General features: G+C 43.4%; 1 protein-coding gene across 2 annotated transcripts; it reads right to left on the minus strand.

The window, feature by feature from the left end:
• Positions 1-1,190: 1,190 nt before the first annotated feature.
• Positions 1,191-83,682, minus strand: LOC138665224 (uncharacterized). 2 transcript variants are annotated; one of them, XM_069752513.1, is made up of 7 exons: positions 83,582-83,682; positions 80,437-80,505; positions 27,031-27,081; positions 9,950-10,216; positions 8,427-8,624; positions 3,687-3,739; positions 1,196-2,764 (listed from the first exon to the last, which is right to left on the minus strand). In XM_069752513.1, exons 1-6 carry the CDS (start codon positions 83,619-83,621, stop codon positions 3,708-3,710), a joined length of 657 nt encoding a protein of 218 aa, XP_069608614.1. In that variant the 5' UTR covers positions 83,622-83,682; the 3' UTR covers positions 1,196-2,764; positions 3,687-3,707. The 2 variants fall into 2 exon arrangements, with proteins under 2 accessions (XP_069608613.1, XP_069608614.1); XM_069752512.1 differs by lacking the exon at positions 27,031-27,081 and having other exon boundaries at positions 1,191-2,764; positions 83,582-83,661.
• Between the last annotated feature and the right edge of the window lie 23,373 nt (positions 83,683-107,055).

A 107,055-nucleotide genomic window follows, 5' to 3' on the forward strand; every position in this document is an offset into this window, starting at 1 on the left:
TATGTTGGTGGAAAAACCTTCTCTCCTCCAGACGCAAAGAATGCCCCCTTGTGCCCGTCACCTTCCTTGGTATAAACAGATCCTCAGCGAGATATTTGTATTATATAATATACGTTATTGTGGTCCCTGTGCTATCCCGTACTTCTTTCCACTTTTTTTGCTTTTCCCTTTTACTTATGTCTTGTGATTACTTGTATGATTTATAAAGTTATGTTTACTATATTTCTATGAGTTGTGCATTATGTTATAGGTTTGCTAGTTTGGTAAATGCACACTACATGTTTAGTATTTTATATATATGTGTACTGCTTGAAGAAGTTGTATTACAGAAACTGGCAGTAGGCCTAGGAGTTGAGCTTCACTCCATCCTCAACCCGAAAAGGTCCCACAAGTTCATCTTTGATGATACCAGCCCATTCCAGTACCCCACCTCCACCTTGCTGGTGTCTGAGTCGGAATGGAGGTCTCTGCCCTTTACTGGTCCAGCCTCTGGCCGATCCATCTGGCCCATCAAGAGTCACTCTCATTTCATCAGTCCATAAAACCTTTGAAAAGTCAGTCTTAAGATATTTCTTGGCCAAGTCTTGTCGTTTTATCTTATGTTTCTTGTTCAAAGGTAGTCGTTTTTCAGCCTTCCTTACCTTGGCCATGTCCCTGAGTATCACACACCTTGTGTTTTTTGTTACTCCAGTAACGTTGCAGCTCTGAAATATGGCAAAACTGGTGGCAAATGGCATCTTGGCAGCTTTACGCTTGATTTTCCTCAATTCATGGGCATTTATTTTGTGCCTTTTTGGCCAACACGCTTCTTGGACCCTGTTGGCTATTTGCCATGAAACGCTTGATTGTTCGGTGATCAGGCTTAAAAGTTTGGCAATTTCAAGACTGCTGCATACCTCTCCAAGACATCTCACAATTTTGGACTTTTCAGAGCCCGTCAAATCTCTCTTCTGACCCATTTTGCCAAAGTAAAGGAAGTTGCCTAATAATTAAGCACACATTATGTAGGGTTTTGATGTCATTAGAGAACACCCCTCCTCATTACAGAGATAATAAAATTACCAATTAGGACAAACAAAAACACAGGGTAAATAAAAATTAACCCCTGTGACCGTCAGGAGATACTTAAACCTACCGATCCCGTACAAACAAATCTATATACCTATAATAAATTGTACGAGTCAAACCTCAAAGTACAAATAATACCAAACTTTATTAAGGTCTGATGGTGCCAGAGCCCCTACGCGCATTTTGGCCGCGTGTGCCTTCTTCTGGGGGAGTGGCATCATCAGATCACAAGCCAGATTAAATAGTTCTGCGGTCCAATCATACATAATTAATATGCACCACGTGATATGGTCGCCTCCCTGGTGCGGCGCATGTGCCGACCGCCGCCAAGAGGCCCGAGTCATCCATGGCGTCATCAGATAGCCACATCCATGCGAACGCCCCTCAAGGCGCAGGACCCGATGGAGACATCAGTGCAGGGAAGCTCTCGGCAGCAGCGCGTGCATTAGCAGCGCTCCTGCCGAAAGCAGTTTTAACCCTGTGGACGCCGACATCAGAATGTGAGTATGTACTGTTTTTTTTTTTTTACTTTTACAATAGTAACCAGGGTAAATATCGGGTTACTAAGTGCGGCCCTGCACTTAGTGACTTGATGTTTACCCTGGTTACCCGGGTGCTGCAGGGGGACTTCGGCATCGTTGAAGACAGTTTCAACGATGCCGAAGTCTTTCCCCGGATCGTTGGTCACTGGAGAGAGCTGTCTGTGTGACAGCTCCCCAGCGACCACACAACGACTTACCAACGATCACGGCCAGGTCGTATCGCTGGTCATGATCGTTGGTAAATCGTTAAGTGTAATGATACCTTAAAAGTATGCTAGATACCAGATCCACAAGAACTTATGAAGAGTGTTCTCAGCTGTTAGACTATAATATAATGTCAATAGAACAGAGATAAGTACTTTTATGGGTTTACCAGGGCTTTGATTAATGTTCCTTATGAGGCTAAGCACTTACAATTACCTGCCTGTTCTTCTTTTGGCTGATGTGATCCACTTCAGAGCAGCCTCAGACCACTCCAGATAGCTTCTTGTCATATCATGTCTACAGAGCAGCTGCTCTTCTGCTCTGTCAACTGGGCATAGTTGCCAATGTCATGACGATTGATAGTGGGCTCTACGGGTAGCCAGCTGTTAATCAGCATGATGTCAGCAGTGATGCCCCTTTGACAGAACAGCCTGGAAGAGGACTAGCTGCTTTATTAACCTGAAGTCAAGTGAAGAAACTGAGTCATCAGCGGGAGTTCTTAGCCTCATAGGGAAAAAAGCAAAAGTCCCAGATAACCCCTTAAGATTTCATTGATTTTCTTCCACCTAAAATCATGGGTAAAGTGTAGGCTCTCTAAATATTCTTGTAGGAATGGGGTTTATTAAGGGCTGAGGAGCATTAGGAGGGTGATCTTGTTGTGGTATGGCTGCAGTCCATGCTTATAGAGTATCAACAGGCAGACCATCCTTTTAAGTGTAGCATGCCCATCCCTGTCATCTTTAGTGGATTACTTCAACCAACATGTCCAATTTTGAGTTAAGAAATGTCAATACAAAAGCTGATGTCTGATGACATTTGTATTCTTTTGTCTTGCCATGCCTCTCATAATTAGTAGAGATCTGTGCATTGTCCTGGTGAATGTGTAAGTTTTTGAGGCAGGCGCTTCTTCCTTCCCAAGAGAATCGAAACTTTGTGGCTTTCAAAAGGTTCTAACAAAGAAAGGAAAATGTTGAGATGAATGGCATGAATTCACACAACTGACCAAGTCATAAAAAAAGAACAAACGCCAATCTACCTAGAATGCTTAGGTCCCCGTACACCCGATAAGATAAAAGTCGTCCAAAGCTGACAATTTTGGTTGGATCTGCCAACCATCTAATGCGTATAAAGGGCTTCTGATAGCTCCCAATAGATTATGTGAGGGTGACATAGATTGAGATGTTGGAATTCAATCACTTGCGCCTTTTTGGACTGCCAGCAGATAAGCCACTGAGAGCTCACACCGCAGCAAAGTGAAGGACAGCATCCAATCCAGGTGAAGTATAAAAAGTCCTTTATTGTGCCAGCATTTGGCACAATAAAGGACTTTTTATACTTCACCTGGATTGGATGCTGTCCTTCACTTTGCTGCGGTATGTACTTTTCCATTTGGGTCCAGTGGAACTAGGACGGGCATCCCTATTCAGTTGTGCCGTCGGCTATTTTCTAATATTAAGCCACTGAGAGCTGTCTCTGGCAGTGACTTACTCCACTCACCCCATAGAGAACAAAGGAACCAAGCATTTTTGTGTATGGGTTAGCTGGTGAATATGGCCAACTTTAGTTTTATGAGGTCGTAGAAGGGCACCTTCTCTAACCTGATAAAGACCAGCCCTGGTCCTTAAAAAAGTTTTTCAGGATTTTTTTACTTCCCAATATTGGCCACTATAAAAATAAATAAAATTGGGTTTCCCACCTTCTGCAGGTCAAGCTGTGATGTCACAACTATAGAACATAACTGCTGCAACCAATTACTGGGCTGAGTAAAGTGAAAAAAATCATAGAAACCCCGTTTAATACAATGAACCTTTTTTACAGAATGATATATACATTACAGCAATAAAGAACGCGTGTGATGTATAAGCCACTGACCTGCTGCCCATCGATATGGACTCAGACTTCCAAATGTTGTTCCTTTTGACTACCTGGTTTAAAGACAAGAAATAAAATGATCTCACAATTGGACATTTTATAGAATTACACCTCCATAAAATAAAAATAGGAATTTCTTTGCTTTACTGGAGTGGTTGTAAAAACAAATTATCGCTAACATTAGTTTATCAAGTCGAAGTGGTGCAAATTTTTCAAGAATTTAGAGCCATTCACGCAAATATTTGTAAACGTGATTGTGGCTTTAGATATATTGATCAAGTCTCTAATCCACATAGAAAAATTTGAGTGGAAATGGCAGTGTAGGGACAGACATATCAAATCAGGTCCATGCAGTTATAATTTGTCTTTGCAAACCTTTAACCACTTAACGACCAGAGGTATTTCAGTTATGGCATTTTAGTTTTTTACTCCCATCCTTCCCAGAGCTATAACTTTATTTTTCAGTCAATATGGCCATGTGAGGTCTCGTTTTTTGCGGGACAAGTTGTACTTTTGAACAAAACCATTTATTTTAACATATTGTGTACTGGAACACGGGAAAAAAAATGCGGTGCGGTGAAATTGCAATTCCACAGTTTTTTTTTTTTTTACCATGTTCACTAAATGCTAAAACTGACCTGCCATTCTGATTCTCCAGGCCATTACGAGTTTACAGACACCAAACATGTCTAGGTTCTTTTTTATTTACTGTATTTTTCGGATTATAAGACGCACTCCCCCCCCTACCCCCCCAAATTTAGGGGGAAAATGGGGGTGCTTCTTACAATGCAGACATACCTTACCGGTACCCTTTCTGCAGGCCACAGGCCGGGATGAGGGGTGTCTGGCGCTGCTGCAGGTGCCCGGCAGTGTTACGGGGGTGTCCGATGCTGCGGGGGGGCTCTGCTGACATTTTGTGAAAGGTCACAGCCCCCCGCAGTTCCATGGTTTCCTGTGCTGTGGACTCCGGGAAAATGGCAGTCGGGGGGCGGCGCATGCCCAGATGGAGATCTCGGCACCAAGATCTTGGGAGATGAGATCTTAGCACTGAGATCTCATCTCCCGAGATCTCCATCTGCGCATGTGCCACCCACTGGAGGCCATTTTCCTAGAGTCCACCACACAGGAAACCATGGAACTGCGGGAGGCTCTGGCTTTTCACAAAATGTCGGCAGAGCCCCCTGCAGCATCGGAGACACCCACAGCAGAACCGGACACCCGCAGCAGCGCCGGTCACCCCCGCAGCACCGGACACCCGCAGCAGCACCGAACACCCACAGAGGCGCGCAGCACATCGGAACACCCCCTCATCCCAGCCTGCAGCCTGCAGCTTCACCCCACTCCTGCCTCCTCCAGCAGCGACCCTAGGACCCCGCTTCACCGCCGCCACCACCCCAGTAAGCAAGAAGCACCACCATTTTATTAAAAAAAATCCTATTTTTCTCCTCAAAATTTGCGGTGCGTCTTATAATCCAAAGCGTCTTATAATCCGAAAAATACAGTACGTGGTGAAAAAAAATCTGGCAAAAAATAAAATGGCGCCATTTTTCGACACCTATAGCATCTCCATTTTTCATGATCTTGGACTGAGTTAAAAAGCAGTTAAAGAAAATCTGTCACCAGGATTAACTCTCCTAAGCCGTCTATATGGTTATGGTTATGTAGGTAATAGGAAGCTGAATAAAGGTGATACATTGAAATCGCACTTATCAAAAGTAGTGTCAGTTTCAGTGAATGTCTGACTTAACGTAGTAAGAAGCAGTCAGTAGGATCAAACCTCCTAAACTGTCTATATGAATAAAGCTGAATAAAATACCTTGATATCTGCAATGTGATGTCTTATTCCACAGATATCCACGTTTTTCTGATATGTAAATGAGATGTTCAGGTCAATGGACCAGACACTGATCTGCATGAGAATCTGCCTGCAGGGATTATTTTTAATGAAAGAAGGTGTTAACAGTATGAGGCATGTAACTAATGCAGGGCAGTAAAACTGAACTTTGTCACCTAACAAACACATTTTATTTTCAGCTGCAGCTCTCACAACTCTGCAGTATTGATACAATACTACAACACTGGCTGCGTGTGAGATGGAAGCTGAAACACAGAGAGGACACCTGCAGATATGTCAGTAAGGGAAGAGTCAGACAGCCTTATAACTTGGACGAGGATCGCAACGCAATGCTCCGACTGGCTGTGGACACTCCCGACCTGAGTGTGACAGCTACACAGAAAAAGATGCTGTCACACTCGGGTAGAGAGCCAAAGGCCAGTCCGAGCATTGCGTTGCAATCTTTGTCCGAGTTATAATGCTGTCTGACTCTTCCCTTATAATCACCACACAGCTCTGCAATGAGATCAGGAGAGCACAGACCGGCCATCACATATTACACTGGTAACTCCACCTTCTATTTGTAATAAGCTCTGGAGGCAGATTCTCATGCAGATCAGTGTTCGGCTCACAGCCTGGAACAGCTCATTTACATATAAGAAAAACTTGGATTTCTCCAGAATAAGACATTGGATTGCAGATATAAAGGTATCATTTAGTCCTGCTTCCTATGACCTACCTACCCATATAGATGGCGTAGGAAGGTTGATCCTACCGACAGATTTCATTTAACATTTACTCATAGTGACCCCACTTTTAATAAGTGCAGGGCATCACTGTTACTGTTACTTTTCATGTAACTACTATTATTATATGTTGCCTTTTACCATCTGGTAACACTAATGTCGCTCTAGAATTTTCTGCCTTGTTGGGTCTTCACTCTTCAGGCTTTTTATGGCATATAAATTTAGCCTATGTGTAGCTGTTCTTTTTATTTCTAATGACAGGTGTTTAGGTGTTAAAGATGTGCAAAGATAGAAAGATTGATGAGATATATTAGTGCTGTGTGTGTGTAGTTTACTGTACTTGTATTAAGCTAATAAATAAATGGAAATAAACTACATGGATCCTCCCTATTTTCAATAACCAGTCAAAGTAAAGCAGACAGCTGCAGGCTGATATTATCACTTTGGGGAGGTCACTGGTTATTGTGCCATTCCCAGCCTAAAAATATCAGCCCAGAGACGCATCACATTAGATGCGCCAATTCTGGCACTATCCCTCGTTTACCACTTTATTGAAAACAAAAATCCCATGCAGATCCGCAGTAATATGATGTAAACCAGAAATGGATACCTGAAAGCAATAAAAAGACAGAAATAAAACACACGAGACATTCCCTCGTTCACACGAAGTTCCGATGTAGTCCAAGTACGTTGCATTTGTGAATAGCAGTAAAGTTACCACTATTCACAGGCGCCAGGTAGTGACGTCCACGCTCATCATCTTCCTCAGGTCTCGCCGAGCACAGTGAGACCCCTCAGCCCTGATAAGCGTTGTATTCAGTACCCGACGCCTGTGAATATCAGGAACTTTCCTGCTATTCATAGACTCTGGAGCCGGTTGCGAGGTACGTGGACTACATTAGAGCTGCATGGAAAAATTTTTATAAATAAATTTGGTGAAAGAAGGATGTTTATGTTTATTTTTGTCTTTTTATGTTTTTCAGGTATCCATTTCTGGACTACATCGGATTCGGTGGATTACTGCGGACCTGCGTGGGATTTTTTTTTCAGTGAAGTGGTGAACAAGGGATAGTGTGGGAGAGTTTTTATTCAAATAAAAAAATGTTTCTGTGTGTACTTTTATTTTTGGTTTATTTATGACAAACACCTCTCCACTATTAACCCCAGGGCTTGATGCCAGCTGTGATTTTTGACAAGGTGCCAAAGACTTGATAACATTTTTGGCAAGGTGCCAGAATCTAATATGATGTGCCAATTCTGTAGTGGCTGCAGGCTGGTATTTTTAGGCTGGGAAGGGCCCAATAACCAGAGACCTTCCCAACCTGGTAATATCAGCTCGCAGCTGCCTGCTTTACCTTGGCTGGTTATAAGGGGGACCACACTTCTTCACAAAAATACAAAAAAAAGCACTCAAAATGTCAAAATCCCAAACAAAAGATTTGCATTTTTTCACTTTTAACACTTTACCTCCCTATTGCTCCCCACCCCAAAAATGCTATTAGGGGAAAAAAAAAAGGTGTTTGGGTTTTTTTTTGTCAAATTTCTGAATTGTTTTTCATAACTTTAATAATAAAAAACTGGCTTTCCTGTAATCGTGTTGATCTGTTGCAATAAAATTGCTTTTTTTTTCATAATTTCACCGCACTTGGAATTTTTTCCCCCATTTTCCAGTACATTGGATGCTAAAATAAATGGTGTTATTAAAACTACAACTCCACCCCCCACCAACAAAATAAGCCCTGAAATGGCTATGTGCACAGAGAAATATAAAAGTTATAACATTTGGAACAAGGGTAGGAGAAAAGAAAGGTGCAAAAATAAAAAACATTTTCTGCTTATTAAAAGAGCTAATAACTATCATTATTGGACCTTTTTTCATACTTTCCCCACAGTTCTTCAATCTATTATAAATAATACTCTTTTACAGTAACAGGAGTCTTCTCAACAGAACAGATTAGAGTAAAAGTTCACCCTGGTCATTTATGCTTCATGGGATACACTAGGTAGAAATTATTCCTCTACAGTAGTATTATACTGCCCCAAAAGTACTGCAAAAGATCTTCTGTATGTCCTTTTAGCATCCTACAACACCGTATGGTAGCGCGTACCACACCTTTGCCTATATAGTTTTGGATGCAACATAATAAGTTCGAGACTCACGTAAATATGAAATGGTGACGATAATGACCAAGAGTATTAGGAATATGGAGCCACAGGTGATCAGCAGCAACTTGTTCCACTTTAGAACTTCTGAGGTCACTGACGTCAGGATATGTTCTAAGGGGATGAGATACTCAGGTCCTGTATCCTTGTCTTTATGATCTATCTTAGCCTCCTCTGCTATGACTGGAGTATTATCTGGGAGAAAAAGAGTGAAGGGACACAATTAGGAACTGTTAAACGCTCTTGAATCACTTTGTTTTCTTTAGACCGGTAATTAATGATTTTTCTCTAGAAAAGCCTTGTTCTGCACTTGCATCCAGAGGAAGGGACATCCGCATCCAAGGCTCGGTCACAGTTCCGTCAGAACTTCCAAACAAAATGGTGCAGAAGAAATATTTTTCCAGTTTGTCAACGGACACCATGATAGAAACCAATAGACCCCATCAGGCTATGTTCTCATGATGAGTATATGGTCAGTTTATGATGTTGCAGAGTTTTCTGCAGCATTTCTGCATCTATTAGTTAAGTTAGGCTGCTTGTATTTTTTTTATTGAGTTTTTGAGTGTGTTTGTGGAAATGTATTTTTATCTAGTTTTTGGCACTGTACTTTCTCCTTTTGGTATGTCATGCTGTGTTGTTTTTATACTTTCTGTTATTTGGCTTTGATAAAACTTTATACAGACGTGTGGATTATATACATTTTTTATCTGTGAATTTTCTTCATCTAATGCCATTCTATGAGGAAAATCCACACATAAAACTCAGCATCCACAAGAGAAATTGACATGTTGTGGATTTCAAACACAAACCACTAGTCAGGTAACGCTGCAGAAAATAAAAAGAGTGGGTACGAGATTTCTATAAATCCCATCCACTTTTCTGGAATAGTAAGACACTGAATTTTTTTTTACACAGCATTAAAAACATATCCTGGGTACTTGACCCTGTGGCTGATGGGGGCTGTTGGTTTCTTCAATTTGACAGATTTGGCACATTAGTAGTTTTTGTTTCTATAATTCTATGGGGGACCAGAAAAAATGGCCACAGGAAAAATGCCCACAGGAAAATTGCCCACAGGAAAATTGCCCACACGGAAAATTGCCCACACGAAAAATTGCCCACTTTCTATGATGGACGAGAACAATGAAAATGGACATCTACGCTTATGTATAGACTGGTGTAACATCATAAACTACATCCATGTTTTGGAGTTATATGTTTAGCAAATTTTGAAAAATATTTATAATTGAGAGTCCTTAGTGGTTGATATTTTTATATCCTCTGGCTAACATGGTAGCAAGATATATATCTTTCCTATAGCAAATTTTGTGAATTTTGGTAGTATAATGCATGTCAACTTGAAATAAACATTAAATGGCATACGACCTATGTAGGACTGAGTCTTGTGATGAGGTTATTGGTAGCCTACAGCTACTGGCAACTAGAAGACTTCCACCACATCCAGAATGTGACATCATCTTCTTTACACACAAATAAAAAAAAGATATTGCATTATGTACCCATTCTTAGCGTCAGATTGTTACTTGACTTTTCTCCGGTTGGACTTATTGCTGTGCAGTTGAAATAGAGTTCTGCTCCAGAAACAGGAATCATGTTAATGATGAATTTTGCAGGTTCTGATTTATTTAGCACTTTCTTTTCTTCCATTTTGTCAGATAAGAAGAGTTGGTAGGTGATGGGCAAAGGTCCAGATTCAGAGAAACAAGTTATATGCATTGTATTGTTGGCAAGAAGGCTGCACTCTATTATTGGTTTAGATAGGGAACCTGTAACAAATAAGATAATAAAAAATAAATAAATGCATGATTATAAAGGCAGAGATGAAAAATTGTAAATTCATCAAATCCTTCTTGGCATAAAAAGATGTTCAACCAACTGATTTTGATAGGATCTTACATTACTGAAATCATTAACAGGGGTAATCCAAGAACTTTAAATGTAACTTTGGGGAATTAAATCTTTAAGGCAATGCCACATAATACAAAAAGTACATTCTTATACTGTGGCCATTATTTAATAGTTTCATAGTTTAAGGTTGAAAGAAGTAGCAAGTCTATTGAGAAAGAGGAAGGCAAAAACCCCATGAGGCAGATGCTACTTGCCCCATATTAGGACAATTGTCACGCTGTTAATGGCGATAAAGGGGCAAGACGGCGTACTGGGACCCGCACCTGTCCCTGCCACTATAATGGGGCCCTGGCTTTCCCTTATCTCTGGGGTACCTATAATGGATAGGAGACCTGAGCTGCCAGCGTATCCCTGTCTCCTATGCAGAACCTATCAGTGGCCCCCTCTCCCCCCAAGGGAGGTGGACTGCACCAGTGTATAAATACGACAATTAAACAGGGTATACAGATAAGGTAACTAAAAGTCTCAAAGTCACCAAATGCTCACACAACCACAGAGGAAACACAGAGAAGGGAAGAGAAGGAAAAAACTAGGAAGGAAAATTGGTTTAACATGCAACCAAAACAGCAGACACCAATCTCTGTAAATAAATCTCCAAGCTCCTAATACCACGCTCCTTCTCACTCCAAGCCAGGCAGCAGAACTGATCACTGGCAACAGTTGTAGACAAAGCTGAGATTACCAAAACCAAATCAGCTGAGAGACATAGCTCTCAGTAACTTCAATAACAAGGTTTAACTCCTGCCCTGCTGGCACAAGACAACCAGGTCAGAATTCAGGAGAAGAGCTTCTGTTCATCGTGTGTGAATGAGGCCCAGAGCGCTGCGGTTCTCTGGAACCTCTCTGTCGCGGTAGCCCCGTGACAGCAATAATTTGTATAATAACAATAATTCAAGACTCCACATACATCAAACTAGCTCCCTGGATCAAAGTCACATCGCAGAATCTAGTACCCATAATCTTTGATGTTACATTTTTTCAAGAAAGGTATCCAGGTCTTCCTTGTACTTTTTGAGTGAAACAACCATCACAACATGATGTGGCAGAGAGTTGCATAGTCTCACTGCTCTTACAGTAAAGAATCTCAATCTGCGATTATGATTGAACATTCTTTCATCTAGACAAGTGAAGAATCTGGTCAGATGCAGGCTATCTTCATAAGACATTCTTGTAGTCCTTATTACAAATAAAAGCTTCTTGATATCACCAAAGCTAAACCGAGAAGGTGAAAAGATAATAGGTGACTAGTGTACAGTGTAAGCATTTCATACTCTCTGATCATTCATCCAAAATTCCAGCACAATATTCCATAAGAAAATTCATTCTTTATTATTGCACTTGTAGTGCATTAAAAAACATCTGCAAAGTTAGTATAGAGTGAAGAAAACGCTTCAAGCTGATGCATTTCCGATCATATTGTCCTACCCGATAGCCCACTAAGGACTATATGGTCAGAAATGCTTCGGCCTAATGAGTTTTCTTCTCTTTATACTAACTTTGCACATGTTTTTAATGCACTGCAAATTAAATAAAAAATAATGCATTTTCTTTCGGAATATTGTTATGGTGTTTTGGATCAGTTGGCATGAGGAAAGTGACCATGTACAAGCTGTGTTGAGTTGATGGAACTTTTCTCTTTATAATAGCTGATCATGTTTCATCACCTCTTCAGTTGTACTATCCATAGATAGATAGATTAGCGATACCTATGCCTTTTGTTACAGAAAAGTGTGCATCTAATCAGTCACGGCTAACGCTGTGCATGTATGGATAACAGTCCTCATACAGATTAGACTCAAGCCTGTTAATTTGGTTGGCTACCAGTTGTCTTTAATTAATTTTGGCTTGTATTTCAGGGATTAGGCTGTTGGGTACCGTATGTCTAGTTTCATGTTACTTTTTGATTAGAAGATTCTGAGTTTTCTTCACAATAGGATAAGGATTCAATAGGGATTTATAGGAATACATCATCTTCATCAAGTCAACTTTCTATGGAGTGAATAGTCCCAGCTCTGTCAGATATTAGTATTTTTACTTGTTCTTTATTAAAAATTCTGCATGCCCGTAGGACATTAATTATGCCACCAATCTCATGATCTCATTTACCTTCTTAGGAGCTTTGGAATACAAAACTTGAGTTTACTGTCCACCGATAACACCAAGTTTATTTCAGAGGTAGCTTTATGAAGTGTTCTACTGTTTAGTACATAGTTGTGTTACTCAAGAGGAGGTGCATAACCTTCCATTTATGCATTTAAACCTCATGTAATTTTATCTTGTTTTTCATGGATGCCAATTTAATAAAACTTAAATGAATAATTATTTTGTTAAAGGAGCACTTCGATGTATATTTTTTTTACATTTAATGTGTGTATGTGAATGGTGTATAGTGTGAGTGTATAAATATACTCACCTACAGTCATTACCTCTGGGATTCATTCCATTGTCTGTTCTGCTCCACTTCTCAGTGAGGTCACCGCTGTTCAGTCTGTCCATGTCATGCTGCATTCTGCGTGGTCCGCAAGTGACTTTTACAATGTAAACCTATGGAGCATCAGAACAAGGCTTCGTAGTCCTAAATTGTAAGAGGCTTTCAGCTCATGGATAGAGCTGGCTAGTATGAATTGCGGTGATACCACTGAGAAGAGGAGTGGGACAGTGCTGGACAGAGAAAGCAGGGGTAGGAGAGTATATTAATAAACTCATACTATATTACATACACATACAGTCATGGCCAAAGTGTTGACACCCTTGAAATTGTTTCAGAAAATAAACTATTTCTCCCAGAAAATTATTGCAATTACTCATGTTTCGTTAGAAAACACACAAATGAAATAAATGTGTATAACAACACAAAAAAAACAGAGGAAAAAAAGGCAAATTAGACATAATTTCGCACAAAACCCCAAAAATGAGCAGGCCAAAATTGTTTGTACTACCAACTTAATATTTGGCTGCACACCCTTTGGAATAAATAACTGCAATCAATCACTTCAGAGACAAATTAGGGACACTGCAATCAATCACTTCCTGTAACCATCATCAAGCTTCTTACAACTCTCAACCAGAATTTTTGACCACTCTTCTTTTGCAAACTGCTAAAGGTCTCTCATATTTGAAGGGTGCCTTCTCCCAAGAGTAATTTTAAGATTTTTCCATAGATGTTCATTGGGATTTAGATACTAACTCATTGCTGGATACTTTAGGACTCTCCAGTGTTGAAGTATGTTTGGGGTCATTGTAATGCTGAAATACTCATGACCTAAACGCAAATTCAGGTTTCTGACACTGGGCACTACATTGCGACTCAAAATCAATTAGTAATCTTAAAATTTCATGATGCCTTGCACACAGTTAAGGCACCCAGTGCCAGAGGCAGCAAAACAACCCCAAAACATCTTTAAACCTCCACCATATTTGACTGTAGGTACTGTGTTCTATTCTTTGTAGGCCTCATTCTGCTTTTGGTAAACAGTAGAATGATATGCTTTACTAAAAAGCTCTATCTGGGTGTCATCTGTCCACAAGACACTTTGCCAGAAGTGTTTAGGCTTACTCACGTACATTTTGGCAAACTGCAGTCTAGCCTTTTTATGCAGCTTTCTCCTGCCATAGTGTTTTATTTAATTCAAATGTCGACGGATAGTTCGCTCTGACACTGATGCACCCTCAGCCTGCAGGACAGCTTGAATTTCTTTGGATTTTGATTTGGGATGCTTATCCACCATCTGGACTATCTTGCATTACAACCTTTCTTTAAATTTTATTTGCCGTCAAGGGAGATAGCTACAGTGCCATGGGTTGTAAACTTCTTGATTATATTGCACACCATGGGCAAAGGAAAATCAAGATCTCTGGAGATGGACTTGTAACCTTGAGATTGTTGATATTTTTCAACAATTTTGGTTCTCAAGTCCTCTGAAAGTTCTCTTTCTGCTCTCCATGCTTAGTGTGGCACACAGGCACAGTGCAAAGATTAAGTTAAATTCTCCCCTTGATATCTGGTTTCAGGGGTGATTTTCAAATAGCCCACACCTATTACTAGCCACAGGTGAGTTTGAATGAGCATCACATGCTTGAAACAAAGTTGTTTACCTTAAATTTTGGAAAGGTGCCATTTTTTTAATGAAATGATGTCCAATTTGCCTTATTTTCTCAATTTTTTTCATGTTGTTCCAATATACAGAAAGGAAATGTGTATAGTGAAACGTGTAATTGCAAAACTTTTCTTTGAGAAATACTTACTGTAATTTTCAGGAGCAATTTCATGGGAGCCAACACTTTTGGCCATGACTGTATGCACACATTTAATTACACAAAATAGTGCTTCTATAAGTATTCTACTCTCACCCCTATGATTTATACTCTCTACTTTCATGAGAATAAAATCGGCTGTGAAATCCTACATTCTTATCATTAGATTTCATTCTGACATCATCATTTTTTCTTGTCAGCAAAAAACAAACTGATTTTCATCAGTGTTATGGACAAGGCCGGACTGGCCATCGGGCAGTTCTGGCAAATGCCAGAAGGGCCGGTGCCAGACGTGGGCTGCTGCATGCCGATTCACCCTTCCCCCCGCCGCTGCCGCATTCAACTATACCGGCTTCTATGACGCCGGTACAGTTGAATGCAATTATGGAGGAGAGAGCGTCACCTGACGCTCCCTCCCCATCCTTTCCCGCTCTGCCTCTGACACTGCAGGTGCGTGCGCACTCACTGTGTGCCAGGCAGTGCAGCAGCAGCCGCCAAGACAGGAGCAGGAAGCACCACAGGCACGAGGGGAGGTGAGGAGTGTTTTTTTTTTTTTTACTGGACTGTGGTGCCATTCTAGGGGGGAGGAGAGATGTGGGCTCTGCTTTATACTACTGTGTGGGCTCTGCTATATACTACTATGTGGGCTGTGCTGTATACTACTGCGTGGGCTGTGCTGTATACTACTGCATGGGCTGTGCTGTACACTACTATGTGGACTGTGCTGTATACTACTATGTGGGCTGTGCTATACACTACTATGTGGGCTCTGCTGTATACTACTATGTGGGCTGTGCTATACAATACTATGTGGGCTCTGCTGTATACTACTATGTGGGCTGTGATATGCACTACTATGTGGGCTCTGCTGTATACTACTTTGTCGGCAGTGCTGTAAAGCAGGGGTCCCCAACTCCAGTCCTCAAGGCCCACCAACATGTCATGTTTTCAGGATTTCCTTAGTCTTGCCCCGGTAATAATTGCATCACCTGTGCAATGCAAAGGAAATCCTGAAAACATGACCTGTTGGTGGGCCTTGAGGACTGGAGTTGGGGACCCCTGCTGTAAAGTACTGTGTGAGCTGTGCTGTATACTACTGTGTGGGCTGTGCTGTATACTACTATGTGGGCAGTACTGGACATTACTATGTGGGCAGTGATCTATACTACTACATGGGCAATGCTATACACTACTATGTGGGCTGTGATGCATACTACTATGTGGCTGTTCTATACACTACTATGTGGGCTGTGCTATACACTATGTGGGCTCTGCTGTATACTACTATGTGGGCAGTGCTGTATACTACTATGGGCTGTGCTGTACACTACTATGTGGGCTGTGCTATATACTACTGTGTGGGCTCTGCTGTATACTACTACGTGGGCTGTGCTGTATACTACTACGTGGACTGTGCTATATACTACTGTGTGGACTCTGCTGTATACTACTATGTGGGCTGTGCTATATACTACTGTGTGGGCTCTGCTGTATACTACTATGTGGGCTGTGCTGTATACTACTATGTGGGCTCTGCTGTATACTACTATGTGGGCAGTGCTGTATACTACTATGTGGACTGTGCTGTATACTGCTACATGGGCTGTGCTGTATACTGCTACATGGGCTGTGCTATATACTATGGGGGGTATATTATATTCTATAGGGGAGGCCGTGTTATATACTATGTGGCTGTTATATACTATTGTGGGGGGATATTATATTCTATGGGGAGGCTGTGTTATACTATGGGGGGCTGCATTATATTCTATGGTGGCTACATTATATATTATGGGGAGGTGGGCTGTATTATATTCTATGGGGTGGCTGCATTATACTCTGCGGTGGCTGCATTATACTCTGGGGTGGCTGCATTATATTCTGTAGGGTGGTGGCTGCATTATACATGCATTATTCATGTACAGTATGGAGCTCCATATTATTATTATTATTATTTTTTTTTGCCATGGGCATAATTTATATGATATCAATTCTATGCATGCTTGATTCAGTGCCCTATATGTGCTATATATTATCTGGGATAACTTGTGATGTTTATCCATCAGGTATGTCTGACTGATCTATGTAAATGGCAATTACTGCCACTCGGCTTTCCCTTCATAATACCGTTCTTTTTGTCTTTTTTGGGGGAATTATTACATTTCTAAGGTGCCCATTAATTGGTACTTAGATGTGTGTCATCAACATCACCTCAGTGTCTAGTATATTTGCATTGGTCTATATCCAATATTTTTCTTGCACTAGTCCTATACCCCTCTCATCCTATACCTGGTCTGCACATGCGCTCGACACCTCTGATTTCATTTACTCTCTGGTTCCTGCGCTTTGATCTGCGCAAGCGCCGTATATTGCTGTTTAGCCATCTTATGTAATCCGGGGTGTCATTTTACGCATGTGCCGTAGTTTACCATTTAGTCATCATGCTGTATCTAATAGCTCTGTGAAGTCTTACACCTGGTCTATGCATGCACTGGATTTTTCTGGTGTTGTCTACCCTCTGAGTCCGGCGCTCCAATCTGCGCAAGCGCAGTATATTGCTGCTCAGCCATCCTATTTTTTTCGGCGCATTGATTTGCGCATGCGCTGTAGTCTATCACTCAGCCATCTTGCTGCACCCAGATGCTCTGTGAAGCCTCCCCCGGGTTTACCGCTCTGAACTTCCACATCAGGTGACTTCTGGGTCCGGGATGCTGTCCGGCTCAGCTGTTTGCGATTAATGCTATTTGGGTATGCTTTATATGTGCGTTCGTTTATCCATCACACTACATCTGCTCCTGACAAAGCCACTACAGGTGGCGATACGTGTTGGGCTCTAGTGCCCCCGGACTTTTTGGACCCTTATCTTTACTGGTCATGCTCATTAGGCTTCTATCAGGTATTCGTTCCATGGGGTAAAATCACCCCCTAGCCTGATTTAAGGCTTTAGCTAAATCTCTTGCATTCTGTGAAGCTGCAATAATTTGTGTCTTATTTTGCACACATGATTATGTAAGCGGGTTTTGGCCATTCCTGTTCCCGTTTCATCTATTGCACTAAGCACTTTATGTTCTTGGCAGCTGATTATTCATTTATTGCATTTATTTTTATTGTGAATTTTTGCTCAGAATTTTGGGATTTCCCTTAGGGGGTTGGGCAATTTAGTAGCCCCTGGTTTTTTCAATGCATGATCCAGTTCTGATATATGACTATTGTCAGTATCTTTGATGTTATACCTTGAAGTATTTAATTGGGTGTATTTAGTGTTTATCTGGCGGCTAGTCCCTACTGTAGGGATGTACATTACTGTTGTCATTTTTAAATGTTTTTAATTGATACAATTTTTGGGTGTTTGTGGTGTTTAATAAACTTTACTATTGTATATATTTTGGTGGTCCCGGCTATATAGCATGTCTTCTTTTTCTTTTGGTTCACTAGTACTACAAGAAGTGTTAGCGGAGGTGCAGAGAAAGAAGGCGGATGGATTTGGCGGCATGGGCTCTAAGGACCGGATACTGCGGGAGCAATTAATTCTGGGACTGCACAGCACATCCTTGAGGCGAGCACTGTCAGAACGGGTCCGGGCAGATCTGGCTCTTACGTTTTGTCAAATTCTGGCGGAAACAATGGCAGGAAGTAAAGAGGAGAGCTACGCGTGTGGGGTGTTGCGTGTCCATGGCGCCAATACCAGAGGGGACCCAAACCATCAGGAGGTGCTGGTGCAGGTGGTGCAAGACTTGCAGTGGTCCCTTTTCAACATGCAAGAGAAACTGACCCAGATGGAGTGAAGAGTGGGGGAACTACAACAGTCTGACGCACCATACTCATGCAACCATTCTTCGGCCCGACCGATAAGGGATCAGTGGGGGCAAGCCCCCTCCCGTCAGGCTTCGGAGGCATGAGGACAGACTCGAGGTGCCCCCCGGCGAGGAGGAGGCATCCAATGCTGGGAATGTGGAGGTCGGGGACACCTTGCCAGAGACTGTCGGAACTATGCTCAAGGCCAGAGGAAGCCGTCATTAAACTACCAACCCCCGCAGTAGTGCGGCACTCTGCGGGGGAGGCGAGGAGAGAGGCCACTCCATATCATAACGAACACTTGATTGCTGGGTGTCCCCTCCTATGTGCTGAATTTCGAGGGAGTTCTAGTGGATTGCCTGATAGATACAAGTGACGACAATGCCAGAAACATATTTCAAGCAGCATTTCCAGGCCCTGGCCAAGCCAGAAAAAGAGACATTGATCCGGTTGTTTGCTGCCAATCAACAACCGATCCCGGTCATAGAGGTCGTGTGGATGAATATTCGAATCTGTGGGCAAGAAGTGGGGAGAAAAGGGATCCTGCTAGTCCCTGAGCCTATCAAAGAAGATGTGTCTGTAGTACTGGGAATGAATATCCTACATGAACTCGATCAGATTATGTTTACCAAATGGGGGCCTGGATATTGGAAGAAGGCTACTACACATAAGCCTACTCAAGAAGCCCTTCAACGATGGATCTCCATCTGTGGGATGCAGAAGAGTGTGCCATCCTATCAGACGGTAGGGGTCATCAGGGCTCCTGGTAAAGAACCTGTAATCCTGCCTCCCGAGCGAGAAACTATAGTATACCTTCCAGTGGGGATGCATCGCAACCTTGACGGGTTGACAGTGATTGTTCAGCCTGTGGTAGGTGGAGGAGTGGACAAAGAGTCAGGATAGCTCATACAATAGCTGTGGTCCAGTAAGGACATGTCCCCATAAGAACTTTGAATGTCGGCCCCGGGGAGGTCACCGTGCCACGAGGGACAGATCTGGCCCTGGTGTACCTACATAAGGGTGAAGTGGTGAGTCAGAAGGAGATGTCTTTATCACCGAAAGAAGGTGCAGAAAAAGCAGGCTACATTCACCCATCATGCCAAGGATTTTGGCTGTACTGAAGCCATCACGCATGAGATACCGACTGGAGAAGCTCGTCCAATTCGAGAACGATTCCGCCCAAGATGTATCAAGACGTAAAAACATTACCGAGGCAGATGCTGGATTCAGGAGTGGTGCGGAGTAGTCAGAGCACTTGGGCAGCCCCGGTGGTGCTCTTCAAGAAAAAGAATGGGACCATCCGGTTCTGCGTAGATTACAGAAAACTCAATGCCTGCACTGTTCGAGACTCGTATCTGTTGCCCCGCATCAAGGAATCCTTGACAGTGTTGGGGAAAGCCAAGTACTTCTCCACCCTGGACCTAGCAAGTGGATACTGGCAAGTAGCCGTGGCAGAGAAAGACAAAGAAAAAACCACCTTCATCCTCCCTATGGGGCTGTTCGAGTCTAACCGGATACCCTTCGGGCTCTCCAATGCTCCGGGCACGTTTCAACGGCTGATGGAAGTGTTTGGGAGACTTATATTTTGAGGCTACCCTGATCTATCTGGATAACATCATTGTGTTTTTGGCCTCATTCGAAGAACATCTTGCCCAGCTTGGACAGGTACTTGGAAGACTGCGGGCTCATAACCTGAAGGTGAAGCAAAAAAAGTGCCACCTTTTCAAGAGAGAGATCGAGTACCTTGGCCACATAGTGTTATAAGATGGAGTTCTACCCTCACCAGAAAAAGTGGCTGCTATCCAGAAGTGGCCAGTCCCTTGAACAGTGAGAGAACTCCAGGCCTTTCTGGGGCTCGCCGGGTACTACCGACGGTTCATTAAAGACTTCGCAAAGGTGTTGGGTCTTCTCAATGAGCGGCTGAGGGGGACCGCTGGAGTTTCGAAGACCCAGTACATCCCTTGGGCCCAGAGACAAGACGAGGCCTTCCAGGCTATAAAGAATCCCCTTACCTCAGCCCCGATTTTGGCCTACGCAGACTTCAATCAACCGTTCCTGTTGTACACAGATGGTAGCCTTCATGGACTTGGTGCAGTACATGCTCAGATACAGGATGGACATGAGAGAGTCATCGGGTATGACAGCAGGTCCCTTCGAGACAGCGAAAGAAACCCTCACAAATACAGCTCCTTCCGGTTAGAGCTCCTGGCCCTGGTGTAGGCCATGACAGAGAAGATTGCGGGCTTCCTGACAGGGACCAAGATTCAAGTTCGAACAGACAATAATCCCCTGGCCCACCTTGAGAATGCTAAATTGGGGGCCTTAGAACAACGGTAGGTGGCTCGCCTAGCCAAGTTTGACTTTACCATCCGTTATCGCTCTGCTACTGAAAACACAAATGCTGATGGGCTGTCAAGAGTGTCTGTGGAGACTTCAATGGGGGATCTCGATGAGCAACTCCAAGAGAAGGAAACCCCAGACTTTCATAAGCTTAAGCCCCGAGTGGTTGTGGCCCAGTCAAGAAGGGAGGCTTGCGCATTACCCCGGTCTCTGGGGAGAACCAATGAGGAATGGGGACATGTTCAGGATGAAGACGAAGGGCTGAGACAGATGAAATGGTGGGTAACTCAGATGCGGAAGCCTGGCAAACAAGAGAGAGATGATCTGGACTCTGAAATGAAGAGTGTGTTACACCAGTGGGGTAGACTGGAAATGCGAGAGTCAGTGCTATATTGTACGAAACAACAGCCAAAAGATATGGAAGTAAGGTGGTAGGTGGTCATCCCAGGAAGAATGGCTCAAGAAGTAGCTAAAGAAGCCCTCAAATTTGGAGCTCACTTCAGGCCCACAAAGACCTACCAATGGTTACAGCGGTATGTGTATTGCCCCCGGTTGGAGTCTGTGGTGGAAGAGGTTTGCCGGCAATGTCGAGTATGTGACCTCATTAAGAGTACCGAACAGAGGGCACCCATCCAGACCATACAAACTAAGGAGCCGCTAGAAGTCTTGATGATCGACTATCTCCTTGTGGCACAATCGGCCTGGGGGCTACAGTACTGTTTGGTGATGACCGATCATATCTCTAAGTTCGCAGTAGTCACCCAGACTAGAGATCAGACTGCAGAATTGGCGGCACGAGCCATCTGTCAAGACTTCATCCGGGTGTATGGGTGCCAAAAGCGCATCCACTCCGACCAAGGCGCATGTTTCCAAGGCAAGGTGATGGAGGAACTGTATCGTATGTATGGCATCGAGCAGTCCCGGACCACCCCTTACCATCCTCAAGGCACCGGAGCATGTGAACGCTTCAACCAAACCTTACTTCAAATGCTGAGAACGTTGGAGGAGGATAAGAAGGCGTGTTGGCCAGACTACCTGCCAGAGTTGGTCTGGACCTACAACAATCAGGTCCACTCCACCATGGGTTATACCCCCATCTACTGCTGTTTGGAAGAGCTGGACGAGAGATCATTGAGCTGAATTTGGAACAGCCAGAGGAGCTGATGGAGCGAACTGTCACCTCATGGGTGAAAGAGCATAGGCAACGATTACAAACAATACGGAGGTTGGTGGGTCAGCAGCTGCAAGAAAAAGAACATACTTGCTGCAAACCGGCTCAAGAGTTACCACTCCAACACAGAGACCGAGTATTAGTCAGAGAGAAATGCCTCAAGGGAAAACTAAGTGAGAGATGGGAAGTTCAGCCTTACAGAGTAATCGAGCGAGTGTTTGCTAACGGCCCTGTCTACAAGGTGCAGATTGAGAGTTGGGCGTCAGCCCCTAGAGCACTTCACAGAAATATGCTGTGGCCCTGTTGGTCTGAGGTCTGTTCTACACCATTGTCGCCTGAAGGCACTACTCCACTTCCTGAATCTGTCATGCCTGATGGTGAAATCGATGATGAGTGGTGGACCGTGCCTGACACAGTAGGGGGTCCTCAGCTGCACAGAGATGGTAATCCCACAGATGTACCAGTACCGCCACGTGAGGACAAGACCAGACAAGAGCCCATGATGACTCCTGCAGCAATTGTTCCTCTGGAAAATAGTCAAGCCTTGCCTGACAGCCAAGAGCTCCGGAGATCCTAGAGGTCTAATGCAGTGTGCTCTGTCTGTTTTTCCAAATTTGTTGCCTCCTCTATAGGTGCTGTTTCCGCATTGCACGTTTCCTCATTACACTTTGACATTGATGCTATGATGGCCGAGGACGACCATCATTAAGAGGGTGGTGCTAAGAGACTGCACTCCCTTGTCTGGCATGATGGAATGTTCTGCTTCTCCCCTGCAATAGACTATGCGAATGAACTGGACTGAGCAGAGGGTGGGGGAGGAGCCTGGACAGTATGTGTGAGCTGGAGCAGCTGCAGAGAGAACTTTGTGCTTATAGCTGCAAGAGAGGACCCACAGCCGATAACGTACAGTTTCCAGGAGCACCTCCAGGACCCCGAAGCAAGGAGAAGACCACGTTCCATGGAGCTGGCAGAAAGCCGTGTGCACCACCGTGCTAGACTGTTGGGGTGCCCCAGGACGGGATCTGAGTCCCCAACATCACCGCGAGTTTGTTCCTGTTTTGTGCACATGTCAGGGCCTAGTCTAGGCTTCAATAGTCAGTGCACAGGAGCCGTGTGGCCTGCTTAGTAGAGGCCAGGGAGGTTATACGTAGTATTTGTTTATTGTTTGCATTTGCTTTTGTGGCATATATTGAATCTCTAACAGTTGGAGCACCGTGCTATGTTACGGACAAGCTAAAGAATATAACTCTTGTAAATTATCTTTTGCCATTGCATATCCCTGTTTGCATCTTCCTCATCCACTTCATTCCTTGCCTTCCAATAAATCTACCCTTTGTTGTTTACACCTCATCTTGTGAACGGTAGTCTATCTGCACCGTGGTGGACCCTCGGCCATCACTTCAGGTGCAACTAAGCTGGGTCACAAGGAATGTTTTTTACTTATGCAAAGCATTCTGCTATTTTCAATTATGAATAAAGAGTCACAATTTATATACAAAACAGCTACAGTATATTCATGAAGGATATAAAATAAAAAGACACTCAGGTAAGCCCTGAATTTTGTTGGAAATCAAAAGCCCCGTGTATTTCTTCTGTTCTCACTAGTTGTAAACTGAATCCCAGGAACTTATCAACTGGAGTTAGTGCTGCTCCAAAATTTTTTGTAGTCACTGCTTAGATCCCCAAAACACCTTTTGCGACAGGAAAAGGGGAACATTTTCAAAGATGGAAAGCCACAGAATAGAAAAAAAAATCACACCGTACATAAGCCTTTGTTTCATTGTTTCATACTCTTTCTCATTCGCTACGAAAACTTTCCCCAAAGAGTCTTGGTAGGCTAGTATTGGAACTTTAACCCCTTCACCACCGTAGATGTATAGTTACGTCTAAGGTGGTCTCCCCCTGTTTGCTGCGCGTTCAGACAATGAGCCCACAACTTTTACAGCAGATGTCAGCTGATTTTATCAGCTGACATGTGCTCCTAACAGCCGGCATGTTAAATGCCGCTGTCAATTTCTGACAGCAGCATTTAACGTGTTGCACCGGAAGTGCATCACTAATCTCGCCCATTGGCATCCGTGTCACATGACCGTGGGTCACTGATGGCTTGATAACCTGGGATCTGTGGTTGTCATTGCCGCCCAGCGGTCTGCACTCATAGAAACTGAGAATTTTTGATTATTGCAGCTTCTAGTCTCCCATGGAGAATATTGAAGCAAATATAAAGAAGAAAAAAAGTTTTTAAAAATATTTAAAAAATGTAAAAAGTATAAACATTCAAATCACCCTCAATTTGTCCCATTCAAAATAAAACAATACAAAATATACATATTTGGTATCGCCGAGTTCAGAATCACCTGATCTATTAAGATATACAATGAATTAATCCGATCAGTAAACAGCATAATGATAAAATATCAAAATGCCAGAATTACTTTTTTGTTGTTGCTGCAACATTGCAATGCAATAGTGGGTGATCAAAAGACCATATCTTCATCAAAATGGTATCAATAAAAACATTAGCTTAGCACGCTAAAATGAAGCCCTCACCAAGTCCAAGATCATGAAAAATGTGGAGACGCTACGGTTCTCGGAAAATGGCGACTTTTTTTCTTTAGAAACTTTGGATTTTTTTTCACCACTTAAATTAAAAAGAACATGTCCAAATTTGTAATTGTCACAAGGGTAACAGGAGAAAATGGACCATACAATTTCTTGTATGCCGATACCCCATATGTAGTGAAAAATTACTGTTTGGACGCATGGCTCGGAACAGAAGGAAAGCAATTTTGGATTAAATAGATTGGGGATGCCATGTCACATTTGAAGATCCCCTGACATGCCAAAAAGAACAAAAAAAACCAAGAGTGACACTGTGAAAGAAGTGGTTCATTTCTATTCTGAAAAAATAGAAGAAAATAGTATTATGCAAGAATGGCCTATGTTCCAGTTATCATTTGTCTACATGCCGATATTCACATGGCCGGTGGTCAGTTTTAGATTCCCAGAAATTGTCAAAGACATGTTGTTGTTTTCAATAATATGGTCTGTAACCACCCAGAAATTCTATTTGTTCAGCCAAGTTTTCTTGAGAACTTTACCTTTTTAACCAGAACACATTGACATGCTGGAAGTACCCCCACATTTTCTCAAGTAATTTATCTCATATCCCAGGATGTTTTTGACAACCCATTGTATAAATCATATTTCTGCCAGATTATTGTGTAATACCTCATTTCCCTTTGATCTTGTACTATAAAAGAACACCCTAACCCCCTATTAAGCAGACACTATTTGGAAAGCCAATGAGCAGTGTGTCTCTCTTATTATTGCTTCATCTCTTGGGTACCTAGCACAGAACACCTGAGTAGGTAAGAAATCTCTCATCTAACAGCTCGGAGGCCTTCAGCGGGATATAACATTCCCCTTTGACTTTCATCTCAGACTGAACAATTGACTGCCTCCGTCCTGAACAGAAAACCAGATCCCGGGTAAGTAAGTAGATTTATTACTCACACAGTTTTCTCTCCAGGAAAGGAGGCTTTCTAGAGTCAGTTTTTGGGGATTTCTAACAGGAAAACCCTCAGGTAAAAGATAGTATCTGTTATTTGTTGTCTCTTGTTTGTCTGTTGTTTTTTTAAGTGCTGTTAACAATTGTTCTTGGTTCATTATGAAGTGCAATTATTTTCCATCATTTGCTTTGTCTGTATCTATAACAAGGGTTCCTGTCTGTCTGGTTGTAACGAAGTCAATGTTTGTTAATACTGTAAATTTTGTAATTACATTGTCTTGACCCTGCTCTGCTATGCCCTGCTATACTTGTCCTATGTTTGTTCTATGTTTCTTTCCTTCATTATTACTTTTATTCTGCTTTTGGTTAGCTAACTATTGATGCTTTGTCAGTTGTTAATTGATAAGTAGTACTGATAGAGCTGTGCTTAACTGTTCTGAATAACTGTTCTGAATATACTATGTCCTGATATATTGATACAATACTGTGTTGTGGGGTACAAAGCAGCACTGGTGCTGTATGGAGACTAAATGATGTGTGCTCAATATATAAATAACCTTCTCATTTAAAGCAGTGAGCAAGATAAAACTTTCTAGTTACAGTAGTTGCTACTCGAAAAAACTTATAGTAAACAATCTATGTGAACATAAATGCTCATTTTTAATGCAACCCGGTACTCAGGACGTGAATTAGAGGATATAGTGAACTAAGTAAGAGTTTCCACAAACAGATGTGATTTATGTTTTTGTCCATTGGCACCAGAGCATTTTGATAAAATGTGGGGAGCGAGAAAGTACAGAAGCACTGCATGTATGGATGCGATTGAAATGTCAGACAAATGCTTCCCATGTATGTACCATATGCTGTGTGAAAAGTGTCTATGTTTAGTTCACCAGTATAGGTGCAGAGTGCGCTTGTCATATAAAAAATATTTAGAATTGAGAGTCCACAGTGGTTGATACCTTTTAATGGCTAACTGAAAAGATGGTAACAAATTGCAAGCTTTCGAGACTACTCAGGTCTCTTCATCAGGCAAAGACTAAAACAAATTCTGAAGAATCACATATTTATGCACAACATAGCACAGAAAAAAAAAGGGAAAAACCATGGATAAGACAGACCATGGATAAGACAGGTGACATGAAGCAGAAGTACCATGAGTGATAAACAGTTATGTCCATAAATATTGGGCCTGTTTTTAGATAAGGATTGTTTTATTGGGGTCTGGTTCTGTTGTGATGACCCCTCATAGTCTGAGGGGCAAGTTCCTCAGTTGATGTAAAAAGACATAAATCCATGCGACACATTCATTCCTGCAGTGAGACTGTCAAAGGTCGTCATCGGTTTATATTCCCAGACTCTTCTGTCTCTCTGAGATTTGAAGCTACCTTTTAACACAAGTAATTTCATGTCCACAATGTTATGATTTGGGAGACAAAAATGTATTGCCACAGGTAGATCCATTCTTTTTTCTCTTATTGTGTGGTGGTGAGAATTCATTCTTGTTCTAAGCTTTTGCCCTGTCTCCCCCACATACAGGGGGGGATATTTAGTACAAATAATTAGGTACACCACATTAGAAGTGATGCAGCTGAAAGTACCTGGTATCTTGTAGTCCTGATGTGAATTGGGGAATTGACTGATGAAGAGACCTGTGTAAAAATCCAAAAAATGCGTTAAACCGCACCCTATACCCATACGGCCTTCACAGGCTTAGTGGCGCACGTCACTGCCAGGGGGTCAGCCCAGCTACAAAGTCCAATCCATATAAAAAAAGAAGACAGCGCCACAACGGTCAGTGAAAAATAACTTACAGATTTAATCTGCCATCTGTGGCGACGTTTTGGTACAATGACCTTGATAAAGGTCATTGTACCGAAACGTCGCCGCAGATGGCAGATTAAATCTGTAAGTTATTTTTCACTGACCGTTGTGGCGCTGTCTTCTTTTTTGATATGGAAGAGACCTGTGTAGTCTCGAAAGCTTGCAATTTGTTACCATCTTTTCAGTTAGCCATTAAAAGGTATCAACCACTGAGGACTCTCAATTCTAAATATTTTTCTATCTACTGGCTAACACAGTACCAAGATATATTTCTTTCTTGTCATATATTAAACTCTCCCTCATGGATTGATCAAAAGCTGGGTAGATATATTAGACTCTAGATAGAATATGCCAAGGTGGCAAGATAATATCACACACGAATATTATCTTATTGAACCCAGAGTGGATTCAGGAACAGACCTTGCATATTCAGAATCTAATTCTATATGTCCATAAGGAGTAATTTGCCATATAGACCAGTGGTTCTCAACCTTTCTAATGCCGTGACCCCGCAATACAGTTCCTCATGTTGCGGTGACCCCCAACCCAAAAAATAATTTAAAACTGTAATTTTATTAGTTATGATTCGGAATGTAAATATCTGATATGCATTATGTATTGTATTCTCATTGCTACAAATCAAACATAATAAATAATCACAAAAACAATTACCATATATACTCGAGGAGGCTGCGGCACCGAAGATCAGCTGTCCGGGGGAAGGAGCGGGACGCCGGGAGCAGGTAAGTATGTCATATTTACCTTCCCTCGTTCCACACGCCAGGCGCCGCTCCATCTTCCCGGCGTCTCTCCGCACTGACTGTGCAGGTCAGAGGGCGCGATGACGCATATAGTGTGCGTGCCGCCCTCTGCCTGATCAGTCAGTGCAGAGAGACGCCGGGAAGATGGCGCCGAGGAGCTGCAAGCAAGAGAGGTGAGTATGTGTTTTTTTATTTTTTTATTGCAGCAGCAGCAGCACAGATTTATGTGGAGCATCTATGGGGCAATGGTGCAGAGCGCTATATGGCAGAGCTATGGGGCAACGGTGCAGAGCACTATATGGCACAGCTGTGGGGCAATGGTGCAGAGCACTATATGGCAGAGCTATGGGGCAACAGTGCAGAGCACTGTATGGCACAGCTATGGGGCAACAGTGCAGAGCACTATATGGCACAGCTATGGGGCAACGGTGCAGAGCACTGTATATATGGCACAGCTTTATGTGGAGTATCTATCTGGGGCAACGGTGCAGAGGGGGGCCTCCCATAACTGTCTCAGTGTCTCAAACTATGCTGCAGGCTGCCTGCAGGCATATTTTACTTACACCTTACTGACTGGCTGCGATCATCCAAAAAAATGTGACGTCCCTCAGCTCCAGGCAGCCTCCAATCATAGTATTGCAGACAGTGCGCGCGCCTGTGTGCCTGACCTGTGGTGTGCTGCTTGGGCAGGAGGACAGATGACCAATCACAGCACAGCTCATTGAGGTGTGCTGTGACAACTAATGCTGATTGGCTGCTCCTGCCTGCATCTGTCAGCCAATCAGCATTAGAATACACCCTTAGTCCAGACTCCAGTCAGACCACAGAGTTTTATTGATGAAGAGGCGGAGTCGAGGGCGGGCAAAGTAACAATAAACAGGTCGGTGATGATGAACAGTGCAGACTCAGTGCAGACAGTGCGTCGTGCGGGTGCGTGTGTCCCTCCCTGTCTTCTCCTCTCTGACTCTGAGTCACACAGTCAGCTGTTTCCTCGGACTGTGCTGTGTGCTGGCTGAAGTCAGTGAGGTCGGCACTCGCACCACGCTGCGCACGGGCCGCTCTTATCAAGAGCCTCTGAGCACAGACTCGGCGTCGCCGTCGCAGGCCAGTGCGAGATGAGTGTGTGTGATCATTTCAGATGTGAAGGAGCGAGCAGCTGCCGCGCGGCTGCTTGCACAGCACTTCACATTCTTCAGTACAGCATGTGCGCCGACCGCCGGCTATAATAATAAACTGTGCACCGCCGCATGCAGGGCAGGGACAAATGAAGGAGGCAGGGGCTGGGGGCGGGCGGGGCCCACCGGAGGATTCTCCGGTGTCCCGGTGCCCCAGTCTGAGCCTGCATACGGGGGAAGGTGGATGGGGAGGTGAGAGAGGTGGCGACCCCTGTGTTTTGGTCGTTCGACCCCCCTCGGGGTCGCGACCCCCAGGTTGAGAACCGCTGATATAGACACTCCCAAACAATTTCAACAACAATATCCGTTAAGGTACAATTGCCCACAGACACAAAGTGATTATAGCATGATAAAGTATAAAAATTAATTTTTATTTATATTAACCCCTTTCTGCCAGCTGACGGAATAGTACGTCAGCTGGCAGATCCCCTGCTTTGAGGTGGGCTCTGGCTGTTTTGTACAGCTGACATGTACGCGCAATGAGCGTGAGCAGAATCGCGATCCGCCCGTGCCCATTAACTAGTTAAATGCCGCCGTCAAGCGCTGACAGCGGCATATAACTAGCGCTCCCGGCCGCGCGGCCGGGTATGCTCGCACCGCTGACCCCCGTCACATGATCGGGGGTCAGCGGTGCATTGCCATAACAACCAGAGGTCTCCTTGAGACCTCTATGGTTGTTGATGGGCGATTGCTTTGAGCGCCACCCTGTGGTCGGCGTTCAAATTACACCTGCATTTCTGCTACATAGAGGTGATCTGTACTTCACCTCTATGTAGCAGAGGCGATTGTGTAGTGCATGCTTCTAGCCTCCTATGGAGGCTATTGAAGCTTGCCAAATTAAAAAAAAAAAAAGTGTTTAAAAATATGAAAAAAATAAAAAATATATATAAGTTCAAATCACCCCCCTTTCGCCCCAATCAAAATAAAACAATAAAAAAAAATCAAACATACACATATTTGGTATTGCCGCGTTCAGAATCGCCCAATCTATCAATAAAATCAAAGGATTAACCTGACCGCTAAATGGCGTAGTGAGAAAAAAAATCAAAACGCCAAAATTACGTTTTTTTGGTCGCCGCGACATTGCATTAAAATGCAATAACAGGCGATCAAAAGAACGTATCTACACCAAAATGGTATCATTAAAAATGCCAGCTCAGCACGCAAAAAACAAGCCCTCACCTGAACCTAGATCACGAAAATTGGAGACGCTACGGGTATCGGAAAATCACGCAATTTTATTTATTTATTTTTTTAGCAAATTTTGGAAATTTTTTTCACCACTTAGATAAAAAATAACCTAGAAATGTTAGGTGTCTATGAACTGGTAATGACCTGAAGAATCATAATGGCAGGTTAGTTTTAGCATTTGGTGAACCTAGCAAAAAAGCCAAACAAAAAACAAGTGTGAGATTGCACTTTTTTTGCAATTTCATCACACTTGGAATTTTTTTCCCATTTTCTGTTACATGGCATGGTAAAACCAATGGTATCGTTCAAAAGTACATCTCATCCCGCAAAAAATAAGCCCTCACATGGCCAAATTGACGGAAAAATAAAAAAGTTATGGCTCTGGGAAGGAGGGGAGCGAAAAACGAAAATGAAAAAACGGAAAAAGCTCCGGGTTGAAGGGGTTAAATTAAAAACCTTTAAAAATAAACAGGGCTATAAAGACCTCCATGTGGAGGGAAAAATAACACAGGAACCGTATATTAAGCAACAATGTCGGATATATATACTGACAAATGATACCAAAAGTTATTCATAACAATAATTAGGGTAATATGTCAATATTTGTCCATTCTGCTAGTTCACAATACATATAAGGAGCAGGCGGATATTAGTATATAAAAAATATATTCAATATACAGTACATAAAAGTAATATCCATGAAACATCCTCTTGTTGCTAATGTAAAGACCGTATCCCGATATTAAGAATATAATTAACAATAAAGATCCATCATTGTCACAGTATATATAACATTAAAATGCAAATGCCGACAGACTGGACCATATAAATCCGGGATGCTTACCGCAGACCTGTGTCCTTCCCTCCCACCCAACGGGCGTCGTTTCTCTTCTCACTTCTTCCGGGGGCGTGAATAGTAAGGGGTGCCGACACTATTAAAATAGACCGTCCGTGATGGTGATTGGTTATGCCTCAGAACATGATAGCGCATGCGCCAGGACATTTCATCCCCATAGGAGGAGGAAAAGAGACTTCCGGGTGATGATGCCAGCTGGAACGCAGTGGAGTGCACTGCGGTCACATGTATAGGCATCTCCGGAAGTCTAGGGGAATCTGACCCGACGCATGCGCAATTCTGAGGCAAAAAGAGCAATATGGAGGAACAAGAACGTGCATCGCAGCAGTAACAACATGCAGTGAATATCGAACAGGAAGTAGTGATTAGGCTAATTTAAGCAAACCCAGTGCAATAAAAAAAGGGGGAGTGCCCCATATTAAAACAAAAGAAATTTAATTATTAATAGAAAAATATAAAAAAAGGAATAGATATTAATAGATAATATATTGATATAAATAAATTAATAAATAGTGCATATTCATTATATATATATATATATATATATATATATCAATATATCCCCCACATATTGTGATAATTAATAATATCTACCACAACCATGTGCCAAACTATAATACCCAATTGTAATCAGGATATTCATGAATACATAGAATCTGATATATATCCCAATTATACATAAACAATAAAGATAAATATAAAAAGGAAAAGAAGTGTAAAACAAAAAAAAAGAAGGGTAAAGGAGGGAAAAGGGGGGGAGGGGGGGAAGGAGGGAGAGGAGGGGGAAAGGAGAAGAGGGGGGAAGGGAAAGAAAGGAAGGCAAGGGGAAGGGAGGGGATAAGAGGAAAAAAATATTTTTATAAATAATTCCATATATAAACATATATTAGATTCAATAATAATCCTCCCCATTCCCCCTCATTTCCTTCTTCATCTTCCGTCTTCTTGCTGATGAATTCATAGTTACGGAAATTGTACTGCCACCACTGTATATTGCTGAATAAATAAATAAATTAAGGCTCCTCATGGCCAAATATTATTCCGCCATTTATAGACAAATCCTTCATCACGAACGTTTCTGAAAAGTATAAGAAATTCATTAAAATCTAAAAGAAGAAACATAATACAATTAAAAATGAGTTAAAAGAGGAACCCCAAACCTAAACCAGGGGAAAACCACTCAAAAACAACCAATATTACTACAAAAATGATTTAAACCCCAAATTCTCATTAAGGTCTTGTGGTGTTAGTGTACCAAGGCGAAAAACATATTGGATAAAGTCAACATATTGAATGAAGCATGGGATTAGATTTTGTATTTATAATGGAATTTCTTTTGTTTCAATATTGGGCACTCCCCCTTTTTGTATTGCACTGGGTTTGCTTAAATTAGTCTAGTCACTACTTCCTGTTCGATATTCACTGCATGTTGTTACTGCTGCAATGCACGTTCTTGTTCCTCCATATTAAATGCGACGGACAAAAAAACGTTCACTTGAACGTTTTTTCGTGCTGACGGTCCGCCAAAACACAACGGATCCGTTGCACGACGGACACGACGTGTGGCCATCCGTCGAGATCCGTCGCTAATACAAGTCTATGGGTAAAAAAATGCATCCTGCAAGCACATTTGCAGGATACGTTTTTTTCCAAAAACGATGGATTTCTAAAAACGCAAGTGTGAAAGTAGCCTTAGAAACATCGGCCTTTCTATTATATATCTATGGATATATCTATCTATAGATATATTTATAGATAGATATATCTATAGATGCATAGATGTATCTATCCATATATCTGGCTGCTTTCACTCATCAGGTTTTTGCCATCAGGCACAATCTGGCGAGTTTTGAAAAAATAGGATCCGGCGGAAAAAAACGGATCCTGCGGAAAAAAACGGATCCGGTGGAAAAAACGGATATATAATAGAAAGGCCGATGTTTCTAAGGCTACTTTCACACTTGCGTTTTTAGCAATCCGTCGCAATCCGTCGTTTTGGCAAAAAAACGGATCCTGAGAATGTGCTCGCAGGATGCGTTTTTACCCATAGACTTGTATTAGCGACGGATCACGACGGATGGCCACACGTCGCGTCCATCATGCAACGGATGCATCATGTTTTGGCGGACCGTCGGCACGAAAAAACATTCAAGTGAACTTTTATTGTCCGTTGCGTCCGCCATTTTCAACCGCATATGCGCGGCAGAAACTCCGCCCCCTCCTCCCCGGACTTCAGAATGGGCAGCGAATGCGTTGAAAAACTGCTTCCGCTGCCCACGTCGTGCACAAATTTTACAACGTGCATTGGTACGTCGGCCCGACGCATAGCGACAGACCCGTACCGACGCAAGTGTGAAAGAGGCCTTAACCCCTTTCTGACATCTGACGTACTATCCCTTTCTGACATCTGACGTCATAGCGATCGGCCGCGCTGGCGGGGGGACACGCTCACGGACCGCTCCCGGCACATTAACCCCCGGCATACCGCGATCAAACAGGATCACGGTGTGCCGGCGGTACAGGGAAGCATCGCGCAGGGAGGGGGCTCCATGCGTGCTTCCCTGAGCCCCCCGTAGCCCCCCGAAGGTCTCTTACCTCCTTCCTCGCTGCAGGCCCCGGATCCAAAATGGCCGCGGCATCCGGGTCCTGCAGGGAGGGAGGTGACTTCACAGCGCCTGCTCAGAGCAGGCACTGTGAAGCCTGGAGCTGTGCATGTCAGATCGCTGATCTGACACAGTGCACAGCAAAGTGTCAGATCAGCGATTTTACACTATAACATGATGCCCCCTGGGGCAATGTTATAGTGTAAAAAAAAATTTTTTCACATGTGTAAAAAATTTTTTAAAAATTCCCCCCAAAATTCCCCCCCCCAAAAAATATTGTTCCTATAAATACATTTCTTTATCTAAATAAATAAAAAAACAATAAAAGTACACATATTTAGTATCGCCACGTCCGTAACGACCCCACCTATAAAACTGTCCTGCTAGTTAACCCCTTCAGTGAACGCACTAAAAAAATTAAAAAAAACAAGGCAAAAAACAACGCTTTATTATCATACCGCCAAACAAAAAGTGGAATAAAACGTGATCAAAAAGACGGATATAAATAACCATGGTACCGCTGAAAACGTCATCTTGTCCCGCAAAAAACAAGCTGCAACACAGCATCATCAACGAAAAAATAAAAAAGTTATAGTCCTCAGAATAAAGCGATGCAAAAATAATCATTTTTTCCATAAAATAGTTTTTATCGTATAAAAGCGCCAAAACATAAAAAATGATATAAATGAGACATCGCTGTAATCGTACTGCCCCGAAGAATAAAACTGCTTTATCCATTTTACCAAATGCGGAACGGTATAAACGCCTCCCCCAAAATAATTTCATGAATAGCTGGTTTTTGGTTATTCTGCCTCACAAAAATCGGAATAAAAAGCAATCAACAATTGTTACGTGCCGAAAATGCTACCAATAAAAACATCAACTCGTCCCGCAAAAAAGAAGACCTCATATGACTCTGTGAACCAAAATATGGAAAAATTATAGCTCTCAAAATGTGGTAACGCAAAAAATATTTTTTTGTAATAAAAAGCGTCTTTCAGTGTGTGATGGCTGCCAATCATAAAAATCCGCTAAAAAACCCGCTATAAAAGTAAATCAAACTCCCCTTCATCACCCCCTTAGTTAGGGAAAAATAAAAAAAAAATTTAAAAATGTATTTATTTCCATTTTCCCATTAGGGTTAGGGTAAGGGCTAGGGTTAGGGCTAGGGTTAGGGTTAGGGCTAGGGTTAGGGTTAGGGCTAGAGTTAGGGTTAGGGTTGGGGCTAGGGTTAAGGCTACAGTTAGGGTTTGGGCTAAAGTTAGGGTTGGGGCTTAAGTTAGGGTTGGGGCTAAAGTTAGAGTTAGGGTTTGGATTACATTTACGGTTGGGAATAGGGTTAGGGGTGTGTCAGGGTTAGGGGTGTGTTTAGGGTTACCATTGGGATTAGGGTTAGGGGTGTGTTTGGATTAGGGTTTCAGTTATAATTGGGGGTTTCCACTGTTTAGGCACATCAGGGGCTCTCCAAACGCGACATGGCATCCTGTCTCAATTCCAACTAATTCTGTGTTGAAAAAGTAAACCAGTGCTCCTTCCCTTCTGAGCTCTCCCTTGTGCCCAAACAGGAGTTTACCCCAACATATGGTGTATCAGCTTACTCAGGACACATTGGACAACAACTTTTGGGGTCCAATTTTTCCTGTTACCCTTGGGAAAATACAAAACTGGGGGCTAAAAAATTATTTTTGAGGAAAAAAAAAAAAATTTTTATTTGCACGGCTCTGCGTTATAAACTGTAGTGAAACACTTGGGGGTTCAAAGTTCTCACAACACATCTAGATAAGTTCCTTGGGGGGTCTACTTTCCAATATGGGGTCACTTGTGGGGGGTTTCTACTGTTTGGGTACATTAGGGGCTCTGCAAACGCAATGTGACGCCTGCAGACCATTTCATCTAAGTCTGCATTCCAAATGGCGCTCCTTCCCTTCCGAGCCGTCCCATGCGCCCAAACGATGGTCCCCCCCCCACATATGGGGTATCAGCGTACTCAGGACAAATTGAACAACAACTTTTAGGGTCCAATTTCTCCTGTTACCCTCGGGAAAATACAAAACTGGGGGCTAAAATATAATTTTTGTGGGAAAAAATTTTTGTTTTATTTTTACGGCTCTGCATTATAAATTTCTGTGAAGCCCTTGGTGTGTCAAAGTGCTCACCACACATCTAGATAAGTTACTTAGGGGGTCTACTTTCCAAAATGGTGTCACTTGTGGGGGGTTTCAATGTTTAGGCACATCAGTGGCTCTCCAAATGCAACATGGCGTCCCATCTCAATTCCTGTCAATTTTGCATTGAAAAGTCAAACGGCGCTCCTTCCCTTCCGAGCTCTCACATGCGCCCAAACAGTGGTTTACCCCCACATATGGAGTATCAGCATACTCAGGACAAATTGTACAACTTTTGGGGTCCAATTTCTTTTCTTACCCTTGGGAAAATAAAAAATTGGGGGCGAAAAGATAATTTTTGTGAAAAAATATGATTTTTTATTTTTACGGTTCTGCATTATAAACTTCTGTGAAGCACTTGGTGGGTCAAAGTGCTCACCACACCTCTAGATAAGTTCCTTAGGGGGTCTACTTTCCAAGATGGTGTCACTTGTGGGGGTTTCAATGTTTAGGCACATCAGTGGCTCTCCAAATGCAACATGGCGTCCCATCTCAATTCCTGTCAATTTTGCATTGAAAAGTCAAATGGCGCTCCTTCCCTTCCGAGCTCTCCCATGCGCCCAAACAGTGGTTTACCCCCACATATGGGGTATCAGCATACTCAGGACAAATTGTACAACTTTTGGGGTCCAATTTCTTCTCTTACCCTTGGGAAAATAAAAAACCGGGGGCGAAAGATAATTTTTGTGAAAAAATATGATTTTTTATTTTTACGGTTCTGCATTATAAACTTCTGTGAAGCACTTGGTGGGTCAAAGTGCTCACCACACCTCTAGATAAGTTCCTAACGGGGTCTACTTTCCAAATTGGTGTCACTTGTGGGGGGTTTCAATGTTTAGGCACATCAGTGGCTCTCCAAACGTAACATGGCGTCCCATCTCAATTCCAGTCAATTTTGCATTGAAAAGTCAAATGGCGCTCCTTCGCTTCTGTCATGCGCCCAAACAGTGGTTTACCCCCACAATGGGGTATCGGTGTACTCAGGACAAATTGTACAACAAGTTTTGGGGTCCATTTTCTCCTGTTACCCTTGGTAAAATAAAACAAATTGGAGCTGAACTAAATTTTTTGTGAAAAAAAGTTAAATGTTCATTTTTATTTAAACATTCCAAAAATTCCTGTGAAACACCTGAAGGGTTAATAAACTTCTTGAATGTGGTTTTGAGCACCTTGAGGGGTGCAGTTTTTAGAATGGTGTCACACTTGGGTATTTTCTATCATATAGACCCCTCAAAATGACTTCAAATGAGATGTGGTCCCTAAAAAAAAAATGGTGCTGTAAAAATGAGAAATTGCTGGTCAACTTTTAACCCTTATAACTCCGTAAAAAAAATTTTTTTGGTTCCAAAATTGTGCTGATGTAAAGTAGACATGTGGGAAATGTTACTTATTAAGTATTTTGTGTGACATATCTCTGTGATTTAGTTGCATAAAAATTCAAAGTTGGAAAATTGCGAACTTTTCAAAATTTTCGCCAAATTTCTGTTTTTTTTTCACAAATAAATGCAGGTAATATCAAATAAATTTTACCACTGTCATGAAGTACAATATGTCACGAGAAAACAGTGTCAGAATCACTTGGATCCGTTGAAGCGTTCCAGAGTTATAACCTCATAAATGTACAGTGGTCAGAATTGTAAAAATTGGCCCAGTCATTAACGTTCAAACCACCCTTGGGGGTAAAGGGGTTAATGAGCGTTGAATTTAAAAAAAAAAGAAAAAAGCGGAAAAAACAGTGTGGGCTCGGCGCAATTTTCTGTGCCAGAGGGGGAAAGCAGACGGCCGGGGCCAATATTTGTAGCCTGCTATGAATATCATCCTGCAGCATTGTGCGTACCCTTTACTGGCTATTAAAATAGGGGGACCCCAAATAAAAATGACGTGGGGTCCCCCTATATTTTATAGCCAGAAAGGCTATGCAGACAGCTGCGGGCTGATATTCATAGCCTAGAGAGGGGCAATGGATATTGGCCCCCCCGGCTACAAATACCAGTCCGCAGTCGCCCTAGAAATGGCGCATCTGTGAGATGCGCCAATTCCAGCACTTAGCCCCTCTCTTCCCACTCCCATGTAGCGGTGGGATATGGGGTAATAAGTGGTTAATGTCACCTTGCTATTGGAAGGTGACATTAAGTCGGGTTAATAACTGAGAGGCGTCAATAAGACGCCTATCCATTATTAATCCAATAGTAATAAAGGGTTAATAAAACACGCACACATTAGGAAAAAAGTATTTTAATATTCTTCATTTAACCATACTTACCATACTTCAGCGCCTGCAAAAAACGTAAAATAATAAACCGTATACTACCTGTCCGCCATAGTCCAATTAATAACGAGTGTCCCACGACGATCTCCCCTCTCCCCTATAGAACAGTGACATCGGGTGAAGTCACTGATCTATAGGACCCTCAGTGACACACTGACAGGAGACAATGGCTCCTGCAGTGCATCACTGAGGTTGCTATAGTTCAAAGTCTCACTTTATGGCAATTGCTGCATGGGAATATTTCTCACACAGCAATGCCAAAAGTGGGACTAGGGACTATTTTTTTTACAGCGGCGGAGGAATACAGTGCGGAAGGATACCTTCCTCCCATCATTGGATTCCTGGAACCCCTGGAGAGCGGTCGCATCAGCTGATGCTGCCGTTCTCCACGGGAGCTCATCGTGGGACACTAGTGGATTTCTGCGGATCAAGGAGTATATTGGTTGTTTGTTATTTTAATATTTTTTACAGATGACACTGGCTTCGGGCAACAAAGTGACAAGTGATGGTGAGTATGTACTCTATGTTATATGTACTGTATGTCTATATGTATGTATTGTATGTAATTTATGAATGTATTGTATGTAGTATGTATGTGGTATATGTATGTTCTATGTAGTATGTATGTAGTATGTATGTAGTATGTATGTATGTAGTATGTACAGTACATGAACAGGTACCCCAGTTTTGGCATCTGTCTTAGTCATGTTTCTCTGGTCTTATATAGTGAATAACACTTTGTAGTAACTCTAGTTTCACCCACACCTTCAAGTGGCCACTTTTCAAGATTGGATGAAACTGAGATATCATGCAGTCATCAGACGAGGGGCCATAAACCCCTAGAAAATAAAAGCCACAAGGATTTTGATCAAACCACCAGCGGCATAGTTTCAGTAAACCTTAATGTTTTACAATGACAAACAGCAAACATATAAAGGCTTCGAACTGTTTGTGAAGTGAATAAACAGACATTTATCAAGATTGTGTCACTATGAGCATTGTCTGTCACATCTCTAAATGTTTTACAACAAATGCAGCTATGTGATTGTCTGAATGCATTCGGTATACAGTATTTCAATCTTGTTTACAAATCGCCATTTGTATATTCTTCATTTGTACATTTGAGGCAGAAAAAGTTATGGCTCTCAAGGAGAGAAACTAATATAGTGGACACAGCTATATTTTTAATGAACTATTGAGGCAAAGTAATAGCATTGTTTTATCAAATTTATATGAAGTGTATTGTGTCCAATGTTAGCAACCAGGCAACACAAAAAGGAGCTTTCAAGTGAGCTCTTTAAGGTACACAAATGTTGTGAAGTGCTTTCCAAGAAGGATGTGGTTTCACCAATGGGGGGTACCTTTTGTAAAAATAGACTGGTACCATCATAGCCCCTTTGACCAAACTTCACCGGCCAATAACAGTACAAAGTACGTTCACCATGGTGATATAGTGGCAGTTAAACAAGAGACATTAAGTTAAGAAGTAGGCCCAATGGAATGCCCTGCCCAATTCCCCAATGTGGGGTACTTTTTGGACTGATTGAAATAGTGCCATCACAGCCCCCTACACCTAAATGACCCGTACAGACCACGTTCACCCTGGTCATCTTGTGGCAGTTAAAGGACACATTGCAGGAGACAGACTTAAGAAGTAGGCCCAATGTAATTTAATGCCCAATTCCCCAATGTGGGGTCCTGTTTTTACAAAATGAAATAGTGCCTTCACAGCCCCCGTGCCCAAAAATCACCGGCCTATAACAGTACTGAGCACATGCACCCTGGTCATCTAGTAGCAGTTAAAGAAGACATTGCAGACACAGTTAAGAAGTCGGTCCAATGTAATGTCTTGCCCAATTGCCCAATGTAAAATCCTTTTTTTTTTTTTTAAAAGAAAAGAGTGCCATCACAGACCCCTTGGCCAACATGCTCCGTACAGAGCACGTTCACCCTGGTGATCTACTGGCAGGTACAGGACAGATTGCAGGAGACCGAGTTAAGAAGTAGGCTCAAAGAAATGTTATGCCCAATTCCCCAATGTGTTGTCCTTTTTGGACCTCAAAATATAGTGCCATCACAGCCCCCGTGCCCAAAAATCACTAGCCTATAACGGTACTGAGCACGTGCACACTGCTCATCTAGTGGCAGTTAACCCCTTAAGCCCCGAGGGTGGTTTGCACGTTAATGACCGGGCCAATTTTTACAATTCTGACCACTGTCCCTTTATGAGGTTATAACTCTGGAACGCTTCAACGGATCTTGGCGATTCTGACATTGTTTTCTCATGACATATTGTACTTCATGTTAGTGGTAAAATTTATTCGATATAACTTGCGTTTATTTGTGAAAAAAACAGAAATTTGACGAAAATTTTGAAAATTTCGCAATTTTCCAACTTTGAATTTTTATACCCTTAAATCACAGAGATATGTCATGCAAAATACTTAATAAGTAACATTTTCCACATGTCTACTTTACATCAGCACAATTTTGGAACCAAAATTTTTTTTTGTTAGGGAGTTATAAGGGTTAAAAGTTGACCAGCAATTTCTCATTTTTGCAACACCATTTTTTTTTTAGGGACCACATCTCATTTGAAGTCATTTTGAGGGGTCTATATGATAGAAAATACCCAAGTGTGACTGACACCATTCTAAAAACTGCACCCCTCAAGGTGCTCAAAACCACATTCAAGAAGTTTATTAACCCTTCAGGTGTTTTACAGGAATTTTTGGAATGTTTAAATAAAAATGAACATTTAACTTTTTTTCACACAAAATTTATTTCAGCTCCAATTTGTTTTATTTTACCAAGGGTAACAGGAGAAAATGGACCCCAAAACTTGTTGTACAATTTGTCCTGAGTACGTTGATACCCCATATGTGGGGATAAACCACTGTTTGGGCGCATGGCAGAGCTCGGAAGGAAAGGAGCGCCATTTGACTTTTCAATGCAAAATTGACTGGAATTGAGATGGGATGCCATGTTGCGTTTGGAGAGCCCCTGATGTGCCTAAACATTGAAACCCCCCACAAGTTACACCATTTTGGAAAGTAGACCCCTTAAGGAACTTATCTAGATGTGTGGTGAGCACTTTGACCCACCAAGTGCTTCATAGAAGTTTATAATGCAGAGCCGTAAAAATAAAAAATCCTATTTTTTCACAAAAATGAGCTTTTTGCCCCCAATTTTTTATTTTCCCAAGGGTAAGAGAAGAAATTAGACCACAAAAGTTGTTGTGCAATTTGTCCTGAGTACGCTGATACCCCATATGTGGGTGTAAACCATTGTTTGGGCGCATGGCAGAGCTCGGAAGGGAAGGAGCGCCATTTGACTTTTCAATGCAAAATTGACTGGAATTGAGATGGGACGCCATGTTGCGTTTGGAAAGCCCCTGATGTGCCTAAACATTGAAACCACCCAAAAGTGACACCATTTTGGAAAGTAGACCCCATAAGGAACTTATCTAGATTGTTTTGAGAGCTTTGAGCCCCCAAGTGTTTCACTACAGTTTATAACGCAGAGCCGTGAAAATAAAAATTCTTTTTTTTTTTCACAAAAATGATTTTTTAGTCCCCAGTTTTGTATTTTCACAAGGGTAACAGGATAAATTGGACCCCAAAAGTTGTTGTCCAATTTGTCCTGTGTACGCTGATACCCCATATGTGGGGGGGGATGCACTGTTTGGGCGCATGGCAGAGCTCGGAAGGGAAGGAGCGCCATTTGGAATACAGACTTAGATGGATTGGTCTGCAGGCGTCACGTTGCATTTGCAGAGCCCCTGATGTACCCAAACAGTAGAAACCCCCCACAAGTGACCCCATATTGGAAACTAGACCCCCCAAGGAACTTATCTAGATGTGTTGTGAGAACTTTGAACCCCCAAGTGTTTCACTACAGTTTATAACGCAGAGCCGTGAAAATAAAAATTCTTTTTTTTTTCACAAAAATGATTTTTTAGCCCCCAGTTATGTGTTTTCACAAGGGTAACAGGATAAATTGGACCCCAAAAGTTGTTGTCCAATTTGTCCTGAGTACGCTGATACCCCATATGTGGGGGGGAAGCACTGTTTGGGCGCATGGCAGAGCTCGGAAGGGGAGGAGCGCCATTTGGAATACAGACTTAGATGGATTGGTCTGCAGGCATCACATTGTATTTGCAGAGCCCCTGATGTACCCAAACAGTACAAAACCCCCACAAGTGACCCCATATTGGAAACTAGACCTCCCAAGGAACCTATCTAGATGTGTTGTGAGAACTTTGAACCCCCAAGTGTTTCACTGCAGTTTACAACGCAGAGCTGAGAAAATAAAAAAAAATCTTATTTTTCCCACAAAAATGATTTTTAGACCCCACATTTTTATTTTCCCAAGGATAACAACAGAACTTGGACCCCAAAAGTTGTTGTCCAATTTGTCCTGAGTACGCTGATACCCCATATGTTGGGGTAAACCCCTGTTTGGGCGCACCGGAGAGCTCGGAAGGGAAGGAGCACTGTTTTACTTTTTCAACGCAGAATTGGCTGGAATTGAGATCGGACGCCATGTCGCGTTTGGAGAGCCCCTGCTGTGCCTGAACAGTGGAAACTCCCCAATTCTACATGAAACCCTAACCCTAACACACCCCTAACCCTAATCCCAACGGTAACCCTAACCACACCCCTAACCCTGACACACCCCTAATTCTAATCCCAACCCTAATCCCAACCGTAAATATAATCCAAACCCTAACCCTAACTTTAGCCCCAACCCTAACCCTAACTTTAGCCCCAACCCTAACCCTAACTTTAGCCCCAACCCTAACCCTAACTTTAGCTCCAACCCTAACCCCAACCCTAACCCTAGCCCCAACCCTAACCCTAGCCCTAACCCTAGCCCCAACCCTAACCCCAACCCTAGCCCCAACCCTAGCCCTAACCCTAGCCCTAACCCTAGCCCTAGCCCTAGCCCTAACCCTAGCCCCAACCCTAGCCCTAACCCTAGCCCCAACCCTAGCCCTAACCCTAGCCCCAACCCTAGCCCTAACCCTAACCCTAGCCCTGATGGGAAATGGAAATAAATACATTTTTTTAATTTTATTATTTTTCCCTATCTAAGGGGGTGGTGAAGGGGGGTTTGATTTACTTTTATAGCGTTTTTTATATCGGATTTTTATGATTGGCAGCCGTCACACACTAAAATACGCTTCTTTTATAGCAAAAAAGTTTTTGCGTCTCCATATTTTGAGACCTATAATTTTTCCATGTTTTGGTCCACAGAGTCATGTGACATCTTGTTTTTTGCGGGACGAGTTGACGTTTTTATTGGTAACATTTTTGGACACGTGACAGTTTTTGATCACTTTTTATTCCGATTTTTGTGAGGCAGAATGACCAAAAACCAGCTATTCATGAATTTCTTTTGGGGGAGGCGTTTATACCGTTCCGCGTTTGGTAAAGTGGATGAAGCAGCTTTATTCGTCGGGTTAGTACGATTACAGCGATATCTCATTTATATCATTTTTTGATGTTTTGGCACTTTTATACGATAAAAGCTATTTTATAGAAAAAATAATTATTTTGGCATCGCTTTATTCTCAGGACTATAACTTTTTTATTTTTTTGCTTACTATGCTTTGTTGCAGCTCGTTTTTTGTGGGACAAGATGACGTTTTCAGCGGTATCATGGTTATTTATATCCGTCTTTTTGATCGCGTGTTATTCCACTTTTTGTTCGGCGATATGATAATAAAGCGTTGTTTTTTGGCTCGTTTTTTTTTTTTTTCTTACGGTGTTCACTGAAGGGGTTAACTAGTGGGACAGTTTTATAGGTCGGGTCGTTACGGACGCGGCGATACTAAATATGTGTACATTTATTGTTTTTTTTTTGTTTTTTTTAGATAAAGAAATGTATTTATGGGAATAATATTTTTTTTTAATTTATTTATTTAGTAATTTTTTTTTAAATTTTTTTACACATGTGGAAATTTTTTTTTTTACTTTTTTACTTTGTCCCAGGGGGTGACATCACAGATCGCCGATCTTACAGTTTGCACAGCACTCTGTAAGATCGGCGATCTCACTGACATCGCTGCAGGCTTACCAGCACCTGCAGGCGACCCGGAAGTACTCCCTGCAGGACCCGGATGCAGCCCCGCGGCCATTTTGGATCCGGGGACTGCAGGGAGAAGACGCTCGGTACACGGTGAGTACATCACCCTTGGCCAAAATGCACCGTACAGAGCACGTTCACCCTGGTGATCTAGTGGCAGGTACAGGACAGATTGCAGGAGACCAAGTTAAGAAGTAGGCCCAAAAAAATGTCATGCCCAATTCCCCAATGTGTTGTCCTTTTTGGACCTCAAAATATAGTGCCATCACAGCCCCCGTGCCCAAAAATCACCGGCCTATAACGGTACTGAGCACGTGCACACTGGTCATCTAGTGGCAGTTAAAGGACACATTGCAGGAGACAGACTTAAGAAGAAGGCCCAATGTAATGTCAAGCCCAATTCCCCAATGTAAAATCCTTTTTTTAAAAAAGAAAAGAGTCCCATCACAGACCCCTTAGCAGGGAAAATGAAGATCGGTCCCAGTAGCGCAGAAAGAAGACTCGAACACCAAGTGGTATTTGAACCACAACGCGTTTCAACTGATAACACAGTCTTCATCAGGTGGGCAGTTCTTCCCACCTGATGAAGACAGTGTTATCGTGTCCTCCACTGGAGGTGTTCGCCTGGAAGCTGCGGGGGACTCTGCACCTTTTCTTCCCACTCCCCTCTCTGGGTCTACCTCCTTGTGCTCCACTACTAAACCACCTTTTACTATAATCACAGACCCCTTGGCCAACATGCACGTACAGAGCAGGTTCACCCTGGTGATCTACTGGCTGGTACAGGACAGATTGCAGGAGACCGAGTTAAGAAGTAGGCCCAAAGAAATGTCATGCCCAATTCCCCAATGTGTTGTCCTTTTTTAAAAAAATAAAAGAGTGCCATCACAGCACGATTGGCCAAAAATGCACCATACAGACCACGTTCACCCTGGTGATATAGTGGTTCTGGAAGCGTTTACCCATGTGTGGTTGTGAAGAGGTGCATGAGAATACACCTCCCCAAAACAGAGAATATATTTGAGGGTATGTTTCGCTGGTTTCACTTGGTGGTGTACAGAAATCTTTCCCAATCCAGGCCTTGTTAATTTTGATAAGAGTCAGCATGTCAGCATTTTCAGTTGACAGGCGGATGCGCTTATTTGTTACAATTCCATTAGCGGCACTAAAAACCCTCTCTGACAGAACACTAGCAGCAGGGCAGGCCAGGACCTCCAAGGCGTAGAGAGCCAGTTCATGCCACGTGTCCAGCTTAGATACCCAATAATTAAAAGGCACAGAGGAATCACGGAAGACGTTTGTATGATCTGCAAGGTACTCCCTCACCATCTTCCCAAACATTGCACTTCTTGTGACAGCACCCCTTGCCTCTGTGCCACCACGATGGGAGGGTCTGAGAAAACTGTCCCAGAACTTGGCCATTGTTCTCCTGCCTGAGCTGGATTGTACTTCTGTCTCTCTCGCTTAGAGTCCTTGGTTGTTCAACAAACTCTGACGTCTGTTGCCAGCATTCTCACATGGGAATTTTCTAAGTCATTCCGCTACAAGGACCCTGTGGTACTGCAACATTTTAGTACATCTCTCAGCCTCAGGCAGAAGAGATTGAAAGTTCTCCTTGAAGCTTGGGTCTAGAAGTGTCACCAACCAGTAATGAGTGTCACCCAAAATTTTGATAATCCGAGGGTCACGTGAAATGCAGCGCAACATAAAGTCAGCCATGCGTGCCAGACTGCTAACAGGCAAGACTTCTGTGTCCTCACCAACAGGACGACTGACCATGCTGTCCTCCTCCTCCTCATCCTCCCCGTCCTCAGGCCATCCCCGCTGAACAGAAGCTAATACAGATGTGTTTGTAGTTCCGTCTATAGTGCATGAAAGTAACTCCTGTTCTTCCTCCTACTCATTGCCTACCAATCCACGTTGAGAAGACATGAGGCTGGGCTGAGTGTAATCCCCCAGTATGTTTCCTTGCTCCATGTCCTCATGCTCCACCTGCAATGCATCCTCTTTGATTGTGAGCAGAGAGTTTTTCAGAATGCTGAGAAGCAGGATGGTGATGCTAATTATGGCGTCATCGCCGCTCACCATCTTGGTGCGGTCCTCAAAGGTTTGGAGGATGTTACATATGTTTGACATCCATGTCCACTCCTGAGGTCTTATGTGTGGAGTCTGACCTGAAATTCGATGGCCTTGTTGATGTTGTTAGTCAACAACGGCTCTCTTCTGCTCACAAATCCTTTCCAACATATGCAGTGTAGAGTTCAAGCGCATGGGGGCATCACACAACAGTCGGTGAGCTGGAAGCTGAAACCGCTGCTGTAGCACGGCAAGGGCGGCTGAAGCTGTGGCTGACTTTCTAAAATGGGAAGACAGACGGCGTACTTTCGCTAGCAGATCTGGCAGCTCTGGGTAGCTTTTCAGAAAACGTTGAACCATGAGGTTAAGCACATGGGCCAATCAAGGTACATGTGTGAACTCACCTTGCCTCAGAGCTGCCACCAGGTTACGGCCATTGTCACACACGACCATGCCTGGCTGTAGGATCAGCGGTGTTATCCCAACATCTGACTGCTCTTGCAGCGCTGTCCACAACTCTTCTGCAATGTGCGGTCTGTCACCTATGCAGATTAACTTCAGCACAGGCTGTTGCCGCTTGGCTGAGGCTGTGCTGCAGTGCTTCCAGTTTCTGACTGATGTGTTGATTTCAGACATGGAGGATGAAGAGAAGGAGGAGGTGCAGGAGCTGTAGACTATGGGGGCAACCCTGATTGATGCAGGGCCAGCAATCCTCGGCTTGGGGAGGATGTGTTCCATCCAAAGGCCCGACTGGGTCCCGGCTTCCACTGTTAACCCAGTGTGCCGTTATTGGGATGTACCGTCCCTGCCACATGCACTTGTCCACGTATTCGTGGTTAGGTGGACTTTCCCGGTAACAGCATTATTGAGGGCACGGGTAATGTTGTGGGACACATGCTGGTGTAATGCCGGTAAGGCATACCGGGACAAATAGTGGCAACTGGGGACCGAGTACCTTGGGATGGCCACCGCCATCAGGTTTCGGAAAGCTTCTGTCTCAACAAGCCTAAAAGGCAGTATTTCTAGCGCAAGCAGAAGAGAAATATTAGAATTGATGACTGTGGCCTGTGGGGCATTGGCTGGCTATTTCCGCTTGTGTTCCAAGACTGAGTTATAGACAACTGAACACTGTGCTGGGACAAGGACGTGGACGCACTTGCTGATGGTGCTGCTTGACTGTGGGCCACAACTGGTGCAGGGCTAGAGGCATTTTCACATGCACGGTGTCCTGGGGATTGGCTTCTACTCAAAACAGTGGAAGAAGCAGTGGTGTGACCAGCAGGCAGTGGTCCTGGAGACTGGGGTTCGGCACACAAAGTCGGGTGCTTTGCTTGCATGTGCCTGATCATGCTGGTGGTGGTCAGGCTGGTTGTTTTGCTACCCCTGCTGATGCAGGCATGGCAGGTGCTGCAAATGGCCTGTTTGGGGTTATCGGTAGAGTCTTTAAAAAATAGCCAGACTCGGGAAGATCTCAAAGGTGGAATGGCAACTTCACTCATGTTGGTGTACGGGGAACGGATGCACGCCTTCTGTCTGTGGCCACCACTCTGCTTCTTCCTGCCTGTTGGGGGGATATGCCTCCTTCTCCATTTGTGCTGCTGTCCTCGCTATGCATGTCCTCCGGCCAGGGTGGGTCTGTCACTATGTCATCCACCACCTCGTCTTCCACATCCGCATCCTGCTCCTCCTCCTGACTTTCAGGCAATTGTGTCTCATCATTGTCCACCTCTTGTGACACTTTCCCACCATCGCCTTCGTGTGACTGGGGCTGGTCAAAGCTTTGGGCAGCTCTACATGCAATCTCATCTTTCCCCACTTCAAGTTGACCGGCTGAGATTTTTGAATCTTGAAATGGAAAACTGAACAACTCTTGAGAGTGTCCAAGTGTGGGATCAGTTGTCTCAGGGCACTCGGCATGGTGTGAGGAAGGAGGATCAGGGTGAGGAATATCCTGGCCACATTCACGGCTACTCAGACTTGACCATGTGGAAGACAAGGTGGTGGTGGTGGCTAAGTGACTGGAAGCATTATCCGCTATCCAACCAACAACCGTTTCACACTGCTCTGTCTTCAATAGTGGTGTGCTGCGGTCCATGCATATCCAGAGGAGCACACACATCGCCCCCTAGCTGCCACAGGGGTGACTGCATCACAATATACAGTACAGTCCAAAAGTTTGGACACACCTTCTCATTTAAAGATTTTTCTGTATTTTCATGACTATGAAAATGGTACATTCACACTGAAGGCATCACATGAATTAACACATGTGGAATTATATAATTAACAAAAAAGTGTGAAATAACTGAAATTATGTCTTATATTCTAGGTTCTTCAAAGTAGCCACCTTTTGCTTTGATGACTGCTTTGCACACTCTTGGCATTCTCTTGATGAGCTTCAAGAGGTAGTCACCGGGAATGGTCTTCTGACAATCTTGAAGGAGTTCCCAGAGATGCTTAGCACTTGTTGGCCTTTTGCCTTCACTCTGCGGTCCAGCTCACCCCAAACCATCTCGACTGGGTTCAGGCCTGGTGACTGTGGAGGCCAGGTTATCTGGCGTAGCACCCCATCACTTTCCTTCTTGGTCAAATAGCCCTTACAAAGCCTGGAAGTGTGTTTGGGTCATTGTCCTGTTGAAAAATAAATGATGGTCCAAGTAAACGCAAACCGGATGAAATAGTATGCCGCTGCAAGATGCTGTGGTAGTCTGTTATGGCTGGTAATTCAGTACCACAATGGACATAGAGGTCAGTGCACATACAGTGACCTGGCAATAACCCAAAAAATAAGAACGAGCTCTGAGACGTGGGAACTCTGTTGACCGCAATCCCTGATCCTCTCCAACACAACTAGAGGCAGCCGTGGATTGCGCCTAACGCTCCCTATGCAACTCGGCACAGCCTGAGAAACTAGCTAGCCTGAAGATAGAAAATAAGCCTACCTTGCCTCAGAGAAATACCCCAAAGGAAAAGGCAGCCCCCACATATAATGACTGTGAGTTAAGATGAAAAGACAAACGTAGAGATTAAATAGATTTAGCAAAGTGAGGCCCAACTTCCTGAACAGAGCGAGGATAGAAAAGGCAACTTTGCGGTCAACACAAAACCCTACAAAATCCACGCAAAGGGGGCAAAAAGACCCTCCGTACCGAACTAACGGCACGGAGGTACACCCTCTGCGTCCCAGAGCTTCCAGCTAGAAGAAAAAACAAATTGACAAGCTGGAATAGAAAAACAGCAAACAAATAGCAAAGAGGAACTTAGCTATGCAGATCAGCAGGCCACAGGAACACTCCAGGAGGAAACAGGTCCAACACTAGAACATTGACTGGAAGCAAGGATCCAAGCACCAGGTGGAGTTAAATAGGGTAGCACCTAAAGACTTCACCATATCACCTGAGGAAGGAAACTCAGAAGCCGCAGTACCACTTTTTTCCAACAACGGAAGATCACAGAGAGAATCAGCCGAAGTACTAACTGTGACCACAAGAGGGAGCTCTGCCACAGAATTCACAACAGTACCCCCCCCTTGAGGAGGGGTCACCGAACCCTCACCAGAGCTCCCAGGACGACCAGGATGAGCCATATGAAAGGCACGAACAAGATCGGGAGCATGGACATCAGAGGCAAAGACCCAGGAATTATCTTCCTGAGCATAACCCTTCCATCTAGAAACACGAGAATCCAAAATCTTCTCCACAATATACTCCAACTCCCCCTCCACCAAAACCGGGGCAGGAGGATCAACAGATGGAACCACGGGTGCCACGTATCTCCGCAACAATGACCTATGGAATACGTTATGTATGGAAAAAGAATCTGGAAGGGTCAGACGAAAAGACACAGGATTAAGGACCTCAGAAATCCTATACGGACCAATAAAACGAGGTTTAAACTTAGGAGAGGAGACCTTCATAGGAATATGACGAGATGACAACCAAACCAAGTCCCCAACCCGAAGTCGGGGACCCACACAGCATCTGCGATTAGCGAAACGTTGAGCCCTCTCCTGGGACAAGGTCAAATTGTCCACCACATGAGTCCAAATCTGCTGCAACCTGTCCACCACAGTATCCACACCAGGACAGTCCAAAGACTCAACCTGCCCTGAAGAGAAACGAGGATGGAACCCAGAGTTGCAGAAAAACGGTGAAACCAAGGTAGCCGAGCTGGCCCGATTATTAAGGGCGAACTCAGCCAAAGGCAAAAAGGACACCCAGTCATCCTGATCAGCAGAAACAAAGCATCTCAGATATGTCTCCAAGGTCTGATTGGTTCGTTCGGTCTGGCCATTAGTCTGAGGATGGAAAGCCGAGGAAAAAGACAAGTCAATGCCCATCCTACCACAAAAGGCTCGCCAAAACCTCGAAACAAACTGGGAACCTCTCTCAGAAATGATATTCTCTGGAATGCCATGTAAACGAACCACATGCTGGAAAAACAATGGCACCAAATCAGAGGAGGAAGGCAATTTAGACAAGGGTACCAAATGGACCATCTTAGAGAAGCGATCACAGACCACCCAAATGACTGACATCTTTTGAGAGACGGGAAGATCTGAAATAAAATCCATAGAGATATGTGTCCAAGGCCTCTTCGGGACCGGCAAGGGTAAAAGCAACCCACTGGCACGAGAACAGCAGGGCTTAGCCCGAGCACAAGTCCCACAGGACTGCACAAAAGTACGCACATCCCGCGACAGAGATGGCCACCAAAAGGTTCTAGCCACTAACTCTCTGGTACCAAAGATTCCAGGATGACCAGCCAACACCGAACAATGAACCTCAGAGATGACTTTATTCGTCCACCTATCAGGGACAAACAGTCTCTCCGCTGGGCAACGATCAGGTTTATTAGCCTGAAATTTCTGCAGCACCTGCCGCAAATCAGGGGAGATGGCAGACACAATTACTCCCTCTTTGAGGATACCCGCCGGCTCAGATACACCCGGAGAGTCGGGCACAAAACTCCTAGACAGAGCATCCGCCTTCACATTTTTAGAGCCCGGAAGGTATGAAATAACAAAGTCAAAACGGACAAAAAACAACGACCAACGAGCTTGTCTAGGATTCAACCGCTTGGCGGACTCGAGATAAGTCAAGTTCTTATGATCAGTCAAGACCACCACGCGATGCTTAGCTCCTTCAAGCCAATGACGCCACTCCTCGAATGCCCACTTCATGGCCAGCAACTCTCGATTGCCCACATCATAATTTCGCTCAGCAGGCGAAAACTTCCTGGAAAAGAAGGCACATGGTTTCATCACCGAGCAATCAGAACTTCTCTGCGACAAAACAGCCCCTGCTCCAATCTCAGAAGCATCAACCTCGACCTGGAATGGAAGCAAAACATCTGGCTGACACAACACAGGGGCAGAAGAAAAACGACGCTTCAACTCTTGAAAAGCTTCCACAGCAGCAGAAGACCAATTGACCACATCAGCACCTTTCTTGGTCAAATCGGTCAATGGTTTAGTAATACTAGAAAAATTGCAGATGAAGCGACGATAAAAATTAGCAAAGCCCAGGAACTTTTGCAGACTTTTCAGAGATGTCGGCTGAGTCCAATTATGGATGGCTTGGACCTTAACAGGGTCCATCTCAATAGTAGAAGGGGAAAAAATGAACCCCAAAAATGAAACCTTCTGAACACCAAAGAGACACTTTGATCCCTTTACAAACAAAGAATTAGCACGCAGGACCTGAAACACCGTTCTGACCTGCTTCACATGAGACTCCCAATCATCCGAGAAGATCAAAATGTCATCTAAGTACACAATCAGGAATTTATCCAGGTACTCTCGGAAGATGTCATGCATAAAGGACTGAAACACTGATGGAGCATTGGCAAGTCCGAATGGCATTACTAGATACTCAAAATGGCCCTCGGGCGTATTAAATGCAGTTTTCCACTCATCGCCTCGCTTAATACGCACAAGATTATACGCACCACGAAGATCTATCTTGGTGAACCAACTAGCCCCCTTAATCCGAGCAAACAAATCAGAAAACAATGGCAAGGGGTACTGAAATTTAACCGTGATCTTATTCAGAAGGCGGTAATCTATACAAGGTCTCAGTGAACCATCCTTCTTGGCTACAAAAAAGAACCCTGCTCCCAATGGCGACGATGACGGGCGAATATGCCCCTTCTCCAAAGACTCCTTCACATAACTCCGCATAGCGGCGTGCTCAGGCACAGATAAATTAAACAGTCGACCTTTTGGGAATTTACTACCAGGAATCAAATCAATAGCACAATCACAATCCCTATGCGGAGGTAGGGTATCGGACTTGGGCTCATCAAATAGATCCCGGTAATCAGACAAAAAGTCAGGAACCTCGGAAGGGGTGGATGACGAAATAGTCAGAAATGGGACATCACCATGTACCCCCTGACAACCCCAGATGGACACAGACATGGATTTCCAATCTAATACTGGATTATGGACTTGTAGCCATGGCAACCCCAACACGACCACATCATGTAGATTATACAACACCAGAAAGCGAATAACCTCCTGATGTGCAGGAGCCATGCACATGGTCAGCTGGGTCCAGTACTGAGGCTTATTCTTAGCCAAAGGCGTAGCATCAATTCCTCTCAATGGAATAGGACACTGCAAGGGCTCCAAGACAAACCCACAACGCCTAGCATACTCCAAGTCCATCAAATTCAAAGCAGCGCCTGAGTCCACAAATGCCATGACAGAATACGATGACAAAGATCAGATCAAGGTAACGGACAGAAGAAATTTTGACTGTACCGTACCAATGATGGCAGACCTAGCGAACCGCTTAGTGCGCTTAGGACAATCAGAGATAGCATGAGTGGAATCACCACAGTAGAAACACAGCCCATTCAGACGTCTGTGTTCTTGCCGTTCAACTCTGGTCAAAGTCCTATCGCACTGCATAGACTCAGGTCTAAGCTCAGGTACTACCGCCAAATGGTGCACAGATTTACGCTCGCGCAAGCGTCGACCGATCTGAATGGCCAAAGACATAGACTCATCCAGACCAGCAGGCATAGGAAATCCCACCATGACATCCTTAAGGGCTTCAGAGAGACCTTTTCTGAAAATAGCTGCGAGCGCACCTTCATTCCACTGAGTGAGTACGGACCACTTTCTAAATTTCTGACAGTATACCTCTACTTCATCTTGACCCTGACACAGAGCCAGCAAATTCTTCTCTGCCTGATCCACAGAATTAGGCTCATCGTACAGCAATCCGAGCGCCAGGAAAACTGCATCGATATTACTTAATGCAGGATCTCCTGACGCAAGAGAAAATGCCCAGTCCTGAGGGTTGCCACGCAAAAAAGAAATAACGATCCTGGGTCACCAGAGGAACGAGGTTTCAAAGCCAGAAATAGTTTGCAATTATTTTTGAAACTCAGAAATTTGGTTCTATCTCCAAAAAACAAATCAGGAATAGGAATTCTCGGTTCTAACATAGAATTCTGAACCACAAAGTCTTGAATACTTTGTACTCTTGCTGTGAGCTGATCCACACATGATGACAGACCTTTAATGTCCATTGCTACACCTGTGTCCTGAACCACCCAAATGTCTAGAGGAAAAAAAAGGCAAAACACAGTGCAAAGGAAAAAAAATGGTCTCAGAACTTCTTTTTTCCCTCTATTGAGAATCATTAGTACTTTTGGCTTCCAGTACTGTTATGGCTGGTAATTCAGTACCACAATGGACATAGAGGTCAGTGCACATACAGTGACCTGGCAATAACCCAAAAAATAAGAACGAGCTCTGAGACGTGGGAACTCTGTTGACCGCAATCCCTGATCCTCTCCAACACAACTAGAGGCAGCCGTGGATTGCGCCTAACGCTACCTATGCAACTCGGCACGGCCTGAGAAACTAGCTAGCCTGAAAATGGAAAATAAGCCTACCTTGCCTCAGAGAAATACCCCAAAGGAAAAGGCAGCCCCCACATATAATGACTGTGAGTTAAGATGAAAAGACAAACGTAGAGATGAAATAGATTTAGCAAAGTGAGGCCCAACTTCCTGAACAGAGCGAGGATAGAAAAGGCAACTTTGCGGTCAACACAAAACCCTACAAAATCCACGCAAAGGGGGCAAAAAGACCCTCCGTACCGAACTAACGGCACGGAGGTACACCCTCTGCGTCCCAGAGCTTCCAGCTAGAAGAAAAAACAAATTGACAAGCTGGAATAGAAAAAACAGCAAACAAATAGCAAAGAGGAACTTAGCTATGCAGATCAGCAGGCCACAGGAACACTCCAGGAGGAAACAGGTCCAACACTAGAACATTGACTGGAAGCAAGGATCCAAGCACCAGGTGGAGTTAAATAGGGTAGCACCTAAAGACTTCACCATATCACCTGAGGAAGGAAACTCAGAAGCCGCAGTACCACTTTTTTCCAACAACGGAAGATCACAGAGAGAATCAGCCGAAGTACTAACTGTGACCACAAGAGGGAGCTCTGCCACAGAATTCACAACAGTAGCCATGCTGGTTCAGTATGCCTTCAATTTTGAATAAATCCCCAACTGTGTCACCAGCAAAGCACCCCACACCATCACACCTCCTTCATGCTTCATGGTTGGAACCAGGCATATAGAGTCCATCCGTTCACCTTTTCTGCATTGCACAAAGACACGGTGGTTGGAACCAAAGATCTCAAATTTGGACTCATCAGACCAAAGCACAGACTTCCACTGGTCGAATGTCCTTCTTTAGTCCAAACAAGTCTCTTCTGCTTGTTGCCTGTCCTTAACAGTGGTTTCCTAGCAGCTATTTTACCATGAAGGCCTTCTGCATAAAGTCTCCTTTTAACAGTTGTTGTAGAGATGTGTCTGCTGCTAGAACTCTGTGTGGCATTGACCTGGTCTCTAATCTGAGCTGCTGTTAAGCTGTGATTTCTGAGGCTGGTGACTTGGATAAATTTATCCTCAGAAGTAGAGGTGACTCTTGGTCTTCCTTTCCTGGGGCAGTCCTCATGTGAGCCAATTTCTTTGTAGCGCTTGATGGTTTTTGCCACTGCACTTGGGGACACTTTCAAAGTTTTCCCAATTTTTCGGACTGACTGACCTTCATTTCTTAAAGTAATGATGGCCACTCGTTTTTCTTTACTTAGCTGCTTTTTTCTTGCCATAATACAAATTTTAACAGTCTATTCAGTAGGACTATCAGCTGTGTATCCACCAGTCTTCTGCACAACACAACTGATGGTCCCAACCCCATTTATAAGGCAAGAAATCCCACTTATTAAACCTGACAGGGCACACCTGTGAATTGAAAACCATTTCCGGTGACTACCTCTTGAAGCTCATCAAGAGAATGCCAAGAGTGTGCAAAGCAGTCATCAAAGCAAAAGGTGGCCACTTTGAAGAACCTAGAATATAAGACATAATTTCAGTTGTTTCACACTTTTTGTTAAGTATATAATTCCACATGTGTTAATTCATAGTTAAATACAGAAAAATCTTTAAATTAAAAGGTGTGTCCAAACTATTGGTCTGTACTGTATATACTGTATATACAGTGCCTGCGAAAGTATTCAGCCCCCTGGAACTTTTCAACCTTTTCCCACATATCATGCTTCAAACAGAAAGATACCAAATGTAAATTTTGGGTGAAGAATCAACAATAAGTGGAACACAATTGTGAAGTTGAACAAAATTTATTGGTTATTTTAAATTTTTGTGGAAATTAAAAAACTGAAAAGTGGGGCGTGCAATATTATTCGGCCCCTTTACTTTCAGTGCAGCAAACTCACTCCAGAAGTTCATTTTGGATCTCTGAATGATCCAATGTTGTCCTAAATGCCTAATGATGATACATATAATCCACCTGTCTGTAATTAAGTCTCCGTATATATGCACCTGCTCTGTGATAGTCTCAGTGTTCTGTTTGAAGCACAGAGAGCATCATGAAGATCAAGGAACACAACAGGCAGGCCCGTGATACTGTTATGGAGAAGTTTAAAGCTGAATTTGGATACAAAATGATTTTCAAAACTTTAAACATCCCAAGGAGCACTGTGCAAACGATCATATAGAAATGGAAGGAGTATCATACCACTGCTAATCTACCAAGACCCGGCCGTCCCTCTAAACTTTCATCTCAAACAAGGAGAAGACTGATCAGAGATGCAGCCAAGAGGCCCATGATCACTCTTTATGAACTGCAGAGATCTACAGCTGAGGTGGGACAGTTTGTCCACAGGACAACAATCAGTCGTACACTGCACAAATCTGGCCTTTATGGAAGAGTGGCAAAAAGAAAGCCATTTCGCAAAAATATCCATAAAAAGTGTCGTTTAAAGTTTGCAAGAAGCCACCTGGGAGACACCTCAAACGTGGAAGAAGGTGCTCTGGTCAGATGAAACCAAAATCGAACATTTTTGGCAACAATGCCATACAATATGTTTTGCATAAAGGCAACACAGCCCATCCCCACTGTCAAACATGGTGGTGGCATCTGTTGTGAATTCTGTGGCAGAGCTCCCTCCTGTGGTCACAAGTGGTACTTCGGCTGATTCTCTCTGTGAGCTTCCGTTGGTGGAGGAAAGTGGTACTGCGGCTTCTGAGTTTCCTTCCTCAGGTGATGTGGTGAAGTCGTTAGGTGCTGCTCTATTTAACTCCACCTTGTGCTTTGATCCTGGCCTCCAGTCAATGTTCTAGTATTGGACCTGTTTCCTCCTGGATCGTTCCTGTGGCCTGCTGCTCTGCATAGCTAAGTTCCGCTTTGCTATTTTGTTTGCTGTTTTTTTCTTTCCAGCTTGTCTATTTGTTTTTTCCTGCTTGCTGGAAGCTCTGGGATGCAGAGGGTGTACCTCCGTGCCGTTAGTTCGGTACGGAGGGTCTTTTTGCCCCCTTTGCGTGGTTTTTGTAGGGTTTTGTGTTGACCGCAAAGTTACCTTTCCTATCCTCGCTCTGTTCAGAAAGTCGGGCCTCACTTTGCTAAATCTATTTCATCTCTACGTTTGTCTTTTCATCTTAACTCACAGTCATTATATGTGGGGGCTGCCTTTTCCTTTGGGGTATTTCTCTGAGGCAAGGTAGGCTTATTTTCTATCTTCAGGCTACTTAGTTTCTCAGGCTGTGCCGAGTTGCATAGGGAGCGTTAGGCGCAATCCACGGCTGCCTCTAGTGTGTTGGAGAGGATTAGGGATTGCGGTCAGCAGAGTTTCCACGTCTCAGAGCTCGTTCTATGTTTTTTGGGTTATTGTCAGGTCACTGTATGTGCTCTGACCTCTATGTCCATTGTGGTACTGAATTACCTTATCATAACAGGCATCATCATGGTTTGGGCCTGCTTTGCTTCAGCAGGGACAGGGAAGATGGTTAAAATTGATGGGAAGATGGATGGAGCCAAATACATGACCATTCTTGAAGAAAACCTGTTGGAGTCTGCAAAAGACCTGAGACTGGGACGGAGATTTGTCTTCCAACAAGACAATGATCCCAAACATAAAGCAAAATCTACAATGGAATGGTTCACGAATAAATGTATCCAGGTGTTAGAATGGCCAAGTCAAAGTCCAGACCTCAATACAATTGAGAATCTGTGGAAAGAGCTGAAAACTGCTGTTCACAAACGATCTCCATCAAACCTCACTAAGCTTGAGCTGTTTGCCAAGGAAGAATGGGCAAGAATATCAGTCTCTTGATGTAAAAAACTGATAGAGACATACCCCAAGCGACTTGCAGCTCTAATCACAGCAAAAGGTGGCGCAACAAAGTATAAATTTCCTTCAACTTCACAATTGTGTTCCACTTGTTGTTGATTCTTCACCAAAAATTTACATTTGGTATTTATATAAAGATGTTTGAAGCATGATATGTGGGAAAAGTTTGAAAAGTTCCAGGGGGCCGAATACTTTCGCAAGGCACTGAATATACGAACGTGTAAAAGTTTAGGGTCACTTAGAAATTTCCTTATTTTTGAAAGAAAATTGTTAATGTGGTAAATTACTATTCTAGCTGCAAACGTCTAGTTTGTAATGCAATAACTTCATAGGTGTATAGAGGCCCATTTCTAACAACCATCACTCCAGTGTTCTTATGGTACTTTGTGTTTGCTAACTTTGTAAAAAGGCTAATGGATGGTTAGAATACCCTTGAAAACACTTGTGCAAGTATGTTAGCGCAGCTCAAAACAGTTTGACTGATTAGAGAAGCTATAAACCTGACCTTCCTTTGAGCTAGTTGAGAATCTGGAGCATTACATTTGTTGGTTCCATTAAACTCTCAAAATGGCCATAAAAAAGAACTGTCATGTGAAACTCAACAGTCTATTCTTGTTCTTAGAAATGAAGGCTATTCCATGTAAGAAATTGCCAAGAAACTGAAGATTTCCTACAATGGTGTGTGCTACTCCCTTCAGAGGAGAGTACAAACAGGCTGTAACCAGAGTAGAAAGAGAAGTGGGAGGCCCGCTGCTCAACTGAGCAACAAGACAAGTACATTAGAGTCTGTAGTTTCAGAAATCGATGCCTCACAGGTCCTCAACTGGCAGCTTCATTAAATAGTACACGCAAAACACCAGTGTCAAAGTCTACAGTGAAGAGGTGACTCTGGGATGCTGGCCTTCAGGGCAGAGTGGCAAAGAAAAAGCCATATCATAGACTGGCTAAAAAAAGGAAAAGATTAATATGGGCAAAAGAACCCAGACATTGGATGGAGGAAGATTGGAAAAAAGTGATATGGACAGACGAATCCAAGTTTGAGATGTTTGGATCACACAGAAGGACATTTGTGAGACGCAGAACAACTGAAAAGATGCTGGAAGCGTGCCTGACGCCATTTGTCAAGCATGGTGGAGGTAATGTAATGGTCTGGGGTTGCTTTGTTGCTGGTAAAGTGGAAGATTTGTACAAGGTAAAAAGGATTTTGAATAAGGAAGGCTATCACTCCATTTTGCAGCTCCATGCCATACCCTGTGAACCAGGGATAGGAGCCAATTTCATCCTACAACAGGACAATGACCCGAAGCACATCTCCAAATTATGCAAGAACTATTTAGGGAAGAAGCAGGCAGCTGGTATACTATCTGTAATGGAGTGGCCAGCGCAGTCACCAGATCTCAACCCCATTGAGCTGTTGTGGGAACAGCTTGACCGTATGGTATGCAAAAAGTGCCCATCAAGAAAAATCAACTTGTGGGAGGGGATTCTGGAAGCATGGGGTGAAATTTCTCCAGATTACCACAGCAAATTAACTGCTAGAATGCCAAAAGTCTGCAATGCTGTATTTGCTGCAAAAGGAGCATTCTTTGACGAAAGCAAAGTTTGGAGAAAATTATTACTTCAATTAAAAATCTTTTTTTCGTACCTTGTCAATGTCAGGAATAGATTTTCAATTCATTTAGCATACTCATTTGATTAATAAAAGTATGAGTTTTCATGGAAAACACAAAAATGTCTGGGTGACCCCAAAGTTTGGAACGGTAGTGTATATGTTTTTTTTTACTTTTTACTGTTATTGTTAACCTTTTTAGGAGACTTGACGATGCAGTCGTCTGATCGCTTGTGCTATTTGCAGCGATACCACAGTATTGCTGCATATAGCAGAAGTCACAGTCTCCTTTGAAGCTCACCCACAGGTGGGTTTTAAAGGAGCTTTGTAATGAAAGGAATGGGTGTCATCATATGACCACCAGTTGTCTTGATAACCCATTGGCGACCCATGATCAAGTCACGGGCGAGCTGATGGTTGGAGAAAATAACGTGCGCACATGTGTCATGGGGCTGCCAAGAGAGACTAAGGCTGGTTACCCGGGCCCCTGCGTTATCGCTCAGACTAAGGGAAACCCTGTCTGTCCCTCTCCCAGAATTTACACTGATGGTGTGCTTGTCTGGGCCGCCAGGCCTGGCCCTAACTTCTGTTTCAGCCCTATGTTGAAACCACCACCCGCCACCCAGTGAAGAGACCACACACCAATCCCCCACAGAAAGCACAGACAGGGAAAACTAAAAACGCACCACGCTGCAAGCACACAGGAAAATACGATAATGTGCACAGGGCAAAACAAATACAAATATAGGAAGGAGAAATATAACAATGGATCATACACCACCAGATACGATATTACTTCACCAAGACCACCACTCCAGACCGGAATCACTAGGCACGAGGCACAAGCTATAAACGGCGATGCCCAAAGTCCAGCAAGACTATTTAAAGGCCATGGGCGTAACCCAACCTCCAACCCGACATGACAACATGTCGGCGCATGTTAAATTCCGCTGTCAAAGATTGTCAGCGGCATTTATGAAGTTAACAATCGCAAGCGGTGCTCTGCTCCACCTGCCATTGTTAGCAGCAGGTCCTGGCTGTAATACACAGTCATCACCTGCCGGGTATGTGGTGGGCTCGCTGCAGGAGCCTGCTCCATACACCCACTTCCAACATGCACCGTACTTATACGACAGATGTTGTGAAGGGGTTAATACTAGAGATAGCATAGGAACGTCCCGATTGGGTACGCCTTGCTACGGTGGAATGACTCTATGTTATTTGCATGCACTTGTAACGGGGTCCAGGAAGGTAGTCGTGGCTGATGGTGGCAGTACTGGCACACCCTGGCCCTCCGTACACGTACACACATTGCTCCCTCTGTTGTGCATTTAATGGTCCACTCTCTTGCACATCAGAATCCTCTCCAGTCTTCTGTGGGTTTTCTTCTGTAATCATCATGCAATAACAGGTAGAGTCCAGGTCAAATTTCAAACGAACAACTTTACTCAGTTCTTTACTCAGCTCGTCTAGATTAGTCACAGGTACAGCACAAGATTCTTCACAAAGTACAGTCTTTCCTTTCCCTGTGCTGTCCCATACTCCTCCAGGAATATCGCAAGGTCGTACCGTCGCCTTCGGTACAGCAGCGCTCTGTCTGGCCAGCCTAACTCGCTTCAGGAGTCCCCAGTCTGTTTCGCACCAGACGTTTGGAGTTAATCCCATGTAATTAGCTGCCACCATTTTGAGGCTGACCTGTATTCCTTCCACTACCTGGTGACCGTTGCTTCTAGGCCCTGAACTGTCCTGTCTGGGCTCCCAGGCCCTACTGACTGAATTCAGGAAGCTCTCTCTAACTTACAACCAGTTGGCCCCTCCTAACTAACTAAATCCTATCTTATCCTATTGTGCCCCCTTTAGTGGGCTAATCTAATTCCTACACTTTCCCTACATATTGACACAAGAAATATCTGTACACAACATTATACATTAGAGTAGCATTATCGAACGTTTGAAATAATATATATACACAATATGATAATATTATAAGAAATACTAAATATATCAGACATATACCATATCAACTGTACCAGCTTCTCGGGAACGCATGCAGGGAGTGTGGGGCATAAACCAGTCTCTGAATCCCCCTTACAAACTATTACTATTTAATTATAACAGGGTATATGCTCATTTAATTTTGTTCTTGAATTTTTTTTCTGTGAAATGGCCACAGTGTGAACGAGCTTCTACATATTGCATATACAAATTTATCCTCCAGCTCATCTTGCTCATTTCTTTGGTATAGTTGTGCAATCTAGCTTCTAATCGCATCATCATGTGTGAGGAAGCATACTGCAAAATCATTGTCCTTTCATGTTCCTTCTCAAGTAAAAAAGATGAACATCATTGGTCTTAATGAGACATGTCTTACTAAAAAAATGCATAACAGTAAAGCAAAAAATGACTAGGCTTTTTTGTGCAAGGTTGCAGCATGACTTAGCATGACTTTGCACGTGTGTGAGAGTATTGTAATACCAGATAACATTATTTCAGGATGCAGCGCGTTAAATAATAGTAATTTATGTGTAAACAACATAATGGGATTATTCAGACACCTAATTTAAAAAAAAATCATTTTCAGTCACTTTTTCTTTTTAATATCTAGGATTGTAAATCGCACGTACATACTGCACTCCTACCTTTTTGCTGCTAAATATCCACCCCATCTTTAATTCCTTAATTCCTTAAGTTTTAATAAAAATGAATCTACCACTCAAATGAAGTTCTCATTTATGGCTCCTTACAATTACCACTCCACCTTATAACTTAAAACATTTCCAGCTTAAAATAACCTGCTTTATTTTTGAATGGATAGGAGACCTTGGTTTCTAGATTTATACAGTCTGAAATGAAAGGTGGCTTAGGCAGGGCCGGCTCCAGGTTTTCGTGGGCCCCGGGAGAAAGACTCCTTTTAACACATACCAGGATTTATGATGCACAGATACAGCAGAGAAATATAAGTTTTGGACAATGCCAACGATTTCACCTTTTACATTGCATGACTGATATCTATTGTGCATTTTACAATAGCTCAGAAACCAGACAGAATAGTCCTCCATACAGTATTATGGTCACCACATAGTGCTCCATACAGAATAATGAGCTCCATATATTGCTCCATATAGTATTATATGGGCACCACATAATGCTCCATACAGAATATAGCCCCATATATTGCTCCATACAGTATTATGGGCACCATATAGTGCTCCATACATAATAATGAGCCCCATATATTGATCCATACAGAATAATGAGCCCCATATATTGCTCCATACAGAATAATGAGCCCCAGATATTGCTCCATACATTATTATGGGCACCACATAGCGCTCCGTACAGAAAAATGTGCCCCATATATTGCTCCATACAGTATTATCGACACCACATAGTGCTACATACAGAATAATAAGCCTCATACATTGCCATATACAGTATTATGGGCACCACATAGAGCTCCATACAGAAAAATATGCCCCATATAATGCTCCATACAGTATTATGGACACCACATAGGGCTCCATACAGAATAATGAGCCCCATATATTGCTCCATTTAGTATTATGGGTGTTGTGAATTCTGTTATCAAACTCCCTCCTGTGGTCATGAATGGTACTTCGGCGAGTTCTGTCCATGGACTCCCTCTGGTGGCTGTGAGTGGAGCTGCTGCTTCTGAGGTTCCTTCCACAGGTGACGTAGTTTATTCTTTGGCTGGCTGTTCTATTTAACTCCATTCAGATCGTTACTCCATGCCAGCTGTCAATGTTCTTGTACTGGTTCAGTTCGCTCTTGGATCTTTCTGGTGACCTGTCTACTCCAGCAGAAGCGAAGTCCCTGCTAGTTATTTATTTGTTCATTGTTTCCTTGTCCAGCTGGCTATCATGATCTTGCCCTGCTAGCTGGAAGCTCTGGGATGCAGAGTGGCACCTCCGCACCGTGAGTCGGTGCGGAGGTCTTTTTGCACACTCTGCGTGGTCTTTTTGTAGGGTTTTGTGCTGACCGCAAAGATACCTTTCCTATCCTCAGTCTGTTTGGTAAGTCTGGCCTCCCTTTGCTAAAACCTTTTTCATTTCTGTGTTTGTGACTTTCATCTTAACTCACAGTCAATATATGTGGGGGGCTGCCTTTTCCTTTGGGGAATTTCTCTGAGGCAAGGTAGGCTTTATTTTCTATCTTTAGGGCTAGTTAGCCCTTAGGCTGTGAAGAGGCGTCTAGGTCTTGTTAGGTACGCTCCACGGCTATTTCTAGTGTGTGATAGGATTAGGGGTTGCGGTCGGCAGACCTCCCACTTCCCAGAGCTTGTCCTGTGTGAGTTTAACCATCAGGTCGTTCCGGGTGCTCCTAACCACCAGGTCCATAACAGTACAGCTGGCCCAAAGTATTAATGCATCTCAATAGAGGGATAAGAGAAGTTCTGAGACCATTTTTTTTTCTCTGCAGTGTTTTTTGTCTTTATTTTCCCCTAAGCCTCTGGGTGATTCAGGACACAGGTGTAGATATGGACATTCAAGGTCTGTCCTCTTGTGTGGATCATCTCACTGCAAGGGTACAAAACATTCAAGATTTTGTGGTTCAGAATCCGATGTTAGAGCCTAGAATTCCAATTCCTGATTTGTTTTCTGGGGATAGATGTAAGTTCCTGAATTTCAAAAATAATTGTAAACTGTTTCTAGCTTTGAAACCCCGCTCCTCTGGTGACCCCGTTCAACAAATAAAAATCATTATTTCTTTGTTGCGTGGTGACCCTCAAGACTGGGCATTTTTCCTTGCGCCAGGAGATCCTGCATTGCGTGATGTAGATGCGTTTTTTCTGGCGCTTGGATTGCTTTATGATGAACTAAATTCAGTGGATCAGGCAGAGAAAATCTTGCTGGCTTTGTGTCAGGGTCAGAATGAAGCGGAAGTGTACTGTCAGAAGTTTAGAAAGTGGTCTGTGCTTACTCAGTGGAATGAGTGTGCCCTGGTGGCAATTTTCAGAAAGGGTCGTTCTGAAGCCCTTAAGGATGTCATGGTGGGATTTCCCATGCCTGCTGGTCTGAATGAGTCTATGTCCTTGGCCATTCAGATCGATCGGCGCTTGCGTGAGCGCAAAGCTGTGCACCATTTGGCGGTATTCTCTGAGCATAGGCCTGAGCCTATGCAGTGTGATAGGACTTTGACTAGAGCTGAACGGCAAGAACACAGACGTCGGAATGGGCTGTGTTTTTACTGTGGTGATTCCACTCATGCTATCTCCGATTGTCCTAAGCGCACTAAGCAGTTCGCTAGGTCTGCCACCATTAGTACGGTACAGTCTAAATTTCTTTTGTCCGTTACTCTGATTTGCTCTCTGTCGTCCTATTCTGTTATGGCATTTGTGGATTCAGGCGCTGCCCTGAATTTGATGGACTTGGAGTTTGCCAGGCGCTGTGGTTTTTTCTTGGAGCCCTTGCAGTATCCTATTCCATTGAGAGGAATTGATGCTACGCCTTTGGCCAAGAATAAGCCTCAGTACTGGACTTAATTGACCATGTGCATGGCTCCTGCACATCAGGAGGATATTCGCTTTTTGGTGTTGCATAATCTGCATGATGTGGTCGTTTTGGGGTTGCCATGGCTACAGGTCCATAATCCAGTATTGGATTGGAAATCTATGTCTGTGTCCGGCTGGGGTTGTCAGGGGGTACATGGTGATGTTCCATTGCTGTCAATTTCGCCTTCCACTCCTTCTGAAGTCCCTGAGTTTTTGTCAGATTACCGGGATGTATTTGAAGAGCCCAAATCCGGTGCCTTACCTCCTCATAGGGATTGCGATTGTGCTATTAATTTGATTCCTGGTAGTAAGTTTCCTAAAGGTCGACTGTTTAATTTATCTGTGCCAGAGCACGCCGCTATGCGGAGTTATATAAAGGAATCCTTGGAGAAAGGTCATATTCCCCCCTCATCATCACCGTTGGGAGCAGGGTTCTTTTTTGTGGCCAAGAAGTATGGCTCTTTGAGACCTTGTATTGATTACCGCCTTCTTAATAAGATCACAGTCAAATTTCAGTACCCTTTGCCGCTGCTGTCTGATTTGTTTGCTCGGATTAAGGGGGCTAGTTGGTTCACCAAGATAGATCTTCGAGGGGCGTATAATCTTGTGCGAATTAAACAGGGCGATGAATGGAAAACAGCATTTAATACGCCCGAGGGCCATTTTGAGTACCTGGTTATGCCATTCGGGCTTTCTAATGCTCCATCTGTGTTTCAGTCCTTAATGCATGACATCTTCCGAGAGTACCTGGATAGATTCATGATTGTATATTTGGATGATATTTTGGTCTTTTCGGATGATTGGGAGTCTCATGTGAAGCAGGTCAGAATGGTGTTCCAGGTCCTTTGTGCGAATTCCTTGTTTGTGAAGGGGTCGAAATGTCTCTTTGGGGTTCAGAAGGTTTCATTTTTGGGTTTCATTTTTTCCCCTTCTACTATTGAGATGGACCCTGTTAAAGTTCAGGCCATTTATAATTGGACTCAGCTGACATCTGTGAAGAGCCTGCAGAAGTTCCTGGGCTTTGCTAATTTTTACCGTCGCTTCATCGCTAATTTTTCTAGTGTTGCTAAACCGTTGACTGATTTGACCAAGAAAGGTGCTGATGTGGTCAATTGGTCCTCTGCGGCTGTAGAGGCTTTTCAGGAGTTGAAGCGTCGTTTTTCTTCTGCCCCTGTGTTGTGCCAGCCAGATGTTTCGCTCCCGTTTCAGGTCGAGGTTGATGCTTCTGAGATTGGAGCAGGGGCTGCTTTGTCGCAAAGAAGTTCTGATGGCTCGGTGATGAAACCATGTGCCTTCTTTTCTAGAAAATTCTCGCCTGCTGAGCGCAATTATGATGTTGGCAATCGAGAGTTGTTGGCCATGAAGTGGGCATTCGAGGAGTGGCGACATTGGCTTGAAGGAGCCAAGCATCGCGTGGTGGTCTTGACGGATCACAAGAATTTGACTTATCTCAAGTCTGCCAAACGGTTGAATCCTAGACAGGCTCGATGGTCGCTGTTTTTCTCCCATTTTGATTTTGTTGTTTCGTACCTTCCGGGCTCTAAGAATGTGAAGGCTGATGCCCTGTCAAGGAGTTTTGTGCCTGACTCTCCGGGTGTTCCTGAGCCGGCGGGTATTCTCAAAGAGGGGGTAATTTTGTCTGCCATCTCCCCTGATTTGCGGCGCGTGCTGCAGAAGTTTCAGGCTGATAGACCTGACCGTTGTCCAGCGGAGAAACTGTTTGTCCCTGATAGATGGACTAGTAGAGTTATCTCTGAGGTTCATTGTTCGGTGTTGGCGGGTCATCCTGGAATCTTTGGTACCAGAGATTTGGTGGCTAGATCCTTTTGGTGGCCTTCTTTGTCACGGGATGTGCGTTCTTTTGTGCAGTCCTGTGGGACTTGTGCTCGAGCTAAGCCCTGCTGTTCTCGTGCCAGTGGGTTGCTTTTGCCCTTGCCGGTCCCGAAGAGGCCCTGGACGCATATTTCCATGGATTTTATTTCAGATCTCCCTGTCTCTCAAAGGATGTCGGTCATTTGGGTGGTTTGTGATCGCTTCTCTAAGATGGTCCATTTGGTACCCTTGTCTAAATTGCCTTCCTCCTCTGATTTGGTGCCATTGTTTTTCCAGCATGTGGTTCGTTTGCATGGCATTCCGGAGAACATCGTCTCGGACAGAGGTTCCCAGTTTGTTTTTTAGGTTTTGGCGGTCCTTTTGTGCTAAGATGGGCATTGATTTGTCTTTTTCCTCGGCTTTCCATCCTCAGACAAATGGCCAAACCGAACGAACTAATCAGACTTTGGAAACATATCTGAGATGCTTTGTTTCTGCTGATCAGGATGATTGGGTGTCCTTCTTGCCTTTGGCTGAGTTCGCCCTTAATAATCGGGCCAGCTCGGCTACTTTGGTTTCGCCTTTTTTCTGTAATTCTGGTTTCCATCCTCGTTTCTCTTCAGGGCAGGTTGAGCCTTCGGACTGTCCTGTGTGGATACGGTGGTGGACAGGTTGCAGCAGATTTGGACTCATGTGGTGGACAATTTGACATTGTCCCAGGAGAAGGCTCAACGTTTCGCTAACCGCCGGCGCTGTGTTGGTCCCCGACTTCGTGTTGGGGATTTGGTTTGGTTGTCATCTCGTCATGTTCCTATGAAGGTTTCCTCTCCTAAGTTTAAGCCTTGTTTCATTGGTCAGTATAAGATTTCTGAAGTTCTCAATCCTGTGTCATTTCTTTTGGCCCTTCCAGCTTCTTTTGCCATCCATAATGTGTTCCATAGGTCGTTATTGCGGAGATACGTGGCGCCTATGGTTCCCTCCGTTGATCCTCCTGCCCCGGTGTTGGTCGAGGGGGAGTTGGAGTATGTGGTGGAGAAGATTTTGGATTCTCGAATTTCGAGATGGAAACTCCAGTACTTGATCAAGTGGAAGGGTTATGGTCAGGAAGATAATTCCTGGGTTTTTGCCTCTGATGTTCATGCTGCCGATCTAGTTCGTGCCTTTAATTTGGCTCGTCCTGATCGGCCTGGGGGCTCTGGTGAGGGTTCGGTGACCCCTCCTCAAGGGGGGGGTACTGTTGTGAATTCTGTTATCGAACTCCCTCCTGTGGTCATGATTGGTACTTCGGCGAGTTCTGTCCATGGACTCCCTCTGGTGGCTGTGAGTGGAGCTGCTGCTTCTGTGGTTCCTTCCACAGGTGACGTAGTTTATTCTTTGGCTGGCTGTTCTATTTAACTCCACTCAGATCGTTACTCCATGCCAGCTGTCAATGTTCTTGTACTGGTTCAGTTCGCTCTTGGATCTTTCTGGTGACCTGTCTACTCCAGCAGAAGCGAAGTCCCTGCTAGTTATTTATTTGTTCATTGTTTCCTTGTCCAGCTGGCTATCATGATCTTGCCCTGCTAGCTGGAAGCTCTGGGATGCAGAGTGGCACCTCCGCACCGTGAGTCGGTGCGGAGGTCTTTTTGCACACTCTGCGTGGTCTTTTTGTAGGGTTTTGTGCTGACCGCAAAGATACCTTTCCTATCCTCAGTCTGTTTGGTAAGTCTGGCCTCCCTTTGCTAAAACCTTTTTCATTTCTATGTTTGTGACTTTCATCTTAGCTCACAGTCAATATATGTGGGGGGCTGCCTTTTCCTTTGGGCAAATTCTCTGAGGCAAGGTAGGCTTTATTTTCTATCTTTAGGGCTAGTTAGCTCTTAGGCTGTGAAGAGGCGTCTAGGTCTTGTTAGGTGCGCTCCACGGCTATTTCTAGTTGTGTGATAGGATTAGGGGTTGCGGTCGGCAGAGCTCCCACTTCCCAGAGCTTGTCCTGTGTGAGTTTAACCATCAGGTCGTTCCGGGTGCTCCTAACCACCAGGTCCATAACATATGCACATAGTGCTCCATACAGAATAATGAGCCCCATGTATTGCTCCATACAGTATTATGGACACTACATAGTGCTTCATACAGAATAATGAGCCCCATATATTGTTCCATACAGTACTATGGGCACCATATAGTGCTGCATACCGAATATTGAGCCCCATATATTGCTCCATACAGTATTATGGGCACCACATAGTGCTCCATACAGAATAATGAGCCCTATATATTGCTTCATAGAGTATTATGGGCACCACATAGTGCTCCATACATAATAATGAGACCCATATATTGCACCATACAGTTTTATGGGCACCACATAGCGCTCCATACAGAATAATGGACCCATATATTGCTCCATACAGAGTAATGCAGAGGTGTCAAACTGCATTCCTCAAGGGCTGCAAACAGGTCATGTTTTCAGGATTTCCTTGTACTGCACAGGTGATAATTTAATCACCTACACACATAATGATTACAGCACCTTGTGCAAAGCTAAGGAAATCTTGAAAACACGCATGGTTTGCGGCCCTCGAGGAATGCAGTTTGACACCCCTGGAGTAATGGACCCAATATAATGTTCCATACAGTATAATGGGCCGCATATATTGCTCCATACAGTATTAAGGGCACCACATAGTGCTGCATACAGAATAATGAGCCCCATATATTGCTCCATACAGTAATAATAATAATCTTTATTTATATAACGCCAACATATTCTGCAGCGCTTTACAGTTCAACAGTTCATATACAAGTCATAAGTAACAACGTTAAAGATAATACAATAATTAGAGCAAAATAATGACGCCCCTGCTCGTAAGAGCTCATAATCTACAAGAGGTTGGGGGGGGGGGGAAATGCAAAGTACAGGGGCTTATTTACAATCATGGTCCAACCATCTAGAGGGAATGGGGGATAGATAAAGGCTGCATGAGGTAGTCACCAGCCAGTATTTGTGGTGCTTTTGGGTGCGGTGGAGTTTGATGGAGAGGTATTCCCATATAATTGGAAAATGACACATGTACACACATACGCACACACACACTTTGATTAGGGAACGTGATAGGCTGCTCTAAACAGATGTGCTTTGGGGGAGCTTCTAAAACTGTATAAGTTGTGGTTAGTCCTAATTTCTTGGGGTAGAGCATACCAGAGTATTGACGCAACTTGGGAAAAGTCTTGGAGCCAGGAGTGGGAGCTATGAGGGTAGGAGTGGGTAGTGCATAGGTTAGTAGAAAGTTGCTTGCTGAGCATAACGAACGGATAGGCCATTAAACAGAAATGAGGAAGGAAATATAGGGGGGTGCCGCACTATGGAGAGCTTTGTGGGTGTGAACAATCAGATAAATTGGATACTATAATGAATGGGCAGCCAGTGCAATGACTGGCAAAGAGCGGATGCGTCCAAGTACCGATTAGCCAGATAGATGACCCTGGCTGCTGCATTAAGGATGGACTGGAGAGGGGAAAGTCGAGTAAAGGGGAGACCAACTAATTGTCGACCAGAGGAGGACGCTTATGAGGAGGCAGTTACAGAAGGACGACATGAGTGAGCAGGGCCATCACTTCCAGGAATATCGCAAGGTACAGGGGTCAGCCTGGGTTAAGACAACAGGTGGGGTGGGGGCTGGATGGTACACAGGAAGCTCATCATTCCTTGATAGACATTGGAAGAAGGACTTGCAGCCCTGCGGGAAAACCCAGTGACCCCCGCTAGGGCCATTGTTGCAGAAGGAGCTAATGTAATAGCTCCCCAGGAACAGGTGTATCACCCTTGTAGGAAATGCAGAAGTATAACCTGTGGGAGCCTTTTCTGTTGTTCAAATTGTATTCTATTCTAGAATCCATTGTATATTTACTGTCATATGGTTTACTGCTGTTTCATATTATTAGCTGTCCCCTCACTACTGTGAATTCTTGTTATATCAGAAGGAAATAAATCGTTCATTGACTGTTTCCACTTTGTGGGTTGCATTTGGTCTACTGCTTACATATCTTTATCTATTACCACTTCATCCATACCTCTGAATACCACCTCAATTATGACCCAATAAATTGAACTATGCCCCAATAAATTGAACTTTTAACTGAACCTGTCTGCAGGGTTGTGCATTGTAACCTACACACAGTGTCAGGTCAGCGGCGTTATACTGATTAAAATGTTACCTTGGTTGATGAAATCCGTCTTGTGGCTGTTTTTAATCTTTATTTTCAGTTTTGTGTTAATGATATGCTCATGCCCTAAGGCGAGGTTGGTGCATGTGGTGCTCTGATTAGATATTCATAATACAGACTGCTGACAGGTCACTGAGCCATCAGTGACCTGCCCCTAGTTTGCATAATGGATGCCCCCCCTTGAAATTAAAAGGGGGGTCGCATGATAACACAGCACCCAGAACAGTATTGTAGTTTTTTGTTATGTGTTTCTTCAATTCATAGGCTAAATGAGAGGTGTATCAGGGCTTAATATTCTTGGTAAGCTGTGCGATTGCACGAGCAGGTTATTTCTGGTTCTAGCTGGTAATGTTTACCGCACTTTATCTGCGTTTTGATTGGTGGTTAATAAAAGTGCGGGAAGAATTTATGCTATAAAAACAGCTGTTTCAATGGTTCCTTGACAGTCACCTGAAGAAGATTGAAGATCTGAATTACAGCTGATGGAACCGTTACTTCAGCAGCTGATCCTGAGGCCAGAGGGGGAGGGCGGCGTTGAGTGGTTGCGGAGATGCCTAGCTATAGAACCGGCTATAAAACCTACCTCTGTTCCAGAGGTTTTGGCTTCTCTGGCACCACGATCGCAGCCTTCCTCCCCGGTGATCCAGCTCTCTTCTGCCCCGGCGAGATCAAGCCGCAGTTCAAAGAGGAGCCCCAGGTCAAGAATTGTTTATTCTCCCACGCCGCCATCTTCTGGAGTCCCTGTAGGCATACAGGATGTACGCGGCAGTAGGCGGATCTCGTCACGGAGGAAGTCTCGGAGCCCAGTGCGAGATCATCAGCTGTCTCACTACCCGGCGTCATCAGAGAGCGCCGGCGGTCCGGGAGCACCACATCAACGGGAATCACCTCAGGCTGCAGGAAGCGGGAGAAGCGCATCTGGCCATTACAGCTTTGAAAGCGCTGTGATGGCCCAACGATCAGGGTCGGCAGAACATCATCCTCACAGCGGGTAGATGTTTTCAGAAGCCCCAGCTGCCTCCGCTGCTGCCGGATCCTGGATCACTCAGCATACGGCGTCGGATGAAGACCAGCTCGCTCCTCACCAGCCGCATTCGCCTACTATGTTGGGCTCGAGTGCTGGCGTCCATAGCGATGGTGGATCACGTCATCAGTCCAGAGGTGAGATTTTAAATGTTCCCCTGTCTGTCCCAATGTTAGATATGAAAACGCTAGTAAGGGAGGTTTTAGAGGAATATTTGGGCAGTGGTGTCACCCAAGTATCACCCAGATCTTCCTCTATGGATTCTAACCTTGGCAGCTCTGGTGTTGTTTTGAAACCTAGACTGCCTGAGGTTCTTTTAAAGGAATCACCGACTTGTGAAATATCGCCATTAGGTTTTCACTTGAGTGTTTCTTTAAAAGAACAGATTTGGAATAGGGAATTTGTTGATTTGTTTTAACTTTTACCATCTGGTAGGGATCAACAGAGTAGATACGAAAGGAAGGATGAACATGATGATAAAAGGAAGAATTCACCACTTAAATCTTTCAATAATTGGCTCCAAGCCTTTGCTATCTACTCTGCTGTGTTAGGTGAGAAATACCCCAATCTTTGCTCTGGTTTATTTCAGCATTTGGATACCATTTTGGGGGGCATATCGTAATTTTGGCGGTATGGCATGGTTATTATATGATGAGGCATTTTGTCAAAAATTATCTATGTACCCCAAATTAGCCTGGGGCACGAAGGATGTTGGTTTATGGCGTTTTATGATGTTACCTCAACGATCTTCAAATGTCAGACAGGTTTCCAGTGTTCCTGTAAAGAAAGGAGTTTGTTTTGCTTTCAATGAGAATAGCTGCAAGTGGTCTCAGAACTGTCGTTTTCGCCATGAGTGCTCCTTCTGTGGGGGTTCCCACCCAATGTTTAAATGTTTCAAAAAGCAATTACAGAATGGACAGCAAGGCAATCCCAAGGGCCCCTTTTCTAAAGGCACCGACCCCGGTGATCCTGGAAAAAATGGCCCCTTGCTTAGAAGTATACCCAGATTGGGTGAGTAGCTCTCTTCTATACGAGGGCTTTCTTAATGGTTTTTTCATTCCCCCTTTTTCAGGCAGTGGGTGTAAGCTAGTACCTAACTTGCCTTCAGCTATTGAGTTGCTTCACATTGTTGAAGAAAAAATTGTAAAAGAATTGGAATCTGGTAGGGTGTCTGGTCCTTTTGATTCACCCACCTTTAAAAATTTTAGGTTATCTCCTTTAGTAATAGTGCCTAAAAAAGAGCAAGGGGCCTATAGGCCCATACATCATTTGTCATATCCAAAAGGTTATTCTTTGAATGAAGAAGTCGCTAGCGATAAGTGTTTGGTTAAATATACTTCATTTGATAAAGCGGTAAATTTATTACAAAAATTTGTGCGTAATGCTCTAATGTCAAAATCGGACATAAAATCGGCTTTTTGTCTTTTACCGGTGAACCCTGATGGTTTTAGTTCCCTGGGTTTCTCATTTAAGGATAAATTCTTTTTTGATAGGTGACTCCCTATGGGCTTTTCTCTTTCTTGTTTTTATTTTGAGACGTTCTCTACTTTTTTACAATGGGTAGTTGAAGTTAATTCTGGGGACGGGGGTTTATTGCATTACTTAGACGATTTTTTATTTATTGGTCCTAAAGATTCAGAAGCTTGTTACTCGTTGTTAAAGAAATTCTTGGAAGTATGCAGTCATTTTTGGTGTCCCGATTGCATCTGAAAAAACTCTGCCCCCTTGTACTTCATTAGAGTTTTTAGGTATTTTTATTGATTCAGAAAGAATGACTTGTTCTTTACCCGTTGACAAACTCTCTAAACTTCGTGCATCTATAAATCGCTGTTTATTAGCCGAAAAAGTGACGTTAAAGGAGTTACAGTCTTTGCTAGGTCTTTTGAACTTTGCTCTCAGAATTGTTCCTATAGGTAGAGTTTTTTCCGCACGCTTGTACGCTGCTACAGCAGGTTATACCAATCCTAATTCTCATATTAGATTGGGTAAGGATTTAAAGGAAGACCTAAAAATTTGGCTTAGTTTTTTGTCTCGATTTAACGGTAAAACGGTATGGCAAATGTCATTTGTAGGTGCGGAAGATTTATCACTGTCTTATTTTGCAGATGAGCATTTCGGCATTGGAGCAGTATTTGCTACTAAGTGGATTTTTTAGGCTTGGCCAGCATCTTGGGCTCGTCGTAGAATATTAAAAAATCAAACAGTGTTAGACTTGTTTGCAATATTGCTTTGTCTTCATCTTTGGAGTTCATCCCTGAGGGATAGAAGGATTTTGTTTTCCTCTAGTAATCAAGGTTTGGTATTCGCTTTAAATACTTTATCGTCAAAGAACAAGTGGGTTTCTCAAATCCTTAGGCAGATTATTTTTCTTTGTTTGGATTTTAACATCTGGTTGAAAGCTTCCTTTTCTCTCAGAGTGAACAATAGTAATGCTAAATTTGTTTGTCACCGCCAGCAGTCTCAGTTCTTGAATGAGGTTCCAGATGCAGACATGAAAGGAGGAGATTGCCCTCAGTGGATTTGGAACATTGTTCAGGATTAATCCCGCATTTTATTAGGAAGTCTTTGGCTGAGAGAACTTGGGTATTCGGTCGCATGGCGCACGTGGGTGAATTTTTGTACGAGCAAGGATTACCGGTATGAAGAATGTACTGTTGAGATGGCCGTAAAATTTTTAGAAAGTTTATTGTTACAGGGCTTATCTTATTCAGATTTAGCAAAACATGTAGCTGGAGTTTCATTTTTTCTTAAATTTTTAGGTAAAAAACCAATGTCTGATTTGTTTCATGTTAGACAATTCTTAAAAGGCTTTAGGAGACATAATTTTAAGCCTGATGTTCGTCAGCCTATATATTTTAAATTGCTTAAGGATCTTTTGCTAATTCTTTCTTCACTTTGCAGGGACGGTTTTGAATCCTGCCTTTTCTCTACAGCTTTCTCTTTAGCATTTTTTGCAGCTCTAAGAGTGCGCAAATTGATTTCCCATAGCAAGTCTTTTCCTTCTGGTCTGTTTCTTGATGACGTTAAACTTTTTGAATCTCATGTAATGTTATTTGTTAAGAGATCAAAAACAGACCAGATGGGAAGAGATTCCTCGTTGTGTTTGAATTCCATCTCTGATAACATTATTTGCCCAGTTTTCAATACGAAAAGATGGCTTTTGCTATGTCCAAAGAGTGTGGGTCCGTTTTTATTCATTCTGATGGTGTACCTGTGACAGTTTTTCAATTTAATGCTATATTAAAAAATGCCTAATTAAGTTGAATTTGAGTGACCTTAAAATTACATCACGCTCGTTTCACATTGGGGCTGCTACTGAGGCCTCTAGGTTGGGTTTCCAAGAGAGCAATATAAAGAGAATTGGAAGATGGAATTTTAACAGATTTAAATTGTATGTTCGACCTGATTTGTATGATTTCTAATGTATTCTTCATTTTTTAGGTTTATTATCAGTCTGGATCAGGGCCGGCTCCAGGTTTTTGAGGGCCCCGGGCGAAAGAGTCTCATTGGCCCCCCCTTAACACATACCACGATTCATGATCGCATATAACACAGCCATGTAGTATATAACACAGCCCACGTAGTATATAGCACAGCCACGTAGTCTATAGCGCACAGCCCATGTAGCATATAACAGCCCATATAGTATATAGCACAGCCACATATTATATAACACAGCCCACGTAGTATATAGAACAGCCATGTAATATATAGCACAGCCCATGTAGCATATAACAGCCCATGTAGTATATAACACAGCCCACGTAGTGTATAGCACAGCCATGTAGTATATAGAACCGCCATGTAGTATATAGCACAGACATGTAGTATACAGCACAGCCCCCCTCCCCCCAAGAATGGCCCCATAGTCCAGTACTCACTGTTATAGTTACAAAAGAAAAACAAAAACACTCCTCACCTCTCAACATTCCAGCGCCGCGCTGCTCCCTCCCTGCTCCGGTCTCGGCGGCTGCCGCTGCACTGCCTGACACACAGCGAGTGCGCGATGATGTTATCCGCAGCGGCAGTGTCAGAGGCAGAGTGGGGAATGATGGGAGAGGGAGCGTCAGGTGACGCTCTCTCCTCCATCATTTGCTTTGAACTTTACCGGCAGACGCCGTTAAAGTTCAAAACGGCGGCGGGGGAGTTGGCGCTTGCGACAGGTGGGCCCCCCTGCCTCACAGGGGCCCCATAGCAGCTGTATGATGTGCCGCTAGCCGAGGGCTCCTGGGAGAGGGGTGCCCTAGGCACTGGCAGCTGCCTGCCCCTAACGCCGGCCCTGAATGGGCCCCCTGTCTCGCCAGGGCCCCGGCACTTGCCCGGGTACTGATGCTGGCCTTGGTCTGGATCATCGGGCATTCTTATATATTTTGGACTGAAAAAAGGGCGAGAGTAAGATGCTATTCAGAGAACCTTTCCTTTAACTCTTCTTTTCTGCAGATATCTTGGCATAGCAGGCGAGGAATGCAGTGGAAGAATTTAATCGTCGATATGAGAAAATTAGCTCAGTTATGGCCCAATCCGGACCTGGTAATTTTTCATTTAGGTGGAAACGACTTGGGTAAAGTTAGCACTTTAAATCTTTTAGCATTCATGAGGAGAGATATTGCCATCTTGAAAACAGAATTTTTTGGGTCAACTTTCATTTTTTCGGAAATTATTCCTAGGTATTTATGGTCAAGGAAAGATATGTTGTTTTTGGAAAAAATTTGTAAACGGGTTAATCGGAATATGGAAAAGTTTATGCTATTAACTAACGTTTTTTCTTTTAGGCATGCGGATTTAGAGGATGTTATTACAGGCATGTACAGGAATGATTTAGTTCATCTTTCAGATGTTGGCTTGGACATATTGAATTTGGATCTCCAAGCCATCATCGAAAAATGGCTTTAGCGTTTTGGGGGGGCCTCGCCTTGTTAAGGCTTGGCGTTTGGGAAAATCGCCCAGTCTTCCAGGTGGATTTGGTACTGTTGGTATGTTTTAATTCAGTTATAAAGGTTAAATGGATTATTCTTTGTAATGGAGTATAATAACATTTAAAGAGTAACTCAAAATAAACGCCACGGCCATTTTATTCCAAATCAATTTGGTTGTCATGTGTGAGTTATTGGGGATGTTTTGGGGGGTTTGTGTTACCATAAATACCATCACATACTGAATTTAAAAAAAAGAACAATATGTTTTTGCAGGCAGGTGCCAGCCGTGGCACCTATGTTGCATAATAATCGCATGGTTAGTGTGCACTTAATCTCTTTTTGCACATTTGCATGAACGAGGAACAAAAAAAAAGTCCTTTTGAAAATGGCGTCCAGGGCGCCTGCATAGTAACAGCTATCGTTTTGTATAGAGATCCAAGAGCTGCTGTTGCGCAGGCACTGGTGGCGCCATCTTGCTGGAGAAGAAAAAAATGTCCTCTTCCAAGATGGCACCACCCTCACCTGTGCAGTAGCAGCTCTCGGAGATCGCCAACACCTGCTATTGCACATGCGCTGGCTTCCCCATCTTCGTGGAGGATTGCAGCTTCTAGTCTCCCATGGAAACTACTGAAAAAGTAAAAAAAAAGTTAAAAAAAATTACATAAATAAAATCACACGCCTTTCGCCCAATTCAAAATAAAACAATTAAAAAAATCAAATATACACATATTTGGTATCGCTGCATTCAGAATTGCCCGATCTCTAAATATAGAAAAAGAATTAACCCGATCACTAAACGGCGTAACAAGGAAAAAAAATCAAAATGTCAGAATTATGTTTTTCTGGTTGCTGCTACACTGCATTAAAATGCAATAACAGGCAATCATGAGATCATATTTACACCAAAATGTATCAATAAAAATGTCAACTCCGCGTGCAAAAAAATAAGCCCTCACTCAGCACAAGATCACGAAAAATGGAGATGCTAATGGTCACGGAAGTTTTTATTTATTTTGTTTTTTTTTACCAACCTTTGGAATTTTTTTTCCACCAATTAGACAAAAAAGAACCTAGACAATGTTTGATGTCTATGAACTCATAATGACCTGGAGAATCATAATGGCAGGTCAGTTTTAGCAGTTAGTGAACATGGTAAAAAAAAAAAAAACAACTGTGGAATTGCACTTTTCTTGCAATTTCACCCTATTTGGATTTGTTTTCCCATTCTCCATTACATGATATGTTCAAACCAATGGTGTTGTTCAAAAGTACAACTCATCCTGCAAAAAACAAGCCCTCACATGGCCATTTTGACAGAAAAGTAAAAAAGTTATGGTTCTGGAAAGAAAAAAAATGTGCAAAAAACGAAAACGCAAAAACAAAAATACATCTGGTCATGAAGGGGTTAACAATGATTCTGCCTTCACCAAAGGTCAACAATTTTTACACATTTGGTCCATTTTATTAAAGGGCATTCCCATCTCCAAGATTCTATCCCAATATGTAGAAGGTATAATAATAATAAAAATATTAGCAAATACCTCCAATTAGAAAGGTAGTATAATTTTTTGATTTGCTATGTCTCTTTCCTCATGTGCAGGCATTTGCAGAACCTTAGGTATCCATGGTTACGACCACTGATGAAGTGACAGTTAGCTAGTTGCTAGTGGTTGTGACAATGGATACCTAAGGTCCTGCAATGTCTGCACATAAGGAAAGAGACATAGCGAATCAGAATAATTATACTACATTTCTAATGTTTTCTAGAGGTTAGTGATGAGCGAATATACTCGTTGCTCGGGTTTTCCAGAGCATGCTCGGATGTTCTCTGAGTATTTATGACTGCTTGGAGATTTAGTTTTCCTTGCCGCAGCTGGATGATTTGCAGCCTCTAGACAGCTTGACTACATATGGGGATTCCCTAGCAACCAGGCAGCCCCCACATGTACTCAGGTTGGCTAGCAGCCGTAAATTATGCAGCTGTGTCAACAAAACCTAAATCTCCGAGCAGTCACAAATACTCGGAGACCACCCGAGCATGCTCAGGAAAACCCGAGCAATGAGTATACTCGCTCATCACTACTAGAGGTCTATTCGTGGGATGGTCCCCAAACCTGGTGCTTCCCCCATCCCTCCCGTTTTTTTTGTATGTTTATTGTAGGTTGTCTTCTACTAATAGCATCCCTGTCCCATTTGCTTTTAAAATCTCTATCAAACTATCCTGACTGACTTTAATATGTCCTAGTCTGCTTCAATCCATAGAAAGCTTGGTGAATTTTTTTCACCATTTAATCTTTGGGTCAAGTTACCCCAGTATACCTTAATTCTCAGAGGCCACTGGCAATATCAAAACATATGTTTCTCTATTAAGTGCATTTGACAACTTTCGGTGTTGAGATATTCTATAGCTCAACTTTGATTTTATAAAACTTGTGAAAGAATTTGCTGTAGAGCAACAATACAAGTTATACTCACCTTACTGATCCTCCGTGGCTCCCATAGTGATATTTTCTTGGTATAGCATCAGTTATTTTTTCCTGATTCAGTGTTGCTGCTTTGAAATGATGTGACTGCTGCAGCCAATCACAGATGTAGCTGTGGATCCACCTTGGAGATCACTGCTGAAGCCGCTGATTGGCTGCAGCAGTCACAAGTCATGTCAATGTCAATCCATCATCACTGAAGCAGAAAAAACAGTCAGACCGCCCAGTGACTAGAAAAATATGAGAACATATGAGCTGCAGATGTCATCCAAGTGCAGTCTGATATACGCCGACTCACAGAATGGAGAAGATCACAGTAAATTGGCACTTGTCTAATGCTCAAGGCAGAGTTTGATCCGAGGGTCATTTACATACAGCATCCGATTCATTTGCATGAAGAATCATCGGATGCTTCTCACCAGTGAGTCCTAAGAGTGGAGCTTGGAAGAAACCAACTGGTAAAAATGATTTATTTCTTGTCTGAGGAACTGAAGTCCGCAAATCTACACTCACTATTTGCCCATGTCATATGCTACAAAATCAGAACGTTAGTAATAAGGATTTGGCAGCACATGTTGGTAGAAAATAGGTCTGATCACACTGTTACTCAAAAGAGAAGAAGGAGCTGTATTCTTGAAGTATAGGCAGGATTAGGGTTTAATCTGTCGCCTTCCACTGTCTATAAGAAAATACCATTTCATTTCTAACTCTTTTTTTTTATTTTCTTTAATGTGCCAGTTATGGAGCTAATTCTTACCTGTATCTGCCATGTGGCCTTTTACATGTTCTGTGTTGTTGAGGGTTGCAGATGTTATATCAATCACAGCTGTAAGCAAAAATAAATAGATTTAAGGTTTGGTTTCAGCACCAAGCAAAAGATTGGTAGATGCCATGGGCCACCGATGTAGGTAGAGGTCCCATGGCATCTCCGATAACATGCTCTATGCTTATCAAGCTGAGTGTGCAGTTAACAAGCCACATTCCCAGTCCGGGATAGCAGGAGCAGGGCATCACACAACATATTGGCTATCAATGTACTATGCACCCCTCCTGGTGGGCTCCTGAGACACATGGAAGAAGATGCCATTGATTTCTATCCTAATATACTGAGCAAAGCTGACCAGGTCATAATCCATGAAAAAATAACATGTCTCATCAGCCCATCTGTGCTCTTGTACCCCTTTTTACAAGAACCATCAGGTTAGTATTAAAAGGGTGGTCCACACCCCTGCTTAATCAATACAGGAACCCAAGTAAAATAAAAGCAATGGATATTCACCTCTCGCAGTGGCGCAGTTCTGGCGATGTCGGCACCACTATTCCCAGAGAGTGATGCGAAATTGTTGTGCCATTTGCATGCTGCAGCCTACGAGTGGCCACTCGTCATCTGAAGCTTTTACTGTTTCATTGGCCTCCAAGATGGAATATTGATGACTTTCAGCCAAACAGCTGATTGGCTGTAGCCACCACATGACACAACAATATCATGTCACCAGCGGCACCAACATCACTTGAAAAACACCGCTATGGGAGAAGAATAACAATTGTTTTTATTTTAATTGGGGTCATGAATTGATTTAACCGGGGTTGCACAATGGTGGACAAGCCCTTTAAATCATCACACCATCAGCAGGGTAGTATTCACGTTATGCAAAAAACTACTGCCTGGCACCAGAGAGAACTTTACTATCAACTGAAAATTACAAGAGACATTTTATCTTGAGTAGCACCCATAATTTATAACTTTCCTGAAGCTACCCCTACGGTCAGTGGCATATTGTATATGTTAAGGGGCGTTTATAAAGTGAGAAAATGGTGAACGAGTGTTGTTAAAAATGATTGTGTTGCTGTATAAACAGTCTGCCAATCACCCTATGAACAAGCAACATGCTCATTAATCTGGTGAAATGATCTTTTTGATCTTTTATGCAGCATAAAAAATTATCATTCTCGGAGGCTCATTGTCCTGTGTAAACAGGAATCGCACTGCCGAGAACCATAGCAGCCTATGCACACTGAACGATCTAGTATAGATCTATAGATCACTCAGCATACATCAATTACTTTTGTTTACCTGTGTAAACAGGCATTCAAACGTATCCCAATTGGTAAAAGATTACCAATCGATGGTCATATCGTGCCGCTGGTCGGTCTGTGTAAATGGACCTTTAGATTCTGCTTTGCGCATGGTCATTTCAAAGCATTAAGAAAATGCAGAACTAAAAAGAAAGGTAGAAAAATCTACCAGCAACTTTTCCACAGATAATAATAATATTCTTTATTTTTTATATAGAGCTAACATATTCCGCAGCGCTTTACAGTTTGCACACATTATCATCACTGTCCCTGATGGGGCTCACAATCTAGATTCCGTATCAGTATGTCTTTGGAATGTGGAAGGAAACCGGAGTGCCCGGAGGAAACCCACGCAAACATGGAGAGAACATAGAAACTCCTTGCAGATGGTGTCCAAGGTGGGATTAGAACCAAGGACTCCAGCGCTGCAATGCTAACCACTGAGTCACCGTGCTGCCCACAGATGAGCTTTAAGGTCCATTTACATTGGCTGATAATCTGTCAAATCCAAACAGTAATGACCCATGGTTCACGGCAGTTGTTTAATGTGAATGAGTTGAGTGATTGAACAATATGTTCAAAAATTTTCTTTCATCGTTCATTAAATCGTTTAGGTAAGCAAAAAAATTTTCAATTTTCGAAAATTGAGATTTATCGCTTGTTCAATGCTTTGACCAGCAAAAAGTGGAAATTCGAATGCTAAATAGATATGGCTTTCAGTGATTGCTTGACCGTTTTCCGAAGCAATTGTTCAGTTGTAGTCGGAGCATAGGAAAGAGCACATATTCACGGATGGAACTAGTACATATATTCGGAACTAGAAAAATTTTTTTGCTTCATTAATTTGATTAAATATTCTTTATAAAGTATCTATGGAAATGTTTGTACAATACTTTATGAATTTATGTATTCCAAATGAATAATCTCACTTATGGCATTTTAACATTGAACACACCTACACTTCAGATCTTCTGTGTGAGCACAATTCGTAATGTTTGATGCAATCGCTATTCAGCCATTTCATTCACAATTCTGGTCCTGTATAAACACTTGTCTGACATCGCTTGTTAGTTGTGAGTTATAACGGCATCATTCAGCATTTAACCAATCTGCTCATAGAAATGTCCCCTTATTAGGCGAGGACGACACGCAAACTTTCCGCTCAAGGAACATTCGGTTATAACTACGATAGTTGCAGTGCACAGGCGGGCGCTAAGCTTCATGCCATACAGTGGGGTCGATTTAGTATTCCTGTGCAATATTCAGACAGTGCAAACTTAGTGTGAAATATCTAAAATCATCTTAAATTTATCACGCTGGCACCTGCCGGAAGACAAATTTGGTATATTTTTGCATGCTTTTCTCTACCTTTATATCACATTTTGGTTCTCTTACTTTGACCCGCTTATGCACCTAAATTTTGATGCAATTTAGCTTATGTTGCATTTTTTAAGCCATGCCCCATTGTCATAGACTAGCAAACACCACATCATAAATAGGACTAAAACTCAAAGCAATATTATACTATTAGACACAATTCTCCCCAATTTAGACACATCTACCCATTGTTGACTTCTGGCCATTTTTCGTAGTACAAAATGCAAATTCTTATTAATCAGTGATTCTCCAGTACATAAAAAAACTTTGCAAAGTGCAATATCCCCCCATTCTAGAAGGGCCAGCTGTCTAGTCACTGGATGGCCTGAGCATCACAAAACTATCATATTGAGTACAGCAAAAATGGAAAATGCAGAAGATATAACATTATAGAGACAGGGAACAAAGAAAAGTATGGCAGCAAAGAAAATAAATGCAATGTGGCTTACTGATGGCATATGCTGTCAGCAATAACAAATGCGACCTCATGGCTCCGGCTTGTGGAAGATTTGGCGATCTCTGTGTTCTGTGTGAGATCTGGCATTCTGACAGCAGCACCACCACTAATGACCTCACCCAAACGCAGTTTTCCCATGTGTTCTGAGAAGATAAGATACACCATTGCTATCATCTGTAATGTGCACTGGTTTTTCTGCCTAAACCAAAAAGAAAACAAGTGCAAAGACCCCGCAAATTTTATTTTAATGCTCTCCCTCCTAATAGATGGCACCACTAACTATATGTTATTCCATTCACTGGGAAGCTAAGGGGCAAACAAAATCATAGACATTAGAGCAAGCTATATTTTCTTCATGTCATTAAAAAAAATTCCCAGAAAAAAAAGACAGAATTCTTCAATGAAGACTTGTAAGGAAATGCAGCAAAAAAATGTTTAAAGACAACTTAACCTGCAAATAATATAGGGTTAATCTGCAGGTTAATAGGGTTCTGACACCGAGCAGCGCCCGGTGACTGAAATCATGTTGGCACCACTTGGAAAAATTCACATCTCTAAAAGAAAATGATAAACGACACGCCATTAAGGTGAATAAGGCTACGTTCAGATTAGGCTACGTTCAGATTAGCGTTTCCCGACACTGCGTCGGGAAACGCAGCGGCGACGCACGCGTCATGCGCCCCTATGTTCGTCAAAAAACAACGCACGCGTCGCAAAACGCAGCGTTTTTGCGTGCGCAACGCTAATCTGAACGTAGCCTTAGCGTTGCGCGCCGCTGCGTCGGCGACGCAACGCACGACGCACGAAAAAACGCATGCAAACGCATGCAAAAACGCTGCGTTTTGCGACGCGTGCGTCGTTTTTTGACGAAAATCGGACGCAAGAAAAATGCAACTTGTTGCATTTTCTTGCGTCCGACGCTAGCGTCAAAAACGACGCACGTGTCGGAAAACGCAACAAGAAAAACGCATGCGTCCCCTATGTTAAACATAGGGGCGCATGACGCGTGCGTCGCCGCTGCGTTTCCCGACGCAGCGTCGGGAAACGCTAATCTGAACGTAGCCTAACAGCTGAAAATTGGAAGAACAATTATTTCAAACAGGAAAAGTCACGTTTGAAAGACATCAAAGGGGCTAGGAATTAAATGAATCAAGAAAATGGTGGGTCAGCCCACCACTCTGGATAGGAAGGCTCCGCTGATTCTGGGAAATTGCACTGACTAGCCAGAGAAAATCCAGTCATACAGAAACTGGTGTGATGGTTCAGCAAAAAGACATGTCCCGAGCATGGTTTTAAAGGGGTTTTCCCACTAACAAATTACATTTAATCAATAGATCTTGGAATAATAATAAGGTCCACAATTGGATGTGTTTAGATAAAATGTTCCTGTGCTGAGATAATCTTACAGTATAAATGTGACCCTGCTGTGTACTGTGTAATGGCTGTATCTGACTGTACAGGGACATGGTCTGCAAAAAAGAGTATATCTCACGCGAGCCCCCCAACGAACTTATCCATTACATTAAACCGCTGCCCACTCTCCCCAGTCCCACAAGCTCGCTGCCTCGGGGTAATCCTTGACACTCATCTCTCCTTCAAACCGCATATCCAAACCCTTTCCACTTCCTGCCGCCTTCAACTCAAAAATATTTCACGGATCCATATATTCCTAAACCAAGAATCTGCAAAAACACTAGTCCATGCCCTCATCATCTCCCGCCTCGACTACTGTAACCTCCTGCTCTGTGGCCTCCCCTCTAACACTCTCGCACCCCTCCAATCTATTCTAAACTCAGCTGCCCGACTAATCCACCTGTCCCCCCGCTATTCCCTGGCCTCTCCCCTCTGTCAATCCCTTCACTGGCTCCCCATTACCCAGAGACTCCAGTACAAAAGCCTAAGCATGACATACAAAGCCATCCACAACCTGTCTCCTCCATACATCTATGACCTCGTCTCCCTGTACTTTCCTGCATGCAACCTCTGATCCTCACAAGATCACCTTCTCTATTCCCCTCTTATCTCTTCTTCCCACAATCGCATACAAGATTTCTCTCGCGCATCACCCCTACTCTGGAACTCTCTACCACAACATATCAGACTCTCACCTACCATCGAAACCTTCAAAAAGAACTTGAAGACCTACCTCTTCCGGAAAGCCTACAACCTGCAGTAATCCACCAAACCACTGCACGAGCAGCTCTATCCTCACCTACTGTATTCTCACCCATCCATTGTAGATTGTGAGCCTTCGCGGGCAGGGTCCTCTCTCCTCCTGTACCAGTTGTGACTTGTATTGTTCAAGATTATTGTACTTGTTTTTATTATGTTTACCCCTCCTCACATTTAAAGCGCCATGGAATAAATGGCGCTATAATAATAAATAATAATAATAAATAATATAGCAATTACAGCCCAGGATCACAGCTGATTCTTTTTGAGAGGTAAAACATTCACTGTCTGTTTTTAAGCAATGTTTTACCTCAAAGATAGAATTATCTGTGATCCCGTGCTGTAATGTCTGTATACTCTCTTTTGCTTCCTCCCCTGCCCAGTAACTGTGGTATTAGGAGATCATGTCCCTGTCCGGTCAAACACAGCCATTACATAGTACACAGCAGGGGCACATTTATAAGATTATCTCAGCACAGGAACATTTTGTTAAACACAATCAATTGTGGAACTCATTATAATTTCAAGACCTATTAATTAAAATGTTGATTAAAATTAATGTTGCTAGTGCGAAACCCCTTTAGTTTCATGGGAATAGAAAGAGTCCACAGACACACACGGGGAGAAGACCACAGAAGAATGTTGCTGAACAGAGAAACTAAATGGATCTGTATTCACATACCAAATGGTTTAAACATCAGACAAGATCTAATATTGAACACCAGAAAGGATGGAGTGCAAGAAAACCACTAAAATATAAAATCCAAGTAATTTTATTAAGCAAAAGAATTTACATAAGTAATATGTAAGCCATACATAATAGCACAGAGAGGGTAAAAAGGTAAAGAGACATGCTGATATAGCAGGAAAAGGTGGACAACAAAATAAACTGGATCATAAATCATATAGCAGAATAAGTGCAAACCATAGCCGTAACAAGCAAAGTAAAAAAGGCTGGTGAATAGTCAAAAATTGTAGGTACATGCAACACCAGACTCATATGCCCAACAGGGTTAAGCCCGCTTACCCATTATGACTGGTGGTGTCCACACGTCTCCCTGCTGGCCCCCTTATGATTTATGATCGTGCCTACCTCAGATTATTTTGTTGTCCACCTTTTTACTGCTGTATCAGTGCAGCGCCCCAGGGTCCTGGTCATTGCAGTAATGTCGCACTTAAACCAGGGGGAGTGATGTTACGTTTGATGGCAATAAAGGAGATCACTTAACCAGGTATCACAAACCGCACAACACACTTCACACTCCAGTTCACCAGGGGGAGCTATGCTCCTATTTGGTAGGGCACTCTTCCCAATTAGGCAAAACTGGTGGTCTGGTGTTGTGAATTCTGTTGTCAAGCTCCCTCCTGTGGTCATGAATGGTACTTCGGCTGGTTCTGTCCATGGGCTTCCTCTGGTGGTTGTGAGTGGAGCTGCGGCTTCTGAGGTTCCTTCTACAGGTGACGAGGTTAATTCGTTAGCTGGCTGCTCTATTTAACTCCACTTAGATCATTGCTCCAGGCCACCTGTCAATGTTCCAGTATTGGTCTTGCTCTCTCCTGGATCGTTCTTGTGACCTGTCTTCCCAGCTGAAGCTAAGTTACTGCTTGTTTTTCTCTGGTTTGCTATTTTTCTGTCCAGCTTGCTATTTTGATTTTTGTCTTGCTTGCTGGAAGCTCTGGGACGCAGAGGGAGCGCCTCCGCACCGTGAGTCGCTGCGGAGGGTCTTTTTGCGCCCTCTGCGTGGTCTTTTTGTAGGTTTCTGTGCTGACCACAAAGTTACCTTTCCTATCCTCGGTCTGTTCAGTAAGTCGGGCCTCACTGTGCTAAATCTATTTCATCTCTGTGTTTGTAATTTTCATCTTTACTCACAGTCATTATATGTGGGGGGCTGCCTTTTCCTTTGGGGAATTTCTCTGAGGCAAGGTAGGCTTTATTTTTCTTCTCTAGGGCTAGCTAGTTTCTTTACTGTGTCAAGTTGCATAGGGAGCATTAGGAGCAATCCACGGCTATTTCTAGTGTGTGTGATAGGATTAGGGATTGCGGTCAGCAGAGTTCCCACATCTCAGAGCTCGTCCTATATTATTAGTAACTATTAGGTCATTCCGTGTGCTCTTACCCACTAGGTCCATTATTGTCCTTACCACCAGGTCATAACAGTACAGGTGGCCCAAAGTATTAATGCATCTCAATAGAGGGATAAGAGAACTTCTGAAACCATTTTTTTTTCTTTGCACTGTGTTTTGTTTCTCATTTCCCCTAGACCTTTGGGTGGTTCAGGACACAGGTGTAGGTATGGACATTCAAGGTCTGTCCTCTTGTGTAGATAATCTCACTGGAAAGGTACAAAACATTCAAGATTTTGTGGTTCAGAATCCGATGTTAGAGCCTAGAATTCCTATTCCTGACTTATTTTCTGGGGATAGATCTAGATTCTTGAATTTCAAAAATAATTGTAAACTGTTTCTAGCTTTGAAACCCCGCTCCTCTGGTGACCCCGCTCAACAAGTAAAAATCATTATTTCTTTTTTGCGTGGTGACCCTCAAGACTGGGCATTTTCCCTTGCGCCAGGAGATCCTGCATTGCGTGATGTTGATGCGTTTTTTCTGGCGCTTGGATTGCTTTATGATGAACCAAATTCAGTGGATCAGGCAGAGAAAATCTTGCTGGCTTTGTGTCAGGGTCAGGATGAAGCGGAGGTGTACTGTCAGAAGTTTAGAAAGTGGTCTGTGCTTACTCAGTGGAATGAGTGTGCCCTGGCAGCAATTTTCAGAAAGGGTCTTTCTGAAGCCCTTAAGGATGTCATGGTGGGATTTCCCACGCCTGCTGGTCTGAATGAGTCTATGCCTTTGGCCATTCAGATCGATCGGCGCATGCGTGAGCGCAAAGCTGTGCACCATCTGGCGGTGTTCTCTGAGCATAGGCCTGAGCCTATGCAGTGTGATAGAACTTTGACCAGAGCTGAAAGGCAAGAACACAGACGTCGGAATGGGCTGTGTTTTTACTGTGGTGAATCCACTCATGCTATCTCCGATTGTCCTTAGCGCACTAAGCGGTTTGCTAGGTCTGCTACCGTTGGTACGGTACAGTCGAAATTTCTTTTGTCCGTTACTCTGATTTGCTCTTTGTCATCCTATTCTGTTATGGCATTTGTGGATTCAGGCGCTGCCCTGAATTTGATGGACTTGGAGTTTGCTAGGCGCTGTGGTTTTTTCTTGGAGCCCTTGCAGTATCCTATTCCATTGAGAGGAATTGATGCTACGCCTTTGGCCAAGAATAAGCCTCAGTACTGGACCCAATTGACCATGTGCATGGCTCCTGCACATCAGGAGGATATTCGCTTTTTGGTGTTGCATAATCTGCATGATGTGGTCGTTTTGGGGTTGCCATGGCTACAGGTCCATAATCCAGTATTGGATTGGAAATCTATGTCTGTGTCCAGCTGGGGTTGTCAGGGGGTACATGGTGATGTTCCACTTTTGTCTATTTCGTCATCCACCCCTTCTGAAGTCCCGGAGTTTTTGTCGGATTACCGGGATGTATTTGATGAGCCCAAATCCAGTGCCCTACCTCCTCATAGGGATTGCGATTGTGCTATCAATTTGATTCCTGGTAGTAAGTTTCCTAAGGGCCGACTGTTCAATTTATCTGTGCCAGACCACGCCGCTATGCGGAGTTATGTAAAGGAATCCTTGGAGAAGGGTCATATTCGCCCGTCGTCGCCACCATTGGGAGCAGGGTTCTTTTTTGTGGCCAAGAAGGATGGTTCTTTGAGACCTTGTATTGATTACCGCCTTCTTAATAAGATCACAGTCAAATTTCAGTACCCTTTGCCGCTGCTGTCGGATTTATTTGCTCAGATTAAGGGGGCTAGTTGGTTCACCAAGATAGATCTTTGTGGTGCGTATAATCTTGTGCGTATTAAACAGGGCGATGAATGGAAAACAGCATTTAATACGCCCGAGGGCCATTTTGAGTACCTGGTTATGCCATTCGGGCTTTCCAATGCTCTATCAGTATTTCAGTCCTTTATGCATGACATCTTCCGAGAGTACCTGGATAAATTCCTGATTGTATATTTGGATGATATTTTGGTCTTCTCGGATGATTGGGAGTCTCACGTGAAGCAGGTCAGAATGGTGTTCCAGGTCCTTCGTGCAAATTCCTTGTTTGTGAAGGGGTCAAAGTGTCTCTTTGGAGTTCAGAAGGTTTCATTTTTGGGTTTCATTTTTTCCCCTTCTACTATCGAGATGGACCCTGTTAAAGTCCAGGCCATTTATGATTGGACTCAGCCGACATCTGTGAAGAGTCTGCAAAAGTTCCTGGGCTTTGCTAATTTTTATCGTCGCTTCATCAGTAATTTTTCTAGTGTTGCTAAACCGTTGACTGATTTGACCAAGAAGGGTGCTGATGTGGTCAATTGGTCTTCTGCGGCTGTGGAGGCTTTTCAGGAGTTGAAGCGTCGTTTTTCTTCTGCCCCTGTGTTGTGCCAGCCGGATGTTTCGCTTCTGTTTCAGGTCGAGGTTGATGCTTCTGAGATTGGAGCAGGGGCTGTTTTGTCGCAGAAGAGTTCTGATGGCTCGGTGATGAAACCATGTGCCTTATTTTCTAGAAAGTTTTCGCCTGCTGAGCGCAATTATGATGTTGGCAATCGAGAGTTGTTGGCCATGAAGTGGGCATTCAAGGAGTGGCGTCATTGGCTTGAAGGAGCCAAGCATCGCGTGGTGGTCTTGACGGATCACAAGAATTTGACTTATCTCGAGTCTGCCAAACGGTTGAATCCTAGACAGGCTCGTTGGTCGCTATTTTTCTCCCGTTTTGATTTTGTGGTTTCGTACCTTCCAGGCTCTACGAATGTGAAGGCTGATGCCCTGTCAAGGAGTTTTGTGCCCGACACTCCGGGTGTTCCTGAGCCGGCGGGTATTCTCAAAGAGGGGGTAATTTTGTCTGCCATCTCCCCGGATTTGCGGCGGGTGCTGCAAAAATTTCAGGCTGATAGACCTGACCGTTGCCCAGCGGAGAAACTGTTTGTCCCTGATAAATGGACTAGTAGAGTTATCTCTGAGGTTCATTGTTCGGTGTTGGCTGGTCATCCTGGAATCTTTGGTACCAGAGATTTGGTGGCTAGATCCTTTTGGTGGCCGTCTTTGACGCGGGATGTGCGTTCTTTTGTGCAGTCCTGTGGGACTTGTGCTCGGGCTAAGCCCTGCTGTTCTCGTGCCAGTGGGTTGCTTTTGCCCTTGCCGGTCCCGAAGAGGCCCTGGACGCATATCTCTATGGATTTCATTTCGGATCTCCCTGTCTCTCAAAAGATGTCGGTCATTTGGGTGGTTTGTGATCGCTTCTCTAAGATGGTCCATTTGGTACCCTTGTCTAAATTGCCTTCCTCCTCGGATTTGGTGCCATTTTTTTTCCAGCATGTGGTTCGTTTACATGGCATTCCGAAGAACATCGTTTCGGACAGAGGTTCCCAGTTTGTTTCGAGGATTTGGCGAGCCTTTTGTGCTAGGATGGGCATTGATTTGTCTTTTTCCTCGGCTTTCCATCCTCAGACAAATGGCCAAACCGAACGAACTAATCAGACTTTGGAAACATATCTGAGATGCTTTGTTTCTGCTGATCAGGATGATTGGGTGTCCTTTTTGTCTTTGGCTGAGTTCGCCCTTAATAATTGGGCCAGCTCGGCTACTTTGGTTTTGCCGTTTTTCTGCAATTCTGGTTTCCATCCTCGTTTGTCTTCAGGGCAGGTTGAGTCTTCGGACTGTCCTGGTGTAGATACTGTGGTGGATAGGTTGCAGCAGATTTGGACTCATGTGGTGGACAATTTGACATTGTCCCAGGAGAAGGCTCAACGTTTCGCTAACCGCCGGTGCTGTGTGGGTCCCCGACTTCGTGTTGGGGATTTGGTTTGGTTGTCGTCTCGTTATGTTCCTATGAAGGTTTCCTCTCCTAAGTTTAAGCCTCGTTTCATTGGTCCGTATAAGATTTCTGAGGTTCTCAATCCTGTGTCGTTTCTTTTGACCCTTCCAGCTTCTTTTGCCATCCATAATGTATTCCATAGGTCATTGTTGCGGAGATACGTGACGCCTGTGGTTCCATCCGTTGATCCTCCTGCCCCGGTGTTGATTGAGGGGGAGTTGGAGTATGTGGTGGAGAAGATTTTGGATTCTCGTATTTCGAGACGGAAACTCCAGTACCTGGTCAAGTGGAAGGGTTATGGTCAGGAAGATAATTCCTGGGTCTTTGCCTCCGATGTTCATGCTGCCGATCTGGTTCATGCCTTTCATTTGGCTCGTCCTGGTCAGCCTGGGGGCTCTGGTGAGGGTTCGATGACACCTCCTCAAGGGGGGGTACTGTTGTGAATTCTGTTGTCAAGCTCCCTCCTGTGGTCATGAATGGTACTTCGGCTGGTTTTGTCCATGGGCTTCCTCTGGTGGTTGTGAGTGGAGCTGCGGCTTCTGAGGTTCCTTCTACAGGTGACGAGGTTAATTCGTTAGCTGGCTGCTCTATTTAACTCCACTTAGATCATTGCTCCAGGCCACCTGTCAATGTTCCAGTATTGGTCTTGCTCTCTCCTGGATCGTTCTTGTGACCTGTCTTCCCAGCTGAAGCTAAGTTACTGCTTGTTTTTCTCTGGTTTGCTATTTTTCTGTCCAGCTTGCTATTTTGATTTTTGTCTTGCTTGCTGGAAGCTCTGGGACGCAGAGGGAGCGCCTCCGCACTGTGAGTCGGTGCGGAGGGTCTTTTTGCGCCCTCTGCGTGGTCTTTTTGTAGGTTTTTCTGCTGACCGCAAAGTTACCTTTCCTATCCTCTGTCTGTTCAGTAAGTCGGGCCTCACTGTGGTAAATCTATTTCATCTCTGTGTTTGTAATTTTCATCTTTACTCACAGTCATTATATGTGGGGGGCTGCCTTTTCCTTTGGGGAATTTCTCTGAGGCAAGGTAGGCTTTATTTTTCTTCTCTAGGGCTAGCTAGTTTCTTAGGCTGTGTCGAGTTGCATAGGGAGCGTTAGGAGCAATCCACGGCTATTTCTAGTGTGTGTGATAGGATTAGGGATTGCGGTCAGCAGAGTTCCCACGTCTCAGAGCTCGTCCTATATTATTAGTAACTATTAGGTCATTCCGTGTGCTCTTACCCACTAGGTCCATTATTGTCCTTACCACCAGGTCATAACAGTCTGGATAGGAAGTTAGGCAGAAGCTGACTGGGTTTCACCCAGGCAGCACCAGTCTGGCGGACGCTGGCTGGGCTACACTCAGTTAGCTGCTATCTGAGCTCCACTCAGGTAGTGGGTCCCTGACAGGGGTGGGATCCTGTCAGAGACCGAGACAGAAGGACACGGAGCTGCGTCTGCTTACCAATGCGGCAGCATCCAAAGAAAGAGACATTGAAGGGAATTGCGTTGTTGAGAGTGAGAAACGAAGTCATAGCAAAAGGAGAGGAAACCAGAAGGAGTTCTGCCCTGTAAAAGGCTGCCTCCTTCTGAGGCACAGAAGCCGGTAGCCAGAACACCGAGGGAGTCATCGTCTCCAAGCCTGGCTCCAGAGACTGGCAGGATAGCTAATTCCATATTAGTTGCCCGACCCTTTACCCAGGAGGCACGGTGGCAACTGTGGGGGCCGGGGCGTGCTAGAGTCCCTGTAAAAAGCCTCAGGCCATCAGTCATACGGGTTGTTCCTATCCATCTGGGGGACAGAGAGAAAGACATAACATCTAGAACACCACCAACAGTTGTGAGGACCTTATGAGAAGCACAGCAGTAAGGTACTACAACATCCAGGCGCTAGAGGAAGGCTACTGATTTCCACCTGGATAAGTGGACTCTGGATTTGCCTTCATACCGGCCAGACTCTGCCGACCCTGTGATCTGGTGCTCTGGACTGTGGATGCTGAAGCCGTCAGTAAAAAGGTAAAGAGACTGCAGTCTTGTGTCCTCGTTCTTCACTGCGCCTCACACCATCCACACTCTGGGAAGCCCTGGGGACATACTTCACCTGTGGGAAGGTATACCAACTAGCTGCCATCACATCACCCCAGCGGACCCCTAAGCAGCGTCGGTCACCCCGACCGAATACCACAGGTGGCGTCATGAACATTTCCCCTTTAAAGACCTTTCCCCCTTTTATCAACAGACATCTCTAGGGCCACGGACTGGGTCAGCCACCGTGACATCCCCTTTGAGAACCAAAGGGCCCGGCTCCGAGTACCCCACTGCCCTTAGGGGGGCGCTCAATCAGCATGTCTTCTTACCTTTTCCCCTCTCTGTGCTAATATGTATGGCTTACATTTTACTTATGTAAATTCTATTGCTTAATTAAATTTTAGATTTTTGGTGGTTTTCTTGGACTCCATCTTTTCTGCTGTTCATACGTTTGGGAGTATTCCATCAGTTACTGCCTGCTTGCACTTACTTTGGGAGCGAGGTATGATCCTCTCTTGGCCTTGGTGTCATAAATTGCTTATTTTGACTTTTGTTCTAAGATCTAGTATTGCAATATTGAAATGGATTTTATTTTGTTTGTTCCCCTCTATATCGTTCTTCTTTTCCTTTCTTGAGATTCTTTTTTGGCTGTTAACATTTATTAGTAGCACTAAATAGAGATGAGCAAACATGTTCGGAAAACGATCGCCAAACATAAATTCGGCATGAATATGGTACATTTGGATTTGTGATCAGTAACACAAGCATTTTTCTTTAAAAAGGAAGTCAGCAAACTGAAAATTTGGCAGTGGTCTCTTAATTTTTTCCAGAGCTGTATATATATGTATTTATAGTAGATAGATAGATAGATAGATAGATAGATAGATAGATAGATAGATAGATAGATAGATAGATAGATAGATAGATAGACAAACAGACAGATAGATAGATAGATAGATAGATAGATAGATAGATAGATAGATAGATAGATAGATAGATAGTAGAAAAGCCAGCAATTCATGTGCCTCAACCAGTATAATCACAGGGTGACAGGTTAGAATAGAGTACACAGAATAGATATATACACATAGAAAAATATATATATATATACACACATACAGTACAGAGGAAAAGTTTGGACACACCTTCTCATTTAAAGATTTTTCAGTATTTTCATGACTATGAAAATTGTACATTCACACTGAAGGCATCAAAACTATGAATTAACATATGTGGAATTATATACTTAACAAAAAAGTGTGAAACAACAGAAATTATGTCTTATATTCTAGGTTCTTCAAAGTAGCCACCTTTTGCTTTGATGACTGCTTTGCACACTCTTGGCATTCTGTTGATGAGCTTCAAGAGGTAGTCACCGGGAATGGACTTCCAACAATCTTGAAGGAGTTCCCAGAGATGCTTTGCACTTGTTGGCCCTTTTGCCTTCACTCTGCGGTCCAGCTCACCCCAAACCATCTCGATTGGGTTCAGGTCTGGTGACTGTGGAGGCCAGGTCATCTGGCGTAGCACCCCATCACTCTCCTTCTTGGTCAAATAGCCCTTACACAGCCTGGAGGTGTGTTTAAGGTAATTGTCCTGTTGAAAAATAAATGATGGTCCAACTAAACGCAAACCAGATGGATTAGCATGCCGCTGCAAGATGCTGTGGTAGCCATGCTGGTTCAGTATGCCTTCAATTTTGATTAAATCCCCAACAGTGTCACCAGCAAAGCACCCCCACACCATCACACCTCCTCCTCCATGCTTCACGGTGAGAACCGGGCATGTAGAGTCCATCCGTTCACCTTTTCTGTGTCCCACAAAGACACGGTTGTTGGAACCAAAGATCTCAAATTTGGACTCATCAGACAAAAGCACAGATTTCCACTGGTCTAATGTCCATTCCTTGTGTTCTTTAGCCCAAATAAGTATATTATGCTTGTTGCCTGTCCTTAGCAGTGGTTTCCTAGCAGCTATTTTACCATGAAGGCCTGGTGCACAAAGTCTCCTCTTAACAGTTGTTATAGAGATGTGTCTGCTGCTAGAACTCTGTGTGGCATTGACCTGGTCTCTAATCTGAATTGCTGTTAACCTGCGATTTTTGAGGCTGGTGACTCGGATAAACTTATCCTGAGAAGCAGAGGTGGTCTTCCTTTCCTGGGGCGGTCCTCATGTGAGCCAGTTTCTTTGTAGCGCTTGATGGTTTTTGCCACTGCACTTGGGGACATTTTCAAAGTTTTCCCAATTTTTCGGACTGACTGACCTTCATTTCTTAAAGTAATGATGGCCACTGGTTTTTCTTTACTTAGCTGCTTTTTTCTTGCCATAATACAAATTCTAACAGTCTATTCAGCAGGACTATCAGCTGTGTATCCACCAGACTTCTGCACAACACAACTGATCGTCCCAACACCATTAATAAGGTAAGAAATACCACTTATTAAACCTGATAGGGCACACCTGTAAAGTGAAAACCATTCCCAGTGACTACCTCTTGAAGCCCATCAAGAGAATGCCAAGAGTGTGCAAAGCAGTCATCAAAGCAAAATGTGGCTAGTTTGAAGAACCTAGCATATAAGACATAATTTCAGTTGTTTCACACTTTTTTAAAGTATATAATACAACATGTGTCAATTCATAGTTGTGATGCCTTCAGTGTGAATGTACAATTTTCATAGTCATGAAAATACAGAAAAATGTTTAAATGAGAAGGTGTGTCCAAACTTTTGCTCTGTACTGTATGTATTTATATTACATAGATAGAAGAAAAGCCGACAATTCATGTGCCGCTATCAGTAAAATCACAGGGTGACAGGTTACAATGGAATCATAGAATCATAGAATGGTAAAGTTGGAAGGGACCTCCTGGGCCATCTGGTCCAACTCCCTGCTCAAAGCAGAATCCACTAAATCATCCAACCAGATATCTGTCCATCCTCTGTTTGAAGACTTCCATGGAAGGAGAACTCACCACCTCTTGTGGCAGCCTGTTCTACTCATTGATCACCCTAACTGTCAAAAAGTTTTTTCTAATATCTAATCTGTGTCTCCTCCCATTCAGTTGCATCCCATTGTTTCTAGTCTTTCCTTGTGCAAATGAGAATAAAGATGATCCTTCTACAATGTGACAGCCCTTGAGATATTTGCAGACAGCTATTAAGTCTCCTCTCAGGCCATGTGCACACGTTCAGTATTTTTCGCGTTTTTTTTGTTATAAAATCGTGATAAAAATGCGAAAAAAACACTTACATATGCCTCCTATTATTTACAGTGTATTCCGCATTTCTAGTGCAAATGTTGCATTTTTTTCCGCGGAAAAAATCGCATTGCGGAAAAAAAAGCAACATGTTCATTAAATTTGCGGAATTGCGGGGATTCCGCACACCTAGGAATACATTGATCTGCTTACTTTCCGCATGGGGCTGTGTACACCATGCGGGAAGTAAGCAGATAATGTGCGGTTGGTACCCAGGGTGGAGGAGAGGAGGCTCTCCTCCATGGACTGGGCACCATATAATTGGTAAAAAAAAAGAATTAAAATAAAAAGTAGTGATATACTCACCCTCTGATGGCCCCGGAGTCTTCTAGCCTCTCATCGGTGCACGCTGCCGCTTCTGTTCCTATAGATGCTCTGTGTGAAGGACCTGCGATGACGTCGCCGTCTTGTGATTGGTTGCGTGACCGCTCATGTGACCAACGTCATCGAAGGTCCTGCACACACACACCATCTATAGGAACGGACGCCGCTGAGGAGATCGGCTGTTTGCAGGTAAGTATAACCATTTTTTTAATTATTTTTAAACATTCTATCTTTTACTATTGATGCTGCATAGGCAGCATCTATAGTAAAAAGTTGGTCACACTTGTCAAACACTATGACCAACCTGTCAGTCAGTTTTCCAAGCGATGCTACAGATCGCTTAGAAGCATTCTGCAAGCTAATTTTGCTTGCAAAATGCTAAAAAAAAACGCGAAAAAAACGGAAAAAAAACGCAAAAAAAAAATGCGGATTTCTTGCAGAAAATTTCTGGTTTTCTTCAGGAAATTTCTGCAAGAAATCCTGACGTGTGCACATAACCTGAGTCTTCTTTTTTGCAAGTTAAACATTCCCAAATCCTGTAACCGTTCCTCATAGGACATCGTTTGCAGAGTGGTCACCATTCTGGTCGCCCTTCTCTGAACTTGCTCCAGTTTTTTTATGTCTTTTTTAAAATGTGATGCCCAAAACTGGACACAGTATTCCAGATGAGGTCTGACCAAAGAGGAGTAGTGGGCAATAATGACTTCACGTGATCTAGACTGTATGCTTCTTTTAATACATCCCAGAATTGCATTTGCCTTTTTTGCTGCTGCATCACACTGTTGACTCATGTTCAGTCTGTGATCTATTAGTATATCCAAGTTTTTTTTCACATGTGCTGTTGCTTAACCCTATTCCTTTCATTTTGTATATAGTTTTTTCATTTTTATTGCCCAGATGTTGTACTTTAGATTTTTCCTTGTTAAAAACCATACTGTTAGTTGCTGCTTACTGCTCCAGTTTATTTATATCTTTTTTAATCCTCTCTCTCTTCTCTAGTATTAGCTATTCCTCCTAGCTTTGTGTCATCAGCAAATTTAATCAGTGTACCCTCAATTCCTTCATCTAGATAATTTATAAAGATGTTGAACAATACAGGGCCCAGGACAGAACCATGAGGTTGAGACATTCTTCTAACTGGATGTGCAGCCATTTACGACCACTCTTTGGGTCCAATCACTAAGTCAGTTATGTATCCACCTAACAGGATGGTGTGAGATACTTTGTCAAATGCTTTGCTGAAGTCAAGATATACTATATCTACAGCATTTCCCTGATCCACCCATTCTGTGATTCTGTCATAGAAGGAAATTAAGTTAGTCTGACATGACTTATTAGTTACAAACCCATGCTGACTCTGATTATTCACTTAATTCTTAATCAGGTACTTATATACATGCTGTTTAATAATTTGTTCAAAGAGCTTTCCTGGTATAGAAGTCAGACTCACCGGTCTATAGTTCCCTGGGTCTACCTTCTTCCCCTTTTTTGAAGATAGGAACAACATTTGCTCTTTTCCAGTCTTCTGGGACTTCTCCTGTTCTCCAAGATTTTTCAAAGATTATGGAGAGTGGTTAAAAAATTTCTTCTGCTATCTCCTTCAGTACTCTGGGGTGTAAGTCATCTGGACCTGGAGACTTGAATTCATTTATGTTAGTGTTAGTGTTTCCTCACTATCTTTCTGTTTATAGATATCCTGGATTCTTCTATTCCATTAATAGGACAGTAAAGATCAGTTGATGTTACATTTCCTTTCTGAGAGAAAACAGATGCAAAATAGGAAATTAAAAGTTTGGCCATCTCAATGTCCTTTCTTACCATTTCATCATTTTCATGTTATAAAAATCCTATAGCATCTTTAACTTTTCTTTTACTTTTGACATATCCCCAAAATCCTTTTTAATTGCTTTTGAAGTCACTTGCAAGCCTTAATTCATTGTCAGCTTTAGATAATCTGATTTGTGCCTTGCAGGTTCAGCAGACAGCATTATATTCTTCTTTAGATATGCCTCCCTCTTTCCATTTGATAAACATTTATTTCTTCCTTTTTAGCATGTGTTTAAGTTCTGTGTTCATCCATCCTGGGTTCCTTAAATGCTTTGTATTCTTCCCTCTTTTTGGAATTGTTAACAATTGTGCTTTGAGAATCTCATTTTTCAAGATTTCCCATCCTTCCTGGACATTTTTGTCCTTAAGGATATCCAGCTATTGGATCCCTACGATTCTCTTTCTAAGTCCCTTAAAATCTGCTTTTCTGAAATCTAACCTTGAAGTCTGAGTCTTCACAGGTCTTCCGCTTCTAGTGATCCAAAATTCTAAAATAGCATGGTCGCTACCTCCTAGGGTCCCAGCCACTCTTACCTCCTCAACCATTTCCTCCCTATTTATAAGGATTATATCTAAGGTAGCACATCCCCTTGTTTTTCTCCCCTACCTTTTGGAAGACAAAGTTGTCAGCAAGAGAGAATAAGAATTTGCTTGACCTGTTAGTTTGGCCTGAGAGAGATTCCCAACAAATTTCTGGATAGTTGAAATCTCCCATGACCACTATGTCATATTTTTTTGGAGAACTTGGCCATTTGATGCATAAAGAGTTCATCCATATCTTCAGCTTGCACAGGCGGCCTGTAGTAAATGCCTACAATGGTGTCCTTTCCGTTGTTCTCTCCTTGTATTCGTACCCAGTTTCCACAGAACTCACAGTCTCTGAAGCTTCAATCTCTGTGCAGATATACGCTTTTCTAACATACAATGCAACACCTCCTCCTCGTTTATCAAGTCCGTTTCTTGCGAATAAGTTGTATCCTTCTAGCCTTGTATTCCAATCATGTGTATCATCCCACCAAGTTTCAGTGATTCCAATGACATCATATTTCTTCTTCTGTGTTAGTAGTTCCAATTCTCCTTCTTTGTTGCCTATGCTTAGTGCATTTGTAGAGAAACATTTTAGTTTGTGATTGGTTTCTCTTCCTCCAATATTTTTATTATTTAGATTTTTTTGTCTTTGTTCTTCCTTTCCACTTCTAATAGCAGAGTTCTCAATAGTATTGGTCAGGTGTATGGCTTTTTCTGGCCTTTTGCTTCCCTTCCCACATTGCTCTAGTTTAAAGCTCTCTTCATGAGTGTAGCAAGGCGACTTCCAAATACATGTTTTCCAGTGTTCGTAAGGTGCACCCCATCTCTAGCAAGCAGTCTATCGTATAGGTAATTCACTCTGTGACCCAGAAATCCAAATCCTTGCTGACGGAACCATCGACGTAGCCAGTTGTTCACCTGCAGAATCTTATTCCACCTCCTTGTTCCATAGAATAGAATAGAATAGATAGAACAGATATACAGTATACAAATAGAATACATATATACCGGTATATAGATGTCAGTGAAACACAGAAATATGTATGTATATTACATAGATAGAAAGAAGAAAAACCGGCAATTCATGTGCAGTGTACTGTAAAATCACTGCAGAAGCCAACAGGATAGAAGAGAGGGATTACGTACAGTAAATACATATAGAATAGATAGATATATAGTTGTCAGTGACAAATACAATTAGTGCAGTGTGTGTGCAAATTACTGTACATGTATTTAATTAATAAAAGATTAATTTTCAGAAAAAATGGGGTGGGCTCCTGTGCAATTTTCATAACCAGCAGAGGGAAAGCCGATGGCTGGGGAAGATATTTATAGCCTGTGAATGGGGTAATACCCATGGAGCTTCCAAGGCTATTAATATCAGCTCACAGCTGTATAATTAGCCTTTACTGACTATTAACATGGGGGAACCACCTCAAAAAAATTATGTGGGGTCCCCCTATAATTAATAACCAGCAAAGGCTCTGCACACAGCTGCTGGCTGATATTAATAGCCTAGGAAGGGGCCATGGATACTGGCCCCTTAGACTAAAAACATAGGCTCTCAGCCACCCCAGAAAAGGTGCATCTCTAAGATGTGCCAATTCTGGCACTTAGCCTCGCTCTTCCCACTTGCCCTGTAGTGGTGGGAAGTGGGGTGATAGTTGGGGGTTAATTTCACCTTTGTATTGTCAGGTGACATCAAGCCTTGAGGTTAGTAATGTAGAGGTATTAATAAGACGCCGCATTGCTAACACCCCATAGTCACATTGTAAGAAAACACAGACACGGAGAAAAAAGTAATTTAATTGAAAGAATGACACAGACTCCTTTAATAATTTTAATTAAACCATACTTATGACCTGGCTCATTCCTCTGATGCCCTCGTCATCTGCAAAAGATGTAGAAAAAAAAAAAAACAATATTCCTCACCTTTCCGCAGAGATGCTTTTAATCCATTTGTCCACGACGGGTTCAGCTCTGCTACATCTAGATGGCAGGCTGCATGATGCGACCATGCAGCCTGTCATCCAGTAGACACTGAGCACCATGTGCTCAGTGTCTGCCTGTGAACTGCTATTCCCTGTCTGAGGGCACCGCGAGCATGAGAAAGTTCTCCTTCTTGCTGTGCCATCTGACAGGTCCTGTGAGTTCACGGCCAATGAACTTCACCTATGAGACGTCGGAACGAGGGCATCGAGGGAATGGGCGAAGTCGTAAGTATCGTTTAATTAAGATTATTAAATGAGTCTGTGTCTTTCTTCCAATTAAAGAACTCTCGGTGTCTGTGTTTTCTTGCAATGTGACTATGGGGTTTGTAATGGGGTGTCTTATTGACACCTCTCCATTACTAACCTCAGGGCTTGATGTCACCTGACAATACAAAGGTGAAATCAAGCCCCCCAATTTTCACCCCACTTGCCACCGCTATAGGACGAGTGGGAAGAGTGAGGCTAAGTGCCAGAATTGGCGCATCTTAGAGATGCACCTTTTCTGAGGCGGATGTGCGCTTATATTTTTTAGCGTGGGAGGGCAGTATCCATGGCCTCTTCCTAGACTATTAATATCAGCATGCAGCTGTCTGCCTAGCCTTTGCTGGTTATTAATTATATAGGGACCCCATGTCATTTTGGGGGGTTCCCAATTTTAATAGCCAGTAAAGGCTAATTATACAGCTGGGAGCTGATATTAATAACCTGGGAAGTTCCATGGGTATTACCCCTCCCTTGGCTATCAACATCGGCCCCCAGTAGTTGGCTTTCCCTTTGCTGGTTATGAAAATTATGTGAGAGGTCCCATGCCATTTCTTTCCTAAAATTAATATTTTATTAATTCAAAACATGTACAGTAAGCTGCACACACACTGTACTAATTGTATTTGTCAAAGACATCTGTATATCTACCTATTCTATATGTCTTTACTGTATGTAATCCATCTCTTCAATCCAGTCTGCTCCTGCAGTGATTTCATTGTACAGGGCAAATGAATTGCCAGCTTTTCTATCTTTGTAATATATATATATATATATATATATATATACATATATATATACACGCTATATATACTGTACATATACATACACTACAATACCAGACAATTTTGTGTTTTCCATGAAAACTCATACTTTTTTTTTATCAAATGAGTTGCCAAATGAATTGAAAATCTAGTCCACACATTGACAAAGTTCGAAAAAAAGATTTTTATTTGAAATAATAATTTTCTCCTTCAAACTTTGCTTTTGTCAAAGAATGCTCCCTTTGCAGCAATTACAGCATTACAGACAGGGGTGAGATTCAAATTTTTAACAACAGGTTCTGTGTTTGTGTGTAGGAAAACCACACACATTTTTTTAAGTCACACCCATTTACACACACCTTTTCCTCAAACATATACAAGTAGGGGCGCAGGCAAACCATACCTCCCAACTTTTGAAGAAGGGAAAAAGGGAAAAAGTTTGCGGTGCGCACATCCCAACCACACCCATTTAGCACTGCTGATCACACTGTTTCATAAACAATAATTATAAACAAAAAAACATGACCCCACATGATGCTCAATACTGTATAATGGCCCCACATGATGCTCAATACTGTATAATGGCCACACAGTGCTCCATACTGTATAATGGCCACACATGATGCTGCGTACAGTATAATGGCCACACACGATGCTCAATACTGTATAATGGCCACACATGATGCTCCATACTGTATAATGGCCACACATGATGCTGAGTACAGTATAATGGCCACACATGATGCTCAATACTGTATAATGGCCACACTGTGCTCCATACTGTGTAATAGCCATACATGATGCTCAATACTGTATAATGGCCCCACATGATGCTCAATACTGTATAATGGCCACACAGTGCTCCATACTGTATAATGGCCACACATGATGCTGTGTACAGTATAATGGCCACACATGATGCTCAATACTGTATAATGGCCACACATGATGCTCCATACTGTATAATGGCCACACCTCGTACACACATGGCTCCGCTCCGTACACCTTGTACACACACGGCTCCACTCCGTACACCTCATACACACATGGCTCCGCTCCGTACACCTCATACACACACAGCTCCACTCCGTACACCACACACACGGCTCCGCTCCATACACCTCATACACACACAGCTCCGCTCCGTACACCTCGTACACACCCGACTCTGCTCCGTACACCTCATACACACCCGGCTCCACTCCGTACACCTCGTACACACCCGGCTCCACTTTGTACACCTCGTACACACCTGGCTCTGCACCGTACACCTCGTACACACCTGGCTCCGCTCCGTACACCTTGTACAAACCTGGCTTTGCTCCATACACCTCGTACATAACCGGCTCCGCTCCATACACCTCGTAACTCACGGCTCTGCTCCGTACACCTCATACACACACGGCTCTGCTCCGTACACCTCATAGACACACGGCTCTGCTACATCCACACTGTAAATCCCTCCTGACCCTACACATAAGCTTACCCTCCTCCAGCACCATGACAGCACGGCAGAGTCCTGCAATACACAGAGGCCCTTGATCTTGTGACTCCTTCTCTCCTGTGACCTCATCACAGGTCCTATGCGCACAGAGCAGCGGCAGCCATAAATGTGGTGTGCAGCTCTGCCGTGTGGGACTGACTCTCAAAATCAGGAATGTCCCTCAGGATACTGGACGGTTGGGAGGAACCAGATTGCGGCTCTGAATCTCCCTGGTTTGGAGAACTGGCTGCTTTTTTAACAAGCGGTTCCATTGAACTGGGGAGAACAGGCTGAATCCCACCCCTGATTGCAGACCTTTCGCATTCTAGCAGTTAGTTGGCTGAGGTTAATCTGGAGAAATGTCACCCCATGCTTCCAGAAGCCCCTCGCACAAGTTGATTTGGCTTGATGGGCACTTTTTCCATACCATACGGTCAAGCTGCCCTTACAACAGCTCAATGGGGTTGAGATCTGGTGACTGGGCTGGTCACTCCATTACAGATAGAATACCAGCTGCCTGCTTCTTCCCTAAATATTTCTTGCATAATTTGGAGGTGTGCTTTGGGTAATTGTCCTGTTGTAGGATGAAATTGGCTCCAATCAAGCGCTGTCCACAGGGTATGGCATGGCGCAGCAAAATGGAGTAATAGCCTTCCTTATTCAATATCCCTTTTTACCTTGCACAAATCTCCCACTCTACCAGCACCAAAGCAACCTCAGATCATCACATTACCTCCACCATGCTTGACAGATGGTGTCAGGCACTCTTCCAGCATCTTTTCACTTGTTCTGCTCCTCACAAATGTTTTTCTGTGTGATCTAAACACCTCAAACTTGTATTTGTCTGTCCATAACACTTTTTTCCAATTTTCCTCTGTCCTATGTCTGTGTTCTTTTGCCCATATTAATATTTTCCTTTTATTAGTCAGTCTCAGATATGGCTTTCTCTTTGCCACTGTGCCCTGAAGGCCAGCATCCTGGAGTTGCCTCTTTACTGTAGACGTTGACACTGGCGTTTTGCAAGTACTATTTAATGAAGCTGCCGGTTGAGGACCTGTGAGGCGTCGATTTCTCAAACTACAGACTGTAATGTACTTGTCTTGTTGCTCAGTTGTACAGCGGGGCCTCCCACTTCTCTTTCTACTCTGGTTAGAGCCTGCTTGTGCTCTCCTCTGAAGGGAGTAGTACACACCATTGTAGGAAATCTTCAGTTTCTTGCCAATTTGTCCTATGGAATAGCCTTCATTTCTAAAAACAAGAATAGACTGTCGAGTTTCACATGACAGTTCTTTTTTTCTGACCATTTTGAGAGTTTAATGGAGCTAACAAATGTAATGCTCCAGATTCTCAACTAGCTCAAAGGAAGGTCAGTTTTATAGGTTCTCTAAACAGCCAAACTGTTTTCAGCTGTGCTAACATACTTGCACAAGGGTTTTCAAGCGTATTCTAGCCATCCATTAGCCTTCTTACACAGTTAGCAAATACAAAGTGCAATAAGAACACTGGAGTGATGGTTGTTGGAAATGGGCCTCTATACACCTATCAAGATATTGTATTGCAAACCAGACGTTTGCAGCTAGAAAAGTCTAACTCGCAGATTCTACATTGCCAACAGGCCTCTTCCACCATGGCTTTCAGGTGAGGATGGTAAACTAGTTTTTGCAGCCACTGAAAGGTCTTCTCTTGACTGAAGTGTGCTCCTTTTTCATGTGCTTACGTAACTATCTTAGACAGCAGTGCCTAGGGGATTACCACCTGCCAGGTGACACCCAGTTCCTGTTATAACTGAATCTTCTGGTACAATAGCCCATTCTTAAGTTGAAGCCTTTCAGATTGCTGAAGGATCTGCAGAGTCCCTGGTGACAGGGCGTCTCTCTCTCTCTCTTTGCCTAGGTAGTTGTTTCAGAGTTACCCACTGTCTCATTTGAGCAAGTTCCCCATCATCTTGTTGTAACCAGACCCATTCATCACAGGATCATCACAGTATGTGTTCCCAAGTCACTGCCTGTACCTGGTCCTGCGTAGCTGCCAATGTCCTGGAATCTCAGAATTCAGGGACCTCTTCAGCCTCCAGCTCTTCATCACGGTTGGTCACAGGTCTTTCATGTGTCACTCTGGATAAAGCATCGGCGTGAGTATTTTCAGCTCCACTCTTGTAGGTGATCTTATATCGAAACTTCGCCACCCAGCACTGCTCCAGGGCCCCGAGTTTTGCATTTTCCAGGTGGGCCAAAGAGTTATTATCAGTGTGTACCAGGACTTCAGAGCTGGACAAATATTCCACAAACTTCTCAGTCATGGCCCACACTAATGCCAACAGCTCCAGTTTGAACGAGCTGTAATTATCTAGATTACGCTCAGAGTCGTGTTAGGACTGGCTCGCCTAGGCGATCACCCTCTCTTTTCCATCTTGGATCTGAGACAACACAGCTCCGAGTCCATGCAGGCTTCCATCAGTGTGGAGAATAAATGGCTGGGAGAAGTCTGCATAAGCTAACACTGGCACTACAGTTAAAGCCATCTTCAGGGCTCGAAATGCTTTCTCCTGGCGTTCTCCCTATGGGATAGTCCTGTTCTTTGCACCAGATGGCACGCCTTTCAGCAGTTCTAGCAGCGGGTTCACAATGCGAGTAAAGTTCTTTATGAATCGCTGATAATACCCGGTGAGCCCCAGGAAGGCTCGTACATCTTTCACAGTCTTCGGGGTGCGTCAATCTTGTACTTCAGCAATTTTCTCACGAGATGGTCTCACCCCTTTTGTCCATTAGCTCCTGCTGCTAAAGGTACCCAACGCAATGGGACAGTTAATACCGCGTGTGTGCTGCCTAAGAACGACCCGATGACTCACCAAGAAATGTACCATTTCTCTCCGGCATACTTCTGCCGAGCTTCATTAAGCATCGGCAATATTACAGCCTGCTCTTCTTTCTTCAGCCCGA

The sequence above is a fragment of the Ranitomeya imitator genome, chromosome 2 (genome assembly GCF_032444005.1).
Source record: "Ranitomeya imitator isolate aRanImi1 chromosome 2, aRanImi1.pri, whole genome shotgun sequence".
Classification (NCBI taxonomy): Eukaryota; Metazoa; Chordata; class Amphibia; order Anura; family Dendrobatidae; genus Ranitomeya; species Ranitomeya imitator.

Excerpts from the sequence above, each read along its gene's own strand:
- LOC138665224 (XM_069752513.1), bottom strand. The coding sequence starts at position 83,621 with ATGAGGTCGCATTTGTTATTGCTGACAGCATATGCCATCA. Across the intron at positions 27,082-80,436 it reads AGGCCACATGGCAGATACAG|GTCTCTTCATCAGTCAATTC; the intron begins GTAAGAATTAGC and ends ATTTTTACACAG. Across the intron at positions 3,740-8,426 it reads CGTCACCATTTCATATTTAC|GTAGTCAAAAGGAACAACAT; the intron begins GTGAGTCTCGAA and ends TCTTTAAACCAG.